Source organism: Lissotriton vulgaris, chromosome 9 (genome assembly GCF_964263255.1).
Source record: "Lissotriton vulgaris chromosome 9, aLisVul1.2, whole genome shotgun sequence".
In the NCBI taxonomy this organism is placed as follows: domain Eukaryota; kingdom Metazoa; phylum Chordata; class Amphibia; order Caudata; family Salamandridae; genus Lissotriton; species Lissotriton vulgaris.
The window spans coordinates 1179830879-1179975057 of NC_141697.1; positions in this window are offsets into that span (position 1 = coordinate 1179830879).

The following is a 144179-nucleotide window of genomic DNA, read 5'->3' on the forward strand; positions in this document are numbered from 1 at the left end:
ACAGTTGCCAACTGGACACAATCATTTCTAAGATCTACAGATCAGTGTTTAAATTACCGACCCACACATCACCGGCTCAAATTAGGTTGGAATTAGGCATCTGTAAGCAATCTTTGGCTAGAGCGATGTACTTTCTAGTGAGCTGTCACAAATTGAGGCTATCAAAGGAGGAAAGTCTTGGGCACCATCTGTGGGCCAGTATTGACAACAACACATGGCGAGGAGGTCATGACTACTGGTCAAAAGGTCTAACAACCCTATGCCTAAATGACCTCTGGAACTTGCACGCTAGTCAAACGGAATTCAAAAGGCTAGAGAAAATTAGCACTAAACATCTATCAATTTTGGAAGATAAAGCTACACTAGCAAAAAGAAGTCATGGGTGGATAACCCTTCGATCCTATGCCCTGCTAACCCCACAGCCGTACCTAACCATATCTTTCAGTGTACAAACCAAATTAAGTTTCTTAAAGTTGAGACTGGGAGTTATCAACCTGCTATCTCATTGGCCAAAATGGAAAAGAGAGCTTGGACGCGACCTATGCCGACTGTGTGGGAATTATAAAGAAGACATTACACATATTGTCTGCTTGTGCCCAAAACTGCTGACTGAGAGATGGGGCCTGCTCAAGCCTCATTGGAACATAAAAATGATCAGAAGCTGTATAGACAACAGGGAGGAGGTGACAGGACAGACAGTGAGCCACAGGACGGACAATCAGAAAAGACCAGGAAAGATGGAAGAAGAGGAGGCAGGGTGCCCGCTCCCCAGAAGCACCCACAGGGGTCGTGCCAGGACACACACACCAGCAGGGGAATCAGCGGGACACAAGGCCGGGCAGAGCAGGGCACACCCCCTGGCAGGTGCAGCGGGAGCCCCTCCCCCCTCTGACAGTGGCAGCTCAGCCATCTGCTGGACACGCCCAGGCAGGAGCAGCAGATCACACAGTCAGGACGCCCCGGACGGCACGCCGGGAGTGGGTGACTTACCGGGGGCTTGGCAGTCGGCGCTCACGTTGTTCCCCGGCCTCTAGATGAGCTCCTGCAGGGCTCTCTTGTTCCTCTCCTCTGCCATGGTGCCCACGGGCGGCTGGATGTGCCCCGCCCCCCTCTCCGGTGCCGTAGTTTCTTGGGCCACACAGATGCAAATGTGCCGCATAATGTTGCCGCGTAAAGTCCCTCCAGATCTGAGGGAGGGGGCAAGAGCTATGGAAGAACGAGGGTCGCATTGAGGTGTCTGGTGTCCAGTTAACACAAGAGCTGCTCTGGCCAGGTACGTCATCGACTCCTGTGTAGTATAGAAAAAAAACAGCCCTAACACGGAGAGGATGTGGCTTACCCCGAAGCTCTCGACTTTGGAACGGGGACCCGGGTTCTGCGTCGGCGCAATGTCCTATGCATCCTGGGCACATCGGTTAAGCTCCCTCTGCCTAAAAACGAACAGTGCCTATGTAAGTTCAAGCCCTCCACTACCCTCGGGTCGAGTTTCCGCTATAGAAACTGAAGGGAGGAGGACGAGAAAGCGAGGAGGTAGTTTCTCTGCCACAAACTTTAATCTTAACGAGTTTGCCGTGCAGTTTACGACTGCCTGGGAGCACACAAGCCGTTCGCTTGCTGGTAATCTGCTGGGGTCAGGACAGATGGACAGAGGTTCTGTGCCTAAAGTGGCCAGACAACTCAGTTTTACTAGAACACAGGTTTGACAATTCTGTTTTATATGACACATCAACGTATTTACGCAAATTATTTCAATTGAATAGAGACAAGACTCATGTAGCAAAATTGCGCCCGCAATAGCTGCGAAAATGCTATCGCGGGCGCAATTCCCAAAATCGGAATTCACCATCAAAAATGCGAATTCGCAAGCACAGATTTGCGAAATCGCAAAAATAATCGCAGAATGCCAGCAGGATACCAATTGCGATTCAGAAATAGCGAGAAAGCACGGATTCTGCGAAAATAATTGCAAAATCGCACATTACTCGCAATCGGTATTCATGAAAAATCGCTATTAGCGGAAAAGCCAAAAATCGCATTTTGCGAGGCGCAATTTAAGGAGAACCCAAAGCAGGTGGTAACCATCAAACCCATAGGGATTTTTTTGGGAAAAACCGTTGGCCAATCTAACTGGTGCAGGCCTGACCAAACACACTTAAGGGGAAGCAGCAACAGCAGAAGGAGTCTCACAATGTCAGGAATGTACATGGTGGTCAGGCGGCGAAGGCTACAGCGAGCAGCAAGGAGGAGACGGAGAATCCAGGAGAGGATATTCCGCCAGCGGGTCACCCTGCTGGGCCAGACCAGAGAGCAAATATACGCAAAGTACCGGCTGAATGGGGCTATGATCATCAAGCTCATACAGGACCTTGACCCCCTGATGCAGCACCCAACAAGGCGGACCAATGCCGTCCCAACACATGTCCAGGTATTGTGTAGCCTGCACCTCCTGGCCTCTGGGAGCTTCCAGGGGATAGTTGCGGTAGCTGGGGGGATATCCCAGCCCACCATGTCCCGCTGCCTACGTAGTTTCCTTGACGCAATGCTGACCCAGCTACACCACCACATCAAATTTCCCACCAGCCAACAGGAATTGGATGAGACCAAGCTACAATTCTACAATGTTGCCCGTTTCCCACACGTGATAGGATGCATTGACTGTACCCACATCCACATTTGCCCACCTGCAGGAACGGAGTACATGTACCGCAATCGCAAGTCCTACCACTCCCTCAACATCCAGATGGTCTGCAATGCAAAGACATACATCACGGACATAGTGACACAGTACCCGGGGAGTACACATGACTCATTCATATTCCACCACAGCGGCCTCCACACACGACTGGTCAGGGAAGACTTCGGGGAAGGACACCTACTTGGTAAGTACACTTTGCCCACAATGTCACATTGCGAATGACTAGCTGCGCTGCACAGGCACTCACCCTCTGCTCCTCTCATTCAGGTGACAGTGGGTACGCCCTGCGTGAATACCTCCTCACCCCATACCTCAACCCTGCTACACCACAGCAACGGCGTTACAACATATCACACATACGCACAAGGAATTGCATAGAGAGAACTTTTGGCCTACTGAAGAGCAGATTCCGCATACTTCACAAGACAGGTGGGGCCATGTACTACGGTCCTGAAGTGTGCTGCCACATTGTGGCTGTGTGTGCTATCCTATACAACATTGCTACCAAGCGCCGGATACCTGTAGACATCTCTGGCAGTAAATCGGAAGGGGACGACCGGCCACCTGCACTTGCGCGCCATGCACGCGGGGAGAACCCAGCCGAAGGCCACAGACGTCGCAACCACATCACACTGAACAGTTTCTAGTGCACCCTATTCCCTCACCCCACAAATCACAAATGCATGCAAAATGTAATAATGACACAACGCCAATGTGTGCTGCAAAATTAAATATTATTGTTTCATTCACAATAATGGTACCACTTTAAATGTTGTCATTGCTAACAGTATTTCAGCATACTGCTGTGTGAAAGGACAGGGCAGGCTTATACTCAGCCTGTGCCTGAAATAGTCCTATGAAGTCAAGTGCGCCTCCAGCGCGTACCACCCAAGCGCCTCTGCGGCTCATCCTCATCCAAGGCACGTGTACCTGCAGTGGGCCTGGTGCTGCGCCTGAGTGCCCCTACTTGTGAGGCAGAGTGGCTGCTCACGCTCGATGTCCCCTCACTGACATCATCACCCCCAACAGTGGCAGGTAGAGCAGGGTGTAGTGCTGTCACAGCAGTGGTCAGGTGCTCAAGGACCCTGGCCACATCCTCGCAGCACTGGATGAGCTGCTGCTGCTGTGCAAGGGACCGCTGCGATAACTGTGAGGTTGCATTGCCTATTACATAATTTGACCTGGTGTAGGCCGTCAGCCGGGTCAATAGCTGCCGGTGGCGGCGGCGTGCTGCGTTGCGCTGCGATGTAATTGCAGCAGTGTTGGCCTCCATGGCTGCAGTCATGCGGGCCATTCCCTCCCCCACTCCGGCCACATTGCGCCCAATGTTGTACAGCTGTAGCTGTATGGCACCTTGGCGGCGTGCCTGCAGCTGATGTATACGGAGCATGCGTCGTTCCACGCTCATTCTCGCCAGCCGCTGTCCATTCCCCCTCCTGCTGATAGGTGCATTGGTCTGCTGGCGAGACCTGCCACGCCTGCTCTGCTGCCCTGACACAGTGGGTGGCCGCTGTGTTGCCGCTGTTGTGGGCCCAGATGTTGAAGCACCAGCTGCTGGTGGTGTCACGGTAGGTGTTGCTGGTGCGGCAGGGGCTGGAGGCACACTGGTAGAGGGCCTGGCTGCGGGAGTAGTAGCAGCGGCAGAGGCTGGGGGCACACTAGTAGTGGGCCTGGCTGCGGGAGTAGTTGCTGCGCCAGACGCAGGAGGCACACTGGTGGTGTGCCTGGCTGCTGGAGTTGTTGCTGCGGCAGGGGCTGGTGGCTGTGTATGTGGCGGCACCTCCTCCTCATCCTGTGCCTCCTCATCTATTTGCAGCCTCTCGCTATCGCTGCTGTCTGCGCCACCTGTGAGGGGAAGTGGACGTTCATTAGTTGCATGTATCTGTCACACGTGCAGTTGCTACATGCATGCTGGGTGACATTCCCTGCCTGGCTATGGCTTTGCGTACTTTGGAACCTGTCTGGCTGCATTGTGGTACTTCTACATTGTGGCCACACTACATGTCCCACAATGCTTCAGGGCATTACCTGATGTGCAACAATGGCATGACTATGGAACATTATGGGAGGCTATATGGTCATGGACATTCAAAGGGAACAGGGTCGCAGTCGCATGCCACTTACCTTGGATGTCTTGGGTGGGGCGGGATGAGTCCAGAAGAGTCACTCCAATGCACGCCTCCCTCTCCAGCGTGTCTTCTACTTGGTCCTCCAAGGCTGTGTTTGGAGGGACTGTAAGTCCTCCCCCTCCAGTGCCCGATGCCTCTCCAAGCCGCTCAGCCACCTTCTCTTTGGCACGACCTCGGAGGTCGTAGCAGCGTTTTTTGAGTTCGTCCAGTGACCTATCAGCCACACACACAGAGTTCACCGTGGACGCTATACCCTGCCAGATCCTGCATTTTTCCTGCTCCGGCACCCTCCTAGAGTCCTTCCCAAACAGTTTGGAGTGGTTGGCCACCACCCCTTCTATTAAATGCTCCAGCCCCTGCTCGGAAAATGTTAACTTTCTCTTCCGCCCTGTGGTGTTGCTGGGCCCAGGAACTGCATCCTCAGACATTGCAGCACTGTAGTTTCAGAGTTGAAATCCAAACAGAATTGCAGGCGCTCTCCCAGTTGCTGGCTCGAGGTCTGCCTCACAGTGTGAATGGGGGTGGGAACTGGCTGCTTCCTGGTTGTGATGTCATCACTGTGCTCGAAATGCGACTTCCCATTTTCCCGATCTCGCGATTTTGCGATCTCGCAATTAGCGATATCGCTATTTGCGATATCGCTATTTGCGATATCGCAATCCCGACACGGATGTAGCCGGAAATAGCGATTTTTCTGCGATTATCGATAATCGCAAACGGCTTTTGCGGCCGCGTGCGATTCGCTTTTTTTTATCGCTAAACATCATGAATTCCGTTCTGCGATTTCGCAATAGCGATTCACAATTTTTCGCTAATTGAGAATCGCAGATTCCGGTTTTCATGAATCAGGCTGATAGGAACTACACTACAGTAGACTGTACCCATACAATGGGTACAGGGCTCTAAATGATGCCCCTGTACTGCAGAAAAGATCATTTGTATTGTCAATCTTCGGTGGGCACTTTATAGCTTTGGGAGTGACATTAACAAGCATTTCTGAAGTCCAGAGGGTTTTGGTGCAGGTGGTTCAAAACCCTTTACTTTTCCATAACGAGCACATAAAACTAGAATTACAGTAGTGGAAGTATTGTGTGCTGACAATGAAGTTCAAAGGTCATACATGCACTAGTGAATTCAGCTCCATTGAGCCTGATTGGTCCTGACCCCTTTTAAAAGCTAGTGACAGTGCATAGCATATGAATGCTATATTAACATTTGGGCTCTCATCTCTAGCTAAGACGGAACCAAAGAGCTCGGGTTTTGTTTGCTAGTCCGTGGTTTATATGTAGTAGATTTCACCTGTGTATATGGAAGCTCTTTTTAAAAATACTACACTAACAGGACAATCACTTATTAAGTCACATTAAAGTACCTCACTGGATTCTTAGTGCTATGCTTACAGCATCTCCTTTACTAAACCTTGGGCTTCTCTACCTCATCACCCCTGAGAGACTAGTGCTAAAGATTCACTCCTTAATCATTTCAATTTAGGATCCAACCGGCTTTAGGAAACAAGTAGTAACCAATTTCACTTGTCAAAATGGGAGCCCAGTAACCTCTGACTGGCCCACCTCTCCAGGAACCAGGTTCCTTGGCTATCTGGATAAACTGAAGGACCGGCAGAAGTTGATGAGGTTATCTAGTTATTTTGGGATAGGCACTCTAATCTGATAACCCAGCTATTTCAGCCTCCTAACATAATCAAAGTCTTGGTAAGCAACCATTCAGTCATGATCAGGTTTGCTTACACATGTGGGGGCGGTGACCTATAAATAATTAAAAAGTGGTTCATGTGGCTTGGAGAGAAAGCCCATTGAACTATCAGCAGTTCTTCTTTCTTAAAATGGGTGTGTTTCGGCTCTCTTTTCAGACAGTGAGCTCCTTTGCACTATGTAAATGCCCTCCCATTTCTTCTCCTTTCAACTTTTCAAGACACATTAATACCTTCTGATGCTCAATCTTCTTTTTCCAAATTGCTGTAAGTAAAAGTAGATGTATGATCAGGTTCTGTACTTGAGGTCTATTTTTTGCTCTGAATGGCTATAAAAAACTAGCCTTAATCTGTTATGTATGTGAATGTGTATTTTGCCTGTCTAATATATCATAGCTGTACCAGTTTAAAGTGGCTGTTCCTGTGTTATAACGTGCAGTGTTTACCCGTAACCTGTCCCTCAAGGGCAGTTCCTCATCTTGGAATTAATGCTGAGGGACATAGTCCAATCTGTTTTAGAAATTTAAGGTGTCTGTCAGTGGTTCACCTAAACATCCATCAGCTACTTTAAATTTTACTGCCATTAGGTACTTTGCAGATGTATTTATTTTGTAGTTTTGTAAAGTGCTGTGTGTTGCATTTTAGTTACTTTGGAGTACTGAATTTGTGAAGGCAAAGCTACAATTTTGTGAAGCCGACTTTCCAAGATGGTAGAATGGTTCTCGGTTGTTTTGGGTGAGAAATAAACCTCCATTAAACCACTTTGGATATAGCACTGCTTGCAGTTTCAGCATTAGTTCTGCATGGGAGAACCAGTGATAGATGTTCACATTTCAGAAACAGCTGTTGTCTGGTCCCAGCCTCTCACGTTTCATTTTACAGAATGATTATTTTCTTGTCTCAGCCCTGTCACTAATGATGCAGAATTGTTTTCAAAGAAAATGTAATGACTACACCTGTGTCTTTAGCACTAAATAATTGAGAACTTTGCTGTGGTTTAATTAAACTATTTTTAACCAGTTCATCTCATATGAAAGGTATTCATTCATTTATTTGAAAAGTTTTATAAAACGCGAACATGACTCTTATGGGTATCACACCGCTGTACATAGCGGCAAAGGCAAGAATAAAACAATACAACACCACAATGGAACAAATGCGGTCGTAAAATAATCACACGGATAAACAAAGAAGGGAGAAATCAGGTAAAGGGGCAGGAGAATCAGCTGGGGCCAGTACAGTTTCAGCAGGACCATAGAACGAGATACCAAGTAAACAGAAAGCAAAAATTCAAAGAACACGTTATATAAGAAGTATCGCATCCTGGTAGAGAGGAGTCTAGGGAAGGTAAGGCAGGTTAATGCAGTTGGTGTTCACTCAAGGTTAGCCGTTTGACTTGTTTCTTGAAAGATGCAGTGGATGGGTTTGAGCTGATCTCTGAAGAACGAGTGTTTCAAATTCTAAGAGCAAGACCAGTGAAAGCATGATTGTAAGTACTTTTTGAATTTGGGAGGTTTCAGAAGTAGGATGGTCGAGCCAGATAGTTCAAGCTTTTTAGCCATGCAATTCTGGGTGTTGTAGTGGACAGCTCTGTGCGTCAAGCAAGCTATCTAGAAACGTATCCTACCTTCTATAGACAGCCAATTTAGTTGAATTAGGTCTGGTGTGATGTGGTCATGTTTTCTGGAGCCTGTAATTAGCCTGGCCGATGCATTTAGAGTGGCTCTAAGTGGCACTAAACTAGATTTAAGAAGCCCTGCAAGGGTCACCAACCCATATTCCAATCGAGAGATAACCAGGGATTGTATTGCAGGCCGGATGCTCTCAGGCGGAAGAAAAGGTTTGATTTTCTTGAGGATGTTGAGTTGAAGATTGGCTCCCCTAGTAAGTGCACTAATGTGTGCTTGCATATTTAGATATTTTTCCAAGGTAATACCTAACGAGGAGTGCAGTTAAAAGAAGTGAGTTGTTTAAGCCAGTCCAGGGTAGGTGCAAAGTGGTTGCGGGGGGCAATCAGAAGGAATTCTGTTTTGAGACTATTTTTTATTTTTTTTTATCTACATTTTCAAAATTTCTTTCATAGCAATCAAATAGAATGAGCGGTCCACTGTTTATGAGCATATCACTTAGAAATCATCACATGTATACATTTTAACAAATAGGACTTAGACACAACGACAGACATGATTTCACAGAAATTGTACAGCTTGTCACCTTACCCTTCAGTTTGTCTTCTTTTGAACTCTTCAGACCATAATGGACCATCGCTACCCCACCCCTGCTTTACATCATTCCATAAATCCAAAAACCAGCAGTGCAATATTGAGTTAATATCCTAGATGTGTGTCTAAGAAGGAGGTAGTGCAATGTTCGGAGACGTGTCCCAACATTTCACTCCCTCTGGAACTATGCAGCTTGCTACTTTGGATGCAGTGGATTGGCGCATGGTTTCAATATATGCCTTATATGGGCCCCAAAATGTCCTTAGGATGTGATGAACTACGCATAAGATTATCGTAGGTCTCGCAGTTAACGTTGCAGTTAGCCAAGCTTCGCAGCCACCCCTTCAGGGTTGGGGCAGTTCGCTGGCCCCATAATAGTGCTATTTCCCGCTTAGCTAGCAGGAACCAGAGGGAAGCGAATCTCCTGATCTTTTTAGGGAAATTAACAGTGTACCCCAGGAGTGCGGGGTTAAGCGTCATGGCTATCATGGCACCCAGTGTGTTATGGATTTGTTCCCAATATGTCTGTATCTTGGGACAAGTCCACGTGAGATGTACGGAGTCCGCGTGGGGAGCTGAGCATTTCAGGCAATTGTGGGGTCTGGCAGGGCCTATTTGATGTGCCATGACTGGGGTATGATAAAGTTGGTGGATAAATTTAAAGTGTATAAGTTTGTGTCTGCTATTGATGGATATTTACCTTGTCACCGCACAGCACTTTGCCCATTGTTTGTCCATGATTGGACGGGCGAGGTCGTGTTCCCATGCGGCTTTGTATCCCCTCGTCCTTCACCGGTCTCAGACTAGAACATGACTTGTATAATTTGGAGACGAGGTGAGTTCCCGCCTCACTCTCGATTATCAACGTAAGTGGAGCCAAAGGTTCAGGTTCAATGGGGTAAGTAGTCAATGTGGCTCGTAGAGCCGAACGAATCAGTCGAAACACGAAGTTATCCATAAAGGAGCTGTCATAAAACCAGGTGTTGGCAGCTACTGAAACAATATGTCCGTTTGGGTATAAATCGCCTACCTTTGTAATGTAGAATTTGGCTAATCTGCGCTGCACAAGCGTTTCTCCTGTAATAGACAGCTAAGGAGGGTTGGGGAGAGGCACAGCAGGAGAATACAGTATGATGCCGTTTAATAATCGCTGTAGTCTGTCCCATGCCCAGCTAGTAGTGGAGACTGTTTGTATGTTGTGTGGGTCTCTAGGGATGCCCTTCGGCAACACAGTGGACAATTTTTAGGGGAGCACAAGGTCTGCTTCTGGCCTTAGAAATTGAATTCTCGCATCTGGATAAAACCATGCATATGCGTAACTACTCAGGGACACTAAATAATATAATTGGAGATCGGGAACTTCATATCCCCCTCTATCATATGGGAGCATGAGAATTTGCCAGCTGACGTGAGCTCGCTTCCCTCCCCACACTAATCGAAAGAGGTGCGTGCGTAGTGTTAAAAAAAAAATTCTTAGTCAGGGGTATGGGGATATCATTAAAAAGGTAAAAAAATTTTGGGAGCACTATCATTTTGAGTATGGCGACCCTGCCCACCATAGATAATGGGAGACGTATCCAACAGTCAACCTGTTTCTAAGGTGCTGACAGCACGTCAATACTTCAATTTAATAATGTTTGCGGTGTCCAAGTGCACATGGATGCCTACATATGTGACTGAATCATGGCACCATTCAAGGGGGAATTCTCATGGAGTTGTACTAGATGTTAACTGAAAGATTACAGATTTGCGCCAGTTAATGCCCAGTCCAGAAAAGCGTCCGAATCTAAGTATTTCTCTAAGAATTGGTTCAAGATTTTCTTGCAGATGTCATACAAAAAGAATGGTGTCGTCAGCATAAAGTTAAACTAAAAGGGGTCCTGTGTTAAATTGCAATCCTCTGTGTAGATGTCACACTTGGAAATGCCGAATCAGTGGATCCATAGCCAATATAAACAAGAGGGGGGAAAGCGGGCATCCCTGCCGAGTGCCGCGTGTCAATGAAAAGGGTTGGGAGAATGTACCATTTAAACGGGGTCTCGCCATGGGTCTGCTGTATAATAGAGCGGTAGTAGCCACAAAGCCTGCCAGCATTCCCATTCGGCGCATGACCAAAAGGAAAAAAGGCCATTCTAGGAATCAAGGTCTTCTCGGCATCTAGTAGCACAGCTGCAGCTGGGAGTTTTGGGTCTATTCTATGTATGACAGCGAATAGGGTCCTGAGGTTCAGTGATGTGGAACGAAGCCGGACTGTGCTGGGGAAAAAATAAATTCCATTAATTGTGATAGCCGGCTGGCGAGTACCTTAGCCAATATTTTATAGTCCAGATTTAAGAGCGTGAAGGGCCTATAGGAGCTGCATAGTGATGGGTCTTTTCCCGGTTTGGGGAGGAGAATAATGACCACTTTTCAGTGGGGGACAGAATTTTTTTCTCAAGCGCCTCTGCATACACTTCTATTAATTGTGGCGCAAGGATATCTTTATAAGCCTTATAGAAGTCACCGGTAAATCCATCAAGTCCTGGGGCCGAAGAGCCCCGGAGGGCCTCTATCACACCAAGAACCTCTGTTGCAGATATGGGCTCCGCTAAGAAATCTAGCATGTATTTTTCCAAATAAACTAGCGCGATTTCAGACAAATAGTCTTCCTTGTCTGTGAGGTTACTTCCTATTTTAGAACTGTATAGGGTCTTAAAATAATCTAAAACATGTCACAAATCTCTGGGAGGGAGAAAAGCAGCTGATTAGAAGGTGAGCGCAGCTCGGTGATGTATGCCTTGCTGTATGGGGGGGCGGAGAATTTGCGCCAACACTCTACCAGGTCTCTCACCTTCACTGTATCTTCGGACTGATTGGTATTTGTCTAAATATAATACTACCTGGTCTGCGGTCTCACGAAATTTAACTAAAAGGGCTAACCGTCGCCCTTCGGTTTCTGCAGTGGCATTACCCAGCTTCTCAGCTTCTAAAGCAAGCATGTCTCATTCGATTCATGCGAGTGTTGTACGCAGGTCTTTCAACACGCCGGAGTGTTTGACAATGCAGATGCCCCTTATGTATGCCTTGAAACCTTCCCACAATATCGCACAGGTGTCAACTGATCCAGTGTTAATGGTGAAATAGTCTTCTATGGCTTCACGAACCTCAGCATAAAAAACCTAATTTTGTAGGGCGTTGCTCTGCAATCGCCACTGCCGCTCGAAGTCTCCAGGGCAAGAGACATTTAGATGGAGTATCACTGGGGAGTGGCCCGAATATGTCCATGGTAGTGTCTCCAGGACCCGGAACCAGCAAGCAAGCCCCTTGGAGACCAGTCAGTAATCTATCTTAGTCTTCGTGTTATGGTAGCCCGAGTAATGAGTATACTGAGTGCAAGTGGGATTATGTTTTCACCAAATGTCTAACAGTGAGAGTTGCCTACAAATATCAAGTAAAGCATGGCATGCCCGCGACTTGGAGTCAGGGGAAGAGGAGGTGCAATTCAATTTCGGATTCAATAGCAAATTGAAGTCTGCCCCCATTATGATTAGGCTAGGTTCTAATTTCACTAAATTGGATGTAAGGAGTGAAAAAAGTCTGGGAGTCTATGGTCGGGCCATAGATACATATCAGAGCCATATAATGACCCATGAGCGCGCCCGTGACAATGATGAAACGGCCCTCCCCATCCTTTCTGTGTGCTCCCCAGCTAGCTGCCAAGCGGGCCATGTCTGTATTGGGTAAATACGTTCCCTGTAAGCAGGCAATGTCAACATTATGGCAGTTAAATAATTGAGCACTTGTCGTCGCTTGCGATGTGATTAGGGCCACCTACATTCCAGGACATTAGAGACAAACCAGAGGGTCCTGAGGTATTACCCAATTGTGGCATAATAAGGGTGCGTTAAGGATGTCATGAAGTAATTGCTAACTAAGAAAGTACATTGTGACAGTGACCATTGCCGGGCATAGTGAGAAAAGTGTAAACTGTTCGAAGGTCGCTCCCCCCCTCCCTCCACCCAGCCTCCCACCCCAAATTAGGCAATACCAGAAAGTAACATTCAACTTGAAGTACCAAATGACTTTACAAATAAATGAAGAACCCCAAAAAGGGCACTTCCGTAACAACTGAAACAAGGACAAGGTGTACACCTTGAAGGGGTGGCAACGCCACGTCGGCCGGACCAATAACTGAAAATAGTACAGTAATATAATATGTATTATCCTATGTCTACTACATAATCAGGATGGAGAAATAGTGTTGCCATGTTAATCATTACCCGAGTTCGAAAAGAGTTCAACACTAGCATCGGAGCTGCTGTGTGATGGGGAAGGGCCTCTACTTCCTGCCTTCACCCCATTATTGGACTGCTTGTAGGTGTGGAAAAAGTCCTGTGCCTCTGTAGGCTTGTCGAATATGCAGGATCGGCCCCCAAATCCGCTTTCAATCTGGCTGGGTATAGCATTCCATATTTCAATCCTAGATTCCTGAGGGTGGCCTTTACCCCATTAAACTTGCGGCGGGCATCTTGTACCTTTACTGTGAAGTCCGGAAAAAATGAGTTTGGAGCCCTGCAAGGCATTGTCCCCGTACTCCCTGGCCAGACGTAGTACTGAAGCTCTGTCTCGAAAGTTCATGACTCTCGCAATGTTGGGTCTCGGTGGGAGGCCAGGGTTGCACCGGGGACCGAGGGACCGGTTTGCACATTCTATGATAAATCCTGCAGTGAAAGCTTCTCTACCAAACAGGTCAGAGAGCAGTTGCTCCGCAAATAGATCCATTCTATCTGTGACAGCAGCCTCCGGGACACGCAAAATGCGAATGTCATTGCGCCAGCTTCGCGCTTCAAGGTCTTCGTTCTTAATTGCGACTACTTTAGGAATGGGTTCCACCCGTTCCAGACACTTCTGTGACTGTGCTGTGCTGTCTTCGATGTCTTAGATGCGGGCTTCTGTAACATCTTGACGACAATCATGTGTCTCTAACTTGGCGCCTATGTCTGCCAAGCTTTTGTCTAGTGCATCAAAGCGACCATCTAGGGCCTTAAAACCTGCCCTCATTTCCTGAAGCATAGATGTAGACAAAGAAGGGAGGTCATCTACACGGTGTGCACCCAGTGCACTCTCCACCATGGTGGAGGTTTCCTCCGTTGTTCCTTCCACAAGTTTTTCGAAGGGCAAAGTTCTTTGTTTAGGGTCTTTGCGGCCAATGCCGCAGTGCGTAGGTGTAAGGGAGATGCAGAGTGAAAGAGAGCCACTGGGCGTAATCAGCGAATCCAGAGAACCACAAGGTAAGCAGGTTGTGCACAGAGGTGTATGAAAGGTATAGAGGTGCCGATGTAGCAGTTTACAGCAGGTACAATAGAAGTTAGAGAACACAATGTTTAGTCCATAGCTAGTTTGGTGCCACCGGGGACCCCTGGCCTGGATTGCTGGTAAGTGCGTATTTCCTACTATAGCTGTGTTGTTCTCCCTCCCGCTGAGGGGGCTCAGTTTTAGGGAAGAGCGGAGCCCAAAGCGCAAACAGTTGGGGATCCCCCAGATGTTGATTATGCGTCAGGAGCAGTGTGGAAGTCGTAAGACCTCTTTCCACGGTATGGAGGGAAAGGTGGAAGAGGATTCAAGCGGACCTCTGCAGCAAGCAATAAGGCAGCGCGATCGTAATCAGATATCCGCCGCTGAGCCGGGAGCAGAATCTAACTGCCGCCGGTCACTCACTCCATCTGGTCTTGCATGGCGGCATGCAGGCCTCGGTACAGGGGTGGGAGAAGGAGCCCCTCAGCCAGTCGGCCGGCCGAAGCTCGTTCAGGATCTGTACCAGGTGGGCTACCCCCCCACCGTCTCCTACGCCATTGTACGTAGTCTTTGATATCGAAAGGTGCACAAAGGACCCTATCCCCAATGTGGCCTCCTGCTAATGGCGGGTGCGCTTAGTATGTAATTGGGAGCGAACGATCATGCCACCCTCAATGCCCTTGTATGGCGTATCGGGGGGGGAGCCACCTCTTCTATTCTGTGACTGACCTTACCGCCGTTGCCCCAAGCCCCTGCTCACCTCCAGATCAGGCAGGTCTTCGACCCTCAGCGGCATCAGCTGGATCTGGATCGCCGCATCCTGTCTCTTCGAGCGCGTTAGAGCGCCATCGCTGGAATTTGGGAATGGCAGCATCTCCGATCTTCAGACGCGGCTCGTTGGAATCAGGGTCAGTTCCAGAACACAGCGCCGCAGTTTTCAGAGCATTGTCATCTGGGCTTTAATGGGTTAATGCCGGATATGTTGTTCCAGCCGGCGGAGCTTCAGCGGCAAGCGGCCATCTTGGACACTTGCGTGGCCACGTCCCATTGTTTTTAGAGTATTTAACAAGAGATGGTTCTGAGCTAACCATTGTTGTGTTTGTATGAGTGCGACATTTAAGGTTTTAATGTCCTCTGGAGAGGAGATCTTCAAGTATAATTGAGTGTCATCAGCATACATGTGGTAGAGAATGTTAGAACAGGTCAGAATATCGGTGAGAGGTTCCATAAAAAAGTTGAAAAAAGTGGGTGAAAGTGCGGAGCCTTGAGGAATTCCAATGGTGACTGGGGTACTAGATGCAAGGGAATGGTTCACTTTAAATCTTTGGGTGCGGTTCTGTAAAAAAGCGGCAAATCAATATAGGACAAGGCCCAAAAGATACATCCGATGCTGAAGAAGAGCAATCAGGTTTTCATGTTTGATGGCGTTAAATACTGAGGTCAGGTCAAGAAGGACATTCTGATCTAAGGACCTCAGAGCATCATCAACAATGTGTGCTAGTGCAGTTTTAGGACTGAGCCCAGCTTTGAAAACCGACTGGGGGAGGTCAAGGAGTTTCAAAGCACAGGGATGCAGCATATTTACAATAATATGTTGCATCCATGTGCTTCCCCCTGCGCTGGCGCACAATTGGGTGCAAAGATGCCTGCGTCACAGGGCTGATTATTTAGGTGCAGGAAGGTGTCCCTTCCTGCACATAAACAATCTGAAATAGCGTTTTTCAACTTCTATGTGTGCCGCATTAGCACACATAGAACTTGCAAAATGTCATTTTTTTTAAACGATTGTTTATGTGCAGGAAGGGACAGAATGCAGCACACAAAGAAAGAGGAAAAAACGAGGAGAAATGAATACATTTCTCCTCATTGCTCCTCCCTACGCCTCCCCTGGGGAGGCATAGCCTTCAGACACATTTCCAGGTTTACGATTTCTCTTAAATCTGGAAATGTGTCAGGTTCCATGGGGGCTGCATTGGAACACACACAGCAACACCCATGGAACACCTCCTTTCATGCAAAGTGCTGCTTGTAAAGGGACCGTATGTACGAGGACAGGAAAAGCCACGCAGGGTGGCTTTTCCTGTCCATGTAAATATGGGGCAGCAAAATCCACCACCCGTGCGCATAGTCGGAGCTTGTAAATAAGGGCCATGTAAACAAATTGCGATTCCAACAAATTCCTAATAGCGACTCGCAAATTACTAGGATTTTGTCTTAAGTTAGGATGTTGTCCTAAGAACAAGACAACCGTAAGTTTAACTTAAGTTTAACTTAAGACAAAATCCTATCGTAAGACAAAATCCTAACTTAAGACAAAATCCTATCAATTTGCGAGTCGTTATTAGGAATTTGTAGGAATCGCAATTTGTTTACATGGTCCTTATTTACAACTACTAAATGCCTTCTGTGAATACCAAAAGTAGTAAGTTTAGGATTTTGTCTCAGATTAGTTCTGTTAATCAGCCCCCTGGTGATGTAGAGAAGATGAGGTTGAAAATGCAGAATTTAGTGTGATGGTTGGGTGACATGCTATACCACATTGAGTATGTCAATCAATCAATCAATCAATCAACATTTATAAAGTGCTGCAAATCACCCATGAGGGTTTTGAGGCGCGGAAGATGTTGTCTGCTGTGTGGTGGTTTATTCATTTGAACATCCAGGTCTTGAGTTTTTTCCTGAATTGATGGAGCGACGGGGTGGTCCTGAAGTGCAGGGGAAGGTTGTTCTATGCCTTGTTTACCAGGTGAGCGAAAGAGAGTCCTCTGCTGTTGGTTCGAGGGATCCGGAGGGGTTCCTTTGAGGAAGAGGGAAGTAGACTGAAGGTTTCTGGTCGGTTGGTGGAAGGTCAGGTGTTTGTTGACGCTGGTCCTTCATTGCACAGGGCTTTGTAAGTGTGGGTCTGAATCTTGGACTAGCATCTCTTCTGCATCAGGAGCCAGTGTCGTTTCTTGAGGTGGGGTGTGATGTGGGTCCTTTTGGGAAGGTCAAGGATGAGTCTTGCCTCTGAGTTTTGTAGTGTCTGAAGTCTCTTCAGGAAGCGTGCAGTGATTCCTAGGTAGAGTGTGTTTCCATAGTGCAGCGTGCTGGTGACAAGGGTCCTTGTGGTGTTGACTTCGAGTCACCTGAAGATCTTGTGGAGCATGCGAAGGGTGTGGAAGCAGGCGGAAGAAACTGGGTTAACCTGTTTCTTCATAGATAACTTGTTGTCCTGGATGATAAAGAGGTTTCGGGCGGGGTGGGCCAAGTTCAGCAGGCCACCATGTGTTGTTCCATGGCAAGGTGCTGTTCCTAAAGATGAGGGCTTCTGTCTTGTCAATGTTGAGTTTGAGACACTTGTCCTTCATCCAGTCAATTACATTCATCATGCATCTGTGGAAGTTGGCTCTGGTGGTGGAGGGTTCTTCGGATAGAGAGAGGATGAGCTGAGTGCCGTCTGCATAGGAGATGATGTTGAATCAGTGCAAGCTGATGGTATAGGTCAGGAGGGGTCATGTAGGGGTTCAAGAGGGTGGGGCTTAGGTACGATCCTTGAGGGACACTGCAGATGATCTTCTTGGGCTCTAAAGTGAATGGTGGGAGAAAGATTCTCTGGGTTCTTCTGAGGTACAAGGCAATCCATTTGAGGGCGTCTCCCTAGATCCCGATGTGGTGGAGACTGTTGATCAGGATGTGATGGGAGAAGGTGTCAAAAACGGCTGACAGGTCCAGGAGGATGAGGGCTGCCATTTTTCTGCGGTCCAGGAGTGCCTGATGTCGTCAGTGGTTGTGACCAGGGCTGTCTCGGTAGTGTGGTTAGCTCAAAATCCGGTTTGGGAGGGGTCCAGGAGGTCTTGGTGTTCTAGGTGTTGGGTGAGTTGATTATTGAGTGCTTTCTCAACAACCTTTGCTGGATAGGAGTGCAGAGAGATGGGCTGGTAGTTTATCGGTTCTGCTGGTTCGGAGGATGTCTTTTTTCAGTAGAGACCTCACTTCCAGTCCTCAAGGAAGGAAGGCGAGGTGATGGAGGTTTTCAGGGCTTCCCTGAGCTTGGCATCAATTGTCTTTCTTCCGAGGTTGAAAAAGTGGTGGGGCAGGGGTGCATGGGTGCTCCCTAGTGCACGGAGTTCATGATGGAGATTGTGTCTTGCGTGGTGATGAGGTCCCAGTAAGAGGGCATGTGTTCAGGGTTTGGGTTCCTGGGTATGAGCAGGTTGATATTGTCAGCAGCGGAGAGTTGGAGTTTGAAGTTTTAGTAGATGGCTGAGCTCTTGTCATGGAAGTTCGCAAGGGTGTCACACAATCCCTCGGAGGGTGTAATGTCGTCCTCGGCGGCAACAGAATTGGAGAACTCCTTCACGATGTCTATGATGTTAAGGATAGTGTGTCCTGGGTTTTTTCTTGCAATGTCTGGAAAGATGAAGTTACCCCGGAGGATGGTGTGGGTGTGTTGAAAAAATGAAATAGTAAAGAGATTCTAGAATTCATCAATGAAGCCCTTCTTATGTTGTGGAGGGAAGCAGATGAGGTGGAAGGTGGACGATTAGTTGTTTATGGTAGAAAATGGCATGTGAGCAGCTTCATGGAGTTGAGTGTCTAAGCCACAAGATCAGTAAAATTTACGGATGACAGAGAGGGCTTCTCCCTTCATATGCATGCCGCCTGCAGGCTGAATTCTGTAGTCACTGGGATCAGGGGCTCTCAGGATGGAGGAGGAAGAACTGCTTATTGCTTGTGAGTATAGATTAGGTCTGTGATGTTTAGAGTGTGGAATACTACAGGGATTGCATTAATGAGAATGAGTGTGAATGTGTGTTTGAGAATATGAGGTTCTGTAGTAGGTAGTGGGATGTGTATTTGGTTGGGTCTCTATGTGAGAATGCAATCTGGTGTTCAGGTCATCTAGGTCTGGGTGTGATTGCGAGAAGGGGTAGTGTATAGTGCTAGGCTAGGTACATGATGAGAAGTTACCATGTAGGTACTTGCTGAGGTTGCAGTGGAGTAATGTTTCTGGCCCATGTCCTCTCCTGGCAGTAACAGGCCAAGACAGACAACACCTTTGTCTGTGTCTACCCTACTCTGGGACACCCTGAGGAGTTGACACTTTCACTGTTGTGGTGTTGGTGTACCTCTGTGCAGGAGCTTTTAAAAAAACCAAAATGGGTTATTTAAACACAGATACCTCCTTGTTCTCTTTGTGCATCCATGCAAACTATATTTTTGCCACATTAAAAGATATGTTTTGGTGCAAACACCACATCAATATGTTGCTGCCTGAGCAGGAAGCTAGACACTGTCTGCATTTCTTCTTAACGTAATAAAAAAAATCCAAACAGCCTCCAGTTCCTTGCTGGGGCACAGACATGTGAGTGTGCATTTGGAAGGAGCCAGACACTGTTTGGATTTATTTTAGGCTAACAAAAAAACAAACACCATCTGGTGCCTTTCTGGGGAACATAATTGTGCCGCAGCAAGGAGCGAGTCACTGTTTGTTATGTTCTAAAAAAAACCTTGTTGGGACACAGACAGTGCATTTGCGACCCAGAAGTCAGCATGGACGTTAATTAAACAAAATACCAGGGGTAGTGACATCACATGCCTTTTGACCTTCACTTTCACTCACACACACATGCTTAAACATACAGTTGGCAAGGAGAACTAGAAGCGCAGGATTAGGAAGACTGAAGGAGGCAAGGGCCAGGGAGACCAGGACCTAGGAGAGCAGAACAGGCTCAGAGGGTGACCAAGATCAGAGCGACCCTGAGGACTGGGACTAAAAAGACCAGTACCAGGAGGAGTGGTGCCAGGAGGATAGATCCTGGAAGAGGAGGACCCAGAAGATGAAGAGGTGAAACAGTAGAAAAAGGAGGCGGGGACCGGAACTAGATGGAGGAGGAACAGGAGAACAAGATACAGGAATATCAAAATGAGTATGGAGTATAGAACAGCAGACAAGGGTAGAAGGACTGGGCCCAAGGCGCCAGGACTGGAGGAACCAGAACAAGGATCATCAGTTGGGCCTGTGTTCAGGTAGATGGGGAAGACCAGGGCTTCAAAAGGACTAGGAGCACCATAAACTGGGACACCAGTGCCCAGAGCAGGAGCAAAAGAACTAGGAACAGGACTGGGATCTGGAGGAGGGCCAAAGCCAGAAGGACCAGGATGAGTACACTATGAGGACCAAGAGCTGGAGGAGTTGGACACAGGAAAGTCAGGCTCCCTGCTGGTCCTCTAAGCCTTTTTTCTATGGAGATCAATAGAATGAGTACCTCTGAGTTGAGTAATAAAACCATCTGTTATTCAGCATTGAGACACCCTTCAGGGTGACTGTATGTATAACAAATGTATGTTATTTTATGTGAGGAGTAGGACCGGGTCCAGGAGTCCAGGAGTGAGAGGAGGAAAAACAGGAAAAATGATTGTGAAAACTAAAAGAAATACGACTGGGGGGATGAGGGTGATGAAAAGGACCACGGTAGGAACAGAAGGAGCAGCAGAACGAAAGCCAATATCAGGAGCACAAGGAGGAAAGGAGGAGGACATGATCTGAAAGAGATAAAGAACTAGGTAGAGGAAGCCCAGAATGATGATGATGATGAGGAGAAGGACCAAGAGGAGGATCAGCAGAAAAAAGCATGGAGAAGGTCTAGGAGAAGGTGGAGAAGTGTGGATCAATGTGGAGAAGTGTGGCTCAATGATTAGAGTGGCAGACCCTGATGCAGAGGTCTAGCCCGGGACCAGGGTTCAATTCCCTGCCTCGGCGGGTCTTGGGCTCAAAAATTCCACAGACCTGATAATTCTCGCCTCGGTGCCTATTCCAATCATGGGTCCCACTCTGGGCAATAGCTTGCTTAATCTCCACAACGGCCCCCACAACGCTAAGGATGCCTGTCCTCCACCTTGGGGGTGCACAGGAGTGGAAGCCTCACAGGGAAGGCCAGGATGGGTTCTACAGCGGTATTTGTACAAGCGCCTTGAGACCCTTGCGGGTGAGTAGTGCGCTATACAAGTATCAATTTACATTTACAATTTTAGGAGAAGGCCACTTATGTAAAGACACACCCTGAGGTACACAGACCACTCCTCTTATATATGATTATAAGTTAGTGTTCTTGGGGCAAAGCCTGTGTAGAGCCGTCCCATAGTTGTCAGCCTTCTTAAAGCACTGCTTAGTTCCCTCAGCCATCTCACAATGCCGCATCTGTCTGACCAATTAAGGAGACCAGAATACACGTTTCCGGATTGCCAATTCATTTGGGGGTAGCATGTGTTAAATATAATCAGAGCCATTGGAATGATCCGATTCTTCGATCATGGCGTTCTCTGCACAGTAATGGAATTACTACATTTACCTCATAATCTACTATTTGCTGCATAATTAGCAGATTTTATTAGAACTATAGGTCTAGCTCTTGAACAGATCAAAATATTCCAAACGAGCGCCACATGTGCAAAGGAGTAAATGGCCACTCTCAGTTGCTGATTGGGGTGTTCAGATGTTAAACTGGTACTAATGAGGTGAAATAGTTGCCCAGATAGTAATAAGGTGTAATAAAGGACAAAATAGCAAAATAATGTTGCCAAATCTGTGCAGCAATATGCCTCTCCTTGCCACATAATTAAGTAAACCCTGCCCTATAAATTGGTCCTTCTTTGCTACATAATGCAAGTGTTCCTGAATATGATGCACAGGGTGACTGTCATTGGTTATGTCCCTCATGAAATTCGGCCCTCGTGACGCCATCACTCATGACTTCATCCTCTTTTCTGCCACACTCAGTTTCTGGACTCCTGAAGTAATCTGTTTCAGGCCTATTTTCAGCCCTGCCTATGTTTATAGTAAAACTTCCTTAGTTTAAGCCACTGCTCTAATTTTCTGCTTTTGTAGAAAAATGCATTTTATTCATTTTATTGTTGTAGGCATAAAAATATTATTGTTTTTTGTAAATAGCCACAGAAAAACTTTGCAATTGCTGAGTTGTTGTGGTGTCATTGTATGGGACTAGACAGAACCCCTTTATGTGGATGAATAGATCAGCAGCAAATAAAAACCAGTAGAAAAACGACAGTGAAACTCTCTGTGGCTTCCATGATACACATAAAATCCCCGCTCTGCCAGTCGGGCATGCTCGGGCCGTTGCAATGCTTTTCATCCTCCCGGGGGCAAGTGTAATTTTGTTGATGCTTTCCATTTTTAAAATATATCCACAGTTGCTGGTTGTAGAGACAATCTGGCTCCTCTCTTCTGGTGGCAGTCTAGCCAGCCAGCTATCACTCCCCACCAATCACCCCAACAATCATCATGTACTGTGGCAGTGGAATGTTGGTTGGACAGAAAAGGCTGATCATGCAAAAGAAAATTCCATGATATTAAATGAAAGCATATTTACAGGGCTTGGTCTCTGCCTGTATATTAGTGCTCGGAAATGGTCCTGAAGCTGGCAAATGGAAGAAAGTTAAACCTAAGGGCATTGGGTTTTCTTTGAACTGCATAATAGCAGGAAGTCTGTGTCCCTATACATAAAATAAGAGAAGCATTTAAGAAAGGAATTTATTCACATGTTAACAAGACAGTTAATAGCAATGTACAGCTAATTTTTTTCAAGTAGTGTGCACTAATTGAAAGGTGCAAACTTGTAAACATTAATTGTTAGGAACAAATGGCTGCCAGGTCCTTGCATATTATGGTCTCCCCTGGTGGCTTGGTTCCGTCTCTCTGTCAAAGAAGATGGCCTTTTTGTTGACTGTTTATCAGAGATGTCTCTACCTGAAGGTCATGGCCATATATATATATAGTTTCCTGCCAAACCTTCAATTTCTCTAACAGCGAAAACATAGTTTTGCAAAGGAGGAGGTTGACTCTATAATCGGAGAAAACACTGACCATGTTTTCTGGGGTTTCTTGAGAATCTGCTAAATTGGGGCAGCAGTTCTATGCTTTGACTATTTGCTTGTTTATGATAAAATCTCAAAGGGTCATATGTATCAAGCAAAATAGCATTTGCAAACGCCGAAATTCACAGAATTTCGGCGTTTGCGAATGCATTTTTGCCAAATGGTATGTATTGAGGCAAAATAAGGAATCGCAAAATTTGCGATTCCTTATTTTGCGATTGCATTTAAGGAATCGCAAATGTTGCGATTTCTTAAATGCAATGTAAGAAGCACCAAAAAAGTGCAAATTGGCCTTAAGGAATTGCAAATTACCACCAACTTTAAGTTGGTGGTAATTTGCAAATTCTTTGAAACATGCACTTTTTTGCATTCTTCAAAGTGCCATGTGACCCACACACATGCCCTTAGGGCATGTATGTGCTCCACATGTGCACCCATGCGTATTTCAGGGGTGCATCAGGGTGTCCTTTTGACACCCCTGCACCCTTGAAATTGCATTCTCAATTTGCGATTCGCTAATTGCAAATCACAAATTGAGAATGTCTTCCCAGTCAGAGGCCCATAGGAATAAATGGGGAGGTATTCCTTATTAGCGAATCGCAATTTGCGATTCGCAATTAAGGAATATGTAGGATTCTCAAAATGTATTGCAAATCCTACATGCATAGCATTTTGCGATTCTCAAATAGCGATTTGCAAAAAATCGCTATCTGAGAATCGCAAAATGACTTCTTGATACATATGGCCCAAAGTGAGAAGCATTCGAAAAGGCGACTTTAGCGAAAAACAAAGACATTGGAGATGTCCTTTACACAGCAACCCAATTTTTTTCTCAACTAAAGAGGTGTTTTTAATTTTGTATGTGTCGGACTATTGCCATGCCTGGCATTATCACACTATTCAGCATGAAAGAGTCTGCACACAACATGTTGTTGCATAGCCTTCTCAGGATTTACTGTGATAGCTGCAAGGTTCAGCATCTATGTTAGAGTTTGGATGTATATGCATTGTGTGTGTTTTAAGGGTGGAGGTTGTTGATGAAATGAAGGGTAACAGGTAAAAGAAATGTAACCCAGTGGAAATGTGTGTGTTTGTATGTATAACCCACACTGTGGAGAACCGGCTCGGTCCTCATAGCGTGGGTTAACCATGACAGAACCAGCCAACCAAACACGATCTTTGTGAGGACCGGCTCCAGTAGTGTATTTAGGCAACTTCCAGAGAGTGTATCAAAAACTTAAAGAGCAGTTAGACTTGCTAAGGTGTGCTTTATAACGTACCCTACTATCAAAGTGCACGTGAAGCTAAAATAGGAATTATACACTTCATTACTGTCATTGGCTGGTCCTCACAAGTATAGGTATGTTATGGGGGTTAAGTGTGTGTGTGCGGATGTGTGTGGGTGCGTGTGGGTGTATTTTTAGAGTATGAACCTAGCTGAGTGGCAGCGGACACCCATAAATGGAAGATACTCATACCCACATTTCATCCAAAGAAGCATCTATCACTGTCTTACTGATCAACCCTACTAACTCAGTGCCCTGATCTTCCAGATTATGCCAATTTTAGGGGTATCCAGTCCTCAGCAGATGATGGCATTTGTGCAGGACCTTCTTTTAACTCCAGATACTCTATTTTCAGAATAGTCCTGTCTGCAAAAAACAATACACCCTTGTGGCGACTTTGATGAACTCCTGTGCTTGTTGGGACTTAGGTCACATGAATGAAATCCACAAGGTTGTCTTTATCCAATTAGCCTGTGTAAAATAACCTCTAGGGCACTAGCAGTTTGCCATACCTATCAGTTTGTGGCCTTCCTCAAAGAAGAGCATTACATCTTTGTTCGATGGTATTACTAGCTATATTCACAATTAAAATCTCCACCCCATGCATCACCTATTAACAAGCTATAAAAGCACTTAGAACTTTGGAATCGGGCATTGTTTGTTTATGGCAGGCTGCATGAGCCTAGGAACATGACCCTCCACATAGAGTTTTAGTTACAGAGTGTAAGGATGGTTTTGATAACTTGACTATGTGTTCTTTGGATCTCGGATCCGGGCATACCTAGGGAAAGTGTTGAATTTGTAAATGAATCAATTAATCAGGGTTGTTATAAAGAGCAGCTAATCACCCGTTAGGTTCTCAAGGCACTGGGGAGATGGGTTCTGCAGTTCAGTCGAAGAGCCAGGTCTTGAGGTCTTTCCTGAGTTAAGGCAGAGAGGTTGATTGCCCGAGATGTAGAGGAAGAGAGTTCCAGGTCTTTACAGCGAGGTAGGAGAAGGATTTTACTCCTGCAATGGTCTTACGGATTCCTGGGATAGTAACCAGGGCAAGGTTGGCGAAGCAGAGTGTTAAAGGAGAGGCAGTGGTTGAGGTATGCAGGTCTGATGTAGTGGAAGGCCTTGTAGGTGTGCGTGGGGAGCTTGAAGGTGATTCTTTCGTTGATCGGGAGCCAATGGATGTTTCTAAGGTGATCTGCAATGTGTCTGTGGCAGGGAATGTCCAGGATAAGTCTTTTGACAGCGTTCTGGATTTTTTGCAATTTCTTTTGGAGCTTCTGGTTGATGTCAGCGTAGAGTGCTTTAAAGTAGTTGAGTTTGCTGCTGATGAGTGTCTGGGTGACCATTCTTCTGAACTCGGTGGGGCTCCACCTAAACATCAAGCCCAAGCAGGCAGAGCTCGGGAAGCAGGAGGATGAGACGGCATAGATTTGGCATGTCATTGAGAGCGAGGAGTCAAGAATGCTGCTGAGGCTACGTGCATGGTCAGTGGGTGTGTGGAGATCCGAGCTCTGCAGTCCACCAGGAGTTGCCTGAGGGGGTGGTTCCCAGGATGAGGACTTTGGATTTGTCCGAGTTGAGTTTGAAGTGGCTGTCCTTCATCCAGGTAGTGACTTCCTTCATCCCGTTGTGGAAGTTATTCTTTGCGGCCGTAGGTTTGTCGGTGAGGGAGAGAATCAGCTGGGTGGTATCGGCGTAGGAGACAATGTTTAGTCCATGGTTTCTAGCAATGGCTGTCAGCGGGGCCATATAGATGTTAAAGAGGGTGGAGCTCAGGACGCAGCCCTGAGGGACTCCACAGCTGATCTCTGTAGGTTCTGAGGGGAACAGTGGGAGCCTGACTCTCTAAGTTCGGCTGGTGAGGAAGAAGAGGATCCACTCTAAGGCTTTGCCGCGGATGCCGGGGTCATGGAGTCGTGCGTAGAGGGTGTGGTGTGGGGAGACGGTGTTGAAAGTGCAGTGAGGTCCAGGAGGATGAGGGCTGTGGGTTTGCCCCTGTGGAGGAGTTGTGGATGTTGTCTGTTGCAGGGAGGAGTGCAGTCTTGGTGCTGTGGTTGCTTCAGAAGCTTGATTAGGATATGTCCAAGGTGGGGTTTGTTTAGATGAAGTTGGTGACTGGGGCATTGCTGACCTTCTCAATGACTTTGGCTGGGAAGGGGAGCATAGAGATAGGTCTGTAATTCTTGTGGTTTGTTGGGTCAGCAGAGGGTTTTTCAGTAGGGGGTTAATCTCTGAGTTGTTTCTAGTCTTCAGGGAAGGTGACAGATTCGATGGAACAGTTGATCGTGCAGCAGAGTTCAGAGGCGTGGGTAGTGATGGCTCGGTTGAAGATGTGGTGGGGGCTGGTGTTCGAGGGGTCTCCAGAGTGGATGGTCTTCATGATCCATAAGATGTCATCCGTAGTGAGGGTCGTCCAGTTGAGCAGGGTCGACTGGGGTCTGGATCATTTGGGTGCAGTGGTTGCGGGTGGGTTGGACCCTGCGTTTCAAAGCCGTTGTAGATGTCAGTGATCTTGTGGTGGAAGAAGGTGGTGAGGTTGTAGCAGAGGGCTTGAGGGGATGTCAGTGGCATCCGTGCTGGGTTTGGTAAATTCTTTGATTATGGTGAAGAGTTCTTTGCGGTTGTATGCGTTGGCATTGATACGTTTTTGTATAGCGGTTTTCTTTGTGGCTCTAATGAGGTGGTGATGCATTGTGACAGCGGTTTTGAAGGCTGTGTAGTCTGCTGGGGCCTTGCTGCTCCTCAATCTTCTCTTGAGTCATCAGCAGTTGCTCCTTGACTCTTGGAGGGCGGGGCCTCCAAGAGTCAACCAGCTGGCTTTCTCAGCAGACTGTTTCCTGAGGGGGGCCAGTGTGTTGGCGCAATCGGAGATCCAAAAGTGGAGGTTGCGTGCTGATGTGTTGGTGTCTGCTGAGGTCGGAGGTGGTGTCTTGCGGAGGGCGGTGGCGAGTTGGTCTTCGGAGATCTTGTTACAACTTCTGCGCAGGTAGTGGTGGGAGTGGTGATGTTGTTTGGGTTTGGTGAAGGAGAAGTGAATGCAGCAATGGTCAGTCCATCAGAGGGGTGGCAGAAGGAGATGTTGCTTGTGGAGAAGATGGGGTTGAGCTTGTGTCCTGCTTAGTGCGTTGGGGAGGTGACCAGTTGTCTGAGTCCGATTTGTAACAAATATACTATAGTGGGTAAGACCCTGTTTTGCCTAGTCAGGCCCACCAGGATTTTAAGATTTAGTGATATGCAAAGCAATTTCTAAATTGGCACTTGAATGAATGGTGATTTATAATGCGCAAGAACTTAACCCCAAGGGGCATCAAGGCGCAGATAACAGACAAGAAACAAAAAAGCAGAAAAAAAATAAAATAAATAAAGATCAGGTTAATAGGCATGGGAGAAGAGCCATGTCTTTAAGAGTTTACGAAAGACCGGCAAAGAGGATTGATCAGACAGTTAAGGCGGAAGCGAGTTCCAGAGTCTGGGAGCTAAGAGAGAAAAGGCTCTTCCTCCCCGTCTTGCCCTGTTAAATCTAGGGACAGTAAGCAGGTTTCTGGAGGAGGAGCGAAGGGATCTTCTGGGGATATAGGGGCTAACTAAAGATTTAATCCCTTCCGAACCTGACCCAAATATCGCCATATGAGCTATACATAGAAGTTTAAAAGAAATCCTGGCTTGGATAGGTAGCCAGTGGAGATCTTTTCTGGCCCTAGTGGCAGATGATCGCCTAGGCAGGTTGAGAACCAGCCGAGCAGCGGCATTCTGGGCCACCTGAAGGCGTTGAATCGATTTTTTATTAATGCCCCCATAGAGCGTATTACAATAGTCAAACCTGGAAGATATCAGGGCTACCGTTGACTGTTTACATGCCTCCAAGGACAGATAAGGGGCGATCTTTTTTAGTGTCCGAATGATGGTACAGCATGTGGCCATTGTTTTGTTGACCTGTAGGTCAAATGAGAGGGCCGGATCCATTAATACGCCCAGGTTCCTGTCAGAGTGTGCCGGCTGGGGGCAGTCCCCAAGGGAGTCAGGCCACCAATCTTTGTTCCACAACTCATGACTCCCTCCAAAGACCAAGAATTCGGTCTTCTCTCCATTCAATTTGAGATGGTTACGTATCATCCATATTGCTACTGCTTCCATACATGCTCTAAATCTGGGGGCGGAGTCTTGTATAGGCTGGGAGGTGGGGACGATGATCTGGGTGTCGTCGGCATAAGAAAGCACTTGATATCCAAAAGATCTTACAATTTTAGCAAGAGGGGTCACATATATATTGAACAATACAGGGCTCAAAGCTGAGCCCTGTGGGACCCCACATTGTACCGCCTGAGAGGGAGACAAGAAATTGCCCAGTTTTACTCTTTGTTGTCTCTGAAGCAGGAAGGAAGAAAGGAGACTCAGAGCACTTCCCTCGACACCTATCTCCCTCAGTCTGTCGACCAGAATTGAGGGGGACAGGTTGTCGAAGGCCGCCGTGATGTCCAACAGAACCAACAAAGCGGTTTGGCCTCTGTCTACCACTGACCTGATGTTATTAGCAACTACAATGAGGGCCGTCTCTGTACTAGGGGCTGCACGGAACCCATGTTGGGAGACATCCAAAAGTTTATGGGTCTCCAGGAATGAGGTCAGGTGGCCGTTGATGTATGTTTCAAGAATTTTGGCCAAGGCAGGAAGTAAGGAAATAGGCCTAAAGTTCTTGAAAACTTCAGGATTCAAGGAGGCCTTTTTTAGCAGGGGTTTAACCACTTCGGTTTTCCAGACTAAGGGGAAGATCCCTTCAGTAATGACCATATTCATAATTTCCAGTAGTGGAGGAAGAAGAACCTTTCTACAAGCTTTGAGAGTTTTTAAGGGGCAGGGGTCTAGAGGGGAACTGGACTTGGTAGTGTCGAGGAGACGGTTAAGTTCTTCCAATGACATCTTAGGGAAGTTAGTCAGACGGGAGCAGAGACTTGCTTCCGAGACCACACCCACAACCGGGCAATGGAGCGAGGGTAGAGTAGAAGGTTGCCCGGTGTTCAGGTCCAAATTTTGCTTTTCTAGAGCAGTGTGTATATCGGCTAATTTAGTATGAAAGAAATTTGCGATGTTATCACATAGCGCCTGTGTCTCAGCCACTGAATTAACGGCCCTAGGTGAGGAAAGGAGTTAATGATTTTAAAAAGCTCTCTCGAAGATTTAAGTGCAACAGTGGTGTTAATAAAATTAAAAGTGCCCATGAAATGCTAGCAATGTGATTTCTCTTTTTATTGGCCTAGCACTCACAAAAAGTATAGATCGACCTGGTAACTATGGAGTAAGCAATGGGTCCGGACTCTCACTCTTCCACCCTCCACAAATACTCATAATGAGGCCCCATGAGCATTTGCTGTTTTTCCACACTCCACCACCCCAAAGTAAAGTTTGCCCTGCCACACAGAGTGTGCCCCTAATCAAGCTCTCACCACACCCCAAACCCTTCTGACTCAGAGGCCCACTTGTACTGGGTTTCTACAAGCACTTGCTCCCACTGCAAGCGCCCTGAGACCTTTCTGGTGAATTGTTGCGCTATACAAAAGCCTTTGACATTGACATTGACATTGACTGCACGCTTCTCCCACCCAAAAGGAAAGTTAGGCCTACTGCCCATAGGGCAAGCCCACTGTAACCCTCATCCCGAGCATCACTGCTTCCTCAAGGTTACTCACTCAATAGTAAAGTTGAGCCCATCACTCATGGGGCAAGAATCAGTTCCCCAGTTTCCCCCTCACCCTTCCTAAGCTCTCCTCGCCTACAGACCTATCTGCAATTGGGGCCCTTGGACACTTGGTCCCCTCTAGCCCCAACATCTACAAGTAAAGTTGGGCAAGCGGTCGGCACTCCCATCACCCCAACCACTTCTGACCTGCATGTCCACTTGTAGAGGGGGCCTTTGTGCATTTTTCTGGTAAGTTGGACTTGCCATTCATGGGCCATGCAGCGGGTTCCTAAGCAACATCAAAACTCAAAAGTGCTAACTGCTGCCGATATGGAGCTTGGCTGACCGACCTTCATGAACCACCCCTCCACCCAAGCCCCACTGCCCCTTTCACCCTCCATCCAAAATGATATGTCACCAAGGAAAACAGCGAGTCTCCAAAAAACTACACCGCAAGCACAGCTGATTTGCCTGCCCACTTGTAATGGGAGTCTAAGGGAATTTTGCTCTCCCTCCACCCCTCCTCCATGCTTGCAGATCAAGAATGGAGGTTTTGTGTTTCGGCTGGTAGGGAATCAAGGCATGCAAACAGGAGTCTGTATTATTGAGAGATTCAAACTGTGTTTGGAGTCGGGTGGCAGGCTAACGTGTAGGAGTGGTGTTCTGGAGGTAGGGTGGCAGAGTATGCCATTAGAGGTCAGTGGATGTTGGATAGGGTGGCAGAGTAAGTCAGCTGGAGACATTGTTTTAAGGGTAGGGTGGCAGGGCAGGCAGGTATGTCCACCCATTGAATTTAGAGAGGACCACCGGCCTAGCGGTCATCTATGTACCTTGAAAGGAATCGCCGTCACAGTGGTTCATTTCAATGTACAGCAATTTTTATAGATGGCTGCTTTTGGTTTGGACAGCCATTTGAAAGCAAACTTCCAAAGAAGGAGTTTGTTTCTTAAACAAAAACCTAATATCCCCAGACCCTGGGAGGTTTCTCCCAGGGTGTAATGGTCATTGTTGGTTTTTCTGTCCCTCACCAACAGGCTTTCAACCAGTTTCATATTGTTTTTGTTGTGGGTAATTTAGAGCAGACAATCTAGGGCAGGTTTTCCTTAAATATTTTTGCTCAACCTTTATCTCCTAACAGATTTTTTTTTTCTTTGATGTGTGTTAAATAATACTCAATATATTTACAGACAAGCTCAGTGACAGTCTCCCACTGACTTGAAGCGACTTCTGTGTTACTGGGCCCGATTCACAGAACTAACGTAAGACAAAATCCTAAACTTACTACCAATTTGGTATTCACAGAAGCCACTTACTCATTTCGGTATTCACAGAAATTAGGAGTCCTAACTTTAGAACTCCTTAATGCCTTCTGTGAATAATGAGTCCTAACTTTACTACTCCTAAACTGAGAAAAATCCTAACTTTAAGACTTTAGGTATTCACAGAAGGCATTTAGGAGTCCTAAAGTTAGGACTCCTAACTTCTGTGAATACCGAAATGAGTAAGTGCTTTCTGTGAATACCAAAATGAGTAAGTGCCTTCTGTGAATACCAAAGTGGTAGTAAGTTTAGGATTATTTCTTAAGTTAGTTCTGTGAATCGGGCCCCTCGTGTTTAAACTATGTTCATGCAAATTCTTTTCAGAAAGATTTCAGGTTTTCCTTTCCTAGTGTTGTGATGTTGTCCATTCTATTGAGCTGAGAGTGTTCCACTGAGACATTGCTTGAATCAGTTTCATATTTGTTTGCTGTGGATATTTTAGAGCAGACCATGGCTCACTATAAGTCAGGTTTTCGATATAAATTTTATTCAATCAGAGTGGCTTTTTTTCTTTGGGGTGAATGAAATAACACTCATTGCATGTACACACCAGTCTACCAACTGGGTACCACTCTACCTAGAGGGACCCAACAAAACCATCCACCTAACTGAAATTGACTTCTGTGCTCCTGTTTTTAAACTGCATATGGCTGAGATACCCGCCACCCCCTCTCAACACAATCCCCAAAGGAGGGAAACCGGAAACAGTTCTTGAAGTTTTTGGAAGAGGGAGGGAGTGACCCTCCCCGGCCGTATTTATTAAAACAAAGTTTAAACGTTAAACAGTTTCATATTAATGTACAATTTCATAACCACATTGCGATGTTTGGCTAACCTTAACAGATTCTCTAATACAGAGGTTCTCCTAGCCGAACTAACAACCTACAAAACATTTTCTTGAAATAATGAAATTGTACATCCTAACGTTTAAGGGCCAACGGCAAGGTCGTAACCGGTGTCAAGATCCCTAACCAGAAATACCCCCCGCACTTGGGAGGGGCGACAGCACTGAGGCGTACCCCAAGTGCAACTACCAATTTCCCTTGACTTGACGGGGGCCCCAATAAACTCGACGCCACTTAAAGGTCGTTCGAGGACTCGTGTGAGTATCTAGAAGGTAGCGTAGACCTCCCCCCAAACCCCACACAACTTACCACATCTGCCGTCGCAGACGTCACTGGCCCCGGGAAATTCCCCAGGAGGGGGCTGTAACCCCTCCTACACAGGAAGGGGCCTTGACCGCCTTTCCTTTCCTTCCGGTGGCCTCTCCTTAGACAGGACCGCCTCCCCGTTGAGGGGCCAAAGGCCACCTCTCCCGAGCGCTCCCATCCGTGTTGGGTGACGCCCACTCATAGGGATCTTCCAATTACTGCTCACCGATCATGACCTTACCGCCCGACAAAAATAAATACGACAATGCTAACTAAACCAACAATACATTGGCCACTATGACCCGAATAAGCATGCTTATAAACGGACACTAAAAACCGAATATCTTTATTCACAGAACATACATAACTTCGACCAACTTTATTACACACTCAATATCAACATGATAATACCACAACCTGTAAACGAAAATAGAGTTATCGATCTATTTCAAAACAACTGGCTGTCCTCAGGGGTTGGTGGGTGGGTCAAAATTGGCTCTTCGTTCCGTCTCGAGCTCACGTGCAGCGAGGAGGTGCAGCTTCAGAGCACAGGAACAAGAGGATGTCTTCCGGTCTTGCGTCCCTTTTTATCCGTCTTCAGGGCGGGCGTAAACCCGCCCCTGCCTGCCCCGAGGGCGTGGCCAGCTGCGTCAGTGTCTAGGCCAGCCCACTCTAGGGCGGGAAAGAGCGCGCCCCGGCTACACCGCTTCGGGCATACCAGCCGAGACGCGCCTCCCGCCCAAAATGGCTTCCCGGGGGGATCGAGGTACTCTGCCATACGTTCGGGGGGACCGAGTGGTCGCCCCTTTCCATATGGCTGAGATACCCGCCACCCCCTCTCAACACAATCCCCAAAGGAGGGAAACCGGAAACAGTTCTTGAAGTTTTTGGAAGAGGGAGGGAGTGACCCTCCCCGGCCGTATTTATTAAAACAAAGTTTAAACGTTAAACAGTTTCATATTAATGTACAATTTCATAACCACATTGCGATGTTTGGCTAACCTTAACAGATTCTCTAATACAGAGGTTCTCCTAGCCGAACTAACAACCTACAAAACATTTTCTTGAAATAATGAAATTGTACATCCTAACGTTTAAGGGCCAACGGCAAGGTCGTAACCGGTGTCAAGATCCCTAACCAGAAATACCCCCCCCACTTGGGAGGGGCGACAGCACTGAGGCGTACCCCAAGTGCAACTACCAATTTCCCTTGACTTGACGGGGGCCCCAATAAACTCGACGCCACTTAAAGGTCGTTCGAGGACTCGTGTGAGTATCTAGAAGGTAGCGTAGACCTCCCCCCAAACCCCACACAACTTACCACATCTGCTGTCGCAGACGTCACTGGCCCCGGGAAATTCCCCAGGAGGGGGCTGTAACCCCTCCTACACAGGAAGGGGTCTTGACCGCCTTTCCTTTCCTTCCGGCGGCCTCTCCTTAGACAGGACCGCCTCCCCGTTGAGGGGCCAAAGGCCACCTCTCCCGAGCGCTCCCATCCGTGTTGGGTGACGCCCACTCATAGGGATCTTCCAATTACTGCTCACCGATCATGACCTTACCGCCACAGGTCCGGATAGTTGACCGGCTATCCGGACCCCCCACAAAGCTCCTACCTAAAGGTCATGCTTTAACGTTTTTAACCATGCTAAGAAGTCTCCTATGAGTAACTCATTCCCCACCCGAGACAAATGCACACCATCCCCCGAATACATACTGTCATTATTAATACAGCCATGCGAAATAGAATGCAATGTCCCGGAACGGAACAACCTACTCACTTTGTTATTAAGCTTTCTAACAGACTGATTCAAAGCAGGAATAGACATAGCCCCCCGCCACACCTTTCGTGGGATCATATGGGACCACGCAATTGTGCACCCCGGAACTCTCCTCGCCAACCAACTTACAGTGGAAAGCATTGCCTCCAGGAGAAGTCGTCTACCGGTGGTGACCAAATCATTGCCCCCTAAATGCACTATGACTATAGACGGCGGTGACCTCGTCCGCCCTAACAAATCCTCAAAATATGCTTGAAACTGGTCAATACAGAGACCGCCTCTTCCGTAGAAGGACACCCTGTACCCGTATTCCCCAGCTACGTGAATCATGTCACCTGCTTTGAATACGTCCGCGGCACGCCTCACGTATGAGTGGCCCACGACCCACACCTCCTTTTTCACAGCCGGTGATGTCTGACCGCTGGCCCGGTGTTGGGTCGACTGCATAGTCCGCCCCGCCTCGTAGGCTTGCGCAACTGAAAACCAAACAAAAACAAGAGGCGTGAGTACGTCATTACAGCTTTACAACATGTGCAACCGCACATACCTCTTATAACAATTGGAGGACCAACGCCCCACTCGTTTCACTTGTTCAACATTAAGACCCCTGGCTGTAGCTTCCGTAGCAGCCCCTATCCGAAAGGAATGGGTCCCAAACTCGCCCGGGTTCAAGCCCGCAGCGGCAATTGACATCGCAAGCACCCGCTGAAACTGAAACTTCGTCAGTGGGGTGGCGTCCGCGTGTCTCAACAAGGTCCCCCCCCATAATGCCACCCTTCGTGCTAGGTAATCTTCTAAACACTTTACCGGGCACATGGAGGACCCGGGAATCCTGCGTATGATTATGCAGTCACCCATCCCGTCTTGATCGGTCTTGGACCTGACAAAGGAGACCGTCATTGCCTCTCCTCTGATCTGAACGTGTTCTTGGCACAAACCCCCGCCACATCCTGTTTGTTCCTTGCCACCAGTTCGCTTACTCGCATCGCCCCGTGAAATGCTAACGTAAAAGCGGCTCGGAACAACACCGCCTCAAACTGCGATGAACATGTGGCAGGGAGTGTAGCCAACAACTGGGCCAACCTATCCAAACCTATCGGGCGCCTCTCATCTACTCTGCGGCCCTCAAGGCGTTGCCACCCCCGCAGCGCTTTCTGTACAACGAAAGACGCTGTCGGGTCCTGGATACTATGAGCCCTGGCAACAAAGGAAATAGCAGCACGATGCCTCTGGGCCGTAGCCACAGATTTCCCAGCCCTACGTAAGGACATCAGAAAATTCACTACCCATTCCTCGTGGCCCCAAAGCCTCTCTCTATCAGTCCCCAAAAAGGCTAAATAGGACCTAAACGCCCTTTCATATGCTTTCCTCGTCCGTGGTGCTAGACTCTCTCCCACGAGGTGACGAAGTTCGGGGCACCGAGAGACCAGAGAGCTTCGGGGAAGGGTGCCGGCTCTGGGTCCGCTGAGGGAAGGAAACCCGAGAAAGCCTGCATATGAAAACGAGACAGTGCATCAGCCGCCCGATTCAGTACCCCAGGGACATGTTTTGCTCTGAACAGCACATTCAGTTGCATACACAGTAAAACAATTTCTTTGAGCAGTCTTAAAATCAGTTTACATCGCGCTGCCTGACTATTGATGCACTCGACCACGGTCATATTGTCAGACCAAAATATCACAGAGTGATCTTTGAACCCTTCTGGCCAGGTTCTCAAGGCCACCAAAATGGGAAAAAGTTCCAGGAAAGCAATGTTACTTGTCAGACCATTGTCATGCCACCATGTCGGCCACCTTTGTGCCGACCATTTTGTGCCGAAGATGGCACCAAAACCTATGCTACCAGCTGAATCTGTCCATAGCCCCAGCTCTTCAGAGGATACGGCTGGTTTGTTCCAGATGACTCGACCATTAAAGTCCGCCAGAAATGCTAACCAAATACGCACGTCCTGGCGGACCTCAGCCGATAGTCTCGTGCGATGATGGCCCTCCTTTAGGCCGACCATAGCTTGGGCAATTGAACGAGAAAAGGGGCGGGCCATCGGTATAACTCTCAGGGCAAAATTCAACTGTCCCACCAACTGCTGTAATTGAAGCAGCGTAACCTTAGATCCATTTAGACACACTTGCAGGGCTGCCCTGAACTTCCACACTTTGTCAGTTGGCAAACGAAAACAACCTTCTCTGGAGTCTAACTCGATCCCCAGAAACTCGAGGCAAGTTGCAGGACCCACCGTCTTACCTGGTGCCAATGGCACACCGAACTGCTTCATCAATACACAAAATTCGGCCAAGGCCCGGCCACATTCGAGGTCCCCGGCTGCCCCAAGGAACAGAAAATCATCAAGGTAATGCATTACATGTTGGAAACCCGTCTTCTTTGTGAAGACCCATTGTAGAAAACTACTGAACTTCTCGAAATAGGCACAAGATATAGAGCACCCCATCGGCATACACTTATCCATGTAATAACAACCCTGAAACATAAAACCTAGGAGACGCTGATCGTCCGGGTATACCGGGAGCAACCGGAACGCTGACTCGATATCTGACTTCGCCATCAGCGCCCCGGGCCCCAGGCGATTCAAAATGGCTACGGCCTCATCGAAGGATGCGTACCGCACCGAACACACTTCTGGGTCTATTGCATCGTTTACAGAAAGACCACGTGGAGCTGACAAATTATGAATCAGTCGAAACTCACCCGGGTCCTTCTTGGGGACCACCCCTAAAGGAGAACACACAAAATTCTGAACCGGGGGTACACTAAATGGGCCGGCGACCCGACCTCGAGTAACCTCTTTCCGGATCTTTTCCTGAACCACGGACGTATGCTGCAGGACGGAAAGTTGATTTTTACACTTCTCCACACCCTGAAAGTCCCCTACCGGGATGCGGAAACCATACGAAAATCCGTTCCGCAGCACCCCAGCAGAAGTACGATCCGGGTATTCACTGAGCCAGGGAATCATCGCCAAGGTATCAATCGGGGTAGGTAAAGGCGCCCCTCGGACTACGTTAGACCTGTTTGGCGCCTCCTCTCCCCCCGTTATCACCCGTTTTGGCTCTGCACGTGGACTCAGGATGGGACGACCCACACCCACTACATTCATGTTTAAATTTACACGACCCTGGGGCCTGGTACATTTACCTTTGTTGAAATTGAAGCAGAACCCCTTTTTTCCTGTATTGCCGGCAGGTCTCGAGTAATCGTCGGTACTCGTACCTGACCGAAAGGGCGTCCCCCCATAATGGCGGGAGGACTCGCCAACATTACCTCCTACCAATGGCATTTTCAACATACCTGTCTCCTTCATTTTATCCCATGTCAAAGAATCATAACAATCCCAGGTTAAGCTTTTATTATGCTCTTTTGCCTTTCTAAAAAGATTATCGTAGCAGAACCAATGGTTACCCTGGTATGATGTCGAGTACCCCATGATTCTTGACTGATAGGTCGGCAACTCGGAAAGCAACTCGGGCCTACGTTCCCCCAAGATTGACGTAAAAATTCCCCATGCATTGCCCCAATTGCCGATAGTCTCATTTACTTTAAAGGCGGCCATTTTTGCGCGCCAAACACTCGGATGCATAAGATCTTTCTGACCCTTAACATGCTCCACCTCATAATGATCAACAAGCAACGAGAAGATGTTCACGTATTCCCCCGCCCAAATCTTCTCCTTAATTGCCAAAGGCACATGTTGACCCAACCTTTCTCTACGAGAGGGTGCTGACTCATCCCTCGCAATCGGCAATGGCCGCTTACCTGCACCGGACGCTGCCTCTGCGGTCGCAATCGCCCCTTGTTGCTTGTCAACTACTGCAGTCGGCGAGGACGTCTTGGCTGCATCCCGTTTCTCGCGCAATTGCTTCATCAGCGCCTGGGCCTCGGCAGCCGTGGCGCCCTCGCTACTGTCGCCCAACCACGCTGCAAGTTGTGCTGCCAGCTCGGGCGGCATATCCTCTTTGGACACCGGGGTGACCACCACAGGAATCGGATTCCCCTCTACTGGTACTGGGGTTGGCGCTTCGAGCGGGGTACCGGGAACCGGGGCGTCTCCCCCAGCTGGTCCCCTCCTCGGCCTCTTGGCTCTTCCTCCCGGAGCTGCTCCAGCCGACAGACGCTCCGGCCCCACTTCCCCGTCTCTCTCCGCCACCCGCTTCTTCAGCTCGGTCATCTCCTTCATGAGGACCCGAACCATCTGTTCGGTCGTCAATCTCTTCCCGCCTTTCTTGGGCATTTCTCCGACAGAGTATCTGTAAAACAAAAGAAAGATTACAACGCTCAAAATTGGCTCTTCGTTCCGTCTCGAGCTCACGTGCAGCGAGGAGGTGCAGCTTCAGAGCACAGGAACAAGAGGATGTCTTCCGGTCTTGCGTCCCTTTTTATCCGTCTTCAGGGCGGGCGTAAACCTGCCCCTGCCTGCCCCGAGGGCGTGGCCAGCTGCGTCAGTGTCTAGGCCAGCCCACTCTAGGGCGGGAAAGAGCGCGCCCCGGCTACACCGCTTCGGGCATACCAGCCGAGACGCGCCTCCCGCCCAAAATGGCTTCCCGGGGGGATCGAGGTACTCTGCCATACGTTCGGGGGGACCGAGTGGTCGCCCCTTTCCATTCATGCAACTCTGTTTGAAGAGATTTTGGGGGACATTATCAAGGGCAGTATCACCGCTTCAGCTGCACTTTTTGCCGCTAAAGCGGCGACATTCTCATCGCCCTAACCAGTAGGCGGCGTCAACATGCATCAGCGCATTAGCAGCCAATTTTCTAAAGCTACGCATTTTAGCGTTATACATATCTAATGAGATGCAAAGTAGGTATTCCTCACAATTACTTCATTGAGAAACTTCGCAAACACAACTTTGCTGTATTATTAATGCTGCCCCGGACCAGCATAGTGATGAGAAAAGGTGTGCTAAGCCCCCATTAACGCATGACCTACACGCCTGAATTAAACCTGAGTTACCATTATTGCCTATGGGAGGTGGATTGCATGTTTAAGTTCACACTCCCCTATTATCAAGGTTTTCATTAGTGCTCTGAAATCATCGCTGGATTTCACACGCTAATGAGGATTATCGCAGTCTATCGCTGGATTGTACTTTGCCTGTTAGCAAAGTGTTGCTAATACGCCGCTAAAACGGCAATGTAATTCAGCAATAGAGGACAAAAATGTAAAACGCCTTCAACGCGTTTTGCGATATTTATTGCAGTTTGTAAATAATATGCCCCTTTGTGTTTTCAATTCTCCCCAGTTGACAGTGTTCAGTTGTAATTTTGTTTCAAACTGTTTCGTGTTATTTTAACTGCACTTACCTTAGAGCAGAATTTGTTTTGATTTCAGATCAGGTTTCCTTATCATTTGTTACTCTTTTTTTACACAATTGTGTTTTTTATATCCTTTCAAGTGTGTGAAATAACACTTAATATGTTTGCAGACCAGTCCAGCAACAAGATTTCTGCAGAAGACTGCAACTCGCCTTGAGGGATCTGGCAAAAGTGACACCTGATTGCAAGGGACAAGCTATGTGGTTTTAACACCGCTTATGCGACGTCTTTAGAGCAGGTTCCCTTTCTATGCTATTAACTATTAATATTTTTAAACTGCAACCCTGCAACTCTTCTTCAAATATCCATATTCTCCATTCTTAGGAGTTGACAGTGTGAAATGATCTTTGTTTTCTTTTTATGAACCCGAATTGCATTTAATTATTTTGTGCATTCATGGTCTCGGGTAAACATTTTTCATTTATAACGTGTGCGGCAATGCAGCATTTAGTATTGATTAGACATTTACAGCATATAACATTTGCATTATAGTTTGACAACATCAATTATTCACATATATATATAGAAATGTGATTTCATATACAAATTCTTACATTTTACTTCATTGCAAGATCTGTTTTTTTCTCAAAACAATTAGAAACGTGTATTTTAGCCTGGTTTAGACGTATATTACACTGAGAGTCATCTTCAGCTGTCTTGAAACTTTGTGAGCTGTTCTACAAACAGCCGCTACCTTAGAATTTGCTAAAAGGCTGGGGGCTAAACATGTGCAGGCCCTTACTAAAGTATAGAAGGCCAAACGTACATCGATCGCCAGTTATGGCAGCGACATCTGGGGTTATTTGGATATGAGGGACCTCAAAGTAGTTGAAAATACATTTTTGAGAAAGTTGCTGACCATTCAACGGACCGTACCTTCATATGTAGCGCATGAAGAGCTGAGGCGGGGGTACATAAGTGACCATTTAGCACGCACCACATTACTCCGATGGATTAGAGTATGGTGTAATCGTGCGCTTGCCCTTAATAGAGTAATTATTGAAGAATGTTTGCCACTATATTGGGAGTTGTATATCCCATGGATTAAATACATCAAGGATATCTTTTGTAAATTGGGACGCTCTGATTTGTTGGAGAGCCCGCATGGTATCATTAAGAAGGATCTGGGTTGGGCGAGGGAGCCCCTTTGTCATATCATTAGCCTAGATTGGGAGGCGTAGGAAAATATTAAATTTACCATGCAATCTTACATTATACTAAATACCTGCCCTTCAGTGGAGTCATATTTAATGATAGTATTGCATCCCCAACATCGATTTTTGTTGACCAGAGACAGATTCAACCTCCTACACTGATCTTTAGCAGTACCACACGTTAGACATTGTGTGAAAGAGAGAGGACCATGTTCTTGCAATCACTTTTCCCCACAGGACACTTTGCATTACATTTTTTTCTGTGACCATTATCGAGCTCATCGGCATCATTATATAATTCCCTTACTCAAGGACCATATCTTTGTGCAAGTTAGACCAGCGTGGGTTCGCTTACAAATGCTGACAAGTCCTTTAATCTGTTTTAACATTGCAAGCTTCTTGACTAAGGCCCCTAGGATTAGAAATAAGTTGCCTGTGTGATTTGATGATTTTAATCTTCATCTGTTATAAAATTATATTTATTTTTACATATATATATATATTTTTTATTAGGCTTTTAACTCTTCTTAAAATTACTTACATTTTATTATGATTGTGTAATGCTATGTGCCTGCTTTTATGATTTTCACTGACTGAATTTAGCTTTGATTTGACTGTTCTTCACAAAATGATATACAAGGCACTGAGAAAGCTATCTTTACTATCAGTACAAAGATCTACCCCAGAGTGCAAAATTACTCAATTACATAGAAGGAATGCTTAGCAATTAAGATATTATGACAGGATAAAAGTGGGTGATATGAGCTCAATTGTTAGCGGACTATCAGACCTCTAAAGCCTGATATAGGGCTTCACTCCTCTAATGCTATTCTAAGTTAAATTTGAGAGTTACGTTGTTTCGAGGTCTCATGTATCTAGAACTCTTACAGGAGTGAAATCATGGAGTCAAAATGTTGAAGATATTTTATTAGATTTTTTAAATTATTGTATTGCTCTGTTGACATGACGTGGGACCTCCCTGCCTTCTTTTCGACCCATGAGAGCACTGGATAAACGAATTGGTTATCATGACTGTGAATGGGATAGCTTAAAATATTATCATAATGCCTGATTCGTACAGACAAAATGTTGCTATCTCTATTTAAAGAGAATTCAATGGCTCTTGTTCCTGTGTTTATTCCCAAAACATATATGAGAAATAATGTCCTGATGAAGTAATTGATTGTTTTATGGTTGTGAAAGATATGTAGACCTGTTTGAGTTATGTTTTCAAATAAATTCTTTTAGAATCAAAAAATTTATAAAATAACCAAGTAATAAATCTTCAACATTTTGATAGAAGATTTCACACCTGTAAGAAGAATAGATATATGAGACCTCGAAACAACGTGTTTCTCAAATATAAGATTTTATGTAGAAGGTCGCAAATGTGGTCTTTATACTGACCATGCAGTCCTCATTCGGTTGACTAGGACTATGCACAATATTTCTAGAGTGCTAAGGAAGGAGGTTTCTACCATTACAGCCAAACTTTCTAGCTGCCACTCAGGCCGCTTATCAAGGTCTTTGTTTTGCTCACGTGTTTCAGCGTCTGTTCCTTCAAGGTTCCACCTGCTGGCTCTGGCATCCTCTGTTCCCTCCTGCATTCCACTCGCCTTTCTTTTTCCTCTGTGTCTTCTTCTCCTAGACTCTTCTTCTTCGTCAGCATTTTCCCAGCCTCCTTTATTTTATTTTTGTTTCGATTAGAAAGCTTTCTTAAATAAGATATACAAAGCAAAACATCAATACAAGTATAAACAGCAATGAAAAGAGGTAGGGAAGTATTCAAATGCGACAATATGCAACGCAGTCCCCAAAAGGGGTAAATAAACTGTACCAAGGAACAAAGCTTTTTAAAGGTATTTTGTTTTGTGGGAGGGGAGGAGAAAGAGAAAAGAAAAAGAGGGGAAGGAGAGGAAGAAAAATAGGGCAACCTAGAATAAAAATGCAATACTCGAAATTATTATAAAGAATTAAAAGTGAAAAACAACAGTAAACGTCATTAGAAGCAAAAGGAATAAAAGATAAACATTTAAGATACATGTCTGTAAAGAAAATCAGATAACAGCAACCATAACAAGTCTTTTTTGATTTGTGAAGGTGCAGTGGTGGCAAAGGCACAATCAAGCCTATGGTGATGACATAACAAGTTCCACCAGGCATTATAATTAGTTGTAATTATCTGAAAAGAAATTGCGATAAATATGTCTATAAATTTACGTACATTACAATTGGCATTCCATATAGGTGAGGAACCACCCAAGAAAATATGTACAATCTCAAAGGGATATTTAGTGGATAAAATGTTGTTTAGTTTTGACCAGATGCGAGACCAAAGGGACTTAACCAACGGACACTGAAAAAACATGTGTATAAAATCACTATTGTCATGTGAGCAGGACCAACATTTTTGGGAATCAAGTAACTTGAATGTGTGTAAATTGGAAGGAGTAATAAAAAGGCTATTGTAAAAAAAATAGAAAGTCTGTGTGGTGCTGGCAGATCGGACCACAGTGTGTATTTTGGACCAAATAGTGTCCCAAACCTGTAGAGAAAAATCTTGAGCTAGGTCTTTTTCCCATAAGAGCTCAAGATGAGATTTGAGCCTGTCAGTAGTGGGATGGTAGCATTTCATGCTATTGAATCATCCGGATCACTGAAATAATATCGACGGACAAAATATCGAGTTGCCAAAATATCGTGGACAAAATATCGACAGTCAAAATATCGAGTTTGTATCTACAAACAGGTAAGTACAAAAATATCGAGTACAAAATATCGTTAACAAAAATATAGATGTAAAAAATATCGACTTTATTAAAAACAGTGTTAAATTAAATTAATATTAAATTTTAATTACTAAAATATACTTAAAACGACTTAAATTAAATTATAATAATTAAATAATAAATGAAAATAATAAAAATAATTTTTTAAAATCTTATTTGTTGACCCTGAACCCTAAAAATACCCCTTTACCCAAAAACCCAAAACTGACCCTGAACCCTAAAAATACCCCTTTACCCAAAAACCCAAAACTGACCCTGAACCCTAAAAATACCCCTTTACCCAAAAACCCAAAACTGACCCTGAACCCTAAAAATACCCCTTTACCCAAAAACCCAAAACTGACCCTGAACCCTAAAAATACCCCTTTACCCAAAAACTGAAAACTGACCCTGAACCCTAAAAATGCCCCTTTACTCAAAAACTGAAAACTGACCCTGAACCCTAAAAATACCCCTTTACCCATGAACTGAAAACTGACCCTGAACCCTAAAAATACCCCTTTACCCATGAACTGAAAACTGACCCTGAACCCTAAAAATACCCCTTTACCCATGAACTGAAAACTGACCCTGAACCCTAAAAATACCCCTTTACCCATGAACTGAAAACTGACCCTGAACCCTAAAAATACCCCTTTACCCATGAACTGAAAACTGACCCTGAACCCTAAAAATGCTCCTTTACCCAAAATTTATCAATATTATTTAATTAGCAATTAATCATTAATTAACAATAACAATAAAGTAAATATATTAGAACATTAGCTGTAATTATTTTAATAATTAATATTATTTTTTCAAAATTAATTACTTAAAAATTACACAAAATTATATATATTAAAAATGTACTCTAATTAATGTAATTAACTAATTACAATTAATTAATTAACAATTATTTACTAATACAAAATATGTTCAAAATTATATTAATTAATTAACTAATTAATATTAATTAATTATCAATTAATTATTAATTAAAAATATTAACAAACATATATTAATTAATTAATTATTATTAAATTACTTCCCACCCTATTCCCCTATAAACCCACAACCCGCTACAGAATTACATTACGCAATTATTATAAAAACAAAATTCATGTAATAAAATATTTTATAACATTAATACACACTATTCACACATATTATTACATAAAAATACACTATAAAATATTATATATTATTAAAAAATCGATATTTTTGCTATCTATATTTTATACAGTCGATATTACTTCACTTACCTGAAAAACGATATTTTTGTAGTCGATATTATGTCCAGTCGATATTTTGTCCAGTCTATATTAAAAACTCGATATTATGTCCAGTCGATATTTTGGAGTCGATATTTTGTCTCTATACCGAATCATCCATGGCTCCCAAGATCCAACACTCCTAACATGTCCCCCACACACCCCCACTGCACCAAACACATTGCTCCCAGGTGGATATCAGTACCCTCTCGTAACCTACCCTCCCGCCCATTGCCTACCAACAACCAGCTCTCCGAGACCGACCTCCTCTCTCTCCTGCTCTCCTACAAACTGCCCTCCACTACCCCTGATCCTCTTACACACATGCCCATACCCTCTATCCTCGCAAACCCTCTCAGGCCCTCAACTCACAACAACAGAGGAATCATCATCAATAATCTCTGTAATGTCCCACTCATCCAGGAACTCACCTCTTCCCCCGTCACCCCCATCTTAAATGCTCACTCCTGAATTGCAGATCGGCAGCGAATCACGCCACTGACATAGCCGACCTCATTATCTCGACTAACCTTGACCACATCATACTCACTGAAACATGGCTTACAGACTCTTCCTCGCCCCTCATCGACATTTTGGTTCCTCCTAACTATGACATCATCAGACTGGACAGATGGGTAGGCAAGATTAGAGGTGGTATTGCGGGCATACACCGCAGCAACATCACAATAAACAGAGCCATACCCTCGTTACTCCCTTCCTGTGAATACATCAGTCTCGACATCAACAGTAATGGTAAACCTGTCTGCTCGCTCCACCCACCATCTATCATCCACCTGGCGACAACCTCCTATTCACAGAACAGCTCATGGACCTGATCACATCCCTCACCGGTCGACGAAACACACACATTTTCCTGGGTGACTTTAACCTCCACTGAAACGACCCTAATGACACAGTGGTCATCAGCCTCAAAAACTTCCTCAACGCCTTAGACCTCAACCAATTGTGCAACAGTCCGACACACAATAAAGGCGCAATTTTGGACTTAATAATCACTAAGTCTGACCATCACATCATCACCTTTTTCATCAATGAAACAATCAAGTTGACCTCTGCCCAAGCTAGAAAACCTAAGGTATGGAAAGGGGACTGGAAAAAGCTCAACACAAACTCCTTACCCGCCTCTAGCAAGAATCTACTTCTACCCCCCGCTGGAACTTCCAACGTAACTGACCTCATCAACCACTACTTAAACTCAATGACCGCGATAACTAACAAATTTGGTCCCCCGCAACTAAAAAGAGTCTCCACGAAGGACTCTAAACCCTGGTTCAACGGTCTCCTTAACGAGGACAGATGTTCTCTCAGAACTGCCGAACGCAACTGGAGATCAGTACCATCCGCCAAGCTCCTCCTGACTCTAAAAAGAAAGAGAAATGCTTATTTTCGTAAGGTCAAACGCACTAAAGCAGACTTCTTTAGCCAACAACTTGACCAGGCAAAAAATCGCCCCAAAAACTTTTTGAATTAATCAAAACGCAATCTAAGGACCAAACGCAAAGGTCTCTTGAACTAACTCACCCACAACCATCTTGTGATGACTTTTCTAACCACTTTAACCTAAGGACGGAGAACATCAAGAAAGATCTCCTCAAGGACTTAATCTCTCACTCTGGCCCCCTCACCAAATCCCCCCCTCTACCCCCAAACGCTTCTCAATAAATCCCATCAAAGTTTACCTTGAAAAACAACGCAACATGGTCATACTTTTACTCCTATTCTGAAGAAGCTATTGGCAAATTTCTCAGTGCCCTGAAGCCTTCCAATCGCCTCACTGACCCTCTCCCCGCAAATGCGGTTAAGGATCTTGCACCTTCACTACTATCCATATGAACCAAGATCATCAACAGTTCACTTCAAAAAGGCTGCATCCCGGACTCCCTAAAGGTAGGACAAGTGTCTCCCATCCTTAAGAAGCCCACAGCTGACCCCACGGACCTCAACAACTACCGCCCAATCTCCAATATTCCCACCCTGGCCAAAGTTCTGGAAAAATGTGTTCATCACCAACTGACAAAACATATATCAACCACTTCAACCTCCTAAATAAACACCAATCCGGCTTCCGGGCAAATCACAGCACGGAATCAGCCATGACACACATCATTAATGACGCACTTTAACTCCTCGGACATAACGAAGCATGTCTCCTCATCCTATTAGACCTTTCCTCAGCGTTCGACGCAGTAAAACACGATCACTTGACAGATCTGTTGAAACACAGAATGGGTCTCTCAGGGCCAGTACTCGACTGGTTTACCTCTTTTCTGCATAACCGGACTCAAAAATTCAAGGTCAACAACACACTGTTCAAACCTGTTCCTGTTACGCTAGTGTCCCACAAGGTTCCTCGTTATCCCCTACACTCTTCAACCTCTTCATGGAACCACTCACCGATCTGTTACAAACATCCAACGTGCAATTCCACATGTATGCAGATACTCAACTCTACCTCAAGATCAACACCTTGGACGACATTAGTTTACTCAACAATACTCTTAAGACCACCAAAACATGGCTGGCAACGAATCACCTCAAACTGAATGCTTTAAAAACCGAATTCCTCCTTATTGCTCCACCCGCCAAAGTCCCCACTATGCACAATTTGATAAAACACCTCACAGCACTTGATGTTCAACCAACCATCGTGGATTCAGCAAAATCACTTGGTATAACTTTGGACAGTAACCTCAATATGCAGAAGCATAGTAGTAATGCAACGAGGGGAGTAAACTTTCAGATCAATACACTAAGGAAGCTGAAGCCCTTCCTACCTTCCAATGACTTCAAGTTAGTGGTTCAGACTCTAGTTTTACCTCGGCTGGACTATGGAAGTGTCTCGTTATGCGGTCTCCCCAAAGCCACTACAGCTCCTCTAAGAGCCTCAATCAATGCGGCAGCGAGACTCATCACTGGCTCGAAAAAAAGGGCCCACATCTCCCCGGATCTAAAATCTTTAAACTGGCTGCCATTTGAAGCCAGAATCCACTTGAAAATAGCCTGCATGACGCACAGGACCCTACATCACAATGCGCCCAGTTATCTCACACAAAAACTCACAATATCTGGAGGGTCAAGATCAACAAGAAGTGCGGACAACCTCCTTCTGAAACCACAAAAATTCAATAAGAAAAAAACGTATTATCGCTCCTTCTCAGGAATGGCACCTAGGCTATGGAATGCACTACCACCAGAAATAAGACTGAACCCCTCCACCGCTTCCTTCAAACTGGAAGTAAAAGGCATCCTTATGGCTAAATTTACGTGAACATGGCCTCACATGACTGTGGTGAACCCCTATTCCGTTCTTCTTTCCTACCAATTTAATGCTTGGCTTTTATAGGTACAGCTTTGTTCCACTTATTTTGTCGTTTCCATCATCAATGTATTACCATCTTCCTTTAAAACCGTCCTGTACAGTTTTGCACCTTATCTGATTTGCCCTTCTATTTGTTGATTGTCTTTGCTGCCATTCTTTATGGTCCTGCTTATGCTTAAATGTTTGATCTGTCCATTTGCTCTTTTATTAAGCTTTTTGATGTTATCCTTACGGTCCTGTTTACTTTTATTGTTTGATTTGCCTATACACTTTTTACTGTAAAGTGCTCTGATACCCGCAAGGGTCTTGATGGCGCTCTATAACACTCTCAAAATAAATAAATAAATAAATAGCAGCAGCTCTAAAAGGAATAGAAAAATCTGGTGGTGATGAGAGAGTCGGGGTTGTGGTGGATAGGGAGCTACTTTGAGAAATAATAAAGTTTAGGGCTTGTTTAAGTTGGGGAAATTGGGAAGAGTGTGTTTTAGAGAGATGAAAAGTGTTGCGGAAGTCTGGGAAAGTTCTCAAGGAATTATCTTTAAGTAAGTGATCATAGGTGACGATACCTTTGTCAATCCATTCTTTCTAGAAAAGCGCTCTGTTATTAATCTTTAGGAATTTATTGAACCAGATCGGAGTAAGAAAATGAAAGTTAGCTTGTGAGAGAAAAGAGAGAAAAAATAAAAGGGCTAGTGCTTTGGAGTGTTTAAATGTGGGGGTAAGAAATCTCTTCAGAGGTTGAGATAAACGAGTAGCTGTAAGGAAAGAAAAAGGAGCAATTTGCTCAAGTTCTATTGAGCTCCAGGCTGTTAAGGGAGGAGAAGGTGAATCTGTTAGGAAAGGCCAATTTTTTTAAAGTAAAGGCCGAGTGAAATTGAGAAATATTAGGGAAATTTACCCCACCTAAATCTTTGGGTTGTTGGAGGCGAGAGAGAGAAATCCTAGCTTTGTGATTATTCCATAAGAATTTTGTTAGGAGGCGAATAATGGTTCTGAAAACAAAATGCGGGAGAGAGATGGGAAGCATCGAAAGATAAAAATTGACAGTAGGAAGTACCATCATTTTAACAGTTGCTAGCCTTACCCACCAAGATAAGAAGAGGGGGGACCAAACGTCTATGAGTGAGGAGACTTTTTAAAGTATATCCTTATGATTGATGTTGATGGTTTCTCTAATAGTATTGGTTTAAAGAATACCTAGACACCTAATATTTCTGGGATTCCATTCAAAACCGGATCCCTGGAAAATATGGGAGAGGCAGAATTTGTTAAGAGGTAGAACTTCAGATTTGTCTATATTCGATTTATATCCAGAAACTATGGAATAATCATGTACTAAAGAGAAAAGTTCAGGCAAAGAAGTGGTCGGATTAGAAATATAAAGTAAAATGTCATCTGCATAAGCAGTAAACTTAATCTCAGTATTCTTATAAGTGAAACCAGTATAGGATGATGAACACCGTATTTTTTCTAAGAAAGTTTCTAATGTAAGGATGAAAAGAAGGAGAGAGAGGGGACAACCTTGTCTGGTTCCTCTATGAAGGGAGGAATATTTTGATTGTGCGTCTTTGACCCAAATAAAGTAGAAGAATCAGAGTACAGCAGTTGAATGTAGTGAATAATGGGGGTACTAAAACCAACTCAGTGCTCCAAACATAAAATCCCAGTTGACCGTATTGAATGCTTTTTCAGCATCTAATGTGATAGCTGCGATAGGGGAATCCATCTTTGAAGTGAGATGTATGATATTAACCCCTTCGATGCTTGTGACAAGGTCAACTCGTCATGGGTTTTACCTGCCCCGTGCTTATGACGAGTTGACCTTGTCACAAACAATGGGATTTTGCAAATGGCAGCACACAGCGGGAATATACGATAGCAGCGATGCGGTTAAGGAGAGTTCTCGAGTTGTCAGTAATAGATCTACCTTTGACAAATCCAGAATGATAGATATTGACAAGGTCAGGCATGACTTTATTGATACGAAGAGAGTCTCCTTTATTAATCCTCCCTCTCTTGTGTATGTCCTTGTCCCCTTCCTCTTTTACTACTCCTATTTCTTTATTCTCTGGCTTTGTTGTTCTCATGCTTTTTTCCTTCTTTTATTTCATATTTTGAATCAGGCTAATTCATGGAGCCCTCACAACATGAGACCTTCTTCCTGGTAAGTGCACCCACTGCAGGGAGTCATTCCAGAAGCCTTTGTGAATCAGAATGTGTCCTTTCTGTACTGCTCACAAATCTACATGGCTGGCAGCAGAAAGTTTGAATGAAACGGTGAATGACAACTTACCCCTGCAGTGCCCTGGAGAATTTCTCATTTGCTGTAATCCAGTACTATTGCAAGCACTTGCTGTGTCTCTTGAGTCTGAGGTGCACTTAAGCAAGTCTCTCATTTTTTTAACATCTGCATAGATTTCTGAACAACAATGCCAAGAGCTGTAATAAAGTTCAATTAGACATTGCTGTGGATGAATGGCAAAATATTTGAAGTCTGATTATTCTTTTCCAGTGTCATACCACAGTCCCAATGAAGGTGCATTATTATGTTGATAACCTCCATATGACCTTAGTAAAAAGTCAGTTCCACTATGGAGTTGATGTGTCTATTCCTTGGCACTACTGCAGGGTCAAATTGGCTCTTGCTCAGAAAAAAACAGATAACTGCATAGCTCAATGAAACATTAAAAAAAAACCTTGCAAATGTAAAATATGTTGGTGATGTCCAATTAGTCATCAAAAACGAACGGTAAGTGCACTTGTCCAATACTGGATTGCTCAGCATCCTATCTGAGCACAAGAGAAATTATTAGGCCAATCCTGGTTTGGGTGAGGTTCATGATCAGGATCTTCACTGCTACTTTGAACATGTAGGTCAAGAAGCACTTCAAGCATCAGTTTTGGGAATGATTGACTGCCGGCTCATGGACTAACGTTGCCAGTTGAAAGGTGGCAGCTGTGCAGAAGGGCTGTGTGATGAGTTCTGCTGATGCTGAAAGGCGCAGTAACATCTATAAAATATTAAATCAGCCAGGTGTCAATACCTCACACCCATCTGTGTGTCCACGTTTTTAGATTACAGTCTGCAGCAACATATTGGACCAGAATAGGCTGCTCAGAAGAATTTGAAAAAAGGAGCCTGATGAAGACGTAGCAGTACAAGGGCCATATGTACAAACACATTTTCCCATGGACACAGAAGGGTTAAAAACCTATGATACATCTGGCCCCAAGTGATTTAAATAATGCATCCAATACCTCTATTAAGGAATGGGCCCTCGAATAGTCAGTAAGGCTAGGCCACTCAATATTTCAACCAACATTCAATTTGCCAATACTGACTCTTAAACTAAATAGTTTTGTTTTTGTTCATGATCACTATACTTGATACCAGTGATCACCATTTATTTCCTCTTTATTTCTTCATATAGAAGTCATAGAAAAAGAATAATTTATGTGTAACACATTGCAGTGCACAGCACACAAAATATGAACATATCATCACTGTTCATTACTATACATCTCACCCATCCCACAGATAACAAAATTCATTAAAGACACAAATCAATACTGACCAACAATTTATTTCACATACACAAATAAGAGAGTTCTGAATTTGAAATGCTCTTTATCAACCACTATCAATCAATGTGAATTCCTCCTTAATGGGCTGATCCGCCACACAGTGTCGAGCTGATTGGAGACCAAGGGTGATTCTGTTGCTATTCAATAACATCCACCAAAGGTCCCAACACTCCTTAATATCATGCACCTTTTGGCTGAAGATGTGTCAACGCGTTTTTGAGCCCTTCACAATTCATGGTTCGCATTAGGACTCAGAACTGATATCAACTCGTATTCATTCCATCAGTGGACAGGAATGCCCTTCGAAATTAAACCACTTAACTTAGTCGACCACTCTTACAGTAAACAGTTCTTATTCGACTTGAGACCAAATTGCATATCTCCTATGGTAGAATCAATTCAATGATTAAATGCTTCAATAATTTATTTCTTTGTTCTTGGTCACACAACTGTGGTGCAAGGGCAGAGCGGGCGCTGATCTCAGTCCGGGCGTTGCTGGCGGCTCGTGGACTAACGTCGCTAGTTGAGAGGTGGCAGCTGTGTAGTAGGGCCAGAGGGCCGGTCAAACATTCATGTGCACTTAGGAGGCTGCCACCACTCCTTCCGCCTGCGTAGCCGAGCCCCTTCCCACAAAACTGCCCCAGCACAGAATTGTTTGCGTCAAAATGTAGGCACTTTGAACCGGAACTGTCTAAGATATCCTAAGGGTTTTTTAGGGGCACACTTAGAACATCCTTTGCTCATCTCAGCATATTATACCTGATGCATAAGACAGGCAAGCAAAGAAAGCAAATCCAATTATTGACATGACAATGTAGCTGGCAGAGAGAATTAGAGATGGATCTGATCATATTTCTTCAACCCAAGGATGGTCCTGGTAGTAGTGTTTTGTGTTTTTTGCAGTTTGGTAATTTGTTTTAGATGGTCCTAAATGTAATGAATTTCCAAAACTGACTGACTCAGATTTTGAAATCGCTTCACGGGTTGCTAATACAGACAAATATCTATTCCATTTGTGAAGTAACACTTTGTAGTATGTCCAGCCACTCAATTAGAAAGAGACCTAGCAGATCATTGTCCGCTTCTAACCTGCAATTACTATATGTACTTAGATTCCGAAGAATCCTGTTTGGAGGCTGTACCGTCTTGGTATTGGTCCTTTTCTTTATTTTGGATTTCTTTGCCCCTCAGACTCTGGTATACCTCCACTCATTTTTGCTTAAGGAAATAATTAAATACATTTTCATTCAAAGATGATCTTTCTTGGTGCTTTTATCCTATGCCATCTGTTCTGCTTTAAACTCTTCCTTTAGCACTCAAACATCTGATGGGTGGTACTGAATGTATGCACGATGTGTATTTATGTATGTGTGTATGTGTTATTTGTATCGCGTGAACAAGTCCAAAAGGCAGCAGAGGTGGAGGTAAGGATATCAGTCAAGTGACTAGAGAGATAGGTGGTTCGTCGACTATTACTACTTCAGTATGTATATTCTTCAACAAGGTTTACCTTCGACTGTATCCTGAGTTGATGCAGAGATGGGAAAGTCCTGATGGATATGAGTATGGAGTTTCAGATCCTCTGTGCAAAGATGGAAAAAGCCTGTTGCCTTCTTTTTTCTTTTCTGCACTTCTTTGCCTCTGGTTTCATGGTGTCCTGGCAGTGGGTGTGCCGAGAGCCATAAGAGCTGGCGAGTTTATCATCCTGATGAGTGGGGTGCAGCCTGTGAGTGCTTTATGAATGATGTGGATGGTTTTATAGATGATTCGAGGTGGCAAGGTGAGCCAGGATGAGGGTGATGTGATCATATTTCTTCAGACCCTGGATGAGATGTGCTGCAGTGTTTTGATTGCTTTCAAGGGGGCAGTGTGGAATCTGAGAAGCCATGGAGTAGGACTTTTTACGCCATCAAACTGTAGTAGTACGGGGCTTTAACAGCAGTTCTGAACTTACTTTGTATCAGAAATGGTTTCACTTTCTTTAGTAAAGAGTGTTGGCGCCGGTCCCTCTTTTTCTCTTGGCAATGTTCCTGGTGGAGGAGTTACTGTGCTCTACAAATCATTATTAAGATAACATAATAAAATCAAGCCATAAATGAATACATCCATTTGATGCCAGAAGTCTCTGAAATGAAGTCAGGAATGAGAATACTCTGTGCAGAGCTTTTAGATAATAAACAGTAGCAGAGGCCTGCAGAAAGATAGAGATTGGAATCACTGATCGTGCCTACATTATTTTACATTATCTACTGGGGAAGGACTTACCCAAGTAAATGAGAAAACAGTTTAAACCCCACGCATTAAGAGGATTAGGAATAACCATCTTAGATGGCTTAAATTTTATGACATTCTGAAAGTTCCATTCTAGTGCCAAGTCAGAAGTTAAAAGGTCAGAAACATATAATGTAGTGCCAGGACAGAAGCTAAAAAGTCCGAAACATTCATTGTAGTGCCAGGCACAACGTAAAACTTCAGAAGCATCCATTCTACTGCCAGGACAGAAAGTAAAAAGTCAGAAACATCCATTCTACTGCCAGGACAGAAGGTAAAAAATCAGAAATGTCCATTCTAGTGCCAGGGCAGAAGATAAAAAGTCAGAAACACCCAATTCTAGTGCCGGGTCAGAAGGTAAAACACCAGAAACGTCTATTCTAGTGCCAGGACAGAAGATAACAATTCAGATTGATCCATTTTAGAAGAAGGTATAATGTCAACAGGATTTGTTGCCCCAGACCATTATCTTTAACATTATTCCTGACAATTTCCAAAAGTTGAACAGGAAAGTAAACATTGTATAGTTATCAAGAATGAAGGAGCTTTATTATCAGTCTGTGAATGCTAAGTTCCTGAGTAGCATCTCATAGTTCGTAACACGGGTTACTTTCTATAACGTGCAGTTAAGCAAACGTTGTTTGTGAAACTCAGCATATTAATAACTTGTTGTGTATAATTTTTGTACAGCAGTTTTGCACATTAAAACACATAGGACCAGCTTATGAGTAGCTTGTTATATTCTGGTCTGACTAGTTGTAGGGTATTTAATGCATCTGCTAATTGTTGAATGTGTTAATTATCGCAGGCTTCATTCATTAAATTTCAGCAGGTCAAACTTGCCGAAATTAAACAGGGGAAATCTGCACTTATTTAATGTATCATGCGGATTTTGGTGCACTAAACACCGACATTAACATGTTATTCCCCATATACTCACAATGGTGTACAACCTTTACAACACAACTTTTACAACAACCTACCATTACAACGGAACTTTTACAACGCAAAAACTTTTACAACGCATGTATTTACAACGCATGTTTTTACAACGCAGGTACCTTTACAACGCATACCATTACAACGTAAGTATTGGTAAGTATATAGTTATATTTAAAATGTTATATGTTTGGGGTAATGGAGTATTTTTAGGGTTCAGGGTCAGTTTTTAGTTTTCGGGCAAAGGGGTATTTTTAGGGTTCAGGGTCAGTTTTCAGTTTTTGGGTAAAGGGGTATTTTTAGGGTTCAGGGTCAGTTTTTAGTTTTTGGGTAAAGGGGTATTTTTAGGGTTCAGGTCAGTTTTTAGTTTTTGGGCAAAGGGGTATTTTTAGGGTTCAGGGTCAGTTTTCAGTTTTTGGGTAAAGGGGTATTTTTAGGGTTCAGGGTCAGTTTTTAGTTTTTGGGTAAAGGGGTATTTTTAGGGTTCAGAGTCAGTTTTTAGTTTTTGGGTAAAGGGGTATATTTAGGGTTCAGGGTCAGTTTTCAGTTTTTGGGTAAAGGGGTATTTTTAGGGTTCAGGGTCAGTTTTTAGTTTTTGGGTAAAGGGGAATTTTAAGGGTTCAGAGTCAGTTTGGGGTTTTTGGGGTACAGGGGTACAGGCTAAAAATTAATTAAAATTAAATTTAAAATAAATTAATTAAATTAAATTAAATTAAATTAAATTAAATTACATACAATTATATTTATTTCAATTATTTTACAATTAAAAAATTTATATACACTTACCAATACTTACGTTGTAATGGTATGCGTTGTAAAGGTACCTGCGTTGTAAAAACATGCGTTGTAAATACATGCGTTGTAAAAGTTCCGTTGTAATGGTAGGTCGTTGTAAATGTATGCGTTGTAACGTCATACATCCACTCACAATAGGTGTTATTTATTGCACCTGATACATAACAAACCCCTTGATATTGTTATTTATCAGCAGCGATAAATAATGCCTCAATTCGTGATCAGACTCAGACGTTATTCTCAATCTTGTAAATGTTGTGTTTTTAATGTGCACATATTACCAGTCCATTACCTTATCTGGACTATTTACCTCTATGTATGTAAAATCTTCTATATGTGGGATTGGCATCAGGCTACAGTAATGGCACAGACACCCAGGATTGCTTAGCTTATTCTGGGAGTCAAAATCGTACAAGGAGTCAACCAGTGATTATATGGGTATCTATATGAGTAACACTTCACCAGCATGGCATACTCCACTAGAAGCCATAATCCATTAACAATAAATGTTTTTTATAGTGCCTTAAACCCAAAGCAGTATGACTGATGTGGCAAATTATTGAGTAAAAACTAGAATGACAGTGAACCCTGCAGCGGAACCAGCACCTAATCTGCTTAACCCCAATAATTAATACATGTGTTGTCCACCAATGGTGTTTGCACACTGTTAATGCACCCACTGTCCCGGTGCCATTCATTACAGGATAGTAACAGCTTAAAAACCAAACACATATGTGCACCACTCAACAATACAGAAAAAGGACTCTTAACAAAGAAACAAGTCTGTGTCCAAAATATCCATTCTTCTTCTTTTATTCAATTTTTGATAAAAAACATTGAGGAAGCAGCCAACTTAGATGCTCCCATTATGTTGGCTGAAATGGGTAAGTACAACTTATTTCTACATAAATTCACATAGACAATATTTTTGTAGGAAATGATATGTAGGCAATGTGTTATATCCCTTTGTGCGTGTAAATCAATAAAGGCTAGCTAGTTTAAGGGGAGTATTAAGGAGACTCTGGTACGTCAGCAGTGACAATATGTGGGAAAAACACTGTTTTCCTTTGAAAGCCCTCACCCACCGACCTAGTCGGTGGCATGCTTCATCATCGGGCCCACCACAGTGGCACCGAATGTGCCCCGGGTGTGCTTCAACGCCAGGTGACTGCGGAGCTGGTATGTTGCTGAGTGTGCAGTGAAGGGGTGTGAAGGTGAGTAATTAAAATGCTATACAGGAGGTCCCAGCACCCGAGGGTATTAGCAATATTTAATGAACTGGGCCTCTGTTAGCAGGTTAAAAGGCAATAGGACGTTTTAAGGGAGAGTTACAATGACCTCCAGCGTCCAGTGTGGTCTACATGTTTCAGCCAGTGCCTTTGTTATAAGCTGGCTTTCCTCAGGACCAAAAAAGGGTGAAAAGTGCAAATAATAAAAAACTATATTAAGTGAGTGTTGTTGTTTTCTCTATGTGTCGCGCACGCTAAGGCGCTATAACTGTTAGAGGGGGATTCCCTCAAGCTTTTCTACACAGAACACATAGGACAAAGACAAGACGTACAAGGAAGAGTCATATTAGGTTTACATTGAGTAAAAGACCACTTTTAGCCGACTTGTAAGGTGGTGTCCGACCTATATGCGGCTAAGGTGAGCTCATTGGGGACTCCATAGAGCTTGTGAGGGTATATTCAACCGTTAGTGAGGGGTGGTGGGCTAAAAACGAAATCACAAGGTGAGGTACAGGGAAGTAATAGTACTAAGTCCTCACTCTGTTATTTCAGTGTAAAAAGCCTCATGGGTCGCCTGGCAGAGAAAGAGACCCTGTAGGGATAAAAATGAGACATACAAGGCTTTCTAACCTGTAGGGAGAGAAAGTTCTTACCCCATTGGCTGGATTTAGAGGGTTACTCACGAGTAGTTCGGTCTGGTTCCTCCTAGGACCTATTCATCCATCCGCGGCGCCCGAAATGCACTGACTGGGCCGCAATGCTTGTCTTTTTATGCTCTAATCGTAATCTGTTTCACCTGGTTAGAGTAGACAGAGAAGGCGGTATGCGCGTAAAACGCCCTATCATGCTGCGACCAACTGCACATGTGCAGGGGAGCAGCGCGTGGGCTCGCGCATGCGCGGAAGGCTGGGCGCGTCGATGCGCATGCGCAAGAAAGCGGGGCTAGTGCGCATGCGCGTGGCATCGCCGGGTGAGCGCTGCAAGCGCTGGGAAGTATGCGTAGCCTGTGTGAGAACAGGTGTGCATAGCGCTGGATGTGCGCTGGCCTGAGCGTTTGTAATTGGCAAAGTATTAAGCTCTGGCACAAGTAAATAAACACAAGCGCTGGGCAAAGTGAACAACCTGTGGGTTTAACAGGTGTGTGTAGCGCTGGTTATGCGCTACCTAGAGGGACAATGTGAATGAAATAATGGGCCACTATGTAGAGAATGGGTAATGCCCATCAAACTTAGGGAATACTAAGTAGAGGGTGGGGGATCACTGGTTGGAGAGAAGGGGTCAGGGTGGACGCTCATGCAGGGGGACAGGGGCACAAGTGTCTCACATGAAGTACTAGGTGCTACTGGGTAGGACCGGGGAGGTAATTACTGGTTCACAGCCCAAGCTGTATGGGCGGGCATGATATGGTTATACTGTTAGGCTGTTCCATGGAATGGCATCGTTCAGGCCATGGATGTGTGTGGCTAGGCGGTAAATCCAGCGTTGCTCTTTTTGTAGAAGGAATCTTTCGTCTTTGGCATTGTCAAATTTCTCAATGACAGTCCAGGAGAAATCATTTGGTGTGTGGTTGTGGGTCAGGAAGTGATCTGTAAGTTTACTTATATTTTTCCCACATCTTATTGTACTCCTGTGTTCGGTCATTCTTGTGCGTACCTTACGTGTGGTCATGCCAATGTATCTCAGGCCGCATCTGCACGTTATCAGGTAGACAAGGTTGGTGGAGTTGCAGTTAGTGAAATTTCGTTGTGTCCAGGTTTTGCCCGGTTCCAGATTGAGGGTTTTGGACGGAGATGTTAGGTGGCATACGCTGCAGTTGTTGCAGGGTTGGTGTCCGATGATCTTGGGCAGGCCCCATGCGTTAACAATTGTGTTGTCTCTGTTCTGGTTGGTGGTGCGTGGCCTGGTGTTGACTAGCTGGTCTCTTAGGTTGGTCGATCTTTTGTAAGCAATGCGTGGTTTCTCCCATTGTCTTGAGCCAGAGTTGATAATTTTCCAGTGCCGTTGTATAATGTTGGAAACTTGATTCGATGCTGTGTTGTACGTAGTTACACAGGTGAGGACTGGTTCTTCCTCAGGTTTGTCGTAATTTTCCAGGAGGGCTTCTCGATTTTGATTTCTTGCTCTTTTGCGGGTTTGGTTTATTATCCTGGTGGGGTAACCACGGTCTCTCAGTTTGTGAACTAGGTCATTGGACTGTTGTTTGTAATCCTGGATATTACTGCAATTGCGCCTAATGCGTAAAAACTGCCCGTAGGGCAAGTTTTCCCTCAGGTGTCGAGGGTGAAAACTATCAAACCTAAGCAGTGAGTTTCTTGCTGTGGGTTTGTAGTAGGTGGTGGTGGTTAGCTTCCCATTGTCAGGTTTAATGTTCAGGTCCAGGAAGGGTAGTTCAGTGGTACTGCTGGTACATGTGAAGCGTAAGTAGGGGTCCAATTGGTTGACCCAGAGCATGAAGCTGTCCAGTGATTCTTGGTCTCCTTTCCATATTAAGAGTATATCGTCGATATACCGACGCCACATCCGTATGTTGGCAGAGAAGGGGTTAGTGGGTTGTTGTATGTGGGTGTCTTCAAAGTGGGCCACGTACAATCCTGCCACACTAGGGGCAAAAACACTGCCCATGGACGTTCCATTTGTCTGTAAGTAGTGCGTGCCTTCATATTCAAAATAGTTCTCTTTGAGAGCCAGAGCCGCGCAGTCTAAGATGAAGCTACGGGGGGTGTTGTACTCCCAGGGGTTTGTCATTAGGACATCATGTAACACTTGGAGTGTAGCGTCCTGTGGTAGGCTAGTATATAGGCTTTCTATGTCTAGTCCTGCCATGAGTTCTGTGGTGGGGTCAAAGTCAATATCTTGAATCACACTGAGGAGATGTTTGGTGTCTTTGATGTAAGAGGGGGTCTTTTGGACAAGTGGGTTTAGGAAAAAATCACAGAACCGTGATAAGGGCTCTAGAAGTGACTTGATCCCAGATACGATGGGTCTCCCGGGCGGTGGAGAGATACCTTTATGTATCTTGGGGACCGTGTAGAAGTAAGGGGTCTTTATTTCTTTGGGACAAAGGTAGTCCGCCTCTTGTTTAGAGATGTGTTCGTTGTCTTTTGCGTTGGTGACCAGTTGGTTAATGGTGACTTGGAGTTGTTCAGTCGGGTCTCTGGTGAGGCGTTTGTAGTTTCTTGTGTCACTGAGGAGCCTCTTACATTCGAGGTCGTAGTCAGTCTTGTTCATCAAGACTATTCCTCCCCCTTTATCTGCAGGTTTGATCACCAGTGTGGGATCATTTTGTAGGCGTTGGATGGTACTTCTATCTTTGCTGGATAGGTTGTTGAAGGTGTCCTTTTGTTGTAGATTTTGTATATCGGTGTAGACAGCCTGTTCGAACGTCAGGATTTCGACCGGGATGCTACCCGGTGGAGGGGTGAAGGAAGACTTCATTCTCAAGCCTGTCTCGTTTGGTGTGCTGGTTGTCTCCGACATGATGTTGTCCTTTTTCTCAAAGAAAGCTTTAAGTTTAAGTTTCCGGAAAAACTCGGCAAGCTCGACGTGTAATTTGAACATGTCTAGCCTGGGAGTGGGGACAAATGAAAGGCCTTTGTTGAGTACTTCCATTTCTTCTGTTGTTAACTGGGTATCAGATAAGTTGAACACCAGTGGGTGTTGCGGTGCTACTTGCTGGTTCCCGGTTGTTCCCTGGTTTTGTTTCTTGTGTTGGCGCTCACAGGTTCTTCCTCTGGGGTCCATTGGACATGACCCGTGTTCCGTCTCTTGCCCCGGCCTCTTCTGCCCTGGGATAAAAAAGGATACCGGGGGTTTTGGTTCCCTTGGAAGAACGGCATGTTGCCTTGGGGATACATGTGAGGGTATCCAAAGTAAGGAGGTGGGAAGTGGCCTAGGAGGGGCGGTGGTGGCCCGTAATTTTGGTTTTGGGGGCCTTGCCATGGTTGTTGCCAATGTTGTCCCCGTCTCCCTCTTCCTCTTGATGTGTTGGATCCTGTGCTAGAGTTGCTAGAGGTGCTTGAGACAGAGCTGTTGTCTGAATTTTCAAAAGTTTTTTTGGGGGGGATGTAGTCGTCCTCCGAGTACGGGTAAGTTTTAGAATAGCTGAATCTCTTCAGGTCTTTCTCGAATTTCTTAATTTTGGTCTGGGTTAGGTAGTCTTTATATTCCGCTATTTCGCGGTTTTGGTCCTCGAGTTTTTTCTTAAAGCCCGTGATGGTGGTTTTGAAATGGGACTCTGTTGCTTGGATTTCTATCATGATGGCATCTGATAGGCGTTTGGCAGTTTTGATGATTAAGACTAGCCAGTCCCTAGTGCAGTGCCAGGCGATCTGGGCCCAGTCTTTACGAAATGCTGCGTCATCCAGGAAGATCCTGGGGGCATTGGTGACTAGAAGGCCGGTAGGAGCTGTATTGGTTCGTAAGTATTGTGCCAGGATGACCCCATGCAGAACAGTCCGGATCCTGTTCCTCTTTTTCTCCGTAAGTGAATCCCAGTCCGTGGTTTGTGCTACGGTGGCCGGGATGTTGAAGTCTGCCAGGAGTGAGGGGTCAGCTAGAATTTCGCTGATATCCTCAGCAGTGTAAGTAAGGCCCATATTTTCGGCCATGTTGAAGGGAAGGAAGCTCTCACAGCTGCGCGCTGCTTAGTAGTATACAGATCAACAAGAGAGAGAGGACTAGATAAGCTAGCCTGTATCCCCAGTTTATATATGTAAATCAATAAAGGCTAGCTAGTTTAAGGGGAGTATTAAGGAGACTCTGGTACGTCAGCAGTGACAATATGTGGGAAAAACACTGTTTTCCTTTGAAAGCCCTCACCCACCGACCTAGTCGGTGGCATGCTTCATCATCGGGCCCACCACAGTGGCACCGAATGTGCCCCGGGTGTGCTTCAACGCCAGGTGACTGCGGAGCTGGTATGTTGCTGAGTGTGCAGTGAAGGGGTGTGAAGGTGAGTAATTAAAATGCTATACAGGAGGTCCCAGCACCCGAGGGTATTAGCAATATTTAATGAACTGGGCCTCTGTTAGCAGGTTAAAAGGCAATAGGACGTTTTAAGGGAGAGTTACAATGACCTCCAGCGTCCAGTGTGGTCTACATGTTTCAGCCAGTGCCTTTGTTATAAGCTGGCTTTCCTCAGGACCAAAAAAGGGTGAAAAGTGCAAATAATAAAAAACTATATTAAGTGAGTGTTGTTGTTTTCTCTATGTGTCGCGCACGCTAAGGCGCTATAACTGTTAGAGGGGGATTCCCTCAAGCTTTTCTACACAGAACACATAGGACAAAGACAAGACGTACAAGGAAGAGTCATATTAGGTTTACATTGAGTAAAAGACCACTTTTAGCCGACTTGTAAGGTGGTGTCCGACCTATATGCGGCTAAGGTGAGCTCATTGGGGACTCCATAGAGCTTGTGAGGGTATATTCAACCGTTAGTGAGGGGTGGTGGGCTAAAAACGAAATCACAAGGTGAGGTACAGGGAAGTAATAGTACTAAGTCCTCACTCTGTTATTTCAGTGTAAAAAGCCTCATGGGTCGCCTGGCAGAGAAAGAGACCCTGTAGGGATAAAAATGAGACATACAAGGCTTTCTAACCTGTAGGGAGAGAAAGTTCTTACCCCATTGGCTGGATTTAGAGGGTTACTCACGAGTAGTTCGGTCTGGTTCCTCCTAGGACCTATTCATCCATCCGCGGCGCCCGAAATGCACTGACTGGGCCGCAATGCTTGTCTTTTTATGCTCTAATCGTAATCTGTTTCACCTGGTTAGAGTAGACAGAGAAGGCGGTATGCGCGTAAAACGCCCTATCATGCTGCGACCAACTGCACATGTGCAGGGGAGCAGCGCGTGGGCTCGCGCATGCGCGGAAGGCTGGGCGCGTCGATGCGCATGCGCAAGAAAGCGGGGCTAGTGCGCATGCGCGTGGCATCGCCGGGTGAGCGCTGCAAGCGCTGGGAAGTATGCGTAGCCTGTGTGAGAACAGGTGTGCATAGCGCTGGATGTGCGCTGGCCTGAGCGTTTGTAATTGGCAAAGTATTAAGCTCTGGCACAAGTAAATAAACACAAGCGCTGGGCAAAGTGAACAACCTGTGGGTTTAACAGGTGTGTGTAGCGCTGGTTATGCGCTACCTAGAGGGACAATGTGAATGAAATAATGGGCCACTATGTAGAGAATGGGTAATGCCCATCAAACTTAGGGAATACTAAGTAGAGGGTGGGGGATCACTGGTTGGAGAGAAGGGGTCAGGGTGGACGCTCATGCAGGGGGACAGGGGCACAAGTGTCTCACATGAAGTACTAGGTGCTACTGGGTAGGACCGGGGAGGTAATTACTGGTTCACAGCCCAAGCTGTATGGGCGGGCATGATATGGTTATACTGTTAGGCTGTTCCATGGAATGGCATCGTTCAGGCCATGGATGTGTGTGGCTAGGCGGTAAATCCAGCGTTGCTCTTTTTGTAGAAGGAATCTTTCGTCTTTGGCATTGTCAAATTTCTCAATGACAGTCCAGGAGAAATCATTTGGTGTGTGGTTGTGGGTCAGGAAGTGATCTGTAAGTTTACTTATATTTTTCCCACATCTTATTGTACTCCTGTGTTCGGTCATTCTTGTGCGTACCTTACGTGTGGTCATGCCAATGTATCTCAGGCCGCATCTGCACGTTATCAGGTAGACAAGGTTGGTGGAGTTGCAGTTAGTGAAATTTCGTTGTGTCCAGGTTTTGCCCGGTTCCAGATTGAGGGTTTTGGACGGAGATGTTAGGTGGCATACGCTGCAGTTGTTGCAGGGTTGGTGTCCGATGATCTTGGGCAGGCCCCATGCGTTAACAATTGTGTTGTCTCTGTTCTGGTTGGTGGTGCGTGGCCTGGTGTTGACTAGCTGGTCTCTTAGGTTGGTCGATCTTTTGTAAGCAATGCGTGGTTTCTCCCATTGTCTTGAGCCAGAGTTGATAATTTTCCAGTGCCGTTGTATAATGTTGGAAACTTGATTCGATGCTGTGTTGTACGTAGTTACACAGGTGAGGACTGGTTCTTCCTCAGGTTTGTCGTAATTTTCCAGGAGGGCTTCTCGATTTTGATTTCTTGCTCTTTTGCGGGTTTGGTTTATTATCCTGGTGGGGTAACCACGGTCTCTCAGTTTGTGAACTAGGTCATTGGACTGTTGTTTGTAATCCTGGATATTACTGCAATTGCGCCTAATGCGTAAAAACTGCCCGTAGGGCAAGTTTTCCCTCAGGTGTCGAGGGTGAAAACTATCAAACCTAAGCAGTGAGTTTCTTGCTGTGGGTTTGTAGTAGGTGGTGGTGGTTAGCTTCCCATTGTCAGGTTTAATGTTCAGGTCCAGGAAGGGTAGTTCAGTGGTACTGCTGGTACATGTGAAGCGTAAGTAGGGGTCCAATTGGTTGACCCAGAGCATGAAGCTGTCCAGTGATTCTTGGTCTCCTTTCCATATTAAGAGTATATCGTCGATATACCGACGCCACATCCGTATGTTGGCAGAGAAGGGGTTAGTGGGTTGTTGTATGTGGGTGTCTTCAAAGTGGGCCACGTACAATCCTGCCACACTAGGGGCAAAAACACTGCCCATGGACGTTCCATTTGTCTGTAAGTAGTGCGTGCCTTCATATTCAAAATAGTTCTCTTTGAGAGCCAGAGCCGCGCAGTCTAAGATGAAGCTACGGGGGGTGTTGTACTCCCAGGGGTTTGTCATTAGGACATCATGTAACACTTGGAGTGTAGCGTCCTGTGGTAGGCTAGTATATAGGCTTTCTATGTCTAGTCCTGCCATGAGTTCTGTGGTGGGGTCAAAGTCAATATCTTGAATCACACTGAGGAGATGTTTGGTGTCTTTGATGTAAGAGGGGGTCTTTTGGACAAGTGGGTTTAGGAAAAAATCACAGAACCGTGATAAGGGCTCTAGAAGTGACTTGATCCCAGATACGATGGGTCTCCCGGGCGGTGGAGAGATACCTTTATGTATCTTGGGGACCGTGTAGAAGTAAGGGGTCTTTATTTCTTTGGGACAAAGGTAGTCCGCCTCTTGTTTAGAGATGTGTTCGTTGTCTTTTGCGTTGGTGACCAGTTGGTTAATGGTGACTTGGAGTTGTTCAGTCGGGTCTCTGGTGAGGCGTTTGTAGTTTCTTGTGTCACTGAGGAGCCTCTTACATTCGAGGTCGTAGTCAGTCTTGTTCATCAAGACTATTCCTCCCCCTTTATCTGCAGGTTTGATCACCAGTGTGGGATCATTTTGTAGGCGTTGGATGGTACTTCTATCTTTGCTGGATAGGTTGTTGAAGGTGTCCTTTTGTTGTAGATTTTGTATATCGGTGTAGACAGCCTGTTCGAACGTCAGGATTTCGACCGGGATGCTACCCGGTGGAGGGGTGAAGGAAGACTTCATTCTCAAGCCTGTCTCGTTTGGTGTGCTGGTTGTCTCCGACATGATGTTGTCCTTTTTCTCAAAGAAAGCTTTAAGTTTAAGTTTCCGGAAAAACTCGGCAAGCTCGACGTGTAATTTGAACATGTCTAGCCTGGGAGTGGGGACAAATGAAAGGCCTTTGTTGAGTACTTCCATTTCTTCTGTTGTTAACTGGGTATCAGATAAGTTGAACACCAGTGGGTGTTGCGGTGCTACTTGCTGGTTCCCGGTTGTTCCCTGGTTTTGTTTCTTGTGTTGGCGCTCACAGGTTCTTCCTCTGGGGTCCATTGGACATGACCCGTGTTCCGTCTCTTGCCCCGGCCTCTTCTGCCCTGGGATAAAAAAGGATACCGGGGGTTTTGGTTCCCTTGGAAGAACGGCATGTTGCCTTGGGGATACATGTGAGGGTATCCAAAGTAAGGAGGTGGGAAGTGGCCTAGGAGGGGCGGTGGTGGCCCGTAATTTTGGTTTTGGGGGCCTTGCCATGGTTGTTGCCAATGTTGTCCCCGTCTCCCTCTTCCTCTTGATGTGTTGGATCCTGTGCTAGAGTTGCTAGAGGTGCTTGAGACAGAGCTGTTGTCTGAATTTTCAAAAGTTTTTTTGGGGGGGATGTAGTCGTCCTCCGAGTACGGGTAAGTTTTAGAATAGCTGAATCTCTTCAGGTCTTTCTCGAATTTCTTAATTTTGGTCTGGGTTAGGTAGTCTTTACGCGCATACCGCCTTCTCTGTCTACTCTAACCAGGTGAAACAGATTACGATTAGAGCATAAAAAGACAAGCATTGCGGCCCAGTCAGTGCATTTCGGGCGCCGCGGATGGATGAATAGGTCCTAGGAGGAACCAGACCGAACTACTCGTGAGTAACCCTCTAAATCCAGCCAATGGGGTAAGAACTTTCTCTCCCTACAGGTTAGAAAGCCTTGTATGTCTCATTTTTATCCCTACAGGGTCTCTTTCTCTGCCAGGCGACCCATGAGGCTTTTTACACTGAAATAACAGAGTGAGGACTTAGTACTATTACTTCCCTGTACCTCACCTTGTGATTTCGTTTTTAGCCCACCACCCCTCACTAACGGTTGAATATACCCTCACAAGCTCTATGGAGTCCCCAATGAGCTCACCTTAGCCGCATATAGGTCGGACACCACCTTACAAGTCGGCTAAAAGTGGTCTTTTACTCAATGTAAACCTAATATGACTCTTCCTTGTACGTCTTGTCTTTGTCCTATGTGTTCTGTGTAGAAAAGCTTGAGGGAATCCCCCTCTAACAGTTATAGCGCCTTAGCGTGCGCGACACATAGAGAAAACAACAACACTCACTTAATATAGTTTTTTATTATTTGCACTTTTCACCCTTTTTTGGTCCTGAGGAAAGCCAGCTTATAACAAAGGCACTGGCTGAAACATGTAGACCACACTGGACGCTGGAGGTCATTGTAACTCTCCCTTAAAACGTCCTATTGCCTTTTAACCTGCTAACAGAGGCCCAGTTCATTAAATATTGCTAATACCCTCGGGTGCTGGGACCTCCTGTATAGCATTTTAATTACTCACCTTCACACCCCTTCACTGCACACTCAGCAACATACCAGCTCCGCAGTCACCTGGCGTTGAAGCACACCCGGGGCACATTCGGTGCCACTGTGGTGGGCCCGATGATGAAGCATGCCACCGACTAGGTCGGTGGGTGAGGGCTTTCAAAGGAAAACAGTGTTTTTCCCACATATTGTCACTGCTGACGTACCAGAGTCTCCTTAATACTCCCCTTAAACTAGCTAGCCTTTATTGATTTACATATATAAACTGGGGATACAGGCTAGCTTATCTAGTCCTCTCTCTCTTGTTGATCTGTATACTACTAAGCAGCGCGCAGCTGTGAGAGCTTCCTTCCCTTCAACATGGCCGAAAATATGGGCCTTACTTACACTGCTGAGGATATCAGCGAAATTCTAGCTGACCCCTCACTCCTGGCAGACTTCAACATCCCGGCCACCGTAGCACAAACCACGGACTGGGATTCACTTACGGAGAAAAAGAGGAACAGGATCCGGACTGTTCTGCATGGGGTCATCCTGGCACAATACTTACGAACCAATACAGCTCCTACCGGCCTTCTAGTCACCAATGCCCCCAGGATCTTCCTGGATGACGCAGCATTTCGTAAAGACTGGGCCCAGATCGCCTGGCACTGCACTAGGGACTGGCTAGTCTTAATCATCAAAACTGCCAAACGCCTATCAGATGCCATCATGATAGAAATCCAAGCAACAGAGTCCCATTTCAAAACCACCATCACGGGCTTTAAGAAAAAACTCGAGGACCAAAACCGCGAAATAGCGGAATATAAAGACTACCTAACCCAGACCAAAATTAAGAAATTCGAGAAAGACCTGAAGAGATTCAGCTATTCTAAAACTTACCCGTACTCGGAGGACGACTACATCCCCCCCAAAAAAACTTTTGAAAATTCAGACAACAGCTCTGTCTCAAGCACCTCTAGCAACTCTAGCACAGGATCCAACACATCAAGAGGAAGAGGGAGACGGGGACAACATTGGCAACAACCATGGCAAGGCCCCCAAAACCAAAATTACGGGCCACCACCGCCCCTCCTAGGCCACTTCCCACCTCCTTACTTTGGATACCCTCACATGTATCCCCAAGGCAACATGCCGTTCTTCCAAGGGAACCAAAACCCCCGGTATCCTTTTTTATCCCAGGGCAGAAGAGGCCGGGGCAAGAGACGGAACACGGGTCATGTCCAATGGACCCCAGAGGAAGAACCTGTGAGCGCCAACACAAGAAACAAAACCAGGGAACAACCGGGAACCAGCAAGTAGCACCGCAACACCCACTGGTGTTCAACTTATCTGATACCCAGTTAACAACAGAAGAAATGGAAGTACTCAACAAAGGCCTTTCATTTGTCCCCACTCCCAGGCTAGACATGTTCAAATTACACGTCGAGCTTGCCGAGTTTTTCCGGAAACTTAAACTTAAAGCTTTCTTTGAGAAAAAGGACAACATCATGTCGGAGACAACCAGCACACCAAACGAGACAGGCTTGAGAATGAAGTCTTCCTTCACCCCTCCACCGGGTAGCATCCCGGTCGAAATCCTGACGTTCGAACAGGCTGTCTACACCGATATACAAAATCTACAACAAAAGGACACCTTCAACAACCTATCCAGCAAAGATAGAAGTACCATCCAACGCCTACAAAATGATCCCACACTGGTGATCAAACCTGCAGATAAAGGGGGAGGAATAGTCTTGATGAACAAGACTGACTACGACCTCGAATGTAAGAGGCTCCTCAGTGACACAAGAAACTACAAACGCCTCACCAGAGACCCGACTGAACAACTCCAAGTCACCATTAACCAACTGGTCACCAACGCAAAAGACAACGAACACATCTCTAAACAAGAGGCGGACTACCTTTGTCCCAAAGAAATAAAGACCCCTTACTTCTACACGGTCCCCAAGATACATAAAGGTATCTCTCCACCGCCCGGGAGACCCATCGTATCTGGGATCAAGTCACTTCTAGAGCCCTTATCACGGTTCTGTGATTTTTTCCTAAACCCACTTGTCCAAAAGACCCCCTCTTACATCAAAGACACCAAACATCTCCTCAGTGTGATTCAAGATATTGACTTTGACCCCACCACAGAACTCATGGCAGGACTAGACATAGAAAGCCTATATACTAGCCTACCACAGGACGCTACACTCCAAGTGTTACATGATGTCCTAATGACAAACCCCTGGGAGTACAACACCCCCCGTAGCTTCATCTTAGACTGCGCGGCTCTGGCTCTCAAAGAGAACTATTTTGAATATGAAGGCACGCACTACTTACAGACAAATGGAACGTCCATGGGCAGTGTTTTTGCCCCTAGTGTGGCAGGATTGTACGTGGCCCACTTTGAAGACACCCACATACAACAACCCACTAACCCCTTCTCTGCCAACATACGGATGTGGCGTCGGTATATCGACGATATACTCTTAATATGGAAAGGAGACCAAGAATCACTGGACAGCTTCATGCTCTGGGTCAACCAATTGGACCCCTACTTACGCTTCACATGTACCAGCAGTACCACTGAACTACCCTTCCTGGACCTGAACATTAAACCTGACAATGGGAAGCTAACCACCACCACCTACTACAAACCCACAGCAAGAAACTCACTGCTTAGGTTTGATAGTTTTCACCCTCGACACCTGAGGGAAAACTTGCCCTACGGGCAGTTTTTACGCATTAGGCGCAATTGCAGTAATATCCAGGATTACAAACAACAGTCCAATGACCTAGTTCACAAACTGAGAGACCGTGGTTACCCCACCAGGATAATAAACCAAACCCGCAAAAGAGCAAGAAATCAAAATCGAGAAGCCCTCCTGGAAAATTACGACAAACCTGAGGAAGAACCAGTCCTCACCTGTGTAACTACGTACAACACAGCATCGAATCAAGTTTCCAACATTATACAACGGCACTGGAAAATTATCAACTCTGGCTCAAGACAATGGGAGAAACCACGCATTGCTTACAAAAGATCGACCAACCTAAGAGACCAGCTAGTCAACACCAGGCCACGCACCACCAACCAGAACAGAGACAACACAATTGTTAACGCATGGGGCCTGCCCAAGATCATCGGACACCAACCCTGCAACAACTGCAGCGTATGCCACCTAACATCTCCGTCCAAAACCCTCAATCTGGAACCGGGCAAAACCTGGACACAACGAAATTTCACTAACTGCAACTCCACCAACCTTGTCTACCTGATAACGTGCAGATGCGGCCTGAGATACATTGGCATGACCACACGTAAGGTACGCACAAGAATGACCGAACACAGGAGTACAATAAGATGTGGGAAAAATATAAGTAAACTTACAGATCACTTCCTGACCCACAACCACACACCAAATGATTTCTCCTGGACTGTCATTGAGAAATTTGACAATGCCAAAGACGAAAGATTCCTTCTACAAAAAGAGCAACGCTGGATTTACCGCCTAGCCACACACATCCATGGCCTGAACGATGCCATTCCATGGAACAGCCTAACAGTATAACCATATCATGCCCGCCCATACAGCTTGGGCTGTGAACCAGTAATTACCTCCCCGGTCCTACCCAGTAGCACCTAGTACTTCATGTGAGACACTTGTGCCCCTGTCCCCCTGCATGAGCGTCCACCCTGACCCCTTCTCTCCAACCAGTGATCCCCCACCCTCTACTTAGTATTCCCTAAGTTTGATGGGCATTACCCATTCTCTACATAGTGGCCCATTATTTCATTCACATTGTCCCTCTAGGTAGCGCATAACCAGCGCTACACACACCTGTTAAACCCACAGGTTGTTCACTTTGCCCAGCGCTTGTGTTTATTTACTTGTGCCAGAGCTTAATACTTTGCCAATTACAAACGCTCAGGCCAGCGCACATCCAGCGCTATGCACACCTGTTCTCACACAGGCTACGCATACTTCCCAGCGCTTGCAGCGCTCACCCGGCGATGCCACGCGCATGCGCACTAGCCCCGCTTTCTTGCGCATGCGCATCGACGCGCCCAGCCTTCCGCGCATGCGCGAGCCCACGCGCTGCTCCCCTGCACATGTGCAGTTGGTCGCAGCATGATAGGGCGTTTTACGCGCATACCGCCTTCTCTGTCTACTCTAACCAGGTGAAACAGATTACGATTAGAGCATAAAAAGACAAGCATTGCGGCCCAGTCAGTGCATTTCGGGCGCCGCGGATGGATGAATAGGTCCTAGGAGGAACCAGACCGAACTACTCGTGAGTAACCCTCTAAATCCAGCCAATGGGGTAAGAACTTTCTCTCCCTACAGGTTAGAAAGCCTTGTATGTCTCATTTTTATCCCTACAGGGTCTCTTTCTCTGCCAGGCGACCCATGAGGCTTTTTACACTGAAATAACAGAGTGAGGACTTAGTACTATTACTTCCCTGTACCTCACCTTGTGATTTCGTTTTTAGCCCACCACCCCTCACTAACGGTTGAATATACCCTCACAAGCTCTATGGAGTCCCCAATGAGCTCACCTTAGCCGCATATAGGTCGGACACCACCTTACAAGTCGGCTAAAAGTGGTCTTTTACTCAATGTAAACCTAATATGACTCTTCCTTGTACGTCTTGTCTTTGTCCTATGTGTTCTGTGTAGAAAAGCTTGAGGGAATCCCCCTCTAACAGTTATAGCGCCTTAGCGTGCGCGACACATAGAGAAAACAACAACACTCACTTAATATAGTTTTTTATTATTTGCACTTTTCACCCTTTTTTGGTCCTGAGGAAAGCCAGCTTATAACAAAGGCACTGGCTGAAACATGTAGACCACACTGGACGCTGGAGGTCATTGTAACTCTCCCTTAAAACGTCCTATTGCCTTTTAACCTGCTAACAGAGGCCCAGTTCATTAAATATTGCTAATACCCTCGGGTGCTGGGACCTCCTGTATAGCATTTTAATTACTCACCTTCACACCCCTTCACTGCACACTCAGCAACATACCAGCTCCGCAGTCACCTGGCGTTGAAGCACACCCGGGGCACATTCGGTGCCACTGTGGTGGGCCCGATGATGAAGCATGCCACCGACTAGGTCGGTGGGTGAGGGCTTTCAAAGGAAAACAGTGTTTTTCCCACATATTGTCACTGCTGACGTACCAGAGTCTCCTTAATACTCCCCTTAAACTAGCTAGCCTTTATTGATTTACATATATAAACTGGGGATACAGGCTAGCTTATCTAGTCCTCTCTCTCTTGTTGATCTGTATATCCCTTTGTGCCACATATTGCATGCCACACACACAACATGAGCTTACAGCGATCGCCAACACACAATAAATATGAAGGAATCAACTATGGGAGCACATTGCAGCCTCTCCGCCGGATCGCCCCTCTGCACTGTGGTATATGCAGTGCGTATGACTTGAAGAGTTGGGAAAAAGTTTGTGAGTGTTTTACCAAGGTTGGTGCACGTAAGTGCTTGATATTTCCAGTATCTCTAGACATGAGACATGGCTCGTGTTTCGGGATAGTATCCCTCATCAGTAGAGAAAAGTTCTCACAATAAATATGAACATTGTAGCTTACCTGCAATCTCAGTGACAATGTAGTCCTTTGGCATAGTATTGGAGTCAGAGCAACTAAGGAGGTACCCGGACAATGGCGTACCCGGTGGAATGCAAAGTGGGACCCCCAAAAAAGGTGAGTTTGCACCCTTTTTCTTTGTTTCAGCCGACCCAAGCTTGGAGGTGTCCCTACCACAGTTGCCTCTGCGGGAAGGCACTTCGTAATCTGAGCAACTGGAATCTCAGTGCGACTCCCTCTCAAAGCTGTTTCAGCCACTGAGTTAGCAGCAGTCCCAGCAGAGTTGGCAGGACAGCAGCAGTCTTCCCTCCAGTGCCCAACCACCATCCAAATCGGGTGGGTGGACCGCCAGGCCAGCGGGCAGGAAGTGGCCAAGCACCAACGGTGGGACCAGTCCCCCCAAGATCTATATGAGGCCCTTAGTCTTTTTAATGTAAATAAACAAATGTGAGTTTTAAGAGGTAGTAATATACCTGCAATTTTCTTCCAGTTCAGATTGGTGATATCAATTGTTCAAATAAAGGCAGGAAAAGAGTTCGGCTCCATTCAGCAGTGTAAACATATCAGCAATGTGCGGACCTGGATGTCACTCTCTTTCAAATGCCTTGTTAACTTGGCAGATATAAGCACAGACACATACAGCTCCTCCACTATCCTTTTCTGACACTTCCACTGTGGGTGACACTGAAGGTGTCGTACCAGTGGATTGCTTAATGATGTCATGTTTTAATAGTCTCTCAAGTTCTTTCTCAAAAGCCTCCTGTAAATAAAATGCAAGTCGATGAAGTAATTGAGCAACGGAAGAGGATGTTCTTGTTAATGTTAAGTTGGACTTTCATGATCTTGAGCTTACCTAGTCCATGAAAAAGGATGGAAACTGGCTCATTATCTCATGATAGGCATTGACGCTGCAGTTTACAGAAATCGGCACCATGTGAGCAGCAGTACTAAAACAGTGTAAACATGTATTGAATAAAGTGCCTTGAAGGACATGAAATGATGCTTGTACTTCTGTCTTTTTATGCTTCAGAGTTGCTACAAATGAATCTTGACTTTGTAGTGGCGTCGAAGTAGCCCATGTATACACCTTGGTTTTTGACAGGGTTAAACTGGGCAATGGAGACAGTTCATTGTACTTCTCCACTGGCATAATATTTATCAATGTACCACTGTCTAATATAAACTGTATGGAGCACCCATTCACTTTCAGTGTGAATTTGGGACAGTGTCCAAATTAGTTTTATGCTTTCACTTATCAATCTTGCTTTGACCTGTATTCTTCCTTGCAAGAAGCCAATTCTGCATGCACACGTTGTCAAGTGGTCAACATCGACATTGCAGACCCATCTTTCTCACTGTCACTTGACAATGATGGTGACAACGTTTTAGGTGAGGAATTCGACACGAACCGACGTTTGTTCAGTTTCTGTTTGCCTCAACTGATGTTGCCGCTTGGACTTGGGGGCTTGTCTGGAGCGTGTCTGGAACAGTCTGGCGTACATTTTGTTTTCTCATCGTGATGCACTTGACCTTTCATGTACTTTGCAGACCATTACAAAATGGTTCTCTTTTCTAAAGCTTTTTCATATCTGTCCATTGGCAGGACATTTTACCCTCATGTGGAAAGGAAAATCCACATTGAAAACACAATTTATTATTCTTTGGAGACAATACTTTGTGGCCTTCAACCTTGTCTTTCGGCTTACTTTTCAAGCTTAGCGCATGAATAATAGATATTCTATTTCCACTCCAGTCTTTGCAACAGTAGGGAAAGCATTGGTCTTCGGAGGAGTTACAATTACTATTCCCACACCACTCTATGAAAGAGTAGGGAAAGCATAGTACTTCGGAGGGGTAAAATGTACTATTCCCACTCCAGTCAGTGCAATAGTGGGTAAAGTACTTTACTTCAAACTCATAACATATATAAAACATAATTCTATTAATTTATAACCGATGTAAAACTCTTCATATCAACTTTATTAATTAATCAAAAAATATCTACATAAAAATAAAAACAATGAAACAATCAACATGATTAATAAATACTTAGAACATTGATAGTCAATTTTTTTTAAATGTCATGTATTTGTTATTTATTACTTAATTCACTTACCACCATATACCCCAAACACCTAGTCGCACACACTTAAAATATAACAGAAATAAATAAATGGAACTCAATTAACATGATTAATAATCAATTAAATAGTCATTAATAATGTAATACCTAATTATTAATAATTAATTACTTTCCCAACCTATACCCCTACTAACCCAGCAGCCTGCGCATAATATAAAACATAAAAATAAAATTACTACACAATTTATATAATTAATAATCAATTAAATAATTAATAAGAAATTGTAAATTATTGTTAAATCATTATTACTTAATTAACTTCCCACCCCATACCCCTAGAATCCCAACAGTCCGCAACTAATGTCTGGCTTACAAAAAATGATTGTTACACATTTTACATATGTAATAATCAATTAAATAATGAATTGTTAATTAATTATTACTTAATTAACTCCCTACCCTATACCCCTACAAACCCAGTAGCCCACACATAATGTATAACTTAAAATGTATAATTATACACGGTTAATATAATTCATAATTAATTGTTCATTATTCATACTTGATTGATTTTATTTGATCGATTGATTGATTTGATTAATGATTTTGTAAAGCGCACGTATCCCCAGGGGAGTCTTGGCTCTACAGCCAGGTGGATCAAATAAAGTTGCCCGAATGGTTTACAGGTCAAGTTAATTGAAGAAGAGCCAGGTTTTCAGTGCCTTTCTAAAAAATAGAAGCGTAGGCCTGATCTTTATGGCGACCCGGAATAGGTTTCATGTCTTGACTGTCCCTAACAGGAAGCTTCTTCCGCCCCAACGTGCTTTCTTCAACCTGGGTGTTTTCAGAGGTTTGATTTGTGCGGATCTTAGACTTCTAGACAGCACATACCATTTCGAATCAGTCCTCAGGAATTGAGGCCCGGCACCATGTAGTGCTTTGAAGACTAGGCATTTGGATTTAAACGTAATCCTCTTGTCCACCGGGAGCCAGTGGAAGGCTCTTAAACCATGGGAGGCTGGCTGGAACCTGGGATGTCCAATACTAATCTGGCTGCCGAATTTTGAAGATGCTGAGATTGGACCCCCACGTACAGGGTGTTGCCGTAGTCCAACCTGGACAGGGCTAATGCTGTAACCAGTGTTTTTAGGAAATCAGGTGGGATGAATGGATGGATTTTCCTGATCATTTTTAGAATGAACCAAAATGGTTGATGAGAGGGGATTGATCTTACTATCGAATGTCAGTTTATCATCAAAGATGAATCCTAGATTTTTTACCTTAGTCGCTGGGGCTGGGCAATCGCCCAGACTGGCGGGACACCATCTAGGTGACCAAAAAGATTAATCACAGCCCAACAGCAAGACCTCAGTGTTTCCGCCGTTCAGTTTTAGGCAGTGGGACTGCATCCACAGGTTAACCTGTGTCATACAGCTATTGAAACGGTCAGCTGTCTCATCCATGTTACTTGAGACTGACACCACCAATTGGGTGTCGTCAGCATAAGAGACCACTGAGAACCTAAACTGCCTGATGATTGAGGCCAGTGGGGCCTCATATACATTGAAGAGTGTGGGGCTCAAAAATTAGCCCTGTGGCACACCGCAAGGAAGTTTAAAGGCTCGGAGGAAAAGGCTCTGGTTTCAACAGAAAAGGTCTTATGAATAAAAGATGTCAGCAGCGTGAGGTCGGTATCTCTGATCCTCAACTCAAATAGCCTACTGGCTAATATTTTGTGGTTTACAGTGTCAAAGGCTGCGGATAGATCTAATAAAATCAAAGAAGCCGTGCCCCCTGTGTCTAGTATTGCTCTTAGTTTCTCTGCAGCCATGACCAAAGCTGTCTCAGTTCCATGCCCCTCCCGGGACCCGTACTCTAAGGGATCTAGGAGGTTCCTGGAGGTAATACATCCAGTAAGCTATGCATTTATTATTTTCTCCAGCACCGTGGCAAGAAATGGTAGTCTGGTGATGGGCCGATACCTGCTGGGATCAGAAGTCAAGATTCAGTTTTTTTAAGAGTGAAAGGATTGAGGCTATTGAAGCTATTTTCCAAACATCTGGGAAAATGCCCGACTGAATTATCCTGTGGAAAACAACCCCTAATTGTTCACTTATTATTTCTGGAATCATATCCAATACTCTGGGAGGACAGGGGTCTGCTGGGACCCCTGATTTAGATGTTTTTACTACCTGAATGATCTGTTCTAATGTAGGCGGAGAAAAGAGAAAGACGAATTGGCGGAAATAGAAACAGCAAATGCTGTATTGTTCTTAGGGATGGAGTCAGTGCTGTCCCTAAAGGATTAACACATCCTTTCAACTTTATCTTGGAACGACTGTCCCAATATGTTGCAGAATTTAGCACTGCTTTTCGGCCTAGGTGTTTCTGGAAGTTTAGCACATTTTTTTACCGTTGAGAAAAGCTCCTTGCTAGAATTCCTTGCCTAAAGGATTTTGGCATTCAAAAAAGAGGATCTTGCCCTGGGAGGCCTATATAAAAGAAGGGCTTTTAGTGTATAGTTATTACTTAGCGAGATCTGAAAGGATAACTTTTCACAGTCAGGGGAGCTTCCAGCTGGGGTTCCAGCAACTTGCAAATCATCTCTAAAGATAATTGGTAGTCCCCCCGCGTTTGTTTGCTCTGTCAGCTCTAATGATAGAGTATCCTGCTGGGAATGCTGAGGCAAGGTCATACTGAACTAACTTCCCACCCTACACTCCTACAAACCTAGCAACCCGCTACAATAATATAAATTTCTATGAGCAATTAAACTAAAGATGATAAATAAATGATAACCGATATTTAAAAATATTATTAACAATTATACAAACAATAATAGCACATACAATTAATATATGAACTAACACATATAAAGATAATTTAAAAAAAAGATAGTTTTGACAACTGTAATATTGAAAACAATATTTACAGCAAAAATATTCTTGAACAAGATATTACTTCCCTGAAAAATTGATATTCTTCTCAACAATATTTCTGCATCATAATATTTTTGTATTACAATATTTGTATTCAATATATATGCAACACGATTTAAAACTCAATATGTTTGTCCAAATACTTTACAAGCAGCTTTAACATTGATCCTAAATATTTCCAATCTTGCCATAAAGACAGCAGAAGAATAATTTCACAAAGTGATTGCCCGAGAACACGTAATCTGGCAATAGGAGGCCAGGATTAAAAACTGTGTCTCATGGTTCCATGTATCCAACTAGGTCAATCGATCATAACTGGGGGGCAGTTATTCTGAAAGCAAGGCCAGGGGACTACCAATACTAGGGCAATATCACTGTGTTGTGGGATCTACCCTGCTTCAGAATGCAATGTTTATTTCCAACATATTTAGATGGAGTGGTAAAGCTGAAATTAGATGTCAAGTATCTTAGTTCCATCCATGCTTCATGCATACCCACTGGACCAGGTACTATGGCACTAGGTAATCACTGGGTGCAGTGCATGCTAGATACTGAGATTTACCATTGGTGTTTGAAGCTTGTGACTATATCATTCCATTCGCCTACCAGAGATGTTCCTTTTCCAAACTGTCTACCAAAAGTTGCACCAACAAGCAGTCAAGGCTTACTCTAGGAGGTGGTAAAGGAATTATATTTCACATACAGAAGGAATAGTAATCGCATTCGATAAGCTCAACTTCTCGATGTTTTATGTCTTTTAAGATTACCTGATTTGGAGGAGGAGGATTTAGAATGACACCTCAAAAAAGAAATGTGGGACATGACTCAGTTCCTTGCTCGCAGCAAACATCTTCTCAGGAATGCGCATGCGCAGTTTCAAGAAGAAGGCGCATTAGACCGAGAAGGAATGTCCCCGCTATAAGGTAAGTGTTTTTAATCTTATTTAAGGCTTTAATCTTTTTAATATTGCAGGTGGGAGGCGGGCGGGAGGCAGGCGGCGGGCGCCCGGCGGGCGGCCAACTTCCATTCCGCCCCCGAGTGTGCAGAAATTTGCCCCGTTTTTCCGCCTTCTTTGTGGAAGGCAGAAGGGGCAAATTACCGCACATTCCGTGGGCGGAACAAAAAATGTCCGCCCACCTTTAATATTTTTTCAAAACCACATAATGACACGTCAGTCAACACTGGCCGGCACAGAGATAGGCTTACAATCTTATTCTTACTATAACAGGCTCATCTATCTATATCTGATGTAAATTATACAGATGTATCTTCCATAATAATGTATGTGTATATATTAATAACAGACATACAAAAGTCTCTCAGGCTGTGCTACAGCAATCAGTGGCAGTCAAGCGATTGTGGCTACTGACTCCCCAAGGTTGCAGAAAGTCAGCCAACTGACTCTTAGAGTTCACCTCATCTCTCTGGGGCTCAGGGACGGCGTTCATTGAGCAGGGCATCACACCCAAAGTCCTGGCTTTACAAGCCCAAGAATCAGCAGGTGCAGTCCTATTTTTGATGCAACCTCTCTTTGCTGGGTCCGAGGAACAGCTGGGCAATCCTTTGTCGGTCCTCACTCCAGTGCAGACGTTATCTGAGGTTAGGGTGTTAGGGGTGCCACTTTTATGGCCACAACCTGCACTCTGGGGATGCAGTGACTACTAGCCAATGGGCTCTAATGTCCCCTTTTTTATTTTTTTTACTGAGTTTTATATAGCGCGAACTTGACCCGAATCGGGTATCAGAGCGCTTTACATAGCACCAATTGCAGATACATGAGGACACATAATTTTTTTTTTGTTAGGGATAGAGAGATTAAGTGATTTGCCCAGATTTTGCCCAGATCACAGGATGTTCAGCATCGTTGCCGAGGCTCGAACCTAGGTACCCAGAGTCGAGGACGACCGACCTAGTCATTAGGTCAACTCCTCTCCCCTTCTGCCTGATTATGACATCCTGCAAAGTCTGGCATCTAGCTGTCAGAGGAAACAATATTATGTCCACTTCCAAGATGGCAGAAGTTTTCTTTCAGTATGTGGAGCTTGGCAGCCCACCCTTGGTTGCACCAGAGAACTACAATCCTAGGGAAAAACGGCTTTGGCAACAGTTTCCCCCTTTCTGTCCCTGACCCCACCCTCTCTACCAGAACAAAAGAGCAGCTCCTCTCTTGTGTATCCACCATTTGCTCTTCAAAGACTGCCTCCGTTGAGGCTCACTTTTTGGACTCACTCCCTGTTTGAGGTTCCAGCCAGAGAGAGATAACACCTCTTCTAATGGCACGCTCATATTGTTTCCTTACCTGGGAGTTATTCACACCTCTGCTCAGGAGTGCAGAAGACTATCTAGGGGCCAGCAACTGCAAGTGGTCACTGGAAATCTTAGGCAACAGTCCCACAGACAACAGAGTGGCAACTTTCTAAACTTGCCTTTTTCTCAAGCATTACATTAAATTCGACTTTGGCATCAAGTCAGATTTAATGTAACAATTCTGTTGATACCTTGAAGTACCAACTTTAGTAGTCCTATTCAGAAGATAACACAGCTGAGGTGTAAGCATGTAACCCTGTACTCAATGAGGCTATTATCCTTTCCACAGTAGTGGAAAGGATAATAGTCATTGAGTATAGTCGACGGCGTTTCGATCCGTGCAGTTTAGGATCCGCGTTGCTGGCACCGCGATTCACTTGCCCGTTCTGCCCTTCGACCAGAGATTCATTCCTGTCACTAGACCGTTCATTCCTTGACCGGCCCCCGGACCTGCCGACTTCCTCCCCATCGGCTTGATCCTTGGGTCTTACGAGACCGTGATTCTCCAGATCCTCCTTGCGGACGAACCAATGACTCTACGCCCAAGCGGATACCCTTCCTACTACATTCTAGGACTGCCCTGTGTGCCACGGGACTCCAGGTTGTACATAGGAGCCCGACCACCACTACCGGTTGATTTTTAACCCGGCACTGCACTCTACCCATCTAGTCCTGAAGATGATCCTAAACTGCACGGATCGAAACGCCGTCAACTTTTCAGCCAAAATTTAGGCGCCTCCTGCATAGCGGTTCTCTGTATAAATAACAAACAAAGTCAATTGTTGAAAGTGTTTAGAAACCTCTATGTTTGTAGTCACTGTAAATATCCTTGCACAGAACACTTTGCGCCTTCCACACTGATTTTTCTGTCACTTGCGTCGCCGTAGTGTCACTCACCTCTCACTCGTGCACCTTGTACACACTTGGGTTACAATGAAATTTTTGTATCTACAATTGCAGTGCTGATATCAATTGTGAACAATTTCTCTGCCCTATCCTTTAAATGTGGATTAAAACTGATGCTTTTAGCACATGTAATGAGTGAATAGAGTCTCCTTGTGCCTCCATGGATAATGTTTTCATATCCTTACTATTTGTCCTCTAATTATACCAGTTGGGATATTGTTTCTTATATATAGCTTATTACCCCAATCCCAACCAGGTTGACGGGTTTCTACTCCTGCTGGTTTCACACAATTAGAAATATTTAGAACATGGCCAAAGAGTTGACTACCACCCTCAGGCATCACTAGCTTACCAGCTGGATCTACCTCCCAACTGAAAGCTGCCAGGATCTCTTCATCTGATAAATCCTCTTCTAAGGCTATAATTGCCATTCCAGTGGTAACCTTTCTCTTGGGGCATGCTGCATCACCCCTGTGGTGTCCTGGCTGCTAACTAAAAACACAGCCTCTGCTCCAATAATTCATTAACCCTGGGTCCCTACCTACTCTGCTTGCCAGATGTTGAGACTCCAGACATTCCAGAACGCTGCAACCAGACTCATTCTCAACCTGCCAAAGAGGACCCACATCACCAAGTACCTGAAGGACCTCCACTGGCTCACCATCCAGAAAAGATGTAAATTCAAGCTCCTGACCCACGCCTACAAAGCCCTTCATGACCAAGGACCCACTTACATGAAATACCGCCTGAACTTCCGCATACCTCCCAAGAACCTCTGATCTGCTCACCTCACCCCTCGCACACATGCCACTCATCCATTGCTGCCACACCAGACGATGCCTCTTCTCCCACCTAGCTGCTAAGGACTGGAAAACCCTTCCCCTCCACCGCCGCACATTATCCTTGCTGACAAACTTCAGGAAGGGTCTCAAAACCTGGATCATTGACTAACACAACAGCATAGTGCCTGGACACCCTCTTCGGTGAGAAGCATTGCTTTATAAGTACTGATTGGTTGATATGTTGGGTTTTTACTTCCTCCTTAGGGTTCTGAGGAAATTACATTGTAGAATTAATACTCCCCTCCTTTCCCTTGTGTGGCCATAATCCCCCTTCCTAAAATCAACTCCCGGGACTTCTTAGATACCCTTGTACACACCCACTCATCTGCTACCTTGTCCAGCTCTTTGGGGCTAGATAGCTTTGTCCATCAGATGCCGGTGTAACTTGTCAAAGAAGCAATTTGTAAGTATGTGCCCATTAAAGTGTAGAGCCCCTCAGAGATATCCACCGTGTTACCCTTAATCTAGCCATCTAGCCTTTACTGAAGCTAAATGGCCTGAACAACGCTGGCTGAGCCATGCGTGCCATTTTCCTGCAAGCTGTACTGTGCTTGCCTTAATCACGCATATGCCTTAACCACGCATATGTGTGGCTAAGGCACTTTGCTGTCTAGTTGCTGAGCGGAAGGGCAAGACAGGAAGACGAAGACTGGCATCTCGGAAGACTCGGGACTCGGGAGAAGACACAGTAAAGTAAGTGAGGCTTGGGCTTGGTCTTGGGGGGTGGAGGGGGTAGTTTAAGGATGTAGGGAATAGTTTAGGGTTCAGGGTTGGGGGGCTGGGGTCGGGGTCGTTTTTGGGGTGTGGGTTTAATTTTTAGGGAGCAGAAGATATAAAAAAAAGGACAGTTTACAAGACAGGGGGCAGGGGTCTGTTCTTTAGCCTACATGTCTCTTTACCCATCATGTCTTCTCGAAATTGGGTGGTAAAGGCATACGTTCTAAATAAGCAGTCATGGTACAGGCATGCGTGGTTTAAGCATGCATTGTACTATCGTACAACCTTTACATAAGCATCCATGAAGTCCACCCATTTCTATGTTGCCCCTCTGTGTGTATTCCTAAACATCTGGCTGTACGCTTCTGGGATTAGACGAAATAGCTCAAAAAGTGCTGCTTTAATGTGAGCGTAAGAATCTGCCACCTCATCCTCTAAATTAAACATACCCTTTTAAGGGACAGAGCATTGTCACTGAGGTCTGGTTAGCAGGCCTCAGTTCACTCTCAGAATCATCACACCAGCACCTAATAGTCAAACAGTGGTTCAGAAAGTGGGGGTGAACCTGCAAAAAGCCATTTCCTCACAACCACCATCCCTGCCGTGCGGTTGAACTCATAACCAACCTCCATTTAAAAACACATTAGAGTTAGACGAGTTTCTTTGGTGCCTCAAATCAAAAAATAATTCCATGATGGGAGGAGGAGGTCGCTCTTCGGGGGAAGGACATCTGCTGCCCAAAGATCTTCTGGCAGCGCTGGCCTTTACCTTGGTTGCTCTGGGCCTATGCCTGGAGCGCCGACCGTCAGCGGGCACAGGAGCTGCCTGCAGCAGTTTTCATCTGACCTGGCTGCAAAGAAAATTGTGAAACACTGGCACCAGGCCATGTCCAAATTTTGCCTGTGCTTTTTTTTTATGGCCCTCCTGTGTCTTATCCCCTTCACCTTCCTTTCAACCCTCCCATTTTTCCAAGACTCAGATGACGAATGGGAGGTTGAGCCAAATTTGGTTTACTCATTGGGCTATCTGTCCAAAGGCCAAGTCTGCCTTCTGGAATATACGTGAACGCCAGGGGCGGACTGGGAACCAAAACCGGCCCTGGCAAAGTCCCCGGCCGCCCCCCCTCCCCTCCCCCGGGGGATGAGGGGTGCCGCCGAGCTGTTTGCCGGGGCCGGTTTTCGGCCGATTTTGCTACAGGGCCGATTTTGCAGCATAGCTGCAGAATCGGCCCTGTAACAAAATCGGCCCCCAGGGGCCCAAAACCGGCCCCCTCCCGTGCGACGCACCGGGGGATTGCCCGGTGCCCGCTACGGCCAGTCCGGGCCTGTTGAACGCCGAGTACCACCCAATGTAGAAGGACAGGAGTACTGATTGCGTCTAGCGACCCCAAACGGTGCCGTGCAGGACGGGGAGGGAGGAAGCCTCGTATCAATCCGAAGAACTCACATTCAGAGAACTCTTTATGAGAGACTTACGCCGCCGGAGCGTCACTTTTTTTGATGCGGCAAATCTTTCAATCATATCTATGAGGCGATGCAAAACCACTCTGCGTGGCTTTGCATGGGCTCATAGAAAAGGAGTAAAACAAAATCAGCGCATATTGCTGCCTGGCCTTACTCCACGCCAAGGAGGTGTTCTTTGGGCTTTGCGGTGGGTTTACACGTAGCGGCCATGGATTTTGACGCCGCTCCGGATTAACGTAATCATGTAAACCAGGGGCAGTGCCAAAACCCTACGCCTTTCCAGCGCGGGCGTAACAAGGAGAAATATTTTGATTTCTCCTTGTTTCTTCCTTTTTCGATGTGTGCTGCAGAATGGAGCACACATCGAAAGAGGAAAACGCCACTCAGGATTGTTTTTGCACAAGAGTGCAAGGGTGCCTACATTAGCGCACCAGTGCAGTGGGAAACAGACAGGAATGAACCGCATTTCATAAATACAGCGCAGTCCTGCCCTTTCACAATTACCGTAGAGCAGCAAGAACACGTGCAGTGCTGCCCTACGCCAATTCCTCATAAATGAGGGCTTCAGTTCCTAAATGTTTGCGTGATTAATTGCATTATGCCAGTATTATGGGCTATTCCCTTGCAAGCAGTTGGAAGTCGTTTCATTATTGTTCTATCCCAGGACCCTCTTGTTCCAGTCCCTAATGAGAGAAAACATCTGTCAGCGCGCAATTGAGGAGGCTCGGCTTGACAGGAATTTACGGTAGGAGAGGCGGATAAGCTATAGTTTAACTGCTACTGTGTCTTGATTGTGCTCTACACATACTGAGCACATGAATCATATTTACGCTGACCCATTTTTTCACCGTCATTAGTTTAAGCACATCATATTTCTTTCAATCGTCATCTTATTTACCCTGTTGTGAGTTATTGCTGTACAGGTGCTCAGAGCACGCGAGTGCTCCTTGACACTAAATAAAAAATAAATAACAAACATAAAACCACCCAAGAACGCGTTCCAACTAGTGATGCTTCAAAGTCACCCTCGAACTTCTGCAAAGTTGGCAACCTTCACACTTCACTCAGTTTGGGAACTTTGACGAGTTTAGCAGTTGTCCTACTTTTCTTTTGGAATCTTTTTACATGCAAAACTATCCTTAGTGGGAGTTTCCTAGCATATATATTGGGACTCATTTATGAGAAATGACGCATCGCTGCGTGAAAGCAGCGATGCGTCACTTTTCATTGCGCCCTCCTTGCAACATGATTGATGCGTCATATTTATAATGTGACGCATCATGTCGCAAGGAGTCACCGATACGTCAGTATTTCTGACGTATCTGTAGGCGCAAAGGTGACGCATTGCTGGAGTGTGTCACAAAAGTGACGCAACTCCAGCAATGCGTCCTTTGCCCCACCTTGCATACATTATACCTGGCGCAGGTATAATGTGGCGCAGGGGTTTACAAAGTGACGCATCTACCTAGATGTGTTACTTTGTAAATATGGCGCAACGAGGCGCATTTTTTATGCCACTTGTACGTCACAAAAAGTGACGCACCGGCGGCGTAAAAGTGACGCACAGCCTCATAAATGAGGCCCCTAGTTTGTAATTTTCAAACTTTATAAAGTCAGCAAGAAACTTTACAATGTTGAAAGACCTTCGCAATTTTGCATACTCGTATTCCCATTGAAGACGTGCAATATGGCTGCTTGCACATCTGTAAGACTTAATCGGATATTGTATCTATGTGGGTGTAATGCCAACAGCATAGGCACCTCTGTACCTCCAGAGAGTGATTCGCCCATAGGGTCTTGAGATCGAAAGCCCCCTAGCGGACAGATGTCCAGGGTTTTGTCATAGTGATCTATCAGTGATATATACCACGTAGACCACAAACTACTGCCAAGCAGTGCATTATCTGCTTAACCCATGATGATTGATGTAGCATGGACTCAAGCAACATAGGTTAAAAAATAAACAAGTACTGGCAAAGGCAAGAGGTCTGCTTGCATTGGGATTTACAAGCCATACCGATTGGCTTTACTTATGCTTGTGTGGGTGATGGTGGAAGCTGCTGCCTGCGCTTAACAGCAGCAGTGGCATGCTGTTATGGTGGGGGCGCGGCTGAGGCGGCTGCCTGCGCTTAGCAGCAGCAGTGGCATGGTGGTAAGATATAAGAGCTGCTGAGGCTCCTGACTACGCTTAACTGAAGCAGTGGCATGGTGGTAAGATAGAGGAGCTGCTGTCTGTGCTCAACAGCAGCAGTGGCATTGGGGTGAGATAGAGGAGCTGCTGAGGCTGCTGTCTGTGCTCAACAGCAGCAGTGGTATTGTGGTGAGATAGAGGAGCTGCTGAGGCTGCTGTCTGTGCTCAACAGCAGCAGTGGCATTGTGGTAAGATAGAGGAGCTGCTGAGGCTCCTGACTACGCTCAACAGCAGCAGTGGCATGGTGGTAAGATAGAGGAGCTGCTGAGGCTGCTGTCTGTGCTCAACAGCAGCAGTGGCATTGTGGTAAGATAGAGGAGCTGCTGAGGCTCCTGACTACGCTTAACTGAAGCAGTGGCATGGTGGTAAGATAGAGGAGCTGCTGAGGCTGCTGTCTGTGCTCAACAGCAGCAGTGGCATTGTGGTGAGATAGAGGAGCTGCTGAGGCTGCTGTCTGTGCTCAACAGCAGCAGTGGTATTGTGGTGAGATAGAGGAGCTGCTGAGGCTCCTGCCTATGTTTAACTAAAGCAGTGGCATGGTGGTAAGATATAAGAGCTGCTGAGGCTCCTGACTACGCTTAACTGAAGCAGTGGCATGGCGGTAAGATAGAGGAGCTGCTGAGGCTGCTGTCTGTGCTCAACAGCAGCAGTGGCATTGTGGTGAGATAGAGGAGCTGCTGAGGCTGCTGTCTGTGCTCAACAGCAGCAGTGGCATTGTGGTGAGATAGAGGAGCTGCTGAGGCTGCTGTCTGTGCTCAACAGCAGCAGTGGCATTGTGGTGAGATAGAGGAGCTGCTGAGGCTGCTGTCTGTGCTCAACAGCAGCAGTGGCATTGTGGTGAGATAGAGAAGCTGCTGAGGCTGCTGTCTGTGCTCAACAGCAGCAGTGGCATTGTGGTAAGATAGAGGAGCTGCTGAGGCTGCTGTCTGTGCTTAACAGCAGCAGTGGCATGGTGGTAAGGTAGAGGAGCTGCTGAGGCTCCTGCCTATGTTTAACTAAAGCAGTGGCATTGTGGTAAGCTGGGGGTGCTGCTGAGGCCGCTGCCTGCACTTTACAGCAGCACTTGCATGTTGGTAAGGTGGGGGCTGCTGAGGCTGCTGCCTGCACCTAAAAGCAGCAGTGGCATTATGGTAAAATAGAGGCACTGCTGAGGGTTCTGCCTGCACTTAACAGCAGCAGTGGCATGGTGGTAAGGTGGGGGCTGCTGAGGCTGCTGCCTGCACTTAAAAGCAGAAGCGGGATTATGGTAAAATAGAGGCATTGCTGAGGCTGCTGCCTGCACTTAAAAGCAGCAGAGGCATGGTGGTAAGGTAGAAGAGCTGCTGGGCAGGCATACAGAGTGAGCAAAATCCCAGCAGCAGGAGAGAAAAGCATTTGGACATGCTCACTGTGTGAGCAGCATTCAGGCAGTGGAGTACAGGCAGGAGTTAAAGCAAAGCCAATAGGCACACAGAAAGGAAGCAGCAACACAACAGAAAGAAGAGGAGCATTACAAACCAAACAGAGCAATAGTAGGCCGTTTGTGATCGTACAAGTGCTAGTGTTGGGATTTTACTATGTAGCGCTACACCTAAGAGAAAAGGCCCAACCACTCAAAGACCTCCCAATATACAATATGAACAGAATAGGAAGCGCTCTCCAAATACCCACTGGGGAATGGAAATAGTATCCATATTAAGGACAGAAAGAGAATGTAATCATATTAAAGTCCATCCAGATTTGTACAGAGATTCTTCCATTTCGTTCATAAACACACAACTAGATGAATAGGTGCGGCTTCAAACACTCTATTCCTCATATATTGAACATCCAGCCCAGCCAAGTGTTTCGCCCTTCAACAAGAGCTTCATCAGGCAATACAGATCTCTTTCTAATAATTTCACCACGTGCAGTATTATACTCGTAAGGTATAATATTCCAGATCAGTAATGGTCATTGGAAATGAGACCTCCGTAACAAGGTCTGGCTCCTGGCACATTCACTCCTCTCGAGAACGGTGTGTATACTAGAGGATCAGTGGTGGACCTGTGGTCCCCCATTATGCAGGGGCACCTGTGACTTTAAGGTAGTCCTTCTGCCTCACAGTATCACGCGGCAGAGTGGTATGATTTAATGAAATGGTATGCATATGCCATTCCACTGTATGCCACTGCTCTCTATGCTACTCCACTGTGTTCCACTCCACTGTATACTACTCCACTCTACACCACTCCAGTGTGTGGCACTCCACTTTACCGCACTTCATTCTGTGCTATTCGATTGGACCTCACACCAATGTACGCCACTCCACTGTGTGCTATTACACTCTACCCCACATCACTGTATGCCACTCCACTGTACGCTATTCCGCTATACACCATTACACTCTACGCCACTCTGCTCTACACCTCTCCAGTCTACACTATTACACTGTATGTAACTCCACTCTACTCCTCGTCAGTGCATGTCGCTCCACTATATGCCACTTCGCTATATGCTATTCCAGTATATGCAATTTCACTCTACGCCATTCCACTGTATTCCACTCTGTGCTATTCCACTGTACGCCAGTCCACTGTAGGCTACTCCACTCCACGCCACTCAAGCGCATGCCACTTCACTCTACCCCATGCAATTCTATGCTATTCCATTTGATGCCACTCCACTGTACATCACTCCACTGTATGCTATTACACTCTACCCCATTCCAGTGTACGCCACTCACGTCTATACCATTTCACTGTGTTCCATTGCTCTGTACGCTACTCCATGATACACTATTACACTTTATGCCACTCCACTGTATGCTACTACACTATATGCTATTACACTGCACGCCACTCCACTGTACTCCACTCCAGTCTATGCTATTACACGTTATGCCACTCCACTATAAGCTACTGTACTCTATGCCACTCCACTGTACTCTCCTCCACTCTATATAACTTCACTCTACAAAACTCTACTCCACCCTACTAGATTCTACTCCACTTTGTCAACGTACATGCCACTGTCGTACTTTGCACTCCGCTTGCCTGTACACTCAATTATACAACAGTCTACTCCACTCTACGACAGCTTTAACCACTGTACAGCATAGCACTTTACTGTATGAAATGCCAACCAATTTATAACAGTTTCCTTGTCTCTATGGTACACCACTTCAATATATACCACCCCACTCTATGCTAACCCACTGCACCCTACTCCACTCTATGCCAATCAACTGTACACCACTCCACTCTATGCTATTCCACTTATGCCACTACACTCTTCTACACTCCACTGTCAGTATTCCACTGTACACTATTTCACTGTATGCTACTCCACTTTACGGCAATTTATTCTACGTCAGTACGGTGTGCATCACTCCACTCTATGCCACTCCATTGTATGCCACTCTCCTCCACTCTATAAAAGTTTACCACACTTAATGGCATCTATGACATTCTACTCCCCTCTATCCCCGTACACTCGACTGTCCAACTCTACGCTCTACTCTATGCTTGCACACTCTAATGTACAACACTCTATTCCACTATACAACACTTTTATATATGACTGAGCAGTCCACTCTACTATATGAGACCCCACTCCAATTTATCAGGGTTTACTACCTTTGCTATACCAGTACACTCCACTCCATGCCACTCTACTCTACGACACACCAATACACGATAATGTACTTTACTCCACACTGCATTACACCACTCCACTCAACTCTATTCCACTGTACGAGACTTTACCTCACTCTATGCTACTGTAATGAAAACCACTTTACGCAGATCCACTGTTTCACACACTACTGTACTCTATGCAACCCCACTTTACAACACTGTACCACACTCTATGCCACTCTCCAACACTTTATGCCTTTCTATACCCCTTCACCCTACTGTACAACACTGTACTATACTATATGCCACTGTACAACACTCTACTTCACTCTACTCTCGATACCTTAGTTCATTATATGACACTGTATGCCAATCCACTGTACCACACTCTACAGCACTGTCCTGTACTGTACACCACTCCACTCTACAAAAATCAACTAGACTATATGCCACTCTACTCTACTGTAGCCTACGTTACTTCCAATACTGTACAACACCCCACTACACTCTACTGTATAACACAGTACTCTAATTTATGACACTTTACCTGACTGTATGCTATGCTACACCATAGTCTATGACACGCCACTCTACTCTATAACACTCTACTCTACTCAACACTACCCCACTCTAGTGCACTCCACTCCACTATACTCAAGTCTACTACACTGTATCCCATTCTACACTACAGTATTATACTCTGCTCAACACCACTCCACTCTCTGACACTCTACCAGATGCAACTCCACTCTTCAACACTGTACTACACTCTATGCCAGTCTACTCCACTCTATGCCCATCCAGTCTACTCTACTGTACCATACTGTGTGCCACTCGATGACACAACACTGAACTTCTCTCTACGATCCATCACTCCATTAAATGACACAGCACTCCACTCTACGACACTTTCTTCCACTGTACTCTACAACACTACACTTGATGATACTCCACTCTATGACACTCTACTTCATGCTACTCCAGTCTAAAACACTTTACTCCACTCTCAGACACCCTACTCTTCTGTCCAGCACGACATTCCACTGTATAACTCGCTGCTCCATTCTACGAAACTAGATTTCACTATATGAGACACCAGGCGACTACACTTTATAACACTTTAGTACTCTATACAATACGCTACTCCACTCTACTCTACTCTACTCTACTCCACTCGATTACAATCCACAATACCCCAGTCTAATACAGTAGGCTTGACAACACTCTCCTCCCCTGTGCTGAATGACACTCCATATAACAACTCTCCACTTGTGACAATGGACTCTACGCTTCAAACACATTTTCATAAAATATCAAATTAAACATTTAAATTCAAAGAAAAAAAACAAGGGTTAGAGCTTAGTTATACTTAGGAAAACTTATCTTCCTACACCAACCAAATTTAGACTATGCAAACATTACAGATTCTAAAGTTATAGTTATAACTTTCATTTACAGTTTATCCACCACATTCAAATTATTATAAGTATCACACCTTTTTACACCCTCTTTTCAGATCGCTAACCAGACAAGTCTATAACTCGCCCCTCTACTGTACAATGTGTTGTGACAAATAATGTCATGTGAAAGGTTAAAGTTGTGTGTTCTTATGAATATTTATTAACCTTTGTTTTTTTTATTGACAAAATGAATGGTTTATATACATAAATATAACATATATACACACATACACTCATACATATATATAATCACTTAAAAACTAAAGGTTAAATGAATGACATAATTGGGTGAAAATTTCATTGACAACGTAATGTTCTAAATGTTCAAAGCCACTGATATTCCCCAGTTATAGTTAGCTCTGTTAACGATAACTCGTGCCCTAAGGTAACTATAACTTGCACCCACGTCATGCAGACTGACAAATATAATGAATGCTATTGTTTGGCATTATCCATTTGAGACATTTTAGAAGGGTTGGATTCCATGAACAGCCCAGAAATTGCCATTTTTTTGGGATGTGATAGTTTATTTGCAAAACTTGCTGCACTGTAGTGCACAGTAGTATTAATTTGTGCCTAGTAACATATATGAAGTGGCATACCACTTTCTTCTGTTCCTCCATTTCTTTTGGTGGTGAACAATGGCATGTTGTGACACAAAATTTAAATATTTGTATTACCTATTATCAGGGGTTAAAGTGCATTAAAAAAGTATGGGAACTGTGTTGCTGCGTGCAATTGGGAGTGGTGGTGTCAGTGAGCGTGGGCGCGGGGTCGAAGGTGTGGCTAACATAACAAAATATTCTATACGTTTTTTTGGTTTCCACCTGCAGGTAACTACATATATAATAATGTGATCAAGGGTCTACAGACCCGAAACGCGTCATGGCTGAGGTTTGATTGAGCTGCAATAAACAACTCACTGCTCTGCACAAAACTGTGGTCCAGGCTCCTGTTCTTCAACATCTCAACTACAGTACGATAGGAGTTGCTGTTATATATAATAATGTGCAGCTGAAATGAAAAATAAATACAAGTTAATCAGTGGGAAATGTACTATTGTCAGGGCCACTGGAATTATCCAACAGGAACGGACAAATTATGCGGCAGGTTGAGTAAATTATGAGGCAGAAAAGGCAAATTATGCAGCATAATGCATTTTGTAAGAGTATTACTTCATTATTTCATCATTTTTAAACTTGGTAATTCTCTGTGAGCATTGGTTGGACTCCATTAGTATCATCCAAACATAACATTGTGCAAAAGAAAGGTGACCAGTCCAGCTTTGTTAACTGGCTTCTACTTCGCAAGGAATACGGCATCACAGTTTTAGTAACTTTTGAATTGCTTGAGTTTAAATAAATGTTTTTTTTGTTAAAATCTGCAGATTATGCGGTAGATAATGGATTATGTGGCAAATGCAGAAGATCTATGGATATGTGAAAATCGCAGCGACTGCACACTTGCATAATTATGTGGCCCTGACTCTTGTACATCACACACAGTATAAAATAGGCTGCTATTAAATGTGCAAAATGAGATAAGCTGCTACAAGATGTGCAAAAAAGTTCAAGATAAAAAAAAGTGCTACCCAAATATAGATTTTAGTATTGCCCAGACTGGATGTGGTCTAATGTTGTTATTATATAATAGTACCTTAAAAGCATGGATTTTGTAACTCCCTTGTACTAACACTCAAAAAATATGAATCTGAGTCATTGGGTAACTTCAAGTGAATCTATCAATTAAAGTCAATGCCATCTTCCAGGCACCCTTTACATTTGCAGATTAACCAGTTTTGCACATTTCTATTTCTTTCAGGCATGCAGGCACCCAGGCATGTAGGCTTGTTTATTGTAGCTGTCTGCCACGCCCTCGATTTCATAGCACAGGAGACGCCCTGCCTTACACTCAAGCTGAAGCATTTCAACTCTCGGAATTAACGGTAGATAGTTGTCTTTTCACAAAATGGCACTCGTTTTATCGTCCTCAGAAGAATGAAAAGCTGAGGATTTGAACCTGTGATCGTGAAGACATACACAGGCCCCTACAGTGGACACATTAGTTCACTAATCCACGATAGCCAGCAAACAACTTAAAAAAAGGTGACTTGTGGTTGTAATTGCACCTTACTGCAAATTGACACCTTTCGTCATATTGATAACACAAACCAGTATGACACAAATTGCCGCTTTCTGTATGGTAGGGCGGTCACCTCACTCCATGTCATCACAGCCACAGTTTCTAGTCCTGAGCTTTTCACCTACAAATTATTGTTATTATCGGGTGTCAGCTTATTAGTTCAATAAAAGCAAAAACAAGCCTAGAACACCCAGAATGCAGATGGCTGAAGCCGAGAAGCCTATGACTGGATAGTGTGTCCTTAAAGACATGGAGTGAGAGATCAGCATAAGCAAACGAGTGGTATAGAAGAGCCTGTAATGATCCACCACGATCAAACAAGGAAAACATTGCGGTGCATCAATACAATAAAAGAACCAACACAACATGCTAAATAAAGAACATATTTTTACTTCTACAGACGTATCTGTAGGTATATTAATTACTAGACGTTCTCGTTAAGGTGCAGTATTTAGGGCTTATTCTGATTTTTGTGGCATGATGTAAACAGTCCTGAAGATCAAAGCTCCTTTGTGTTGATGGTCTGAGGCATACCTTATAACTTTACATGACTATTTCCTAATCTTCTACTCAAACTCACTCCCCCACCTCCCTGCTTCACAGATGTATAACCAAGCCAACATTTAAAGACCCTCATGTGGGCACGATTCACAAAGATAAACTGAGACGAAAGTCTAACTTTACCACTTTTGGTATTCACAAAGGGCATTTATGAGTAGTAAAATTGGACTTTTGTCTCAGTTAAACTTAAGGTTTGGTCTTAAGTTGAACTGAGACCAAAATTCCTGGAAGACCTTAGAAAATGCAAATCAATGCATTTTCAACTGTGCCATGTGGCAGACAAACATGCCCTTAGGGCATGTATGTGTGCCACATGTGCACACAAGCCCTAATCAGGGGTGCAACAGGGTGTCAAAGTGACACCCTGCCACCCTTGACTCTTTCACTATTTTACCGAATCGGTATTTACCGATTCGGTAATTGACATTCATTCCTATGGGCCTCCAGGCCCATAGGAATGAATTTGGTAATTTTTACCGATTATTTATCTACAAAGCAATTACCGATTCGAAAATACCGAATCTGTAAAATTCAGTATTTTCGAATCGATAATTTACAATTACCTACATCTAGCCCAAAGAAAGATACATGTTATAAACTAGAAAACAGAAAAACCCTTGATATGGCAATTACATCTTTGACATATTCCCAGCTATATCTATTTGTAAACATCCTTGGAGTACAGAGAACATCCTTCACTGAAAAAAGTACTTACAATTCAGTAAATGTTTTCAGATTGAACAATTTTCAGTTTTTCGTTTGATGGAGCTTCTATAATAGGCAGATTCTGTCCTTGTTTAATTGCTGCTTCTGTTATTTTTGGCTTGATCTCATGTGGCTCATCTCACACTCCTACCATTTCCCAAGCGATTAGTAACATAACTGATAAAGCCAAGAGGTGGTGTGATGGTTAGTTAAAATAAAATATTGCAATCATTTGCCACAAAAATAAGATGAAGAAAAAGAGGACACATGCTGCTGCTTACATGTGGCAACAATATGTTCGCAATAAAAATGTAAAATTAAAAAATAATATGTGCCCCATATTATTTAAATTGATGAGTGCAGGTGCTCCCTAGCAGACAGGTTTAGGAACCCTTTTTAGATTTAATGTACATAACAGTAAAGCATAATTCTTAGTGGCACAAAAAAAGCTACTATTAGCTTTGAATGAATGTAAACTGAAAACATGGGTTAAATATGTAAGAATGTTTTCTTTTAAATAAAGAGTGTGAAGTATTGAAAGAAATGTATGGCTAAGTAAACTATTCGATCACCAGTCCTTGCATTCAAGTGCACTTCTTTTTAGTTGTATGTGCAAATGTAATCAGGAAGATTGCAGTAACTCTCAATTCAAGAGAGCCAATGGCTTAAATAGGTCAACCCATTGCCTCATATTGCATGCTGTAGTGGGCGGAAGCTAAATATGAATGTCAGTTGAAAATACAATATATGACAAGAGCTTACCCTAAGAACCTCAATATAGGTATAGGTCAATGTATTTTTTATTTATGATTTCTTTTTATTACATGTCCACATTTAAAATGGAAAGACACATTAAGGGGCATATTTATGACTGGGGTTGAGTCGCGCTTGCACCACACAATGTGGTGCATGTGCGATGCAAGTCCAAAATGCGATTTATGAAGCTTTGCAAGGACACCTTGGCTTCATATATTCAGAGTAATGCAATGCAGCGCAAATCTCTGTGTTGCATTGCTCTACATATTGTGCTGTGTGGGTGTTCCCATGCAACATCCATAGATATTGACATATTACCAGATTTACCAGAAGTGGTGGACCTGGGAATGTGCCAAAATGCTATGCCTTCCTAGGTGACAGGCAATGAGGGGAAATATTTTTATTTCTGCTCATTTGTTCATTCTGCAGCACACACAGAAAGAGGAATGCCTCAGGGCATTGTTTTTCTGCATGAAGGTGCCCATTCCTTCACAAAACAATCCTCCTTACAAGACAAGCACCCTTGTACTATGGTGCAAGGGAGCCTGCATTGGCGCTAGGCAGCCAAAACTCCACCAGCGCAGGGACAAATGCAGGAATGTGCTGTATTCTTTTAAATACAGCACATCTCTGCCCTTTCCCCTTCTGTAAAAGTGGCAGAGCATGAGACACATCAGGGACAGACAGCAAATTAATTTCAATTAATATTCAAAACTTCTAGAAGCAAAATGCCCCAGTGCATCGTAAATTCATAAGCAATCGAAGTTCAGTATCACTAATGCAGCTTACTAGATGAGTCTAGATGAATGATTTGGTCCCAAAGGTTTTGGTTTTAATAACTTTGCAAAGGTTTGCATTGTAACTAAGCATGGGCGGAAAATCCGTTTCGCTCGCGGATTTTGCGGATTTTCGGGAAATTCGCAATCCGCGAGATTCGCGAATCTCCCGCAAAATCCGCAAATCCGCGAGCAGCGGATTTTGCTCGCACTGCTCGCACTGTTCGCGTGAGTTCGCGGCTTCCCAGTACAACTTCGCGCCCCGCGAATAAGTGCTAAATTGCAGAAATACGATCTTAGCAAAACTGAAACTACTTACCAGGTTCAAAAGTTCAGGCTCATCATTAGTAGCCATTTCCTGTAGTGCTTCCTGAGGGGCCCCTCCAGAGTTCAGTTGCCAGTTGCAACTATTATGTGACCCTGCTCTGAACCTCAGAATAGTTACACATATGCCACAAAGGTCCTGAATTACAGCTAAGGGAGACAAGCAGGAGCCAGGCTGGACGTTAAAATCCATTAATCAGCCCCTAATTCATTATTGTCAGTTGGGGCAGGGCAGGTGTTGTAACTAATTTTGCAACAATGAAAGCACTTAGCAAGTGCAAAAGATCACTAATCAGGGCGCACTAAGGAAGCAGGTGCCAGCTAAAAAAATATTCTGTGACACATTAATCAGCCCCAAATTAATTCAGGTCACTTGAGGCAGGGAAGGTGTGCTTTGCTTTGCCGAAAATAATGTACACTGGACAACCAGAGGGTGTGGTGATGAAACAGAGGGTGGCATGGGTGGGCCAGAGGGTGGCATGAGTAGTCAGAGAGTGGCAGTGGTGACAGAGAGTGGCAGTGATGAAGAAGAGTGTCCCAAACAGGCTGGACACGTAGAAACAACAAGTTCGCAAAACTTGCGACCCGACAGGTAAGTTCGCAAATTGCGAAATTGTAAAAACCCTCGCGAACTGGCAGAAACACGGGCGAACACAAAAAAAAAAAAAATCCGCAAATTCGCGGGAATTCGCGGATTTTGCGGATTGCGAGTTCGCAAATCCGCAAAATTCGCGAACGCGAGATTCGCAAAATTCGCCCATGCTTAATTGTAACGATGCTTGCATCATAGTATTTGTAGTAAATTTGCAGAATCAACTGCATGGATTTCAAGTGGTAGAACCACCCTACTTTAAAGTCTTATTTCAGGTCAGAAGGTTGTAGAACCCAACACTCATAAGGATTATCATCTTTTGTCAGTCTAACAGACCATCGTACATAACTAATAAAGGAATATTGCCATCAAAATTACAGCAAAAAAATAAGGCTTGGATTTACGGCTTACAGAGTCAGCAGTAACAAAAAAAGAGTTTTTGGTGAGTTCGAAATGGTAATCCAAAATACCTTTTCGAATTGACCCTGCCGTGCCGTAATGCCCGAAGACACAATGGGTGTATTCTGAGATGTGGAGGTCGGTTCCACATTTTCTAATGCTGTTTAGGCCATACATCAGCCAAAACAGGCTCTCCACTTGAAAATGTGCACTTTTTCAGCACGTTTGCGACGCTCTCCATTCAAGGAAGAATCAAATAATAAAGTTTGCTCTTACCATGATTGGCTCACTTTAAGGACTTTTCCAAATATACACAGTGAGCTGCCAGTCTGCTACTGCAACTGCTACGTTAATAGAACTTGCATTGCCATAGGAGTATTTCTCCATTTTGGGTGCCATGAAGAAGCCCGCCACAGGTGAAACACGTTGGCTGTATTTGCTTTTTGCCTTAATATTCAAAATAAAGGACCAGAAATATACCTCCTCTCTTTCAAAGTGTTTGTGTTTGGCATTTGTGCTGTATATACTCTGATTGCATGTTTACGTTGCCTCTGGGAGCTTTCTTTTCAAATGCCGAATGCAGATGATGAGATTCAGGCCAAATTCATACAGGGTTGTGCTTCTGGCAAACTGAGGGCGAGCACTCTGCAGGTCCTGAGGATGTCCACGGCGGACATGCTCACAATGAGGCATTCAAAGGAAATCTCAAAGGTGTGTTCTAAGCATATGGAGGCGGTTCTTCAACAGCAGGTGACGACGGAGCCGGTCAATGCGGTGGTGACGACGGGGGAGGAAAAGAAGAAGACCTGTCCCAAGCCTGCTGCAGCTGCCAAGGTATGCTACACATGTGGAGGACCTTATCCCCATCAAGGGTACTGCCCCGCCCACGGACAGAGATGGCCAGCATGTAAAAAATGTAACCATTTTGACAAAGCCAGCCATTCATCCCCTACTCTCAAGGTACCCAAGTCAGTAAATATCATGCATACACCAAGTGCCCCAGATGAGGAAGAGGCTTTCAGGCGCTATAAACTCTTGTCTTCCTCTCACTAACAAAAAACTTAGAAACCATCGCCCCCCGGCCCCTTGGTTTAATGAAACCTTAAGAGCCGAGAAATCTAAATGTAACGTCTTCGAACGGAGATGGAGGAAAGATTACGCACCTGACTCCGAAGGCATTTACAAGAAAGCAAAAAAACTATACCACAATCTCTGCAACTCTGCTAGGGCCAGCATTGTCTCCAAAACCATTTCTGATGCTGCAAGTTGTTCTAGAACTCTCTTTGGACTAGTCAAAGAGCTCGCAGGCTCTGAGACTATAGCAAAACCGCTGCCCCTTAACAAAAGTCAGTGTGATGAGCTTGCACAATTCTTCACACACAAAATTGAGAAAATCTACTGGGAAATTGCTAACCCACTTACTAACAGGACCGCGCAGTCACAATCAAACATCACGCCTCCAATCACATCTGTCCCTTTTCTAACTATTCCACCCCACGGTTTACACCTGGACTCTTGGCCTCTTCTCAACCTGAATTCTCTGAAAACCGTCTTAGAGAAAGTAAAGTTGGGTTCTCCGAAGGATCCCCTTCCAATCCCAATACTAAAACAGCTTGACAGCCCTCATCTGTCTGTCATTCTAGATGTTCTCAATTCCTCCCTGCTTGAATCCACAGTCCCTGAACAGTGGAAACATGACATGGTGACCCCTCTCCTGAATAAGCCCACTGCCGACCTGAGTGTTCTCTCCAACTATCGCCCAATCTCCCTTCTACCAGCCTTCTCCAAAATCCTTGAGATACACCTTCACTCCCATCTTTCCCAGTTCATCAAATACAACAAAATCCTTCACCCCTCTCAATCCGGCTTTAGAACCGGTTTTTCCACCGAAACCACACTACTGGGGGTCACGGAGAAGCTGCGCCATAATCTCGATAGAGGTGACACAGTTGGGCTCATACTGCTTGACCTCAGCGCGGCGTTCGACACGATTTCCAATGCTATACTCATTAACACACTGAGGGGCATATTACCAAGGGCCTTATCGCCGCTTTAGCGGGTCTTTTTCCCGCTAAAGTGGCGATAATTTTATCGCCCAATTACCAAGCTGTCGCTAACACCAGTTAGCGACAGCTTGTAGGCGATAGCGAGCGTTTTGGGGCCCGCTTTGCATGTCAGCGATATTTATCGCTAATGACATGCAAAGTGGGCTTGCCAAACTGTTAGCGACTGAAAACAGTCGCTAGCATCGCTATCGCCTATTACCTAGAAAGGCGAAGCGATGGAAATATTTGCGCTAAGCGCGAATATCGCCAATCGCTAACGCCTGCAATTACCAGTTCTTAGCCATGTTATTCAATGGAAGGTGGACAACATGGCTAACAGCATTTTGCACGCTAATGCGTGAACATCGCTGGTTTTCCAGCGATATTCACGCTAACGCCTGCAATATTATCGCTTTTGAGATAAACCTTGGTAATAGGACCTTCTCTCAGCTATAATATTGGGCGAAGCGGGCGTTCAAAAAATATAAATATCGCTAACTGTTGGTAATATGTCCCTGAGTTCTCTGGGCATTTGTTGCCCAGCATTGGACTGGATCTTTTCCTTCCTAGCCAACCACACCTTTCAAATCTTCTCTGCCACGGCTAATTCTAATATTCACTCTTCACCTTACGGTGTACCCCAGGGTTCAATCCTTAGTCCTCTGCTTTTTAATTTATACATCAGGCCTTTAGCACACCTAGCCATAGAAGCCAGCCTGATTCTATTCACTTACGCCGACGACTCCCAGATTACCTTTTCCCTTTCTAACACTGACCCCGGCTAGACATCTCTTCTTCTGACGGGCCTAGGGAAAATCGCTACATGGATGAACCACAACCTTCTTAGATTGAATAGTGATAAGACTGAGGTCCTGATTCTTAGTAAAAAGAAAGACCTGTGGGGCCCATTACACTGGCCTGCCGAGATGGGTGCCATCCCGCTGCCATCCAGCCATGTCCGTTTCCTGGGGGTTATTATTGATGACTCCCTAACCATGCACCATCAGGCAGTGAAGATCTCAGCCGTCTGCTTTACCATCTTGAAATGGCTTAGGAAGATCATCTGGATGCTGCCTGGTGACACCCAGAAGTCAGTGGTCCATGCCATTATCACCTCACGGCTGGACTATGATAATGTCCTTAATCTGGGTTCTAACAAGGCAGTGACCAGAAGACTGCAGCTGGTACAGAACTCTGCAGCAAGATTACTGTGTAGGATCCCCAAAGCCACCCCCATCTCTGGCTACCTCCGTGACCTACATTGGCTCAGGGTTGAGAGCTGTATCAAATTCAAAACCCTGAGCTATATGTTCAAAATCAAAATGGGCAGGGCACCACAATACTTACAATCCCTTGTTTGTCCCTATGCTCCCAGTCGCCATTTACGGTCTGCAACCCAGGAAAATGTCTCTGTACCTAGGTTCAAACTAGCCAGCATGGGAGGTAGATCTTTGTCCTACCTCGGCCCATCACTCTGGAACTCTCTTCCCCCAACATCTGTAAAGAAACCATCTACACACGGTTCCGCAGATCACTCAAGACCTGGCTATTTAACCAGTAACTCTGTTTCTGTTAGATATGCTATAACCTGCACTTAGTCCGTCCGGCGCCGGGAAACCCTTTTTGGGTAACTGCTGCACCGTACAAGTTCAATAAATAAATAAATACATAAATATAGATGATAATGATGTGGAAGGAGCCGTACATGTCATCCATGCCATGCAGCTGGGAGAGTACCCCCACCAGCACATTCCGAAGTGTACCATCCTCCTCTCGGGCCATCCGGTCCCGGCTTTGATTGAAGCGGGAACTTCAACTAACATTCTTGACTAATCGCTAATTCAAACTCTCCCGCTGCTGCCAGTTCTGGGCCCCACAGTCACTCAAGAATTCGCTTATGGGTCTAACACGTTGGGCCAACTAGCAGGTGTTTTCACAGCGGATATATTTCACGACTCCCTCTCCACAGGGGCCAAAGTGTATGTCGTCAAGACCAGCTCTGGAATGCTGCTGTGCTGCTGTACAGCAGAATTCTCCAGCTAGTCTCATTCACTTTCAGTATACACCTCATACGCCTCATCAATTACTCTATTCAGCCCGTGGTGCTGAGACATCGCCAGGAGGCATTCCATCTGCTCCCAAAGTTGGAGGACGAACTAAGAAAATTGGAATTAGCTGACATCATCGACAAGGTAGATGGTGCAACACGTGGGTGTCGTCGATTGTAGTGGCTCGCAAACCTAAACAACCTTGCAAAGTCAGAATTTGCGTTCACATGAGGTTTCCCAATAGGGCCATCCGGCGAGAACTCCACTTGACACCCACTGTTGATGACATTGTGGCAGAAGTTAGTGGGGCGAGGCAGATTTTCACAATGGACCTTCGGGCAGGCTACCATCAGTTGATGCTGGCTCCAGAGTCACGAGCTATTACTACCTTCTCCACCTATGTGGGTTTGAGCAGATACAAACGACTCAGTTTCGGCATATCCAGCGCAATCAAAGTTTTTCAGGAAACAATAAGAGGGGTTTTGGCTGGCCTGTTGGAAAGTGATGACATTTCTGATGCATACCACATCCATTGAGGAACAACTTGAAAGGTTTAGAGCAATGTTTCGAAGGCTGCAAGAAAACAGACTTACCTTTCAGCGTGAGAAGAGTGCATTCCTCCAGATCGAAGTGTCATTTTTCATGTACTGTTTCCCAGAATGCAGGTTCATGCCCTATCCCGCGAAAGTACTGGATATTCAATCAGCTCTCGCTCCTACTACTGTCACAGGTGTTCGCAGTTTCTTTGGGGGATGGTTAACTACCGTGGCAGCTTTATTCCAAATCCCACTGCTCCCATCGCTCGCCTTTGTGAACTAACTAAAGCCAGTGCAGTGTGTGGGTCGGGGACTGCCCAGGAAGAAGCATTTGCTGGGACCAAACAAGCTTTGTCTGCACACACCATCTTTACATACTTTGATCCTCACCGTGATTCTGAGTTGTCAGTTGATGCTAGCCCCATTGGCCTAGGAGCTGTTTTGTCTCAGAAACAGGATGATGGCGAATGGGCTCCTGTGGCATATGCGAGTAGGGCTTTGACTGAAACAGAACAGCGTTACTCTCTCATCGAGAAGAAGGCCATCGCTGTTCATTGGGGATGTCGTCATTTTCACATATACCTTTATGGACAGCCATTTGTAGTTCATACTGACCACAAACCATTGATACCGCTATTCACTGGTTCCTCGTCTAAATCACCGCCTAGGATTGAGAAGTGGATCCTCCAATTACAGGGATACTGGTTCTCTGTGGTGTATTGTCCAGGTTCTCTCCAGACTTGCAAGGTCAGCCATGGGCAGTGAAACATCAGATGCCGAGGATGTGGAGGAATGTGGTTGAACGCTCAAAGGTCTTTGCCAATCTCCCTTGAGGAGCTTGTTACGGCCACACGTTCTGAAAAATGTTTACAACTGGCGGTCTCTGCAGTGGCATCAGGGAATTGGCTTCCACTCGGAATGCTTCATATCGCACATAGGAGGCATGTGAAACTCTGGCATCCCTGCATAATGTGGGCAATGAGCTGGCTGTATCACCGGAAGGGTGCTTACTGAGAGGCCCTTGTCTGGTCATTCCAGAAACACTGGAAAATCAAGTGGTGGACCTCGCTTACACTGCCCATCAAGGGGTCGTCAAAACAAAGTAAAGACTTAGATGTAAGGTCTGGCTCCCTGGTTTGGCTAATAAGGTAAAACAATGCTCTTTGTGTCAAGCAACTGGTCCGGCAGAACCACCTTCTCCTCTTATCATTGAATTCATTCCCACTGTTTCCTGGCACAGAGCTACTGTGGATTTTGGAAGCCTACCCGATGGGCAGCACATGTTGGTGATCATAGATGATTTCTTGAAGTACCCAGAAGTAGAAGATCTGGAGTCTGTGACATCAAACATGACTTTTCCTTGTCTTGAGAAAGTCATGGCCACGCATGATTTACTGAAAGAGCTAAGAACTGATAATGGCCCTCCTTTTTCCAGTCAGGAGTTTACTGATTATATGACCTCTTGAGGGGTTCGTCATTGGAAGCTTACTTCCCAGTGGCCACAGGCAAATGGGGAAGCAGAACGTTTAATGCGAACCTTCAACAAAGTTCTGAGAATTGCACTGGCAAAAGGGCAGAACATGGAGTGTGCTCTGTATGCCTTTCTATGAGAATATCGGCTTACTCCGCATGCCACAACCAAGGTGTCCCACAATGCGCTATGCATGAACAGTGTTGTTGGAGATATGATTCCTCATGTTGAGGAACCATCTTTGCTCAGGGATCAAGTTGCTGATGCCTTGCGCCAGAGATGTGCAAAATGACAAGACGTCCAGAAAGAGACGAGCTAAGCTGAGGCATTTTCAGATCGATGATAGGGTGCTTGTAAGGAATCAAAGTCCTGTGAGGAAATGTTTGTTGCCTTTGGAGGTAGACCCCTGGAGGTTGAGTGCAGTGAGGGAATAATGATCACGGCCTGGAAAGGTTGTGAGACCATTGCAAGGAATGTGTCATATTTCAATTGGTACCAACAGCGGGATACTGGTTCAGTTGACACTTGCGGGATGTCTCCTATGGATGAGTATGGAAGTCTCACAAGGTGGTCGCTGTGAGCAGACAGGAGCCAAGACTGGGAAGCTGTTATCTACAAACTTCAGAGCCAGCGAAGTCTTGAGAGACTATCCTGAGGACTGATGTCGAGAATGGTCTAGTGGGGAAGTCTCCTGAATGTTCAGATGTGCCAGGAGAAGTGGACCCTGGTTTTTGTTGGCAAGGCATGGCAAGATACAATCTGAGGCCTAGTTTGGCTGTTTCTACAAAGCTGAAGGGTTTTATTCGGACTTAAGGGCATATTTTTCAGTCCTTGTCAAGTGGACCCAGTTGTGTGTGCTTTATTTCTTAATGTAGTGCTAGCTGAATGTGAGGGAGCTGTTGTGTTAGTTTAGCACTTACATATGTTCCATTGGCAGCTGATTGTGGTAGTTTTAAGGTTGAGCCTAGGTAGCACACACCTGCTGGCTCCATACATGCTGTAATCTACTTCTGTGAGCTTTTATCACGCCCATCACTTTAATTTGTTCCTTGGCCTGTCTATCGAAATTCCTTTGGTTTGTTTGGTAAATGCTTTAAATTTGTCCCTCCTTTTGGCTGTTTTGTTCCCGCCCTGGAGACTGTCCCTGTTACATGGATTATTTTACGATCAGCCATATATAGTGTTGGCGCACTACTTTTTCTTTTGCCTCTGAGTGTTTTGTATCTTTCCTGGTCGTTTCCGATCTCTGCTTCCATATGCTTCCATATCCGAGTGCCATCCGTTGTCTGTGTTGCCTTTGTTCCTGCCCACCTCCCCTTGTCGATGTTGATTTGCTACTGCCCCTGCCCCTTCCCATTGTCCATGTTTCCTTTTCCAGGCCCCTCCGATTGTCCGTGTTGCCTTTGTTTCCGCCCCCTCCCATTGTCCATTTTGCCTTTCCTCCTGCCCCCTCCCAGATAGCATCAGAAAGGGTCCTGGTAAAGCCTTGATTTTTAACTGGAAATTTTCAGAGCAAGAGAAATTCAAAATTCAAGCCAAAGTTCCTTGCCGGCCAGGATACTTTCAGTGCCGTCATCCAGTGAAGATATCTCCATTCGGACTTAGTAACTTTTCTGGTTCTCCAGCGGTTCAAGGCTGAATGCTGTTGCCAAACAAGGCCAGATTGCCTTTCTGAAAAGTCCTGCTGAAGCAGATTTGTCCCAGTGGCAAAGCTCCGGATTGACTTGCCAGATTTGTCCCGGTCCTCCGGACGTCTTTGGAGCGAAAAAAAGGTACTAAGTCCCAGGTTCCTCAGGATGTTAGGAGGAGTACAATTTCATACACCCAAGGGTCCCAGGACCTTAAAATCAGCACTGGAGACTGATGACTCACTTCAGCAGAGGCCATCACCAGTGTCCAGAGCAAATCCAGTTGGAACTGGTATGCTGGGCTCCTGTAGCTTAACAGGAGGTCAGCCAACTGACCCTTCGAGTCCACTTGTTGGTTGCGGGTACAATTTGGAGCAGGTCTAGCCTTTTCAAGTATCCCCACAGGTCTCAGTGGTACGTGCTGTCCTTCTTCTGCCTTCCACAGGTTCAGTAGTGTTCTGAAGAGGGTGACAGGGGGATGCCACACGTGTGCCTAATGGCGGGGGTGACTTCTGGCTCCTCCTTAACCAATAGGGTAAAATTCCCCGGGCTAACTGTACTTCTCAGAGATTCCTGTGTGCCCTACTTCAACTACTTAAATCAAATCCAGCAGAACCTTTCTCTTCCTGTGCAGAGGTTCTCTCCCAACACCAGTGGTGCAGCCAGGAACAAGAACAATCCCTCCTCAGGGATTACTCAAAACTTCCCACACTCAAGGCCTTTGTCTCCGCTCTGGGAGAAATTTCATACCTCATGAAAGGGCTATTCAGCTCCTGGGTGACAAGTAGAAGTGCATGCAAATGTACGCTCTCCAATCTTTTCTGTAATAAGAGCTACTTATGTTCATTACATTAGTGCCCACCACATGCACGTACACTACTAGCGATGAGGCTTGGTTGCCAGCAGTAATGTAAATAAATCTTGGTTAATATGTAATGCTTCTACATGGGCAATCCATAACAGCCACAGCAGCAATACCTCTGGCACCAAGGTTATAATTTTTTTTTAAGTCTCCCAAATATCACATGATTTATCTGTCAAATATCAGCGTAAAATATATGTAGGAAATTCTGCCATTTCTTTTTCAAATATCAGTTATGAATTCTGAAATTAAACACATTTCTGTCTCAGATATGCATCTTACTTTTGGTGTACCTATGTTAATTCGACCAAGGAAAAGCTTCTAAATTTAGTAGGCTAGTCTGCATATAGTAGAGCTACTTACAGGTAGTTGGAGAGCTACCTGTAGCTCACGAGCTATTCGTTGGAGAAGCCTGAGGATTTAGGAAGGCAATAGGTGACTTTTTAAGAGTCACTTTAGTTAAATTCTTAGCACAAATCTTTCATCATCAATGAATTTGGCCTGCCATAAATATTTTAAAAAGTCCATGAATTAACTTTGTATCTGTCCCTTAAGCAGAGGTAACCTCATTTCCTTTTAATGTTATTTCCCAATGGTTTCCCATGGTACAACCAACATTATTACAATGAAAATAGCTTCTGGGGGTCTTCTCACTGTAAGGACATGTTTAACATTAAACATTTACATGTTCTACTTTTATATACTATGCATCCTGCCTTTTTTTAGCATTAAGGCCTACTGACGGGTAACATATTCATATTTAAAAGGAAGGTTTTCGACTTGTCATTAGTGAATATTTTGGCAGGTCAAGTTCGCAGTTTTAAAACTGCACAGACAGGCTACAGTGATAGGTCTTCAGTCATTTTTTGCAATGTCGCTCTTGTGGTGATGCAATATATGCTGCAGTCCACTATTAACATTTAATGTACAGGTCCTGGATACACTGAGTATCATATGCTAGGGGCTGATAGGTAATTTAAATATACCAATTAGGGCTGTACCAATACAATATGTTTTTAGGAATCAGAGCACCTCCACTGCGCACTGCACACCAGTGTCCCAGTCTGCAGAGTCCAAAAACCAGCAATACAATCTAGCACAGAGACAGGATGGCCATGCAAAAAGAGGCATTGTTTGTCCACTCATTTTATAGAAAATATTTCTGAGCGAAAACACCTTCCCTTCAACCACACCTGTACAAATATGTTTTGTAATTATAGACTGCTTTTGTGACTGAAACTGGCTACTGTTAAAAAATATATAATATGTTTAATGTTACTTTTTTGGGTAAGAAAATCTCCAAACTATTTTAAAATTGTTTTCAATTGAGTTTTCTTCACTTTAGTTTATTTCTAATCTGCTTTCTTTTACATCTCTAACAACAGCAGCTGCAACAAACTGTTACTTCCTAACCTTTAGGGTTTTTTTCGTTATGACTACAGCTTGCTCAAATTTATGAGCCTACAAAAGAATTGGGTGGTTAGTGAAACTCATGTTTTATGATTTTACAATGTATCACTATAAATAAAAACTCACATAAAAATAAAGAGAAAGAAGGCATGGTTGACTGTTTTGTATTGTTGGCCCCCTCACAGTGGCACACATCAAAAGGCATTATGTTATAGAAAAAGATTGTTGATCATCAGCCTTTAAGATATCCATACGAGGTGGCACCTAAGAACAAGAATCAGTGGTTACTCATACCAGGAAGAAATCCTGAAGAAGCAGGCTAGCGCTAATAAAGTAATATCAAGCACTGAAACATGATGAATGGTTCCTCTCTTGAGATGCCTACAGTATAAATGAGGATTTCAAAAACTCTATAGAACTCTATTTGGGCTTAAACTGTTAGAAGTCCTATATTTCGAAGAATGAAAAAGAGCCTATTCTTCCTTGTTATTTAATCTGGGATGCACGCAAGTTGGATATTTGCTGGAAACTAGGAGTAGGGGAACCTGCATTTCGTCCACATACAATACATGTAACACAAATTGTGCTTAGACTATTGTTTATGGGAAAATTGTATGTCATTTTTGATACAACTGCACAAAATATGGTTCTGAGAAGGAGTCTACCACCACCATGCCATTTAAATTGAGGTGACTAATACTCCCTGTACACGCCATTAGCTGATGATAAATCAAGTATGTACAGTCGATGACTGAATTGCTCTGTTTTTTCATACCAATAATCAAAACTACTTAATATTTTAAAAAAATACACAAAGTAAGCCCTTGTTCAAAATGAATGTGCGACGAAATAACACTTTTGTCCATTTAGCTGATGAAATCATGCAGTGAATGTTTCTAGCTCAGCACCTAGCGCTGATGCAAACATCCTGGTCCATAATCCCTGCAAAACATTTTCTACTGAAACCAATTCTTTCATGAGTGAAAATTACATGAACAGCGTAAGAGTAAGAAAAACAGAGATTATGCAAAATAAGCAAATGTTAATGTTGAGGATTTACATGAGATTATGATTGCATAATAAGATTTCCTTGCAGCCCTGGGGCCATATTACCGGAGTGCCTTTGGGGGTGCAACAGGCGTTTGTCTGCTTTGGGCATTCCCGGGGCACTTGGGTATTACAGAATGGGCCGCAGACGCATCTCATTCTGTAATACCGATAGCGCTGGTGCACGTAAAGCACCAGCGCTATCATCAGAGGGCATTCCCTCATTTTCATGGACCCCATGCAAATGAGGTAATCCCTTTGCCTTTGTACCTGCACTGTATTACAGATGTGGGTGCAGAGGCACAGAAGCTGTCAGTGCACCTCTTGATAGCAGCCCTCTGGGGTGGGAAAAGTGGGTCCCATGGACCACTGAGACATCCCCTTGCAGGTGTGTGCAATCACTCAGTGCACTTGCCTGCAAGGGGATCTCTAATCCCCCTTCAAAGTGCAGGTGGGTTACCACCTGCAGTGTGAAACACGCTGTTTGTCACCTGAATGCACTGCCCTCAAGGCAGTGCTGTTTCGCAGCTGCCCTGCGGGCAGCGCATTCACCATAATGCAGCACATTCTCCTGGTTTGTGCTGAGTGCACCTTTTGAAACGTGCTCCCAGCCCTAACCAGGAAAACATGCCCATTCCGTAACATGGCCCCTGACAGTCCAACTGCCTTAGGAAAACATGGAACCTGTTACCTTCAGTGCGGTCTGCAACCTTTTGCCACTTAACCGTGCTTCTGGCTCTATGCCTCTGAGTGTCATGTGTCTAGAAGCAGAAAGCACCCCCTCAACATAAGCTACAAACAGCAGCCCATGAGCACAGTGTCATTTTGTGGAGCAGGCATATGTTTTGCAGCTGTAATCTCAGTTGATGCACTTGGTGTAAATATTTTTAGATTTGGAATAGGCCCCTTTGTGTTTCTGCAGAGCTTATGTTGAGAAAATGTAAAAATGGTAAAAGAGGGTTTTTGGACCAACCCCTTCAGCCACAGCTGCATGGGTATTAGAGACAAAGCCGGCAGGGTCTTTCCACTAACCCTGGAGGCCTTGTCGAATATCCCTGTCACTAGCAGAAGTAAGGATGTCACAAAGCAGGAGGTCACTTCTAAACAGTGCACTTTCTTTCCAGCCTGCTGTGGCTACACTATGAAGTGGAGCTGATGTAACAGCTATTGGAGGGTGTAGACAGCACCTTCTTCTCCAAGATGATGAACATCACATTGTGTTGCAGCTCAGAAGAGCAATGCTCTGTGCTGCTGCTGCAAACCCTGTAGATCATGGGTACACACAAACATTTTTCTAGGGGTACAAAGTTTGATCTGTGATGTAACCAAGAGCCACTTTGATGCCAGCAAGTTGGCGGTCTTGGGGGCGGCAGTGGTAAGGTGGGTATGGGGAAGTAAAGCATGTAAATCTAGTGGCTGAATTGCACAATGTGAAACCAGAAAACCTAGGATTAATCTCACGGCCTCACTTTACCGAATTGTGTCATCGTAGTCAATGGTTTTATTTCACGATTTCTCCTTTTTCTTCATTATTACATATAAGAGGACCTCGAAAATGCATGACTTCAGGCTGTGCAGTGTACAAACCCTTCTCCTGTGTTTGATTTACTAAACTATAGAAGAGCTGCTTCGCCTGCACTTTAGAGGAGGACGCTTGGTGAACCACAAGTCCCATGGGGCGTGAGTGGGGAGCCCGCACCTCAGCCTGCTTGAATCACCTCCCTGGCGCCTACTTAGCGCCTCGCAGCTCCCGCTCTGCGGGAGCCGCTTCGCCTGCACTTTAGAGGAGGACTCTTGCTGAACCACAAGTCCCAGGGGGCGTGAGTGGAGAGCCCGCACCTGAGCCTGCTTGAATCACCTCCCTGGCGCCTACTTAGCGCCTCGCAGCTCCCGCTCCGCGGGAGCCGCTTCGCCTGCACTTTAGAGGAGGACGCTTGCTGAACCACAAGTCCCAGGGGGCGTGAGTGGAGAGCCCGCACCTGAGCCTGCTTGAATCACCTCCCTGGCGCCTACTTAGTGCCTCGCAGCTCCCGCTCCGCAGTAGCCGCTTCGCCTGCACTTTAGAGGAGGACGCTTGCTGAACCACAAGTCTCAGGGGACGTGAGTGGAGATCCTGCATCTGAGCCTGCTTGAATCAACTCCCTGGTGCCTACTTAGTGCCTCGCAGCTCCCGCTCCGCGGTAGCCGCTTCGCCTGCACTTTAGAGGAGGACGCTTGCTGAACGACAAGTCCCAGGGGGCATGAGTGGAGAGCGTGCATCTGAGCCTGCTTGAATCACCGCCCTGGTGCCTACTTATCACCTCGCAGTTCCCGCTCCGCAGGAGCCGCTTTGCCAGCACTTTAGAGGAGGACACTTGCTGAACCACAAGTCCCAGGGGGCGTGAGTGGAGAGCCCACACCTGAGCCTGCTTGAATCACCTCCCTGGCGCCTACTCAGCGCCTCGCAGCTCCCGCTCAGCGGGAGCCGCTTTGCCAGCACTTTAGAGGAGGACACTTGCTGAACCACAAGTCCCATGGGGCATGAGTGGAGAGCCCGCACCTCAGCCTGCTTGAATTGGGGAACATCGTTTACGACGCGGTTTTTACACCGCAGTGCCTTTACCCTGCAGCTATTACAACACAAGTCGTTACTACGACTTGCGCTGGATGGCGCTGTGGGATAAGGAATCTTGCAATTTTATATTCCAACACCTTCCCTACTGTTACGGGGACTGGTGTTGGAATATAAAATTATAAGATTCCTAAATCCACGCCCTACAACGCAAGTCGTTGTAACGACTTGCGTTGTAAGACTTGCGTGGTAAAGGCATGCGTTGTTACAACATGTGTTGTAACAACGTACATCCGCTTGAATCACCTCCCTGGCGCCTACTTAGCGCCTCGCAGCTCCCGCTCCGCTGGAGCCGCTTCGCCTTCACTTTAGAGGAGGACGCTTGCTGAACCACAAGTCCCAGGGGGCGTGAATGGAGAGCCCGCACCTCAGCATGCTTGAATCACCTCCCTGGCGCCTACTTAGCGCCTCGACGCTTGCTGAACCACAAGTCCCAGGGGGCGTGAGTGGAGAGCCCGCACCTGAGCCTGCTTGAATCACCTCCCTGGTGCCTACTTAGCGTCTCGCAGCTCCCGCTCTGCGGGAGCCGCTTTACCTGCACTTTAGAGGAGGACGCTTGCTGAACCACAAGTCCCAGGGGGTGTGAGTGGGGAGCCCGCACCTGAGCCTGCTTGAATCACCTCCCTGGCGCCTACTTAGTGCCTCGCAGTTCCCGCTCCGCGGTAGCCGCTTCGCCTGCACTTTAGAGGAGGACGCTTGCTGAACCACAAGTCCCAGGGGGCGTGAGTGGAGAGCGTGCATCTGAGCCTGCTTGAATCACCTCCCTGGTGCCTACTTATCACCTCGCAGTTCCCGCTCAGCGGGAGCCACTTTGCCAGCACTTTAGAGGAGGACACTTGCTGAACCACAAGTCCCAGGGGGCGTGAGTGGAGATCCCGAACCTGAGCCTGCTTGAATCACCTCCCTGACGCCTACTCAGCGCCTCGCAGCTCCCGCGCCACGGGACACGCGCGGGCGCGCGCTGGGCGGGCCCATTTGAGTCCCTTCGAGAATGGAAGAGGACGGGCGGGCCGGGCCCACCCTCTGAGCCTTGTACTCTAAGGTTAGTTTTCATAAGACCGTTTGCACATTTGTGTTATTATCTCCATCTGACATCTAAGAAACTGGGCTTGGTTGTAGGAGTGGTTACAAAGTTGCGATGTCTATCAGAGGAGTAAATGGGAGGAATTCAACCACGAGTGGGTCAGTGGTGGGGACACTGGACCAGTTTCTAATTAGAGCAAAATCGGTACTGGAGCACGAAATTTAACTGAATGACGTTTATCCCTGAACCCCATGCTAGCCAAATGTTCATCCCTGGGCGGGTTAATGTATGTAAGGTCACCCGACCAATATTTAGTCTCGGCTACTGATCTTCTTGCCCCTGCAGGAGGTACTAAGCAACTATCGCAGGATAGAACTCTATTTGGGCTTAAACTGTAAGAAGTCCTATATCTCGAAGAATGAAAAAGCGCCTACTGTTCCTTGTTATTCAATCTGGGATGCATGCAATGTAAGAAGCTATTCACAAGTTGGATAGTTGAAGGAAACTAGGAGTAGGGGAACCTGCATTTTGTCCACATTACATGTAACAAAAATTGTGCTTAGACTATTGTTTACGGGAAAATTGTATGTCATTTTTGATACAACTGCACAAAATATGGTTCTGGGAAGGAGTCTACCACCACCATGCCATTTAAATAGAGGTGACTACTACTCCCTGTACACGCCATTAGCTGATGATAAATCAAGTATGTACAGTCGATGACTGAATTGCTCTGTTTTTTCATAACAATAATCAAAACTACTTAATATTTTAAAAAAATACACAAAGTAAGCCCTTGTTCAAAATGACTGTGCGACGAAATAACACTTTTGTCTATTTAGCTGATGAAATCATGCAGTGAACGTTTCTAGCTCAGCACCTAGTGCTGATGCAAACATCCTGGTCCATAATCCCTGCAAAACATTTTCTACTGAAACCAATTCTTCATGAGTGAAAATTACATGAACAGCATAAGAGTAAATAAAACAGAGATTATGCAAAATAAGCAAATGTTAATGTTGATGATTTACATTAGATTATGCTTGCATAATAAGATTTCCTTGCAGCCCTGGGGCCATATTACTGGAGTGCCTTTTTGGGGGTGCAACCGGCGTTTGTCTGCTTTGGACATTCCCGGGGCACTTGGGTATTACAGAATAGGCCGCAGACGCGTCTCCTTCTGTAATACCGATAGCGCTGGTGCACATAAAGCACCAGCTCTATCATCAGAGGGCATTCCCTCATTTTCATGGGCCCCATGCAAATGAGGTAATCCCTTTGCCTTTGTACCTGCACTGTATTACAGATGTGGGTGCAGAGGCACAGAAGCTGTCAGTGCACCTCCTGATAGCAGCCCTCTGGGGTGGGGAAAGTGGGTCCCATGGACCACCAAGACATCCCTTTGCAGGTGTGTGCAGTCACTCAGTGCACTTGCCTGCAAGGGGATCTCTAATCCCCCTTCAATGTGCAGAAGGGTTACCACCTGCAGTGTGAAACACGCTGTTTGTCACCTGAATGCACTGCCCTCAGGGCAGTGCTATTTCGCAGCTGCCCTGCGGACAGTACATTCACCATAATGCAGCACATTCTCCTGGTTTGTGCTGGGTGCCAGCCGCGGCCGGTGGTGGGAGTACCTGCCGGGCGGTGACGTGGGGTGGGGGAGGGGCAGGGTGGGGGGTAGTAATGTATGGTTTACGGAGTTTAACAGGTAAGTAAACCTCTAAATAAATATAACTATTTTTGTTGCGTGCACTGCATCACCAAATGCGATGCAGTGCGTGCAACGAAATTCGTTTTATTTATTTATAGGTTTACTTACCTGTTAAACTCCGTAATCCATACATTACTACCCCCCACCCTGCCCCTCCCCTCCCCACGTCACCGCCCGGCAGGTACTCCCACCACCGGCCGCGGCTGCTGGGTGCACCTTTTGAAACGTGCTCCCAGCCCTAACCATGAAAACATGCCCATACCGTAACATGGCCCCTGACAGCCCAACTGCCTTAGGAAAACATGGAACCTGTTACCTTCAGTGCGGTCTGCAACCTTTTGCCACTTAACCGTGCTTCTGGCTCTATGCCTCTGAGTGTCATGTGTCTAGAAGCAGAAAGCACCCCCTCAACATAAGCTACAAACAGCAGCCCATGCGCACAGTATCATTTTGTGGGCAGGCATATGTTTTGCAGCTGTAATCTCAGTTGATGCACTTGGTGTAAATATTTTTAGATTTGGAATAGGACCCCTTTGTGTTTCTGCAGAGCTTATGTTGAGAAAATTAAAAAAAGGTAAAAGAGGGTTTTTGGCCCAACCCCTTCAGCCACAGCTGCATGGGTATTAGAGACAAAGCAGGCAGGGTCTTTCCACTAACCCTGGAGGCCTTGTCGGATGTCCCTGTCACTAGCAGAAGTAAGGCTATCACAAACAGTGCAGTTTCTTTCCAGCCTGCTGTGGCTACACTATGAAGTGGAGCTGATGTAACAGCTATATGAGGGTGTAGACAGCACCTTCTTCTCCAAGCTGATGAACATCACATTGTGTTGCAGCTCAGAAGAGCAATGCTCTGTGCTAGTGCTGCAAACCCTGTAGATCATGGGTACACACAAACATTTTTCCAGTGGCACAAAGTTTGATCTGTGATGAAACCAAGAGCCACTTTGATGCCAGCATGGTGGATGCCTTGGGGGCGGCAGTGGTAAGGTGGGGGAAGTAAGGCATGTATATCTAGTGGCTAAATTGTACAATGTGAAACCAGAAAACCTAGGATTTATCTCAACTTCCTCACTTTACAGAATTGTGTCATCGTAGGCAATTGTTTAATTTCATGTTTCCTCCTTTTTCTTTATTATTACATATAGGAGGACCTCGAAAATACATGACTTCAGGCTGTGCACTGTACAAAACCTTCTCCTGTGTTCGATTTACTCAACTATAATGTTGTTCATGTACAATAGGAAGGCACTCACATCACTTTAAGAGTGCACATAAAATGCACATTACAACTGACTTGCCTCTTATTTCACTATTGGCAAGGTTGTCTGTATTTGGGGAAGAATTAATGTTTCTAAGTTCATGTTTGAAATTACTTTAAAAATACTTCTGAATATAAAGAGGTGATGTTGAAGTTTGTTGCATTGGGCAAAGCTTAATCCCTGTTGTTTGCTCTCCGATTGTGGTCTGTGAATTCAGTAGCCTGTTGGGTTTGCCTAAATGAGTATGGTGAAGTGAAACGATTTGGACTTCCATTGATTTATTGCCATGCTTAATTTGAGCTGGTGGTTTCCGACTCTCAGCACCAGCACTTAATAGTCAACACCGGCTCTTATGACAGTCTGCCACATGGTGGCGCTGTTTGTCTAATTTAGAAATGAGCAAAACAACAGTTGATTATTAATTCAATATGCATTCCAAATTACTTATACCTCCCACCCAAGCCATTCCTATAGTTTCTGGGCCTGGAGTAGTCTGAATTCTCACACTTGTAGAAGTGTAATGGTTAGTAGTTGTGTTGGCACTGTCATTGGCACCTTTGGCAGGGTATGGGGGATGCAAGCTGCAGTGACCTCCTAGAAGGTTCTGGCACTTATTTTGTTACAAATTAAGCAATGATTATGAGGCTCACTTACGTCCTTGCTATCTATCGCTGCAAGTTCAATTAGGGGGAAGTCCAAAGGCTGGTTTGATTTAGCCTGTTCCCTTGCAGATGGCACTAACAAGTCACCTGGAACACAATATGAAATTCAGCCCTGTAGAAATGGGCATAAAAACCCTCTGCGGGCTAGAAAAGAATACATACGGGAGGAAGCATGGGTGTCACTATTTGCAGCTGGTGCCACTCATGATGTTGCTGCATTTTGGAAGGTTATGAATAACCCTTTATAATGATGAGCCTCCCTAAGAATGGGAACTTTAATACTGGAATTTTGGTGGGTGGATCTTTTTTAATAATGTTTATACTCCACCTTATTCAGATACTTTTCATTTTGATGTGCCTTGTGCTGATGTAGACATAGAGCTTATAGAGAATGATCTCCTCTGTTTTCCTTTTTATTTGACTCTGGTCATTTCAGCAATTAAGTAGAGTCATAATGGCAAAGCCTCTCGCCCAGATGGTTTGCCAATGGATGTTTTTTTTTTTTTTTTAAATAACATTGATTTATGGGCCCTTATTTTAACTAATGTCATAAGGACTGCAGTTGGTAGCCCTTTGCCTCTAATATGGTCCAAAACCATCATCGCCCCGATATTATTTAAGAAAGGTGACTAAATTAATCATTGAATAAAGGCTTTTATATAGTGCATAGCTACTCAAAAGAGTGTCCCAGCACATCAAAGGCTCCTGGTGCAAACCCCCGACACCAACTTCAGTTGCAGAAAAGAAAAGAGAAAAAGAGGAAAACAAAAAGCTAAGGACAACTCACAATTTTGGTTAAAAAGAAGAGTTTTGAGGAGCTTCCTAAAAGTAGCTAAATCTGGCACCGCTCTCAAATAAGTGGGAAGTGCATTCCAGGCCTGAGCACAGAGGAACCCAAATGAGGATCCCCTGCCCGGGTGCGAGAAATTCTAGGGACCATTGCCAGATTCATCGAGGAAGATCTCTGAGTTCTGGAAGAAACATAGTGGGCATTCCTTTGGCATAGGTACCTAGCCCCCTTTCCATGAAAGGCTTTAAAGAAAAGCACCATGGCCTTCAATCTGATTCTATTCTTTACTGGGAGCCAATGCAGCTCTCTGAGATGGGGGACATATGAGTTCTAGCTTTAAGCCTAAGAATGGCTCTGTTGGCGGCATTTTGAGCCACCTGCAGACGCTTGAAAAGATATTCTGGGAGGCCGAGGTAGAGTATATTCACATAGTCCAATCTTGAAGTAATCAAATCCTGGACAGCAGATCTCGTAAAAAGTCAAGAGTGGAAGGAACTTCCTCAGCACCCCGATAAGACCAAAGCACTTTCCCACCACTGATTGGACTTGTGCCTTCATAGATAAGCGATCATCTATCAAGACGCCAAGGTTCTTTACCTTTTGTTGTGCGGCGAACGGTGGAGACATATCCTCTGGCCACCAGAGTCTCCAGTCGTCTAGCGGTTGGGTGCCGAAAAAGATAATTTGGGACTTTTCCGGATTGCATTTAAGCTGGTTCAATCTTAGCCATGCAAACACTTTTGAGAGGCAGCTTTTGATCTTGGTTCCCTCTAAACTCCTACCTTTGTCGCAGGTGACAAAGAAGCTGTGTGTCGTAAGCGTATGAAATAATTTTTGTTCCATATGTCTCTGCCAGGAAAGCTAAAGGGGACATTTAAAAATTGAATAATGTGGTGCTCAGAATGGAGCCCTGAGGGGCTCCCACATCTATTCCCAGGATTCCAGCTGCAAAAGGAGGTATCCAAACCTCTTGATCCATGTCTTCCAAATAGGAGGCAAGCCATTTTAAAACTGAGCCTCTGATACCGAGAGTCTGGATCATGTCTAAGAGCTTATCATGAGGCACGGTATCGAAGGCCTCTGATAGATCTAACAGGATCAAAATGGCTTTCCCTCCCCATCTAGGCTCTCCTTAATGTGTTCGGAGACTTCTAATAGGGCAGACTCAGTACTATGGTTGGCTCTAAACCCAGACTGACTAATGTGAAGAAGGCTGTTGGTTTCCACATAGTCAGTAATCACCAGATACTACCTCACCATCTCACTTCTTGACTCCACTGTTAAAATCGTGGGGAAATGGGCGCGCGACGCGGCAAACAAGATGGCCGCTCCCCCCTGAGCTCCGCGATTTCGGCGGCGCTTTCTACACGAAGGGACCGCTTCTGGGCAACGTTTCTTGCCGAAAACGGCTGATTTGTGCGTCGGAACTGCCCCTCCACAAATGGGTATGTTTCTGCACGCCTTCTTCGTTTTTTGAGGCTAGAATTTGCATAAATGCTTTCTCCTTGGAAACGGCCGCCATTTTGTTTTTTTTTCTTCATCGTTTATTGATAATTTTTTCTCCAATGACTCTATTTTTGTACCTGCCTGATGCTTCTTGTCTCCTGGCTGTGCTCCTTCAATTGTGCAGCGCTTCCACGGTTATTTGACATTTAATATGTCGTTGTGAGTCCTTTTCGCTTCTCCTTGGATTGCTGGACCTCCGCTTCAGTTTCTTCTCTCCTCAACTTTCGACTTGTCTGTGCGCTGTTGCTTTTCTGCTTCCTCCGCAAGCATAATTTCTTCATTTTTGCGCTCTGTTGACATCCAGTTAGACTCTCCTTGACGGTGGTCTCCATTTTTCACAGTTTTAGTGACTTTCTTCAGAGGATTTTGCAGCCTTTCACCACGTTCCATCGCTCCTTTTTTCACCTCAAGCTGATCCTCTCTCAGGCCTTTACATCATGGAGCACGGTCACGTTTCTAAGGCCTCTAATGTGGCTCCCGCTTCACGCAAAGACTCTGTTCCTGCGGGCAAACGCCTCAAGAAGGACCCACCATCTCCCCCCAAATCTCCTCTTCCCGTTACCCTTGAGGATTTAATGGAGGAACTCAAATTAATCCGCCCTTTTATAGCGGACACCACTGCTACATTGCAAAGGCTGGACAATAAGTGGTCCAACCTTGATAAACGTGTCACTGAAGTTGAACAGAAAATCAGTGACGCACAAGATGTTGTTGCCAAGGTGGATACCCTCACCAAAGAGATTCAAGTCCTCAAGAAGACGTCTGAGGATTTGGAAAATCGTAATAGACGCAACAACCTTCGTATTTATGATGTTCCGGAAAATTCTGAAAGGTCGGACATCATCTTATTCCTGAAGACACAAGTTTTACCGATACTTGGCCTGCCGAAACATGTGGATGCCAATATTCAACGAGCGCACCGTCTGGGTCCCAAAACTTCTTCCACTTCATCGAAACCTCGTGGTATCATGGCCTATTTTCTCCTCTACTCTGACCTTATGACTATACTTCACTCAGCCAAACAACACAAGCAACAGATGTGGTCCGGCCATAAACTTTTTTTCTCTCAGGATGTCTCCAAGCAGACAGCGGCGCGTCGTAAGGAATTCCTGGATCTGCGGCCTACACTTCGAACCATGAACGCTAGATACGGTTTGATTCATCCTTGCTTTTTCAAGGTTACATACAAGGAACGGTCCTACAGTTTCGAAGACCCGGCTGACCTCCGCAGATTCATCCACTCCCACAGAGAGGACTCCATGGAACAAAGCAGCTCCTAATTTTTTTTTCATTTATTTGTCTCCTCTCTGTGTTTCTTTTATTGTCTGTTATGACTTGTTGTTTATCCTCACTTCACCTCACTTTTTTGTTTTCCTTTATTTCTTAGGTGCGTTTCCTGATGTTTCGATAGTCCTCCTCTGCATTGTTTTGTTTTATCGTTCGTCTCCGTCATCCCAGTATGCTGTTTTTTTCCTGCATATCTGTTTGGTAAGTCTCCTTCATTTGTTCTTATGTCCTGCTCAGTCCCAGGTTTTCCTTGCATTTTTTCCTCTCTCCTTTGGTTTTTTCTCTTTCGTTCCTTGGACTGTGTTTTCAACTTATTCCCTTCTATTGGGTCGTCTTTTATTGCTGCTCCCGCTCTCACCTCATTGTTTTTCTCTGTTACATGTTCTGTATGGCTAGAACCACCTTGGTTCTTTTTGCCGTCCTTCTTTTTGCTGTCTTCTTTTGGGTTGCTTTAGGCTCCCTCTTTCCTCCATCTTGCTTCACTTTCTTTTCATTCCCTTTCCTTTTTTACCTTATTCGGCTTTTTCTACTTTACCTGCCTTACTTTGCTCCTTTCCACCTTTCTTTTGGCACTGTGGTATTAGTCATTTCTTCTCTTTCTCCTCCATTTTTTTTCTCTTTTCCTCTTCTCATTTCACCTTCCTATGATGGCCTTGTTACTTTTTCCCTTTGCTCTCTCTACTTGGGCTTCTTTACTAATTCCATCGTTCCTTCTTTACTACATCTACCTTGTTTCCATCTCTCCTTGCCAATCTCTCTATATATTCTCTCTTTTTACCTGTATTACTCTCTCTTTTTACTTTTCCTTTAATCTCCTCATATGAAAAGTTTTCGTCTCATTTCCTGGAATGTTAAGGGTCTTCGTAACCCTATCAAGAAACAACGTGTTTTATCTCATCTTGCTCGTTTAAAATGACAAATTGCCTTTTTACAAGAAACACATCTTTTTACTCAAGAGTTATCGATGTTACGTAGACAATGGGTTGGGAATGTTTTTTGCTCTCCTGCTATTAATCACAAAAATTGTGTTGTTATTTTATTTCATAAAGCATTGTCTGTTCAAATTCTAAATGAAACTGTTGACACTAATGGCAGGTGGATGCTCCTTGATTGTATTGTTAATGATGTTCATCTCTCTCTTTGTAATGTCTATGGTCCGAATGGCATTGATTCTTCCTTTTGGAATGATTTCTCCTCCTTTCTCTCTTCTAATGCTAATGAAGATTTGATTGTTGGGGGAGATTGTAATCAATTCATGGACCCTTTTTTGGACCGCAAATCACAAGCTCGTTACATTCCCAATAAAATGCAAAAGTCCTTCCACAGATCCATCTCCTCCAGAGGCCTTATAGATTCATGGAGGTTGTCCCACCCTGACTCTCTGGAATTTTCCTTTTTTTCTCCTGTGCATAATTCCCTCTCCCGTATTGATTAGATTTTTCTCTCCCACCATGCTTTCCAATTTATGACCAACTCAGAAATAGGCTCTATCCTCATCTCAGATCATGCCCCAGTTATTTTAGATATGGATTACCCCTCTCCCATGCCTCAGGCCCGCAGATGGCACTTTAACAACCCCCTTTTACTTGATCCCACTTTCATTGAACACTTTACTCATTTCATGGATGACTTTTTCACTACTAACTTACACTCCTCCTCTGATTTTCAATTTCTTTGGGATGCTTTCAAGGCCACTGCTCGGGGTTGTATTATTGATTTTGTGTCACGTAAAAAAAAGAAAGCGCTATCCCAGGCTTCCTCCTATCTAAAACGCATTAAAGAACTTGAGCATCTTTATTACACTTCCAACTCTCCTGATTCTCTGTCCTCTCTCATTTCCGCTAAAATGCAATTTAATAAACATTCCTGGGAATCGGCCTCCAATCAGCTTCTTCAATTTAATGCGAAGATTTATGGTGGTCGCAATAAAGCTGGTAGGGCTTTGGCAAATTATCTCAAAATTAAGAAACAGAAATCAAAAATAGTCTCGATTAAAGATTCACAAGGCTCGCCCCAGTCTTCTGATGCAAAAATTCTGGATTGCTTTGTTCAATTTTATTCTTCTCTTTATACCCCTGAGTCTTCCCCTTCTTCAGAGCAATGAGATTCTTTCTTTAATTCTGTCCCTAAATCTCCCACTCCTTCGGCGGATTTCTCTTCTATTGATACCCCGATTTCAGAAAAGGAAATTCTCGCTGCCCTCTCTCTTCTCCCCAAAGATAAGACACCTGGCCCTGATGGCTTTACTGTTCGTTTTTTTCTCCAATTTAAATCTATACTGATTCCTCATTTTCTTCAGTTAATTAACCATTTTCTCTCCTCTGGTGAATCTAAAGGTTCTTTTTCGCAGGCTATGCTTGTTCTTCTCCCCAAGAAAGATAAGGACCCTTCCCTATGTAAAAATTACCGACCCATCTCCCTCATTAATACTGATTGTAAATTGTATGCGAAAATTCTGGCTTTACGGATTAATTCCATTGTCCCTGATTTGGTCAACATTCATCAATCCGGCTTTGTTAAGGGGAGATCCATTACAGACAATTCTAGAACCCTTCTTAATATCATTCATTTCTCTGCTAAAATGGACAGTCCCTTGGCGGCCATTACTCTAGACGCAGAGAAGGCATTTGACCGTGTCAACTGGGATTTTATGTTTGGCGCACTTCGCTGGCACGGTTTCAGTCCCACTTTTCTTAAATTTGTTCAGTTGCTTTATTCTGCTCCTTCCACTTCTATATGGATTAATGGTATGCAATCTGATTATTTTCCCCTTCATAGAGGAACCAGACAAGGCTGTCCACTTTCCCCCCTTCTCTTTATTTTGGCACTCGAACCTTTCCTTGAGAAAATTCGACAATCCCCTTCCTATTCTGGTTTTCTTTATAAAGATGTGGAGATTAAGTTTACTGCTTATGCAGACGATATTTTGCTTTACATTTCCAACCCTGTTGTTGCCCTTCCTGCTTTCTTTTCTTTATTGCATGAGTACTCCTCTGTTTCTGGTTATAAATTAAATATTGATAAAACAGAAGTCCTTCCCCTCAACAAATTTTGTCTTCCTCACATGTTTCAGGGTTCTGGTTTCCAATGGAACTCTGGCTCTATTAAATGTCTTGGCGTTTTATATGCTAACACCATTAGAGAAACTATCAAAATTAATCACTCCGATATTCTTAAAAAGCTCTCTTCTCTTATAGAACGTTGGTCCCCTCTTTTTCTTTCCTGGTGGGGTCGTCTTTCCACTATTAAAATGATGCTCCTTCCTATTGTGAACTTCTGTCTTTCCATGCTTCCTATCTCTCTCCCCCATTTCTTTTTTAAGTCTATCAATAGTCTTTTTTCCAAATTCCTGTGGAATAAGTGTAAGGCTAGAGTCTCTCTCCTCCGTCTTCAACAACCTAAACATCTTGGCGGTGTTAACTTCCCCAATATCTCACGCTTTCATTCTGCTTTCACTCTCAAGCAAATTTGGCCTTTTCTTCTTGAAACCTCGTCTCCTCCTACTACAGCTTGGAGCTCTCTGGAATTGGCTCAACTTCATCCTTTCTCCTTTCTTATTGCCTCCAATCTCACTCAACCACCTCCTAAGCTACTTTCTCCTATTTTTAAACACTCCAAAGCTTTAACACTTGCCCTTTTTCGATCATTCTCTGTACCATCTACTCTTCATATGAATACCCCACTTAGGTACAATAAATCTCTTAAATTACGCAATCGTGCGCTCTTTTGGAAGGAATGGATTTACAAAGGAATTCTCACTTATCAACAACTCATTTCTGACAATTCATTATTAACCTTTCCAGCACTTCGTGACTCCTTTGGTATCTCCAACAAATATTGCGCACACTTTCACGAACTTCTGCCCAAGCTATCCACTACTATCCTGCACAACATCCCTTCCTCCTCTTCACCTCCCCTCCTTGCCTCTCCACCTAACTTTCAGGTTCCCCTTAAGGCCTCTGCTATCTATAAACTACTTTCTCCCTCACTTATTGATAGGCCTAAAACTAATCTTTAACTTATCTGGGAATGGGACCTCAATCAAACTTTTCCCTCACTTACCTGGGACTCTATTTGGTCCAAACTTCATTCCACCTCTCGTTCCGCTAGTACCACACAAACCCTTTACTTTTTTTATAATAGATTGTTTTATACTCCCTCTGATTTGTTTAAATTTAAATTGTTAGACGCTAAGAAGTGCTGGTCTTGTTCATGCACTTCTGGTGACTTTGTTCACATGTTCTTTCTTTGCCTAAGGTCCAATTTATGTGGTCCCACATTTGGTCTACACTTAATAAGATTTTATCTACTAATGTTCCCTTTGTTATTTCTTCTGTATTCCTGGGTGGTTAGGCCCCAGTTTGGGATGTTCTGCTTCATACTCGTAAATTTATTGATCTTTGCATTGCTATCGCTTTTCAAATTATAACAACTAACTGGAAAGACACTACAAATGTGGTTTATAATGCTTGGTGGAATTTACTCTGCCATCATCATAGATTAGATCGTGCATGTGCTTCTTCTATTCCATTGTTGATAAAACGTGATTTACTTTGGTCCCCTTTAACAGACTTTTTATCCAAAAGTGCCTCATGATCACATGTTATTGTTATATGTAGTATTACTGTTATTATTATTACTGTGTACTTTTCTTTATTTCATACTTCTTTAATATGCTTACCATATATTTTTCTATTGCTGTTCCCCTTCCCTCCCCCTTTTTCCCTTTCTTCCCTCCTTCTTTCTATCTTTCTTCCCCACAAAATGAAAAGTTATAAAAGCATTTTTTCTTTGTATAGCATTTTTCCCTTATGGGGCTTTCTTGTTTATTGGCACATTATTCTCCACAATTATTTTACTTCCTATTGCTCTTTATTTGTGCTGTTGTACTGATGTTTTACTTTGTTTTCTTTAACTCAATAAAGCTTTTCAAACTTAAACAAATCGTGGGAAGAAGTCTGCTGGTGAGATCAGAAGCTTGGGTTGTGCAGAGCACTATTTTATCAGATGTCCAAGAGGGGTTTCCGGCAAGGACATGGGACTACAGAACAGTGCCGGAATTTGTACTTGCTTATTAGAAGGTACATGTTGGCAAAGAAAGGGTCCATGCACTTTGCCTTTATGGACATGAGCTGTGCCTTTGATTGTGTAAATCGTTTAAAGCTCTGGTCTATTATGATAAATGTATATTCTGATGTTACCACAAAGACAAACTTGATATTTACAAAGATAAGAAAGTTTCATCTTTCTGTGTGTGCTGCAGAATGCAGCACTTGTGGAAAAAGGAACTAATAAGGAGTAATAAACATATTTCTTCTTGTTACACCTCATTTGGGAATGGATAGTATTTTGACACATTCCTAGGTTTACAAGTCTCTGTAAATCTGGAAATGTGTCAAAATCCATTGTGGATTCATGGGAATGCCCAGGCTCCACCCATGGAAAACCACCCAAGTAGAAATGTAATGGTACATTTCTTCGCAAATCCACACACATCAGGCTCTGCTAACTTTGTAAGTATTGCTGAAGCCTTGGCATTGTTCTTGCACAACCTTGCCTGATGCAAGGACAGTGTAAAGGCTTTATAAATATGGGCCTTATTCCTTAAGTGCTGTGGGATGTAAGAACCACTATAGAGTATTGTAAATCTTTGGTTTATAGCACACTCTATTTTCTTCACTTCAGCCTCAATGAAACATGTGGTCAGTTCACAACACAGATTTTATCTAATTCGTTTTGACTTAATCTACTTCCTCTCCTGGTTTCATTCTCCTAGTGAGGCTCTTGGTCAACAAAGATTGTGTGTTGTCCATGTGATAATCAATCCTCCCTGAAAACACTTAGGGGCATATTAGCAAGAACCTCGTTAAAATTATCGCTGTTTTAGCGGCAGGAAACTGCCGCTAAAACGGCGATAATGGGCTTGCTAATATGCGTTATAGAATGCCAATAGAAGCCCAGGTTAGATGTCCTGCACCTCTAACCTGGGCTTCTATTGGAATTCTATAATGCATATTATCAAGCTCATTATCACTGTTTTAGCGGCAGTTTACTGCCGCTAAAACTGCGATAATTTTAACGAGGTTCTTGCTAATATGCCCCTTATTTTTTTGTTTTTTTTTGTAAATTTTGTTTAATCCCTAGGAAATGGTATCAGTTACTAATACTCTGTGTTTTAAACATGAGCCAACCTAGACCCACTTTAGTCCTTTTGCAGCGGATGTCCTCTAAGAAGATCTGTCTGGCCATTGTCAACTTTGTGCATTTTGAGCTCAGAACAAAAAGAGTTTACAGTAGTTATGACCAGTGGAATCTAGATGCGTTTTTTAAAAAATATTATGTTTGTTTAATTATTTTGTTAATGATGAACTGCCAGCGGAGAGATTGGCCGCAGGTACACAGGAACGTGAAGCCAGGAGGAAATCTAGGAGGTATTATAGGGCACCTCAAGGCACCATAAGCACCAAGGGCACTTGCCCCCACCCCAGACCTACACATGTGCTGGCAGTCAAGAGCCCACCCCTGCAGCAGGTTCAGGGGTGCAACTGTGCCAGCCCCTCAGGGGGAGCCCCGAGTAGCTAGGTGTGCTCCTGCTCCCGTAAGTGTACAGGGTTTGGGTGCAAGGGCGGAAAGGGGCTCCAAGTTTAGAACTGGTGACCATCTGGGGATAGGACTACGCAGGACCTTTTTAACCTTTAAATAAAGGAAATAAATTAAATAAGGAAAATCACAAGACTGTGAAGTGGCGGTGGCAGTAAGGCACAGCACAGCACTTCAGTATCTTCTCAGCTACTGTAACGGCACAGCAGAGGTAAGTAAATTAGAGATAACGAATCAGTAGGGAAACATTTAGAATATAAAAGGAATATAAAAAAATAAAAGGAAGTCCCAATTGATGTGCTGTTGCGGCAGATGGTTCGTTAACAGCTTTGCAGTGCTTTATAAGGTGGATGGGGAGTTTTCCACGAGGTGTGTAAAGCAGTCAGTCTGCAAATAAGCACTGGAAGTGCATTGTGGGGGGTGCTGAAAGATAAAAAAGGGCTAATAAGGTAAACCTAAGACCACTACCTCAGTCACCAAGCAATGGCTCCTGGAAAACAAAAATTACAAAAATGGCGAAATGGGCTCTTACAGACGGATCTTGAGGCTTCAATAGAAATTGGGACACTGGAAGAAAGTGTGGGGAATCCTAAAGAAGGCGAGAAAAGGCCAATGAGGAGAAACACAAAGAAGAAACCTGTACCAAAAAGCCCATAGTATGGAGAGAAGGGGGGTGTCTGTCTCCAAATCAATCAAGGACTTTGTGGGCAAACATTTTAAGAAGAAACAATCCCCATTAGAAACATTGAAAACTGGAGATGTGCAGCTATTAGAGAATGCGAATGCAAACCAATGTGATCAAGAGTCAATTCAATTCAATTCAATTTTCAAGCTTTATACGACTATTAAAAACAATCACAAAAGCGTACAATAAAACACAATACAAACATTATAATAAAACAATAGCTCAGAAATGAAAAATTTCAGAAGATTTAAAACACCAGACTTTTCCTGTGAGAAATGGCTTTGAGTAAAAAAGTAGCAGTAAAAAAACAGGTGTCTGCAGAGTCAAGTGCAAATAATAATTCCATGGCTTGGGTAATAGTATACACTGATAATCTTAAAAACATAGGTCTGAGATAGAGACGGCGAAGATGCATATAGAGTGGACAAATAAGCATGAAGTGCCGAGTACTTTGCCTAGTCTGACCATCGCAAGGACAGGGGGAATGGCTAGGAAGTTTCATCTCAGGGAAGGCAACTAAATTATGTACTATACCAAGTCTGAGACGTGTCAGAACAAACTGATGGGACTGCTTGGTTATGAATTTTAAGTACATAGGCATGCCCTTTCCTTCAGGTTTAGTGGTGTGATAAATAGGTAGACATGGTAGTACACTTTACCCTACGCATATCAGACTTAGTTTGGATGAAAACATCTTTAAGTTCCTTTTTCAATACAGTAACGGCACAATAGGGATCCTTAATGATATCAAAATTAAATACCTTGCCATAAGTATAAGAGACATAGCTTAGCCAGGGAATCTTAAGGACTTTGTCCAACTTCAAACAATCGGTGATAATCTTCCTAGAAAAAGTAGTCTCTTCTTTAGCCCATATTGCCCTCCATACCATGAGGGGTCTTAATCCCATAAGATCAGTCAGATAGTTTAAACAGACTTCGCTATGGCACAGTACAGTAGGTGCCGAGGGAGGTAGGCAAAGCAATCTTCTAAGGAACCCATTCTCGGTATTTTGCAGTGTCCTATGCTGACTATAGCCCCATATACCAGAACCGTACAGAGCAATAGACGCACATCTATGCCTGTAAATGTCTACCATATCAGGTATACGGCGGCTTCCTAGCTTTGCAGCGAATCGAAAAATACCAGATGAGCTTTTGGCCATTCTACCATTAACATTTGAGATCTCCTGGGACCATGTCCCCTTGTTGTTAAAGGTAACACCGAGGTAGCAGAACCTATCCACTACCTCAATATTATGATTGTTAAAATGGAACGGCATAACAGACTTCATCCGTTTACCACAGGCCATAATAAAGGTCTTGGTGTTATTTATTTTCAATTTCCTCGCATTAATAAAATCATAAAAAGTATTCATAAGTTTCTGTAGCCCATTTGGAGTACGCGAAAGAAGCACCGTATCGTCGGCATAAAGCAGAACTGGTACGGGAAGTCCACCGACTTGAGGGGAATCCGCCTGGACCTTTTTGAGTTCAGATTCAATGGAATTGATAAAGAGGGAAAATAGCAGGGGGGCCAGTACACAGCCCTGCCTTATGCCTGACTTAACCCTGATTTTCTCGGTACATTCACCCGACGGACCAAAACGTATCTGGGCCGACAGCTTATTATAGAGACGGGCCAGAAAGTGAATGATAGCCGGGGGGGCGCCCATGGCCAATAAAGTGCACCACAAGAGTGCATGGTCCACAAGGTCAAAGGCGCTCGAAAGATCGGCAAAACAGAGAAATAGGGACCCTTGTTTCGCTCTCGTATATTTCCCTATAAGGAGGTCAAGGTTAAGGCACTGCTCCGTAGTCCCTAAGCCTTTGCGAAAACCAAATTGTGATTCAGCCATGATATTATTTTCTTCAACCCACTCCTCGAGCCTTATAAGGAGAACCCTACTCATAATCTTCAGGGAGGAATCAAGAAGGGAGATAGGGCGATAGTTCTTAGCCTCGCCTCTATCTCCCTTCTTGTAAATAGGTAGAATTAGGGATTCACTCCAAGTAGGAGGGGTGTTCTCCAGGACCGATGCATTAAACACCTGGGTCAGGAGTGGGCACCAGAGACTGGGATTAGATTTGTACAGATCTACCGGTACCCCATCGGGTCCCGGTGCCTTTCCACCTTTGCTCTGGCTTAGGGAGATAACCACCTCTGATAGGGTAATATCCAAAGGTATCCTAGTGTCAGACATCGGGATAGTAGGACCGTCAGAGTCTCCCCCGGGTGGGTTAAAAATACCAGAAAAATGGGAGACCCAATTGGCTTCGCTAACCTGCGCTGATAGTTTGGGAAACTCTTCATTGGCAAGAAAAGGGCTGTTAACCGTAGACCAAAACAGCCTACTGTCCCGTAGTACCGATGCTTGGTTCAGGGCATCCCAGGCAAGTTCCCTGAGTTCCTGCTTCCTACGTACAAGATTACTTTTATAGGTCAGCCTAAGTAATTTGACTGCCTCCCTATCTCTTGGGTGTTTTGTTAAGGCCAACTTGAGTTCCCGCAGGGATTGAGTGCATAAGCTATCAAACCAGCCCACGTTTTGGTTCCTAATTCGGGCTTTAGTAATGGTAAGGCACCTTTTTACAGCATCACCGAGTGCCACAAAATTAGTTATAATGCACCCGTTAGGGGCCTCAGGATTAAGGCAACTATAAATTTCAGCGAACCCCTCTTTAATAATTCTAGCTTGCAATTTTTCGGAGTTATCCAAATTCCACTTTATACGGAAACCATTCTGTCTACATGGGGTAACATCTTCTAATACCAAATAATCATTCTTAGCACTAGGCCCCCATGCAGAAATAAGCATGGTGATTGCTTGGTGATCACTACCTCCCAGATTAGTAACGACGGGAACCGTACAATGAGGAGTAAAATGCGTAGAAACCAGTATGTGATCAATGGCAGAAGACGAGCTGGGTCCTACAAAAGTTGGAACAGGCATACCATCCACATCTAGGGCCGGGGAGTGGATCATAAGATCCAGGTTCAGCACGAGGGAATTAAAGGAATCACCATGGGGAGAGTGTACAAAATGTGCTCTGTTTTCCCCGTTGTCTCCGTCAAAACCACAGATTCTAGTAAAGGAATATGGGCAAGTACGGAGGTTAAAATCCACACCCCAAATGATGTCAATTGGTTTACTAACATCGTTTCGTAAGTTCCTCAAAATAGGACCCAGCTCCTCTGCCACCGAGGTATCTGAGGCATTAAACAGGTTGTTATAGTGGTTAACGACCACTAAAACATGGCCCTTAGGATGTTCTAGTATTAAAATTTGGGAGTGGTGTCCCACAGGGAGGTAGGAAATCAATCATAGTGGAAGTTTGACTGATGTAAAAATCACTAACCCCCCTTTAGCCCTACCCATACCTGTCCCTATTGCCTGGTTGTTATAAGACACAAACCCATCGAGTTCAATATCAGCAGTTGCCCAGGTCTCTTGTAAGCATAAAATATCAAAGTCCGAGAGGATCTCTTTCCACCCCAGAGAGACCGATTGCCTGCTCCACCCTGCAACATTCCAGGTAACAAACTTCAGCCCAGGGGAACAAGTGGGGGGTTGAATGGGCACTGGTACCGTGGTGATTAAAGCATTATTGACAGGTAGAGGGTCCAATAATACTGGATAAACCACGGGGATTATCGGGGCAGTTTGGGACATTGCAAGGTCTTGAATGGAAATAGGGCTACTGTCGGGCAATACCGTAGGCTCTTTATCAGAAGAAATAGTGGGGTCTACAGCAGTGGGCAGTCAATCAACACCATTAAGGCCACTCAGACAATTAAAACGATTATAATTAAGAAAGGGTGTCATAGGTGGTTGAAAAACAGGTTGTGCTGGATACCCACAAAATCTACCCCTCCGAGCAACCCTTGTCCATTTGTCCTGAGCTTGATCACGATGCATTTGTACAGGGGGGAAGAAAAAAGATACAGGCAGGGTCCGGATGGTGGATTCAGATGATCTATTCGACCCCGAGCAGATGTAATGAACAGTCCTTGGGTCTCTAAAGCTCACCAAAATACAGTCCCCAACTATTGACTTCCTGGTCTTGCCCAGCCAGGGTACCCTCCTTACCATCGCAATTTCATTATTAAAATATGCAGGAAGAGGTCTATTCCAGTTCAACCATTTAATTACTTGATTTTTTAGTGAGAAAAAATTCTCGCCTTCCCCCATCTCCAGGGGAGGAACCCCGGCCATAACTACCATAAGATCGTTAGCTTCGGGGGGAAGGTCGGGTCTCCGAACTCTAGGGGCAGGTTTCTCCGGTAAAGGGGGTGGAATACCGTCACCATTTACAACCCCATTGGGATTTATAACAGGGGGAGTAATACCTGCTGGTAGTAGTGGGGGAATGATAGTTTTACTATGGCATGGAGGAACTGGTTTGGCCATGAGGGGTTGCAAAATAGGGGTGGCAGAGGTCACCGCAGTTGGTTCTGAAATAGCTGGAGGAGGTTGTGAGGTGGGGGGTAGGGTGGGGGGGGACGTAGTCTCAGGGGGTCTTCCAAGGGTATTGACCTGCGAATTCAAACTACTTAATGTAGCCTCAAGAATAGTTAGACGGATCTCCACTCTCTTAATACTCTCGGTGATAGGCTGCAGCAGAGATCTGAGTAAGAATTCTAGGTTCCCATGGGGGACAACTGGGGGCAGTAAAATAGACAAGCTATTTATAGGGAGAGGAACAGTACCCGTATCTTCATTAGACTTACCGGGAACAGGAACAGACTTAGTAGGTTTTCCAAAATCGGTATGGGAAAGTTTGGATTTACCCTTACCTGCCCTCGACTTCCTTCTACGCTTATTAGGGGGAGGGCCGTGCAGCTCGGCCACAGTAACTAATTTGGGCTTAGCTTTCCTTGATTTAGAGGTAAGGGTAGGTTGGGATATAAGATCAATAGCCGTACAACAGAGGCTAGGGGGAGGGGTGGGCATCGGTACCTGACTGGGACTAACAGTACATTCCCTCAACAAAAGAGGGACTCCTTCCTGTGAAAGAGATTCTTCACTAACAATCAGCGATGAGCCACCGTCTACAATATCTACCAGGGGTCTACGTTTCAGATTTTCAATAGAGCGTCGGCGCTCAACCCTGCGTTCTGCAAGGGCAGTATCCAAATCTCCCTCTTCCTCCGCCAAAGAGCGTGGAAAATATGTATCCAGGGTTCTAATCTTGGACCCCCCCAGCTTCACTATGGATTTGTCCAGAGCTGGTGAAGGCATGATAGGTAAATGGAATGTCTTGGACAACAAGGGCTAAGTAGAAACCAGTACCAAAAAACAAATGAACAGGAAAGTAAGCCCGGCCCGGCCTAATCTGGCCTATGAGGGCCTAAGAGGGTCCGCCCTTAGTCCGGGCTTTGTCCCGGGTGATGTCCCGCACACGCGTCCCGCTGACGCGTATTGACTTCAGGTTTTAAGCCAAATGAGGATAGAGGGGGCGGAGTCACGGGAAGAGGCGGCAGGTGTGCTGGCTGGAACACGCACAGCCTGCTGGCCCTCGCAGTCCCGTTCTCTTCGAGAGCAGCTCCCCTCGTGATTTACAATGCCCAGCGGGGCTCCTGGCACACGGAAGCAATGCCCTACGGGGCTCCTGGCAGCAGCAGCAAACAAAGGATCCAAGGGCTCCTCCACGCGCGGCTCCCGCGAAGCGGGGGCCGCGAGGAGTTTTCAAGCAGTCAGCAAGGGGCGGAGACACGGGAAGAGGCGGCAGGTGTGCTGGCTGGAACACGCACAGCCTGCTGGCCCTCGCAGTCCCGTTCTCTTCGAGAGCAGCTCCCCTCGTGATTTACAATGCCCAGCGGGGCTCCTGGCACACGGAAGCAATGCCCTACGGGGCTCCTGGCAGCAGCAGCAAACAAAGGATCCAAGGGCTCCTCCACGAGCGGCTCCCGCGAAGCGGGGGCCGCGAGGAGTTTTCAAGCAGTCAGCAAGGGGCGGAGACACGGGAAGAGGCGGCAGGTGTGCTGGCTGGAACACGCACAGCCTGCTGGCCCTCGCAGTCCCGTTCTCTTCGAGAGCAGCTCCCCTCGTGATTTACAATGCCCAGCGGGGCTCCTGGCACACGGAAGCAATGCCCTACGGGGCTCTTGGCAGCAGCAGCAAACAAAGGATCCAAGGGCTCCTCCACGAGCGGCTATTAGAGAATGCGAATGCAAACCAATGTGATCAAGAGTCAAACTCAGCCATCATAAATTATCAAAACATTTTGAGGATGAATCTACCATGGAACCAAGACTGTCCTCATCACTGCGGCTTTTTACCTCTCAAGATAAAGAAGCGACGCAGCAGGTGGAAAATAGTACTGTATCGAGTGACTGAGAACACAGAAGAGTCAACTCAAAATACTATGCTACATTAGATATCTTGGCTACACCCTCAGCCTCAATGCTGGCATAATGCTAATGTTGCAAAAAACTAGAAGTTACTTTGATGAATAATTATATTTTAAAACCCCAAAAAGACCAGCTACAGACATTGTGGGAGATATAAAAGCTATTCTGGGCCATATGCCGTCTATAGTAAGACCTGTCTTCGAAAATCAGAATATGGGAAGTGCTGGGGAAACCCTACAGTCAGCCGAGTTGGAGAGTGTGTATATCTCCAGATGCCCTATAGTGATAACAAAAATGGGGGAAATCGTTGAGGGGGGAGCGAGACCAGTGCTGGAGAGGTAAACGCCATCGGGCGGTGCCGTGAGGGAAACGGCTGTGTGCTTGGCAGAAGCGGAGCGCTGGGAGACTCCCTCCCGTCCAGACTACAATCCCCAGCAGCCTTGGGGGCGCCCGTGATGCGAGGCTAGCGCACGGAGGCGCTTGAAAAGCCGACGCGCCCAGGAGCCCCTGGGGGAGCGAGACCAGTGCTGGAGAGGTAAACGCCGTCGGGCGGTGCCGTGAGGGAAACGGCTGTGTGCTTGGCACAAGCGGAGCGCCGGGAGACTCCCTCCTGTCCAGACTACAATCCCCAGCAGCCTTAGGGGCGCCCGTGACGCGAGGCTAGCGCACGGAGGCGCTTGAAAAGCCGACGCGCCCAGGAGCCCCTGGGGGAGCGAGACCAGTGCTGGAGAGGTAAACGCCATCGGGCGGTGCCGTGAGGGAAACGGCTGTGTGCTTGGCAGAAGCGGAGCGCCGGGAGACTCCCTCCCGTCCAGACTACAATCCCCAGCCGCCTTAGGGGCGCCCGTGATGCAAGGCTAGCGCACGGAGGCGCTTGAAAAGCCGACGCGCCCAGGAGCCCCTGGGGGAGCGAGACCAGTGCTGGAGAGGTAAACGCCATCGGGCGGTGCCGTGAGGGAAACGGCTGTGTGCTTGGCAGAAGCGGAGTGCCGGGAGACTCCCTCCCGTCCAGACTACAATCCCCAGCAGCCTTAGGGGCGCCCGTGACGCGAGGCTAGCGCACTGAGGCGCTTGAAAAGCCGACGCGCCCAGGAGACCCTGGGGGAGCGAGACCAGTGCTGGAGAGGTAAACGCCATCGGGCGGTGCCGTGAGGGAAACGGCTGTGTGCTTGGCAGAAGCGGAGCGCGGGGAGACTCCCTCCCGTCCAGACTACAATCCCCAGCAGCCTTAGGGGCACCCGTGACGCGAGGCTAGCGCACGGAGGCGCTTGAAAAGCCGACGCGCCCTCTCGCCCGCGAGTCGCGCGCGGGAGGCGCCAGGGACAAGGGCGGGGCCGTCTGTGGCCGTCAGAGGACTTCAGCGGCCGGGCGGGCCACCCATCTGATATCTCGCACTAGGTGAGTGGAGTCCCATTACCATGGAATCTATCACTAACACGCCCGCACTTGATGACTTTCCATTTCCGCCCCCTTCTTTTGAGACTTTATTAGAGAACGCTCTAAACATGGTGTCCAATGAAATTGCCAACACTGAAAGGAGAATGTCAATGAGAAATTCAAATACCAACTTTAAGGAGGTACCAACGCAAGTAACCCCTAATATTCCTATCTCCCCAGTGGTCCTGATCACGAAACCTACCTCCGGTTCTTTGTTACATGAGCCCTTACCGGAAGAATCTGGCCCTGCCATAATTATCGATTCCCAAGCTGATATTATTGCCATAACCCCTGTAAAAGGAAGCACTAAACCGGCAGGAGAAAAACGTAAAAGGGCCTCCTCCAAACCTTTTGTTAACAAAAGGAGACAACCCACTTGTAATAAGAATCAGCCCACACCACAGAGTATGTGGACTAAGCAGAAGCAACAATCTTCGAGTGGGCCAACAATTTCTATTGCTGATTCGGAACTTGTGGATCCTGATGTTACCTCCACTCCCATTGGCATTCCTACTGGTAACAATAACACAATTTGGATACAGACTGCCCCATTAGGGGATAACACCTCCCTAACTAAACAAAATGGGAATCTAATAGAGACTATTGTTGATACTATTTTTAAACGTTTAGAGAGTCAAATGATCGTACAGTTTAAGAATGTTTTTAAAAGATTGGATGGATTGGAAAATTTGGTAAAAAACGAAGAAGTGAAAAGAAAGGGAACTGTCGCACTGGATCAGATTAGGGGTGACCGCCTCCTGAAAGATTTGGAGACACTGAGTAACACCTTATCTAGTGGGGGGCCTGCAACCTCATGTAGTAGTACTAAACCTGTCAGTGCACCCAGCACTGGCGGCACACAGATACCTAGTCAACTACCCATTCCTCCACCAAGAAGTAACAGTGCCGGGCATAATAAGGCTGCAGTTAGCTCGCAACTTAAAATAACCACACCTGATGTTTCGAGCACATCACACCGTGCTTGTCCCACCACTAGCAACCCGAAAGATTCTCAAGTATTAGTAAAAACAGGGACCAACTTGGGTAGTACCAGAAATATGGGTCGGTCTGGGGACAGCAGACCCACAAAACACCAGGGGCCTGCCTTGCACTTGCCCCCAGACGCCTGCCCTTACGTTTTGGTCCTGGCAGGCATCCCACCACTTAGGGAGGGACAAGGAGAATCATGGGTTCAGTTAAACAACAAATGTATTGACTGGCTAACAAAGCATAAAGGGGTTGGCTATGACATATCGAAAGAGATTGTCTCAGCCCGTAGGGTGTCGTGGGTAGGCCCCCTATTCAAAGATATTAAAGGAGACTGCATTGTTATTAACTTTAGGAACCATGGCACAGCTAGATTTTTGCTAAACACGAACAATGTACGCCCAGGCCCGTCCACTGTTGTAATTTCACTTCCTTTAAGTTATTTCTATAGACCGCCACAAAGGCCATTTTACCCAGCTCCTTCTCCCCTCGGGTTATATAATAGGTTTGCACCTCTATCAGATTTGGACACCTTGGACTGACCACCAGTTACCAAATTAGTTACCACCATAGTGACTGATCAGCCACCCCTGTTAGCTAACCAAGAATTAGCATTATCGACCCCCATGGTCGTTTTACCCACTGCTGCGAACAAACTGTCATGCATCACAAAAACGGAAGGACAGAGTTCTGACCTGTCTCTTATGAGCTGGAATATAGCTGGTCTTAAATCGAAATTAAAAATCAAAGAATGGACCGATTGGATAAAAAATGTTGATATACTAATGATGCAGGAGACTTGGTGTACCACCTCACTTACATTAGAAGGTTTTTGTTGCCACAACCAAAACGTACATGCCCCGCCTATGGGTAGACCTAGTGGGGGTCTTTCAATCTGGGTGAAGATAAAAGCTGGTGTGCAAACCAAATTGATTAAGACTAAAGCAAAGTGTTTCATGGCCCTGAAATACACTAATAGGTTAAAGTTATGTTTAATTAATTTTTACAATAATGATTTTATATCCCATCCAAATGAAATTTTTTTAATGTTGTTTAAATTTATTGATGAAGTGATTGTTGGGCAAAAATATGGAATCTTTGATGGTATTTGTATTGGTGGAGACTTCAATGCTCATATTTATCGTAGTAATCCCATGTGCAGGAGTGGAGAAGAATTGAGGGACCTTCTTGCCCCACGTGTCTTATTAAATGTTATGGAAATTGCTGGTACTGAGGGGAATAATGTTCTTACCCCCACATATATTGGTCAGGGGAGGTTTTCAACTATAGATTACATATTTGTCTCCCCAACATTGTGTGACATTTTGGAGAAAGCTGAGGTCGTTTGCTCCACCTACAGTGACCATTACCCAATATTAATACACTTAAAAAACCTTGTGATTAACCAGGATGAAACCAATAGGGTAATCGGAGTAAAAAACCTGGAAGCGTCTACAGATGGGTTAAGAGTTGTATGGAAGGGAGCTGACAATAAGGGCATCTTAGCTAATGTGATTCACAAACACCCCACACTAATTACGAATTGCCTGTCCAGTGACAAACCAGGGCACGTTATTGTTGATTCCTTCTGTGAACTCTGTACTGCCATTAAAAGAGAGACCTCTAAACCAGCCCGGGCTAATAGAACTAGTAATCCACGCTGGTTCGATTCGTCATGTTCCAGGGCTAACAGAGATCTGAGGGATGCTATTAAGACCATACCGAGAGATTTGGCACTTGTAAGAACATTGAGAGCCAGGTATAAGTCCACATTACACACCAGTTCTGAAGTATTATTGAAGGACCATTGGGAAGCTCTTGTACGCACTGCGGTTTTAAAAGACACTACAGGGTTTTGGAGGGAGGTCAAGGCCCTAAGATTGCTTGGCTCCAATTTAACACCTATTAATTGTAACATCACGGTGGACACATGGGCCGAGCACTTTTCCAAAATCTACACTGTATCAGGGTCTTCCCTCGACACTGTCCTCCCGGTTAGGTCTCTGAAGATTGAACTATACGAGGTTGAGGATGCCATATCAGAAAGTGCGGGCAATAAAGCACCAGGCCCAGATGGCCTATCAATAGATCAAATCAAATCTGAAATTAGTTTCTGGGCACCCCTCCTTTGTAACCTTTTTAATAATTTATCTGATAATTCCATCCCAGAGTCATGGTCTAACAGTGTTATCGTGCCAATATTAAAAAAAGGCGATAGATCAGACCCCGGCTGCTATCGCCCGATATCACTGATTGACAATACTTTAAAGGTTCTCGGGAGGGTACTTTTTAAGAGGATAAGCAGTTGGGCTAACGATAATAACATCTTACACCAATGTCAGCTTGGTTTTAGATCCAATGTGGGCACTGTAGAACAATGTCTGAACTTGAACCTGTTAGCGGCAAAATACACCATTGTAAAAAAGTCCCCCCTGTATTTTGGTTTTATGGATTTAAGTTCAGCCTTTGATTTTGTTAACCGTTCACGTTTGTGGTCACTCCTGCTTAACTATGGTTTAGATGATTATTTGGTTTATTTTCTCTCTTACCTGCACAGGGATTTAAAAGCTTGCGTTCGTATTAATAATGAGGGCGAGGTCTCCAAGGACATTTTAATTGGCAGGGGGGTCAGACAGGGCTGTGTGCTCGCCCCCCTGCTTTTTATCTTGTATATCAATGAGCTGAGCAATACTTTATGTGCCCTAACCAATGATGTTCCAATCGTTAATGGCACCCCCATTCCCGCTTTGCTGTACGGGATGACGCGGTGCTAATGGGCCGCACACCCAATGCTCTGCGTATTCTAATTTCAGGTTTTGTTTCTTTTATGGCAGAGTTGGGACTGTCGACTAATTTTAATAAGTCGTATATTATGAACTGCGGCCCTAAAAGATATAACATCACCACAATTAAATCAGGTGAAAATACTCTAAAAAGCACAAGCACTTTTCCATACTTAGGATTATTATTCTCAAATTCTGGATCCTGGCAGCCACATGTCGCTTATGGGAGAAATAAGATTGGTAAATCTATTAATTCGGTCCTTTCCCTCCGCCAACCAAGACATGCAGACGTTGTCACCTCACTTATAAAGATCTATCGCACCCAATGCCAACCCACGGGTACGTATGGCTCAGAGGTGTGGGGATATTCCAATTGCATCTCTATCCAAACTGAGGAAAACAGATTTTGTCGAAAGGTATTGGGGGGTGTTGTCTCTGCGGCAACATATATCTGCCATAAAGAACTTAACTTACCTTTCATAGAAGACTTCATTCGTTCAAGACCAGCTCTTTTTTGGTTAAAAATCTGGTTGAACCCTTCGGCCCACTTAACACGCAGCATACTATCTGACTGCCTACAAAGTGATAGGTCCCACCATATCCCATGGTTGAATGCAGTCGAGAAAAGTTTGATTAGTGTGGGGCATGGCTCTTTATTTACTTTTCCTAACACCATAGACCGCTCTCATAAGAACATAATTAAAGGGGCCTTGTACAACCTTTATGGTATGGAACGGGTAAGATCTGAACACCTTAAGTCATCAATCATCAGGTACTTTACCCTTCTTGAACCCACTGTTGGCTCATCAGTGTCACCGCAGAGATATCTGCTTACTACATTAGGTAGATGGAACAGGAGCCTTCTGTTCCGGTTCCGGGATGGCAGCATTGTGAACCTGTTAAATTTTCCTCTTGGATATAACAAACATCTTGACAAGTTGGATTGCCCTTGCACGACGGGTGGCAAACAAAGTTTGGTACATTTCTTCTTTTTTTGTGGTTTTTATAGGCTGTACACCTCTCGATACTTAATGCCGTATTGCCGTAGACATGAACTTAGAGATTTTAATCTGGCATTAAAAACCTTTCAAATGTTAAGTTCGGATGAGGAGATATTCTGTGTAAGTAGCTTTCTTAAAGCTGCTGTTCGCTCCCGTGCTACTATGGATCCACTTTGAAGAAATCAGTATAAACTGCATCCTTTGCACAATTTCTTTCTTTTTTGTACATTTATGGCTGTATATTAATGTATGGATATGTGGAGGCTCTGCTCTATGAAATGATATTTTTAACTTTTATACAACTTTTGTACCAATCATTACTGTCCTTTACTAATTGCCCTAATATGATGTACTCGCTGTTTTAATTATGATTATTTTTAATGTATATGTACTTTTATGGATGTATCTACTCCGAATAAAGATCTTTTGACTTGACTTTGACTTTGACATTGAGGTATAGGCAACATGTCCCGTGGTTAAAAATAGGGAGGAAGGCCCGGCAACAGGGGAAGGGGAAGGAAATGAAATGGCAGAAAGGAAAAGAGGGAGCAAATCTCCAACCAGAGAATACTCAAAAGAGGAGAACCTCTGGAAGTGATTTAAAGAAATGGGTAAAGAAGGGGGCCTTTGGGGATAAGGAGATGGAAGCCCAAGTGGAGAAAATGAATGATCAATTAAAACCCCCACGAAAGAATAAAAGGGAGGAAAAGATGTACAAGCCACAGAAAAAGGGCTCCGGAGAAAATCAAAACACCAGAGATAAGGTGGCCAGAGGAGGAAAGTTACATACAACATTCAAAAAAATAATGGGGGAGGAAAGGGGGAACACTATCAATGTAGATAATAAGGGTATGGATAATATGTGGTTGCATTTTGAATGATGCCGACTAGAAAGTGGCAAGAAAAAAATAAGATAGCTTTGAAGTTTAAAGGAAATAGGAACCAAGGATCTTAGACAAGTGGGCTTTACCGAGAATAGTAAAGGAAACAAAGTCACAAAGGTTTTGAGGTGCTCAGGGCTGGTAAAGGTGACTATTGTAAAAGCAGGGAAAGAGGTATTGGAGAAAGGGATAAGATTAATCCCGAAACAGAATTGGACGTGAAAAGATACCAAGGTACAGCTTTTATGAAGTACCATGCTGATAGATCCAGAGTGTGAGGAAAAAGCAAATATTGAATTTACTGTAGGCACTGCAGGGATCAGCAATCATCGGGGTAACTGGAGCCTTGAAAACAGCTTGGTAGGCCCTTTCTCACCAGCCCTGGAGGAGGTGGGTTGCTTAAGTGAAATTGATTAGGATATTGGGTTGCCACACAGCTTTAGAATTTTAAGATGGAACATAAATGGGCTTGGAAGAATGTCAAAACTAAAAAGCCTTTAAAAGTTAGCCAAACATTTGGAGATTATGTCTTTGCAAGAAATATGGGTGTGCGACGAAACCCATATAATTGAAGGGTTTGTTCAACTAAATAGGCCTGCGAAGAAAAAACAGCAGGGATATCCTGCAGGGGGATTATGACCCTAATATCCACCAAGATTGCGAAAAAGGTGACATCTATAGCTGTAAAATGTAAATGGTTACTGGCTTGCAGAGTATGCTTGTTGGAACCTGATGTCAAATATGATAATATGGTAACTATGAATTAATATATGTAGTGGGGGGAGCCCAGAAGAGTACATGATAGAGATGGGGCATTTTAAGGATGATGTGGACTGTTTATGCGAAAATTGTGACAACGATGTTCTTATTCTAATGGGAGAGCTTAACCATAAAATTAACCCAAAAATGATAGATCCCTGGTTTAAAGAAGTACTCCGCTCATATAAAATAAGTATGGCTCATTTCCCTGAAGGTAGACCATCCCGACGAGACATAGCATTAGGGAAGTACCTGGGCACGAAGGTTTTGTTTCGTCTCAATGGCAGGATAGATACCGATTGTCCTGCTAAGCAAATGTTTAAAGTAGGCACCCAACCCTGCTCAATCAATGACATCTTCCTACACGCCTGGAACTTTGAAACAAGCATTGGAAATGCAATAGGTCTCGCAGCATTAGAGTTAGTGCTTTTAGAATTGTTTATGGGTTTTTTGTTGTAAATCTTTAGCATTTTTGTTTCCTGTAGCCAATTGTCATGATTCCACTTACCCCTAACACACACATCCTAAGACATGTGCTGATATCCCCCTTAGAAAACCCACCCCTGTCCCGTGCTCCACGCACGCTTCTTGTCAGTGTGATTGGGTGCATACATTTTTATCTGCCTTATTACTTGTTGGTCACCTTCTTAAGGTTTGCTACTCTTGACTTTGTATTTGCCCCTTTTTGCTAGTACACTGTGGTATTGTTTTGTATGCTTGTCGAAGTTCTGGAGCTCAATTAATGTGCTTGGTAGGCTCCGCTTGTGGCTCCGTGAAAGACAACGCCCTCGCGAAGGTCTTTCTGATTTCTCCCCGCATCCCTACACGCTGCCTTTTGGTGCGCGCTTGAACTGGGACTGCATTCAGCGTCCTCGCGCACGTTAGCAGAACGTGACTGGGAGCGGCTGGGTGCGGCCAGGTATTTAAACCGCACCCAGCCTTCTGGAAGGCGCTTTGCCTTCAGGTTTCCCTCGGAGAAGGTCGCGTCAGTAGGAGGAACTCACCTGAGGGAGAATTCTATCCTGGCAGGACTCCACGGCGGTGCTTCTTATTTCCTGGAGATTGAAGTCTTAGGAACTAACTCTGAAAGCTAAGTACTTTTGCTACATTTAAGGCGCCCTTCGCAAGAAAGGTTAATTTTTGGAACATTTACTTTGTGAAAGTCTTCATGAAGAAGAGACTTCGGACATTCAAGGCCTAACGGAATCTTGAGGATTATTTGCCAAAATCATTATGTTTGTTAGAATGTGAAGAGAATTACTAAGAACTTTATATTTGTTATTTTGTGAAGAGAATTGCTAAGAACTTTATATTTGTTATTTTGTGAAGAGAATTACAAAGAACTTATGTTTGTAAAATTGTGAAGAGATTTACAAGGAACTTTTAGATTTTGTTTAAGAAACGTGGGATTTAAGAAAGATACCTAGGATTTGGTGTGTCTTGTTTAAAGCTTATTTTTTTAGCTCCATAAACAAAAGGAACAGAAACCCCGAGACAAAGAAGCAAAGGCTAATACCAAGTAAGTGTTAGGAAAGAGACAGAAAGAATGCAAAGGGCTTCTTAAAAATAGTGATTAATCCTTCCTTTCTTTTATGAACATTTGCAGACGAACAAGCTGACATAACATCGGACAACCAATTATCCTAGAGGACATCTGACAACTTTATCACCACAACCCTACATCCCTACAAAGACATACTGGGCGAGGGCCTTCAACTTGCTGATTGCAGGTAGGGGGATCTTCGAACAACTTAACTAGGTTATAGGGGTTCCGTTTAGTTAGAGATGGTGGTGAAGGGGGCTAGGGAGGTTAGGAAAGCAGACTCCTAAACCTGAACACTAAAATCTTGGTGCTTGTTGCTTCGCAGGTCGACAGCAAGAACCAAAGTCTCCTCTTCAACGCCCAGTACCGGCCCTCCTCCCTAATTCCTAGTTTAAAATCTTGCTGTTAATATTTAACTCAGTAAGTTTTAGTTAGTGATTTGGGAAGTTGGTCCCTTGCGTCCCTGCGAAATCATCCACGTCTTCCAAGAGAACTTCAGTCAAGACAAGGTAAGGGACGACGTGGTTAGCTTTGACAGAAGGCAAAGCCCACGTTGATAATTTCACCCGGACGCAATGGATCAAGTAAATATGCAGGATTTGGCAGCAGTTTTAGAAGCTATTAGGCAGGATAATGCAGCCTTACGTAGAGATTTATCCTCTCTTCAAGACTCTATTCAGCAAAAACCAACCACTTTTCTGAGTCCCTCATCCAGTACAGATACCACAACCCAGATCCAAGTGGTAACCCCGTTCCCCACTCCTTTAGCCCCACCAGAAAGATTTTATGGGGATTGTAATAAGTTTTCTGTATTTTTACAGCAATGTCACCTACATTTTATTGCCAAGACTACAGCCTTCCCAGACGATTCTTCTAAAGTAGCTTTTATGTTATCCTATATGGGTGGGGATGCTGCTCTTTGGTCAGTTCCATTAGTAGAAAAGGACGACCGAATTTTGTATAATTTTAAAGATTTCGAGAGGGCTTTAAAGAAAATGTTTGCAAAACATCTCTTCGTTCAATCTGCAGACAATGAGCTTCTAAGTTTAAAGCAGGGATCTTCGGATCTAATACATTACATATCCACCTTTAATCGTCTGGTTTTAGAGGCTGACTGGCCATACGACAAGAGAGTTTCTATCTTTTACAGAGGTCTGAGAGAGGAATTAAAGGACATGATTACTCAGATTCTTGAACCCCCAGAAGACATAAGTGAGTTCATTGACTTAGTGGTAAAACTTAATCATCGTATTTCCGAACGAAAGGGAGAAAGAGGGAAAACTGAGCATAAAGTAGTTTTCTTTAAGGAAAGGTCAACCCCGAATCGAGAATCTGGTCCAAAATCTGATTCCGTCGAACCCATGCAAATTGGTTCGATCCGTGGACCCTTAACTAAGGAAGAGAAAGATAAAAGACGACGTTTAAACCAGTGTTTATATTGCGGAAAGACAGGACACTTCGTGAAAGAATGTCCTACTCGACCTAACAAGTTTAAAACCAAGACTTCCGATGTAGCCATCACACAGGAAAAGTCGGAAAACTAGTACACTCGGTAAAGGGAGAGGTCAGTTTATCGGGTGGTCTTTCTAGTTTGGCCTCGACTCTTCCCCCTGCAGGTTTCAGACACTTTTCAATCTTAGTAGAACTCCGAGATTTGCTTCCTAAATCTAACACAAGAAAAGTGGAAGCTATTATAGATTCTGGGGCTACAGGTAATTTTATTGATTCCAAATTTTTCTTACAGCTAGGCTTTCAGTCTGTGTTAAAAGATCATCCAGAAACAGTCAGAGCAGTTGATGGCAAGGAATTAACTTCAGGGCTGGTAAACAGACAAACCGAACTTTTAGAGATGGATTGTTCTCCCATACATCGAGAAAGAATTCAATTTGACATAATTGATGCCCCTCAATTCAAGATGATTTTAGGAATACCTTGGTTAATAAAACATAACCCAATCATAGATTGGGTAACCAGGTTAATCACCTTTAAGTCCACCTTTTGTACTGAGCAGTGCTTCCTAATCAATAGATCCCAGGACATAGTTCAAGGTTTTGATTTCGGAATTGAATCACCCAATGTCCTGCTTTTGGAAGGGGTTCCATCGGTTTATAGCGACTTATCTGATGTGTTTGACAAAAGAAAAGCCAATACAC